This window comes from Myotis daubentonii, chromosome 2 (assembly GCF_963259705.1).
Source record: "Myotis daubentonii chromosome 2, mMyoDau2.1, whole genome shotgun sequence".
NCBI classification, from domain to species: Eukaryota; Metazoa; Chordata; class Mammalia; order Chiroptera; family Vespertilionidae; genus Myotis; species Myotis daubentonii.
This window is the reverse complement of record NC_081841.1, coordinates 220442049-220577795: the sequence shown is the minus strand read 5'-3', so window position 1 is coordinate 220577795 and position 135747 is coordinate 220442049. Positions and strand designations below refer to the sequence as shown.

General features: G+C 61.9%; 3 protein-coding genes and 1 non-coding gene across 13 annotated transcripts in view; all 4 read right to left on the bottom strand.

Moving 5' to 3' along the window:
* Window positions 1-16052: 16052 nt before the first annotated feature.
* Window positions 16053-75161, bottom strand: ARHGEF10 (Rho guanine nucleotide exchange factor 10). 9 transcript variants are annotated; one of them, XM_059685827.1, is made up of 29 exons: window positions 74948-75161; window positions 70143-70244; window positions 63052-63216; window positions 62199-62486; window positions 61180-61243; window positions 60444-60520; window positions 58837-58893; window positions 58234-58397; window positions 54821-54937; window positions 51575-51689; window positions 49685-49791; window positions 46876-46953; window positions 46174-46353; window positions 43643-43759; window positions 42855-42947; window positions 41539-41709; window positions 40025-40170; window positions 36260-36420; window positions 34619-34734; window positions 33591-33718; window positions 33393-33493; window positions 30422-30543; window positions 29614-29700; window positions 27534-27754; window positions 26659-26816; window positions 23659-23801; window positions 19929-20103; window positions 18621-18803; window positions 16053-17003 (listed from the first exon to the last, which is right to left on the bottom strand). In XM_059685827.1, the coding sequence occupies exons 1-29, from the start codon at window positions 75144-75146 to the stop codon at window positions 16537-16539; spliced, it is 4302 nt and encodes a 1433-aa protein (XP_059541810.1). In that variant the 5' UTR covers window positions 75147-75161; the 3' UTR covers window positions 16053-16536. The 9 variants fall into 9 exon arrangements, with proteins under 9 accessions (XP_059541810.1, XP_059541815.1, XP_059541811.1 ...); XM_059685832.1 differs by having other exon boundaries at window positions 18621-18743; XM_059685828.1 differs by having other exon boundaries at window positions 42855-42944.
* Window positions 75162-87328: 12167 nt separating this feature from the next.
* Window positions 87329-99081, bottom strand: CLN8 (CLN8 transmembrane ER and ERGIC protein). Of its 2 annotated transcripts, none has more exons than XM_059685825.1 (3): window positions 98928-99081; window positions 91071-91737; window positions 87329-88971 (listed from the first exon to the last, which is right to left on the bottom strand). In XM_059685825.1, the coding sequence occupies exons 2-3, from the start codon at window positions 91611-91613 to the stop codon at window positions 88648-88650; spliced, it is 867 nt and encodes a 288-aa protein (XP_059541808.1). In that variant the 5' UTR covers window positions 91614-91737; window positions 98928-99081; the 3' UTR covers window positions 87329-88647. The 2 variants fall into 2 exon arrangements, with proteins under 2 accessions (XP_059541808.1, XP_059541809.1); XM_059685826.1 differs by lacking the exon at window positions 98928-99081 and adding an exon at window positions 91950-92578.
* Window positions 99082-116172: 17091 nt separating this feature from the next.
* The window catches only part of DLGAP2 (DLG associated protein 2), a 71279-nt gene continuing 51704 nt past the window's right edge, over window positions 116173-135747 (bottom strand). The window contains exons 8-12 of the mRNA XM_059685839.1: window positions 135245-135330; window positions 132874-133289; window positions 126493-126584; window positions 120421-120573; window positions 116173-118032 (exon numbers count right to left, since the gene is read on the bottom strand). Coding sequence (XP_059541822.1) covers window positions 117814-118032; window positions 120421-120573; window positions 126493-126584; window positions 132874-133289; window positions 135245-135330 — 966 coding nt within the window. The 3' untranslated portion in view covers window positions 116173-117813. The remainder of the gene's footprint in view (window positions 118033-120420; window positions 120574-126492; window positions 126585-132873; window positions 133290-135244; window positions 135331-135747) is intronic.
* On the bottom strand, window positions 120837-120908 carry TRNAC-GCA (transfer RNA cysteine (anticodon GCA)). Its single transcript has one exon. It is a non-coding gene; the product is annotated as a tRNA-Cys (tRNA).

The following is a 135747-nucleotide window of genomic DNA, read 5'->3' as shown; positions in this document are numbered from 1 at the left end:
GTATTTAATGAGGACACTCGCTCATTTAGAATGAACTATCATATCACACGTTGCTAAAAAGAATCTTCCATCCCAATGACCAGCTTACCCTAAGAAAGTATTTGTCAGTGGACGTAGAAAGCTTAGGCCAACCTCTCAGCAGGCGTTCCTTCTAAGGAATTCCTTCTCAGTGACGCTCAGGCCACACCCTCACAGTTTTGTTTTGTTTTAATATGTTTTTATAGAGAGGAAGGGAGGGGAGAGGAGAGAGAGAGACATTGATGTGAAAGGGAAACATCGATGTGCGAACCATCCATCAGCGGCCTCCTGCACACCCCCCACTGGGGATGAGGCCCACACCCAGGCATGTGCCCTGACCTGGAATCAAACCAGTATACTTTCCTTTTTTTTTTTTTTTTTAAAATCCTCACCCAAGGATATTTTTCCATTGATTTTTAGAGAGAGTGGGAGAGAGGGAAAGACAGAGAAATATCGACATGAGACAAACACATCGATTGGTTGCCTCCTGCATGAGCCCACCCCAACCAGAGCCAGGGCCAGGGTCGGGGAGGAGCCTGTCACCCAGGTATGTGCCCTCAACCGGAATTGAACCCAGAGAACCCTTCGGTCCACAGGCTGACACTCCATCCACTGAGCCAGACAGGCCAGGCCGGACCAGTACTTGAGGTGCCTGGGACAGTGCTTAACCCATGAGGCAACACCAGCCGGGACCTTCATGGTGTCCATGCCCGTCTCCGGCCGCACCTGCTGCATCACACCTGTGCCCTGCCCCCTGCCTGCCTCCCAGGGCAGCAGAAAAAGGCTGGTCACCCAGTCAGTCCCTCGAGGCCGCCGGGCCCTGCCAGGCTGCAGGGACTCAGGAGGCTGATGGGGTGTGGCATTAGAGCAGCGGTTCTCAACCTTCCTAATGCCGCAACCCTTTAACACAGTTCCTCATGTTGTGGGGGCCCCCAATTTCATTGTTGCAAATTGAACATAATTAAGGCATAGTGATTAATCACAAAAACAATATATAATTATGTATGTGTTTTCTGATGGTCTTAGGCGACCCCTGTGAAAGGGCTGTTCTACCGACCCCCAAAGGGGTTGCGACCCACAGGTTGAGAACCGCTGAACTAAAGGGTCCTGCCTCCACCCTGACATCGTGCAGGGGACGTTGGGTTGCTATTTGCTGTCTCTGCAAAGTCGCCCAGCATCTGACTAGCCTGGTCTGTAGGTGAAGGTGGCACCACAGGGATCCGTGTGGCGTTTCCCCTTAAACGTGGGTCTGCAGTGAATGCTGCGACAGGGGCCTGACGGAGAACTCATCCCACCCCAGGAAGTGGCTATTCTGAAAGCGACACCCGCCTCTGGCAGAGCCCACAGCACGTCGTCTGAGTGAAAAACCCGGGAGGCCGGCCCGCGCGGCTCAGGGGTTGAACGTCGGCCTCTCCACCAGGAGGTCACAGTTCGATTCCACACTCAGCCGGCTCAGGTCACAGTCAGGGCACGTGCCCGGGTGGCGGGCTCCCTCCCCAGTAGGAGACGTGCAGGTCAGTGATTCTCTCTCATCATTAATGTTTCTGTCTCTCCCGTCCTCTCTGAAATCAATAAAACTATTTTTTATTAAATAATAATAAAACAAAACACTGGGGAGGCTGTGACGTGGGTGTCTGAGGGGACACGGAGCAGGACGGCAGGTCTCTGAGTGGCCTGCAGCCCCAGGGCCAGGCCTGGACCCCTAGCCCTCCGCCCAGCCTCGCCTTGGGACGGCTGCTCGCGGCGTGTCCCTACCACCCGGCTCCCATTCCCGGCAGGTCCCTAAGGGGGCAAGGCCAGCGGCCCTGTGGGGATGCACTCTGGCAGTCGGCCTGCCCGTCCGGGGAGGGTCCCTGGGGGCACCCCGCCCATCACGGCCAGGACCCCCTGCAAAGGGGTTTGATGCCAGAGAGGCTTCCGTGGGCAAGAGGACCGCCTGGGCCAGGGCGCACAGCACGCAACGGCCACTTTCTCAGGCTGCACCTGCCGGCCCGAGATCAAAAGCGTGTGATGGGGAGCGGTGGGGGGACCCCGAGCCCCCGCTGTGCATCTGGTCACCTGTCAACCCAGCTCGTCCAGGTGTTCACACTCGGACCTCCCAGAGCACCAGTCAGCAGGCCGCCGGCCCCGCACCCGCTCCGTGGCCCTCGGTGTGCGGAAAGCCTACCCACGCGGCGGAGGACGCGGGCGGCACAGAGAGCAGCGCCGCTTCAGTGGAGAATGCGGAGAGGGTGTACGCGCACACCCACGGGAAACGGGGAAGCACTGGGGAAACGCCGAAAGGTAAAAGGCATGTTGAGCCCGGCCGGTGTGGCCCAGTGGTGGAGCGTAGACCTGTGAACCAGGAGGTCACGGTTCAGTTCCGGTCAGGGCACATTCCCAGTTGTGGGTTCGACCCCCAGTGTGGGGCGTGCAGGAAGCAGCCAATCAATGTTTCTCTCTCATCATGGATGTTTCTCTCACCCTCTCCTTTCCTCTCTGAAATCAATAAAAATTATGTAAAATAAATAATCAAAATAAAAGGTGTGTTGACAGTGAGATTATGACTGACTCATAATTTTTGGTCTCCTCATTGTCTATAATGTACAACATTTAGAATCAGAACACATATAGAGACACATTTCTGCGTATGTGTTCATGTATGTGCGTGTGTGTGTGTGTACATTTGTGTGCGTGTGCACGGGTGTTTATGTATAAAATGAAATGGCCGGGCCCCACAGAGCGCAGTGCTTGGCAGGAGAACGTGGTAAAAGCAAGGCACACTCTCATCATCCTGGGCTTCTAGGTAGAGAATCCTGGAAAAGAAAGGTGTCGGTTTTAAAACTCAGGCTTTGCTACCCCCTGAGCCTGATGTAGGCTGGGGTTTGAAGGGGAAAATGCCGACCTCGAACCGCTGCATCTGAGGCCCACAGTCTCGGGCTGAGCGGGCCCCGGCGCCCCCCTCACAGCGGGGTCGTGTTAGAGGCTGCGGAGAGACCCAGTTCAAGCCTCCCCTTCCGAAAACGGGGAGCTGGGGCCCGAGAGGGGAGCGACCGCCCAAGGTCACCGGCTAATTAATGAAGACAGAGGCGGGACCCAGCCCTTCCCACTGCCCTCACCATCACAATTCCAGAAGCAGAAGAGCAAAGAGGAGTCTAAGGCCCATCGACTTCCACGGTTTCTTCAAAGCCCAGGAGCCGGCGGAACCGTGGCTGCAGATGGGGCTCCGTGGTCGGCTGAGATTGCTCATGTCAGCCTGTTACCCGCGCTCGCTGGTGTTCTCGGGAAAGGGACGAAAGGGGGTGACCAGAAGGACAGGGAGAGGGGCTGCCATGTCTCTGTACCTCCTAACCCCAGTGCACTGGGGTTCGGCTTCCACACAGGGGTTTGGGGGACGCAGGCCCACAGGTTGGGGCGGGCACACTATTGAACAACTGCTCACCAGAAAGCAGCTCTGGCCACCACCTTCAGGGCTGTGGGCCGTCTCCCATGACAACGGGGAGCCGTGGCAGCCGCCATGACAGGACTTGTGTCCGTAAATGCCACTCCGACTACGTACGAGGACCTGATCGAGGGGACCAGACTGAGGCAGAGCCCACACGGAAACGTCGGCAGCAGTAAAAGCAGCGATGACGTGGCGTGGACAAAGGTGGCAGATCCGGGGACCCACACTCAGCCGTCCCCCATGACTCTAAGACCTTATGATAAAACTAGAGGCCTGGTGCACGAAATTCATGAGGGGGGTCCCCCTCAGCCCAGCCTGCACCCTCTCCAATCCGGGACCCCTCGGGGGATGTCCGACTGCCAGTTTAGGCCCGATGGACATCCCTCTCACAATCCTGGACCGCTGGCTCCTAATCGCTCACCGGCCAGCCTAGTCACCCCTAACTGCCCCCCCTGCCAGCCTGGTTGCCCCCAACTGCTCCCCCTGCAGGCCTAGTCACCCCTCACTTCCCCCCTACCAGCCTAATCGCCCCCAACTGCCCCCCCTGCTGGCCTGGTCACCCCCAACTCCTCCCTCCCCTGCCAGCCTAGTTGCCCCAAGCAGCCTGCCTGTTCAGCCGTTTGGTCATCCCTCACTAACCCCTCCCCCCTTGCTAGTCTGGTTGTAAGCAGCCATCTTTGTGAGGGTGTTAGGGTTAATTTGCATATTACCTCTTTATTATATAGGACAGTAACAACGGCATTGAAACATTGTATGTACCCCATCCTGGGTGATGCTGTCCCTTTAGGACTCAGGCGACCTCAGTTCTGTAAAATTAATCCACGTCCCACATCCTCCGTCAAGCCCTACAGCATAAAGCTCCACTGACCTTCACACAAGAAACACCACAGCTAATCAGGAAGAATCACGGCCGGGGTGCTGCCTGGCGGCCCCTCGGTGCTCCTGTGCGCCCGGCCCTCACCACAGGGCCTTTGCACTGCTCTTCCTTCTCATCCTTCTCATCCTCCTCATCCGCAGACCTCAGCTCCAGATCCCTCCGCCCAGGGCTTTCACAGGCCTTGTCTCAGCTCATTGCAGGTGAATTAACTTGATTCCCTGTGAAGGCCCCTCGCCTTATTAGAATCTCAGCTGCAAGGCGTGGGCACGGGGTCCGTTTTACGGCCACTGTACCCCCAGCATGCAGACCTGTGCCTGGCCATGGTGGGCATTCAATAAATATTTGTGACAGGAGATTCATGTGTAACCCGCAGACAGAGAGGGGCTTCCGTGTCCCAGGCACCCCCTTTGGCAGGAGCCGGGGCGTTGCAAATGGTTAAGCTCCTCGAAGTTTCGATCTGATTCCAAACGCTCACTGTTAATGATTGTGCAGACATGGGCTGGGCACCGAGAGTATGATGTTAGCATAACTGCAGTCTTGTCACTAGGAAAACCTAACTCAAGGCCACGACGGACTCCAGAGAAGGGCAGCTGTCGGCCACCCTGCGTCGCCAGGACAGGGCCGGTTCCTGGTCCGAAACCCGCTCAGGCCACAGCCAGGCGTCCCGGCCCCCGAGCCTCAGGGGCCGTGGGCTGGGCAGCCTCCAGCTGCCTGCGTGCCTCCAGCTTCCCACACAGCGAGCGTCACCGAGCAACGGATGCTGCTGGCATTCAGCAAACAGCTCACACCAACCGGAGGAGGCGTTCGCCGCGGGCAGCCTCCCCGGGTAGGTGGAGGGACAAAGGCACCAAAAGCGCACTTGGAGCTCAAAACAGGCCCCCGCTTTCCTGTTGACGAGGCTGCTGCTTACACGAAACGAGGGGGGCCAGACCAGCAGCCGTGGGGACGCTCAGACGGGTGGTCCCACACCCAGGCCCTGACCTGCTCCCCTCGCACCCAGGCCCTCACCTGCTCCCCTCGCACCCAGGCCCTGACCTACTCCCCTCGCACCCAGGCCCTGACCTACTCCCCTCACTCCCAGGCCCTGACCTGCTCCCCTCGCACCCAGGCCCTGACCTGCTCCCCTCGCACCCAGGCCCTCACCTGCTCCCCTCGCACTCAGGCCCTCAACTGCTCCCCTCGCACCCAGGCCCTCACCTGCTCCCCTCGCACCGAGCTCCTCACCGGCTCCCCTCGCGCCCAGGCCCTGACCTGCTCCCCTCGCACCCAGGCCCTCACCTGCTCCCCTCGCACCCAGGCCCTCACCTGCTCCCCTCGCACCCAGCTCCTCACCTGCTCCCCTCGCACCCAGGCCCTCACCTGCTCCCCTCGCACCCAGGCCCTCACCTGCTCCCCGTCACAGGCCCTCACCTGCTCCCCTCGCACCCAGGCCCTCACCTGCTCCCCGTCACAGGCAGGGCGCTGTGCGTGGGGACAGGACTCCCACCGTGTGACCAGAACCAGAACAAGCACAGTCACCCCAGGACCGCCTCTCGCTCACTCCAGGACGGACAGCCTCTCGCTCCGGTTCCCCTGCAGCCACGCCAGCCCTCCACACAGCCAGCCCTCCAGGCGGCCAGCCATCCCTGCACAACCTCCTCCTGCGCCTCCCAGGGCTGCCTGCAGGCACAGGGGAAGCTCAAAGGCTTCCTGTCTCATTGAGTCTTTGCCTGGTTCCCAGCGAATGCCAAGGGCCATGACGGGCAGACCTGGGCCGGTCTGGGGCGAGTCCGAGGGCTTCCGGGCTCAGCTGGTGGAGACGGGTGCTCTAGCCAGGAGACCTCAGCCTGGCATCCATCCCGCTTCCTAAACACCCGGATCATCAGCTAGTGGCTGCTGCTGGGGGGGTGGGGGGCAGGAGTGCCGATCTGAGGGTCACATGCCTGGAGTGGGTTGAAGAAATAAGGCCCCTATCGCCTCGGTTTGTCATTTTCCCTCAGAACAGACTCAGGGGAGAGGCGCACAGGGAAGGCGGCTGTGTAGGGACCTAAGAGGTGGTAAACTTTTAAAAACTGATTTTAGAGAGGGGGAGGAGGGAGGGAGGGGGAGGAGGGAGGAGGAAGGGAGGGGAAGGAGGGAGGGAGGGGGAGGAGGGAGGGAGGGAGGGGGAGGGGGAGGGGAGGAGGGAGGGGGAGGGAGGGAGGGAGAGGGAGGGGGAGGGAGGGATGTGTGGTTCAACTTATTCCCGCATTCATTCATTCATTCATTCATTGATTCTTGTAAAAGTGCCCAGACCTGGGCTCAAACCCACAGCCTCGGCGACATCTGGGCTCGGCTCTAACCCCCAGCAACCGGCCAGGGCCAGTTAAAAACCCTCCTATTGAAGGTCCCAGGAGCCGCCCAGGCCAGCTCGGGAGGCCGGTGCCCAGCACTGGGCGGGGGCGGGGCGAGGCCTGGGGAAGGGGGTCACCTGGGGCGCACAGGGCGGGGTGAGCGGTGCCGGCCCGGGCCGCTGCGGGATGAGCCGCCCCGCGGGCTCCGGGTCAGTGAGGGACTTCTCGGCCCCGCCCACCCCGTCCCATCCTGATGCCGGGCACGCGCACAGGCGCCCGGGCACCGCCACGGGCCGCGCGGTCAGGGGGGCAAAGGCTCCGCGAAACGAAGCGTGCGGTTTCCGGGAGCCCAGAACCCGGGGGGGGGGGGGGCGCAGGAGGAGCGGGACCGGGGGTTCCGGGGGCCAGAGCCACCCAGGCGCCCGCGGGCGCAGAGCCCGGCCCCCACCCCCGCGCCCCGCGTCCTGGGGTCCGCGCCGCCCGGGCAGCTGGGAGCGAGCGGCTCAGCCCGGACCCGCCAGCCAAGACCGTGGCTGCGCGCTCAGCCGCCTCCCAGGGGCGCGCAGCGGGCGCGGGCGGGTCCTCCGAGCCGGTCAGACGGCCGCGCGTGGGGGCGCGAATCGGTGGCGGGACCCGCCGTGTCCTCCGAGCCTCCCCTTCAGCGCCTGAGGCCGGCGGCTCCGCTTCCCGCGGGAGCGCACTGGGTGGGGGTCCCCGCGGGTGGGCCCCTATCCACGCGGGCGTCCAGGACCGAGGTCCGCCCACCCTCACCGCCCCCCACGCCAGGCTGCCGCCCCCGCCTCCGCGTCCTGGGCGGCCCTAGCCCCCATCCGCGCCCATCAGCCCCCACCGCCGCCGCCCCTCCTCCCGCCCCGGCTCCCCTGTCTCCCTCGTCCGGGGCGTCCCGCCGAGGCCTCCTCCCGTCCCCACCGGCCACCCTACCTCGCCGCCCGGCGCCTCGCCCTCTGCCCGGCGCTCACCGAGCTCGGGACGCGGCTCGGGGTCCCCGGTGCGCGGTGCGCCTGCGCGGGGCCTCCTCCCGGCACCTGTGCGAGTGCCCGCCGCCCGCGCCCCGGGAGCGCCCGCACTCCGCGCCCGCACCGCCCGCACCGCCCGCTCCCGGAGGCGGCCCAGCGCCCCGCACTCACCGCGACAGCGAGGCCCAGCCGCCGGGAGGAGCGCGGGCTGCGCGGGAGTGGGGGGCGGGGGGCGGCTCCGTGTGGAGCGCGCCGGCGCGGGCGGGGGGGTGGGGGGGAGGGGGGCCGGGCGGGGCGATGGGGGCGCTCTCGGAGGCTCCCTGGGCGCCCAGCTCCCGCGGGAAGGGGCTCCGGGCAGGAGCGCGCATGGGAGGCGCGTCCCCTGTGCCCGGGGCGCCCAGGACCCTCCCCGGGGATGGTGCGTGTGAACACCCCCACCCCCCGCGGAGAAAAGGAGGCCTTGCCGCGGCCTCTCTCAGTCCACCCACCTCCCCTAGGACACCCCGAAATAATGGGATTCCGTGTGTATCTCGTTTTGTAAACTGGTAGGGATGGGGTGTTGTTGACAAACTCAGTGGTTCAAAGCCCATTGCCTAGGGCCCTGCCAGGGTTGCGGGTTCGATCTCTGATCAGGGCACCTGCCAGGGGGCAGGTTCCGCTCCGGGAGGAGGGGGGCCACATGCCAGGGTGCAGGTTCCGTTCCGGGGGGAGGGGGGCCACATGCCAGGGTGCAGGTTCCGCTCCGGGGGGAGGGGGGCCACATGCGAGGGGGCAGCTTCCCTCCCCAGTAGGAGCCTGCAGGAGGCAGCTGATGAACTGTTCTCTCTCATCACTGATGTTTCTATCCCTCCTCCCTTCCTCTCTGAAATCAATAAAAATGTATTCAAAAATAAATCAATAAAATAAAGTCATTTCCCAGCCAGGCCTCCGCCCTCCCAGCCCCCATGTTTTTGAAGAGCATCTTGGGGGGACCCGCAGCCTCTGCTCCCTCTGGCTCCCTAGCCTGCCTCTGCAGGGGAGCCCCAGGACACTGGCTGTCCCCTCCTTGGTGCTGGCCGCCTGGCCCGTCTTCTGGAAGGTTCTGCACGCTCCTGGCGCCCAGGGGAGGGCACACTTACCTTTTCTTCCCACTGGGTTTGCCGTGCTTGGCACACACTAGGTTCTCAGTCGCCGTTTATGCTCAGAGTGAAAAAACTCGGCGAGTGAACTTAAACCCCTGCACCAACCATGTAGGCCAGGGGTCCTCAAACTACGGCCCACGGGCCGCATGCAAATACAAATATTGTATTTGTTCCCGTTTTGTTTTTTTACTTCAAAATAAGATATGTGCCGTGTGCATAGGAATTTGTTCATAGTTTTTTTTTTAAACTATAATCCGGCCCTCCACTGGTCTGAGGGACAGTGAACTGGCCACCTGTTTAAAAAGTCTGAGGACCCCTGATGTAGGCAGTCAGGCGTGTGGGGACCCCGCCTGCTATCAGACTGTAGGTATTTCCTCGTTAAAGTGTGCGGCGCCCCGACACCGTCAGCGGAGACCGCAGAGGGACATGCCATGACTAAATTAGTCCCGGGGCCTCCAGGGGTCCCCAAAACAGAACCTGGGGGCGATCGTGTGAAGAAGGAGGAGGGCCCATCCTAAAGGTTAACACGTTAAGTGCCCAGTCAGTCACCGGTGACTGACACTATACTTTCCGTCCGGAAGACAAAACAGGCTGGGCGCTCACCGTGTTTAAATAACACACTTCAGGAGTAGCCCACAGTAATGAGATGTTACTATTTCGAGTCTCCACTTGGAGGCTGCAGACTTGAAGACGCGCACAGATGTATTGCTGAGCAACCTGTTCCGGCAAACAAAACGGGCTCCCAGGGCTGTCCTGGGTGTGAGGCGTGCACCCCAAACACCACAGTCCGGTGACCGGTTCCGGGCCCACACTGGGGGTCCACAGGTGGGGTTTCAAACACCAGTGTCACCATCTGCAGGTCTTGTGACTTGGGACTGTTATCCTCGTGCCCTATGCCCCACCATTCTCTTCTGAAAATGGGGGTGCGGGGGCCGAGATGGTGTGTGCACTGCACTGGGGGGGGGGGGCAACCCGGGAGCAGGACTCCCCGGTCTCAGGTCTGATCCTGTCACTGCCCCTGGGGGCATGTGCCTCCGCACACAGATAGCACGCGCAAGCCCAGTGCCAAGACGCACAGGGGGGAGGTGGCTGTCAGTCCCGGGCCTGGTTCTGAACCTGTGGGGACAGACGGAGCACTGTGTGTCCTGATGCCAAATTCTAGATCATTTCCCGAAGCCTTTAAGGGCCCTGAGCGTTCCCGCCCCTCCCCCCCCCTCAGCTTTCCAAAAAGCAGCCGTTAAATTCCAGTAGCTGTCAGGAATGGATCCAATGGCCACAGTACTCGGCGTCTCCTGGCACGAAACTGTAATTACAGTCTGTGAGCCGCGCTGCAACAATATCCGCTGTTGCATTTAAAGCTCCGTCCCTTTTGTGAGGAAGGAAAGCTGCCTCCCCCACGCTCACTCCTGCGTGGCCTCCCTCCCACGCTGAGGAACGCGGGGTGCACTTGCCTCTTTTGTGAGCTGCTCCCAAATACCCTGAAGGTCTCCCCTCACGCGGGAGCTGTCCCCAGTGTCTTACAGGCCAGGGGCTGCGAGCTTTATGCGGGGGCAGCGCTGCGCTCCCACGTGCTCTGGGCCACTGTGTGCCCGTGGGTCACTGCCAACTCCCCAGGCAGCCCCTGGCGTGGACCTGGCCCCCGTGGTCCTATTTGAAGATGCGAAAACGGACCCGCCTGCAGCCCGAAGCCCCGCCCGGCGCTGCAGGCGGTGCGCGTGCTCAGTGGTTTCGGACTCGGTGGACCGCGTGGCGCCTCCTGTGGTCCCTTCTCGCATCCTCCGTGGGCCCTCGCCTGCAGTGGCCTGAAGCTACCCGGAGCCAACACGCTCTCGTCAATGGAGCAGACACACAACCATTAGGTTTGTGAGTGTTGATTCTAACAAACCTTTGAAAAGAAATAGAAACAAGCAGGCGATAGCTTTTAAACTATTTCCACCGCCGGTTCTCAATAGCAAACCCTCCGACGTGTGAACTACAGAAGGGCCTTTGCCACAGAGCAGCTCCCGTTCCAGAGCCTTGTGAGTGGACGTGGGTCCCCTCCAAAGAGACAAGCTGGGCCCTACCCTGACCGCGGGGTGTGTCCTGGGGGGACGGGTCTGTATGCGGTGATCGGGCGGAGTCGGCAGGGGGCCCTGGTTCTGTGGGGCCGTGTCCGCGTCAGAAGAGGAGAGTCAGGCACAGACACGCACAGGATGCGCCACGTGATGATGGACCCGGGCCACCGACGGGGCCACAAGATGAGGACAGCGAGGAGCCTGCAGACAGCAGAGCCGGGAGTCTGCCTGCCCGCCGACACCCTGACCTCTGAACCACGGCCTCCAGCTGTGAGAGGTGACGTCCTGCTGCCTGAACCCCCTGTGGCCTCGGTCACGGCCGCCCCCACCCGTGGCCTCGGTCACGGCTGCCCCAGCAAGTCCCTGGGAAGGCTGTGAATCTTTTCCGCATGAGCATCCTTCCCAAACCACCTGCCGTGGCCAGTGAACTGTTTTCTCATTTTCAATCCATAACAGTGACTCGCTGGCCAAATGCAAAAGGTTTAAACAGACAAAAGGCACAGCCATGTCCTTTGTGTTACGTTTCACAGCCACACACTCACTCTATGGTCTCAGGTCAGGGCTGGCCCAGGACGCCCGTCCCACCAGGACACACAGCAGCTGCTCATCCTTGAGAAATCCCTGTAGCATGGCCACGCAGGGACACAGCCACACAGGGGCATGGCCACGCAGGGACATGGCCACGTAGGGACACAGACACGCAGGGGCACGGCCACGCAGGGACACGGCCACGCAGGGACATGGCACATGGTGGTGCTGTTGGAATACCCACCCTTGGTCTTTTCAAACAGTGTGTCACTGTGGAGTTAGGGATGCACTTCAGAAAAATTAGGGGTTTGGGGTGAAATGTTTGTGAACGGGCTCTGAGCTGCATCTGGCCTGCTGGCTGCCTCCACGTTCTCCCCCCTCGTTCTCCCCCACGGTCCCTGCCTGACGTTCTCTGGCTCGACGCCGACATCACCCCCGGTGGACGCTCCATCGGGAGGCCCAGCCTCGGGGGACCCTCTCCTGACCCTGCACCCTTCTCCGGGGCAGACGTCCCCCTCTGCTAAGGACCCAGGGGACCCCGGCCGCCCCGATAATCCAGGACCCTCGTCTCATCTCCAGCCCCTTAGTTGGTGACATCGGAAGATCACTTCCGGTCCGCAGGCCGACGCCGCCCCCTGAGCCCCCACGGCCAGGCCACCGTGTGTTTCACAGTCCGTCCTCCTTTATGTCCTTGGGATCCAGGAACCACACGCGGAGGTTTTCTGGGGCCTCGCACTTTGCGTGACCCAGGACACCCGGAGGAGCAGGGGCCCCTGGCTCCACCGCGGGGCCAGCAGCTGGGTCTCCGGGGGGCGGGGGAGGAGGGGCCCAGACAAGGAGGGGGGGTTCCTGCCTGGGGCTGACGCCCAGGGCTGCCCTGCGCACTCCGGGGCACCTGCCCGCATCCCCGCCACCTCCATGCTCCTGGGACTCACTGGCAGTGACAAGCAGCCATGTCCCCAGGCATCGGAAATGTCCCCACGGGGGTGACCATCATCCAGCTTGACAACCACCAGCTGGACAGAGAGGATCCCATATGTCCGTGCCAAGACAACCCAAACAACGAAAGAGCAAGCAGGCATGTTGGGTGAGTCCTCACTGCTTACCTGACCGGCCCCACGCAGTGTGTCCACGGCCTCACTCCTCGCCCAGGCCCCCTCGCGGGTGTCCGGGAACCAGGGACAGCAGGAGGCGGACGGAGCAGGCACGCGGCCCTCCATCTCAGCTCGCCCACCCCGCCTCCAGCACACGCCCCACACTTCAGCCACCGCACAGCATCCTGGGACAGAAGGTGGCATCTCCGGTCCCCTCAGGAGGCGGCTCTGCCAGGCCCAGTGCCCGTCCCGCGGGTTCCTGTGAGGCAGTGCTGCCTCCCTCCAGAGCTCCGGCCAGGCCGTCTGGTGCGGCTTTTCCTGCCAGCACGCCCCCCCCCCCGCCCCTGCTGTTTAAACCGAGCTGCAGGAGCAGCACCCGCAGGAGCAGCGCACACGAGGGGGCATGAGGTCCCCGTGTCTGTGTGTTTGCTTTGGCCCCTGGCCAAGCCCCCAGCTGCCGGCAAAGGGTCCCCGTCTCACCGCTCCGCCCCTGGGATCCCAGCCTGTCCCCCTGATTCTGGCAGGTTCTGCTGATGGACGCGGGCTGCCCAGGTCCCTGCCAGCTCGGTCACAGACGGTCAGCGCCCCTGACCAGAGGCTCAGCCGCGGCACCTGCCTCGGTGCCACCCAGGGGCACCCTCAGCTCTCAGCGTCTGCCTCTCCCTGGCAGTCACCTTGGGCAACCCCCCCCCCCCGCGACTCGGAGCTCGGCGTCCTCATCTGTGACATGGGGGGACGGGCACCCCCCCCCCGGGCTGCTGCCCTGAGAAGCCTGCGGAGGCGCCTTCCCCGTCCTTCCCGTCGGGTGTGGGGGCCGCTCTGAGAGGAGGGGCGGCTACCACTGTCCCCCGCCCCGCGCTCAGTCACCTCCGATCACAGGGGACAAGGACCAGGGGGGCTGTGTCCTGCCCACTGCCCATCCTTCTCGGAAGCAGGTGAAGGGGCCCCGGGTTCAGGCCTGGGCAGCAGGAGGCGGGACCCCACCTCCCAGGGCCCGGGTGGCATTCTCAGGCCCCCAAGGAGGCTGCAGGGCTGCGCCGGGCTTCACCCCAACAAAGCCACCAGGTCCCAGGAGCTCTCTGACCTGCATCTCGCGGGTTAATTCTTCCCAGCTCATTGGAGAGCGTCCCGGGAGCAGCCAAGCCAACCAGGGCCCTGCCAGCTGTCTCCTGCCTTTTCCACCCGGTAAACAGCGTCCCGAGAGCCTGCAGGGAGGGCAGGGAGCCTGGAGGAGAGTGTGTGTGTGAGGCATGTGCATGTGCGCGCACATGTGCATGCGAGTCCATGTGTGTGCATGTATGAGTGTGCCCATGCATGCATGTGTGTGGGTCGTGTGCATCTGTGTGTGCATGTTCGTAGTTGTGTGTACGTGTGTGTGGGCGTGCATGTGCACTGTGTGTGTGTGCATGTGTAGGGGTGTGGAACACCTCTCCTCATGATGTCTGGTTAACTCTTTACATTGCAACCCTCCGCTCAGACATGACCTGCCTCCCTCAAGGCCAGGGGGACCCTCCTGCCTGGGCCCAGGTGCCCTAGACCAACAGTCGCCAACCTTTCTGACCTCACGCTGCTAGACAAGGGCCTGGGGCAGAGCAGTCCAGGCGGCCAGGGAGGGAGGGAGGCAGGGGAGAGTGGGAAGGAGAGTGTAGGTTGCAGGGTAGGGCAGCACCCATCGGTAGGGAACTGGGGGACAGTCAGGGTGGCAGCCTCCTTCACCCCTTGGAGACTAGAAGTCCCAGACCCAGGCCAGCAGACTGGTTGTGTGAGGGTTTCCTGTGACCTCACCTGGCGGGAGGGGCTGGAGCTCTGGGGTTTTGTCAGGACACTGATGGCTTCATGCCTCATCACCTCCTGACACCGTCCCCTTGGGGTTAAGACGGAACGCCTGAACTTGGGGGGACGCATTCAGTCCATAGCTCCGTCCCAAACTCACCACACCCGTGGCTTTGACGTCACCTGTGCGGGCTGCTGCTCAGGCGCTGGGGGCCAACCCCACGTAAGGCCCTCTGGCGTCTGAAAGGGGGAAGAAACCGGGCCTGCGTGGACCCCTGCTCAGACCTGGGTTCTGGGTGAGAGGGGCAGAGCGGGCCTGGCCTCGCCTAGCACAGAACGGAGCCGCGACCAGGTCCCAGCGACGGGTCTCCTCGGTGGATGGTCAGTCTCGGAGCCGCCAGGCAGGGGCGTGAACGAGGCCCTGGCCGCTGTGGCTCTCGCTGCCCCGGAGGAGCCTGGCTCTGAGAGGCGGCGGGTGATGGAGGGACGGTGCAGCCGGAGGGGCTGCTGGTGGCACGGAGCGGGCAGGACTCCCGACCCCGGGCAGTGACTGTAGCTGCTCCTGAACGCAGGCCTCCGTGTCCGGCAGGGAGGTTCCTGATTCTCACCCACTCAGCCCTGAGGAGCCTGTTACTTGAAACAAAATGAACTGATGAGCGGAGTGGATCCAGCGATGTGGAAGCAGGAGAGTGCGGAATCTCAGACGGAAGGCAGGGGAGGGGGGGTGGTGGGCGGTGATCAACCAAAGGCCTTGCAAGCAGATATGCCCGGCCCAGCAGACGGGGTGGCGAGGGCCTGGGGCCGGGGGCGGGCTGGAGGGGATCAATGGGAAAAAAAGAGGACATATGTAATACTTTCAACAATGAAGATTTATTTTTAAAAAAAATAAGGAATTTGTTATGGAGGCATCGCTGCCGACCAGCACGCCTTCCGAGCCTGGCACCGAAGGCGTCCGAGTGGCTGCGGCCCCGCCAGGGCCCCTGAAACGCCCCCATCTCATCGGGGCTCGTGCCCTCGAACCTGGCCCTGTTTTACATGCAGCCCATGCGCCTCGAGGCGTCACTCAGAACAAAGCTGCTGGGGACACGGGCCTCTCGGCTCCGGCTCGGCTCCTGCTTCAGATTCGGAGCACGTGGGCCCACGGCGAGCGCCCGGGTCCCGCCGCCCGCCCGGCCGGCGAGTGGAGACGGACTCTGAAGGACCGGCCCCTTCCGCTCCGCGTGCCATCGCCCTGTGTTTGGTGGGGGGCAGGCACTCACGGCGTTGTATTTTTAAATAAAAAGGCTTTATTACGAGAGGAGAGAGCAGCCGACCCTGTAAGGCAGCCGGGGGGAGTTACCGTCACCGGGGACGGGCAAGCACCTTGGAAAACATGTGACTCAGTCATGACATGAGCGTGTAGTCCCCGTAAAGTGCTGGGAGCTATTTGGGGGGCGCCGCCTCCGTGCTGTCATCAGTGAGAGGAGCTCACGCTGACGCGTGTTCACGCCGAGCACAGTGGCTGCACCTGCTCCTCGCACTGGCTCCCCGCTGGCTGCAGGCGGCCAGCGAACCTGAGGGACGCCAGGCCCTGGATCGGGGTGGGGGGGCCCCCTCTCAGGGCCCGTCCACCCCCGCAATGGCACAGCCACAGGCCAGCACCAAGACAACAGCATTTCAGGCCAACGGGCGCAGACACAGCATCAAGGAGCCATGAGCTTTCTCGCGTCTCCTGCGAGACGGAGGGCGCCCTCCAGCGGGGGGGTTAGGGGGGGTCCCTGCTCCTGCCTGTGAGCCGGCCGCGGACGCCGGACTGAATGTGGACAGGCATCGCGCATTTTGGTCCAAAGCAAACATTATCTATGCAACGTTTCCGATAATATATGCAGTAAGAATTAGCTGTTAGTTTTTAATAGAAAAATGCAATATAAAAATACTACTTTGTTAAAACATACAATAGGCACACGAGACCCCTCGGGAAACCAGCTCGCGTCAGAAAGCCAGTGACACCTGCGCGGCTTTCGTCACTGCCTCAGGTTCCTCCCGGAACGAAGACGCACAATATAAATACACAGCGGCTCTGAGCCGGAGGGCGTTTTAGGAACTGGTAGCGAGCCCCCACCCCGCGGGACACGCGGCATTTCCCGTGGGCACGGCTCGCACGGCCCCGAGCAACGGGACTGGAAGGTGTGGGAAGGCGTGGAGGTCGTGCTGGCGGGTGGCGGTGGCGGTCGAGCGCGGGGAGCCCCAGGGCCTGGAGGGCTCCCGCCGCGTCTCCTGCCTGCTCGCCTTGGTCCAGTTCTCCGCAGGGAGAAGGCAGGGGCGCCGCCACCCCCCGATATTGCACATTTCTTCCCGAAGCTGCTCTGAGCGGCGCCGTCACACGTGCAGCAGGGGGATCTGCCAGACCATGATGGAGGAGGCCAGCTCCTCGGGCCGCTGCTGCCGGGGCCTCCTGCCCACCCGCCGGTGGCCCTGGCCCCCGCACGCCACCAGCACCGAGCTGACCCTGGCCCTGCGGGCGCGGCGCCCTCCCCCCGGCAGGGTGCTGGGGTGCCGCAGGAGGTCGTGGAGGATGCTGTCCTCGGGCCTGGGCTCCAGGGACCCGGACGACCCTGACAGCTCGCTCCTGTGCGTCACGGAGCCCAGCGAACCCCCCAGCCACACGGCGTCGGGGCCGCCCGGGCTCGGGCAGGGGGCGGCGTCCTTCCGGTCTTCCTCCGGGGGGTCCGGGCCCGGGGGCGGGCTGTCCGCGGGCTTGTCCTTGTCGGCCCTGGGCGCAGCGGTGGCCGTGACCAGGAACTTGACGGGCCCGTGGTGTGCGTGGTAGGAGACCATGCCCCTCCCTGCGGGGAGAGGGACCAGCTGTCGCCTGGAGCGGAAGCCGCGGGGCCCACCCCACCGTCTCCCACATCCCAGGGACAACATCCCGCTAAGACGCCCACTGCCTGAGTGACAGTTAAAATTAAAATAGCTCCCTAGACAGCAGTTCTCAACCTTCCGGCCTTTTAAATACAGTTCCTCCTGTTGTGACCCAACCATAACATTATTTTCGTTGCTACTTCATAACTGCAATGTTGCTACTGTTATGAATCGTCATGTAAAGATCTGATATGCAGGATGGTCTGAGGCGACCCCTGGGAAAGGGTCATTCGACCGCCAAAGGGGTCGCGACCCACAGGTTGAGAACCGCTGTCCTAGAGGCTGTTCCCCTGGGCTTTTCGTTAATACGAAGCTTCCAAAATGGTGGCCTGGAGCACGGTGTTGGGTTTTGTCAACAGTATTCAGTTCTAGTACCTTGCGCTTTTATTTTTTTATTTTAGAGCGAGAGGAAGGGAGAGGGAGAAAGAAACATCCATGATGAGAGAGAATTGTCGATCGGCTGCCTCCTGCACGCCCCCTATGGGGACCAAGCCCACAACCCGGGCATGTGGCCTGGCCGGGAATCAAACGTGACCTCTTGGTGCATGGCTTGGCACTCACCCACTGAGCCGCACTGGCCCGGCCGATGTGGTGCTTTTAAAGCAATAAAATAGTAATCTCCCCGGGCACTGCGTAAGCGCCTTCTCCCCTGCACTAAGGATGCGTGATTTCCCTAAGTCTCGATGAAAAAATTATGCATCATTTTTTATCACAAAAAGGTTTTGAGGTGCAGGGCAGGCTGACTCTGTGGCTTTAATTCTGTGGGGACTTTTCACTTAAAACGTGATGAGATTCCGGTTTCAGGTCTTTCTCTGAAACCCGGGGCCTGCAGGCTGACTTCCCAAGGCCAGTCCTGGAGGGCTTCCCAGGGGAGGAGGCGCCTAGGAAGCGCGTCCCTGCCCGCCGCGTGGCTTTGGCCAAGACAGGTCTGCGGGCCCCACCTGCGCCCCACGTTGGCCAAGCCGACGACTAATTACAGGTCCCTGGCCGTGGTCAGCTGCCTCTGCTCAAGGGCAGCTGGGAAATTCACGCCCGCAGCAGCAGGGCCGCGGGGCCGCGGAGCGGGGGGCACCTGAGCCTCACCTGGTGACTGAGCGAGCAGCATGTTCCCTCCTCACAGCAACGCCACGCCCGACACCCCCACCCCCACCAAGGGGAGCCGTGCCCACACCACCGAGGCACCGCACCTGACCCAGAACCGGGGACGACCGAGCAGCCACCGTGAGGCCTGGAGCCCAGGCCACTGCCCAGCACGGAGCGTGGACCAGTCACACGCGGGACAAGGACGCAGCTCAGAAACCAGGCGGCCAGGGAAACTCGTGTGACATGGAAACATTATGCACTCTACGTACGACCCTGGATGTTCTGTAACACTACACATGACAGCACATGTTCCCTAACACCGCAGGACAGAAAGACAGAAGTTACTCAGATGATCACACAGTCCCCACGGTACACTAAACCCGGGAATTTAAATTGTTTAGCAATTGCCAGGTGCTCGGTGGGACTGCAGGAGGGCGGAGGCCGAGGTGTCTGCTCACCTGTCACTTTGGGGATGCCCTGCAGACGAGGGACGGGCAGGGCCACCACGAGCCCCAGGCTGGTGCCGACCATCAGCAAGCCGTGGCAGACGAGCAGGCTGGTCACGGACAGCCGCTGGGGCCCTGCGGGGACAGAGAGGGTTGGGGGCCAGGTGGCCGGGGTGCTGTCTGGATGCGAAGGACCTGGCCGCAGAGAGCCCATGTCAACAGCACGCCTCCCAGGAGCACCCTCAGGGCTCTAACCACGCCTGCGCTCCGTCCACGGGACGAGACACACGCCCGACCCTGGGAGCGCGTCTGGGGCAGCCCCTCCGCAGATGCCCGCTGGGACCCGCCCGCTCTGCCTCGCTCGGGCTGGCACCTTCAGAGGCGAAGCAAATGCCACAGGTCATCTCTGCACCCATTTACGCTGTGTTAGCAAAGCCAGGAGAGCTGAGGCGTACACACACACACATGCATGCGCACTTGTGCACAGGCTCACATGCACACACCTGTGTGCGCACACGGACACACATGCATGTGGGCACACATGCTCTCACTCAGACACATATGAACGCATACCCACATGTGGGCTCATACGCATGCATGTTCGCACATGCCCAGGGAGGGAGGTGCTGCCTGTGACCCTGAGGGCCCCGCCCAGGGACTCTCCGCCCTCTGGCTCCGGCTGCCGGCCTTGCCCCAGGGCCCAGCCGTCAAGCTAATGCTGAGAGTCTCGCTCCCTGGATCTGTGGCGAGACCAGTGGTTCTCAACCTTCCTAACGCCATGGCCCTTTAACACAGCTCCTCATGTTGTGGTGACCCCCAACCATAAAATTATTTTCGTTGCTACTTCATCACTGTAATGTTGCTACTGTTATGAACCCTAATGTAAATATCTGATATGCAAGATGTATTTTAATTGTTACACATTGAACATATAATTAAAGCATAGTGATTAATCACAAAAAGAGTATGTAATTATATATGTGTTTACCGATGGTCTTAGGCGACCCCTGTGAAAGGGTCGTTTGGCCCCCAAAGGGGTCGCGACCCACAGGTTGAGAACCGCTGGGCTAGACAGTCCGCACTTTAATCTGATTCTCCACTGATCCAGAGAGCCGCCTGACAGATGCAGTGTCCTTGCCCTGACAGAACTGGGCACCCGCGAAACCCTGAGATGGCTGTGTCCCAGCTCCACACCCCATCCCTCCTCTCCACACAGCTCCCATCTCCTCGCACGCCCCTGGCCCCCTGCCCCTGACCCTCGCACGCCCCCCGTCTCCATCACCCCTCCGCCTGCAGGACCCGCCTTCCCCGCCCAGTTACCTGGTAACATGTGGTGGACAGGCGTGGCTATGTTGATGTCCTGGAGGTGTTTGAGGGTCTCCGTGTGGAACAGGCGCAGCGTAGACCCGGAGGTGAAGGCGATCCAAATCCCCACGCCAGCAATGGCCATGTGCGAGACCACCATGCCCTCCTCCTGGTGGGCCTCCAGCTGGCTCTGCGGGGTCAGGGAGAGGCAATGGGCGGGCATCGGCGGGCAGGGGGCCAGGCTGAACCCACCTCTGACCCGCGTGGAGCTCTGGGTCCTGCAGCTGACCTCCCTGTGGCGTGTCCTGCTGGAGACGAGTCCCTGACCGCACTTGCAGAATCTCCAGCTGAGACCCTCCCTCCAAAGCCAGACGCTCCGAGCAGGTGGGACACACATCAGCCACCACATGTGTTTTCATGCTTATTGCCCAGAGCAGATCAAGGCCCTCCTGAACTTCACGCTGCTTTCCAGGTACCAAGTTACTAGTTGGTTACTAGTTACCAAGGCTGAGAAAGCTGCCCTTCGAAGGCACGGCCATGGCTCAGGGGAGAGGAGGGAGTTAGAGGGACGCCTGAGAACAGTCGCCATTGCTGAGGGGGGCGGACCGAGGCCCACCAGTGCCCCCAGCGCTGAGCAGAAGGGGAGTCCCTTCCCGCTCTGCACCAGCTGTCCTGCCCTCTGCGTCAGCACCGCTCCTGGCCTGGGCCAGGGGCACCTCGCTCCTCCAGCGGACCAGCCGCCCGTGTCCACCCTCACAGCCCTGCCTGGGGAGGCCCCAGGGAGTCTGCTGTGTCCGGCTCCAAAGCCTCTGAATTAGCGATCCCGGGCCTGAACCCCGAGGCACCTCCGGCTTCCCAGTAACTTGAGGGCAGTGGGTCCTGCTAAGAAAATAATTAAAATAGAGTAAGCACCCTAAGGGGTCTCTGAGAATAGTCAGAGGAGCCGGGGGCAGGGCCTGTGCAGCCTTGGGCCTCGGCTCCGTTCTCAGAGCTGCTAAGTCCCTAACCAGCTGGGACACTGAGCTCCAGGCACACAGGGCAGTGCCCTCTGGACACACGTGGACTTGACCTCCTCCTCTGTGGGTTTGGTCCCCTCATTTGCACACAGAACTAGCCAATCCCTGGTCACCAGCAGCCATCCTCATCTGCATATGGAGCTAGCCAATCCCTGGTCACCAACAGCCATCCTCATCTGCATATGGAGCTAGCCAATCCCGGGTCACCAACAGCCATCCTCATCTGCATATAGAACTAGCCAATCCCGGGTCACCAGCAGCCATCCTCATCTGCATACAGAACTACCCAATCCCAGGTCACCAGCAGCCATCCTCATCTGCATAAGGAGCTAGCCAATCCCGGGTCACCAGCAGCCATCCTCATCCGCATATGGAACTAGCCAATCCCGGGTCACCAGCAGCCATCCTCATCTGCATATGGAACTAGCCAATCCCTGGTCACCAGCAGCCATCCTCATCTGCATATGGAACTAGCCAATCCCTGGTCACCAGCAGCCATCCTCATCTGCATATGGAGCTAGCCAATCCCTGGTCACCAACAGCCATCCTCATCTGCATATGGAGCTAGCCAATCCCGGGTCACCAACAGCCATCCTCATCTGCATATAGAACTAGCCAATCCCGGGTCACCAGCAGCCATCCTCATCCGCATACAGAACTACCCAATCCCAGGTCACCAGCAGCCATCCTCATCCGCATAAGGAGCTAGCCAATCCCGGGTCACCAGCAGCCATCCTCATCCGCATATAGAACTACCCAATCCTGGTCACCAGCAGCCATCCTCATCTGCATATGGAACTAGCCAATCCCGGGTCACCAGCAGCCATCCTCATCCACATATGGAACTAGCCAATCCCGGGTCACCAGCAGCCATCCTCATCCACATATAGAACTACCCAATCCTGGTCACCAGCAGCCATCCTCATCTGCATATGGAACTAGCCAATCCCGGGTCACCAGCAGCCATCCTCATCCACATATGGAACTAGCCAATCCCGGGTCACCAGCAGCCATCCTCATCCACATATAGAACTACCCAATCCTGGTCACCAGCAGCCATCCTCATCTGCATATGGAACTAGCCAATCCCGGGTCACCAGCAGCCATCCTCATCTGCATATGGAGCTAGCCAATCCCGGGTCACCAGCAGCCATCCTCATCTGCATATGGAGCTAGCCAATCCCTGGTCACCAACAGCCATCCTCATCTGCATATGGAGCTAGCCAATCCCGGGTCACCAACAGCCATCCTCATCTGCATATGGAGCTAGCCAATCCCGGGTCACCAGCAGCCATCCTCATCTGCATATGGAACTAGCCAATCCCGGGTCACCAGCAGCCATCCTCATCTGCATACAGAACTACCCAATCCCAGGTCACCAGCAGCCATCCTCATCTGCATAAGGAGCTAGCCAATCCCGGGTCACCAGCAGCCATCCTCATCCGCATATGGAACTAGCCAATCCCGGGTCACCAGCAGCCATCCTCATCCGCATATGGAACTAGCCAATCCCGGGTCACCAGCAGCCATCCTCATCCGCATATAGAACTACCCAATCCTGGTCACCAGCAGCCATCCTCATCTGCATACAGAACTACCCAATCCCAGGTCACCAGCAGCCATCCTCATCTGCATAAGGAGCTAGCCAATCCCGGGTCACCAGCAGCCATCCTCATCCGCATATGGAACTAGCCAATCCCGGGTCACCAGCAGCCATCCTCATCCGCATATGGAACTAGCCAATCCCGGGTCACCAGCAGCCATCCTCATCCGCATATAGAACTACCCAATCCTGGTCACCAGCAGCCATCCTCATCTGCATATGGAACTAGCCAATCCCGGGTCACCAGCAGCCATCCTCATCCGCATATAGAACTACCCAATCCTGGTCACCAGCAGCCATCCTCATCTGCATATGGAACTAGCCAATCCCGGGTCACCAGCAGCCATCCTCATCCACATATGGAACTAGCCAATCCCGGGTCACCAGCAGCCATCCTCATCCACATATGGAACTACCCAATCCTGGTCACCAGCAGCCATCCTCATCCGCATATGGAACTAGCCAATCCCGGGTCACCAGCAGCCATCCTCATCCGCATATGGAACTAGCCAATCCCGGGTCACCAGCAGCCATCCTCATCTGCATATGGAGCTAGCCAATCCCGGGTCACCAGCAGCCATCCTCATCCACATATGGAACTAGCCAATCCCGGGTCACCAGCAGCCATCCTCATCCACATATGGAACTAGCCAATCCCGGTCACCAGCAGCCATCCTCATCTGCATATGGAACTAGCCAATCCCGGGTCACCAGCAGCCATCCTCATCCACATATAGAACTACCCAATCCTGGTCACCAGCAGCCATCCTCATCTGCATATGGAGCTAGCCAATCCCGGGTCACCAGCAGCCATCCTCATCCGCATATGGAACTACCCAATCCCGAGCAGCCATCCTCAGGACCTTGAGGACTGTTATGTTCACAGTGAATGCAGTCTTCACAGGAAACGGCGACAATGACTCGGGGTCAGTGGCTAGACAGGACTGTGGAACCTCTTGGGCATCCCCTTCCTACGGAATCGGAATCGGAAGGAATTCCGAGCCTCGGGCAGGGCGAGGGCGCTGCTGCGGGAGGGAGGCCTGACCTCCAGCCCGGGAAGGTGATGGGGACCGGGACCCTCCTGGGGGCACCTCCCCACTCGGCACAGCCTCTCCCCGCCACTCACCCCCACGGCGTGCGTGTCCACGCTGACGATGGAGACCTGGCCTCCCGAGGCCGCCCACAGGGTGTCCTCCGCCATCAGCAGACTCCGGACCGGCAGCACGCCCAACTTTATCACTTTCTGAGGCTCGGAATCCCAGGATCCGTCTTAAAAGGAAGCATTTCTGTTAATGTCATTCGGAGGCAGCGAGCCGGGCACAGGACCGGGGAGCAGGGTCCCGGACGATCCTAAAGAGCAGAGAGCCCCAGTGTCAGCTGTGGCCCGCGGCTCAGGTGGGCCCTGGGGGTCTCGAGTTGCCGGTGGGCACCGTTGTCACGGCAGCCTGGTCAGCCGGCCGTGCCCACCCCGCACAGCCGCTTGGTGTGTCCCGGCACGTTGTTCACCCTAAGCCTCAGTTTCCGCCTCAGCCTGAAAGGCTGTGGTAGGATCGACAATAATGCAATTAAAAGCCCAGCACAGGCCTGGCAGACAGACGTTCCATAAATACCACCATCTATGTGTATAAAAGGCCAATAGGCAAAGTGTCCCCTTGGGAGTTTGACTGAAAGAACGGGAGTTCGATCACTCGCTATGACCTGCGCTGACCACCAGTGTACGGCGTGGAACATGGCGGGTGACCAGCGGTGGCGAGGGAAGGAGGAAGGAGGAGGCGAGGAGGCGGGGAGGCGGGGAACCTGATCGGCCCTGATGGCCCTGATCGCCGACCAGGCTTAGGGACCCTATCCATGCATGAATTTCGTGCACCGGGCCTCTAGTTTACAATAATCATATATGTATGACATGACTCAGTCATCATAAAAGGAACTGTACTCAAAATAATTCGGCAAATGTTTAAACACCCCCATTCCTCCTTTTATTTAAAAATATGCCTTGAAAATCTCAGACATATGCCGAAGCAATTTCTTCACTGATACAGCTCCTAGGGCACTTGAAACTAAAGAAAAAATGAACAAATGGGACTACATCAAAATAAAAAGCTTCTGCACAGCAAAAGAAACCATCAACAAAACAACGAGAAAACCCACTGTGTGGGAAAACATATTTGCCAATGACATATCTGATAAGGGCCTAATCTCCAAAATTTATAGGGAACTCATACAACTTAACAAAAGAAAGATAAACAATCCAATCAAAAAATGGGCAAAGGACCTAAATAGACACCTTTCAAAAGAGGACATCCAGAAAGCCAAGAGACATATGAAAACATGCTCAAAGTCACTAATCATCCGAGAGATGCAAATCAAAACAGCAATGAGGTACCATCTCACACCTGTCAGACTGGCTATCATCAACAAATCAACAAACGACAAGTGCTGGAGAGGATGTGGAGAAAAAGGAACACTTGTGCACTGCTGGTGGGAATGCAGACTGGTGCAGCCACTATGGAAGACAGTATGGAGTTTCCTTAAAAAACTGAAAATGGAACTCCCATTTGACCCTGTGATCCCACTTCTAGGAATATATCCCAAGAAACCAGAAACACCAATCAGAAAGGATATATGCACCCCTATGTTCATAGCAGCACAATTCACCATAGCTAAGATCTGGAAACAGCCTAAGTGCCCATCAGTAGATGAATGGATTAGAAAACTGTGGTACATCTACACGATGGAATACTATGCTGCTGTAAAAAGGAAGGAACTCTTACCATTTGCAACGTCATGGATGGAACTGGAGAGCATTATGCTAAGTGAAATAAGCCAGTCAATAAAGGAAAAATACCACATGATCTCACTCATTCGTGGACAATAGAGACCATTATAAACTTTTGAACAACAATAGATACAGAGGCAGAGCTGCCTCAAACAGATTGTCGAGCTGCAGCGGGAAGGCCGGGGAGGGTTGGGGGGCAGGAGGGAGGGGGGTAAGAGATCAACTAAAGGACTTGTATGCATGCATATAAGCATAACCAATGGACATAAGACACTGGGTGATAGGGGAGGCTAGGGGACTGTCTAGGGCGGGGGGATAAAATGGATACATATGTAATACCCTTTGTAATACTTTAAGCAATAAAAAAAAAAAAAAATATGCCTTGATACGGACTGTATTACCGGGAGAAAACACATCTCCATGGAAAATTATGAACTTGCTTCAGTCCTGAAACACAGGGACTAGTAAGTATTCTGGCTTCAAAATACTGCCAGAGACCCACCCATGAGGTGTGTCACCTGGTGTATGTGGTGAGAGCCAACAGACAATGTGAAGAGCAATAAAAAATTACGTAAGCCTGGCTGGTGTGGCTCAAGGGTTCAGTGCCGACCTATGAACCAGGAGGTCTGGGTTCAATTCCCCGTCAGGGCACATGCCCGGGTTGTGGGCTTGATCCCCAGTAGGGGGCGTGCAGGAGGCAGCTCATCAAGTCTCGCTCATCATTGATGTTTCTATCTCTCTTTCCCTCTCTCATCCTCAATAAAATATATTTTATTGATTTCAGAGAGAGGAATGGAGAGGGAACAAGGGATAGAAACATCAAAGATGAGAGAGAATCACTGATTGGCTGCCTCCTGCTGGGGATGGAGCCCAAAACTGGGGCATGCCTGACCTGGAATCAAACTATGACCTCCTGGTTCATAGGTCGACACTCAACCACTGAGCCACACTGGCTGGGCAGGGGGGGAACCTGTGTTCTGCTGAGGCCCATGTGGCTATTCAGAACATCATGTGTGGGCCATACAAAATGATCAGCTTAAAAATGGGCCTGCTCTATGTGGTCAAACATTTAACTAACTCGCCCCAATGCCTTGGTAGGGCCAGACCAAATGATTGCATGGGCCTTATATGGCCTGCAGGCCAGATGTTCCCCACCCCACCTGATAGGAACAGGTGACCAGAGCCCTGGCGGCCCTGAGTCACGGGGAGAAGGCGCGCTCTGCAGACAGCAGCGGCCCCGACAGACCCCACACCTGCGGCACCCGACCTAGGCCTCCCAGCCCCTGACCCACGAGCGTGCGCATCTGTGGCCTTGGTTGTGGCAGCCGCCTGCCGGCGTGACCCCGTCACCTTGTGCTTTTGCGTAGACGGCCACGGCCCCATCGACCAGGCCCGCGTACAGGTTGCGCGGCGTGCAGGCCAAGCTCAGGACCGTGGCCTTGTCGGGGGTGAAGAACTGCTGCAGCCGCACTTTCTTGGCGCCTGGGCTACTTTTGTAGACGGAGATGCTGGAAGAGAAGGGCGGGCCGTGAGCACACCTGCCCACACGCACAGAGCCCGTGCCGTGGCCGCTGCCCGGGCCACAGCTTTCCACGGGACGCCCACATCCACTCCCTCCAGAAACACGAGCTGTGTCTTAAAGACTCTACCACTTTGACCTCTTTCTTGCATTTTAAAGGAGAAATGTAGCCCAGCTGGTGTGGCTCAGGGTTGAGCGTAAACCTATGAACCAGGAGGTCACAGTTCGATTCCTAGTCAGGGCACAGGCCTGGGTTGTGGGCTCGATCCCCAGTGGGGGTGTGCAGGAGGCAGCTGATCAGTGACTCTCTCTCTTCATTGATGTTTCTCTCTCTCTCTCCCTCTCTCTCTCTCTCTCTCTCTCTCTCTCTCTCTCTCTCTCTTTCTCTCTGAAATCAATAAAAATCTTTCATAAAATGAAGTAGAGGAGAAATATTTGGCTTCAAAGAAACTAGTCCCTCTGATGTCGGCTGGGAATTCGCGTCCGGAGCCACGTTAGCTTTCCTGAGGCGTGTCCGTGGGCATCCATGACAATGCAGACTGTGGCTGTTTGTCCCCAAACACACGTGGGACCCGCACCACCTCCACTTCCCCGCACACGCCTCACAGACGGACGTGATCGCTGCCTTGCACTGGCCCGGAGATGGGACTATGACCAGCGATGGGACTGGGACCAGTGCCGGGACTGGGGCCAAGGGCGGACCCACCTTCCTTCCTCGGTCCCCAGGCAGACGGTGGGGACGCCCAGGGCACTCCCGGCAGCGGTCCCGGGCTCCGGGGCGGGGCTGGGCTGGGGGCCGCGCTCCGCCGGCGTGTGCACCATACAGAGAATGCGCGACTCCACGTTGAAGCACTCGATGACTTTGGGGCTGGAGTTGTGGAAGGAGACGATGGCGATCTGGCCCATCTGACCCGTACAACTTCCGATCTGGGGGGCGGGGGGGGGGGATCAGGAGGGAAGAAACAGGGTATGATGCACCCACAGCCCCCGGAGACCGGCAATGACCGGGGGACCAGGGCCAATGTCCTGGAAGCCGCCACACTCGAAAGACCTGGTGGTATTTAAAGGGTCTGCTAACAGAGCCCCCTTTTCCACGTGTGAATTAGGTGGTTTTTCAGCAATAGGTGGGAAGGCCTGGACTGGGAGCTGGCTGGAGGGGGTCCATGGGGGGAAAGGGGGGCATACCTAATACTTTCACAATAAAGATCTATTCTTTAAAAATTAACAATAAAGATCTATTTTTTAAAAATTAACAATAAAGATCTATTCAACAATAAAGATCTATTTTTTAAAAATCAGGTTATTTTTCTTTTAATTTGGATAACAAGAACAGAGTTTTGATTTTTTAAATTTTCCGTATGCTTTGAAAACCATATACCTCACTCTATACAATGATACTCACATACAATGTAAAGTCTTATGAAGCAGATTCATATCAACTTTAGGAAATTTCACAGTAGAGTTTACCAGCCGTTAACTAGGAAAACTGCTTCAAACGAGAGGGAAGCACCTGGCCAGCGTGGCTCAGTGGCTGAGCATCGACCTAGGAACCAGGAGGTCACAGTTCGATTCCCGGTCAGGGCACAGGCCTGGGTTGTGGGCTCCATCCCCAGTGTGGGGCGTGCAGGAGGCAGCTGATCAGTGATTCTCTCATCATGGATGTTTCTCTCTCTCTCCCCCTCTCTCTCTCTCTCTTCCTCACCCTCTCTCTCTCCCTTCCTTTCTGAAATCAACAAATGGATTTTTTAAAAACAGTGAGGGAAGCGGTAGGAAGGCCCCAGGTGGCCCGCAGCGTCTGCCTGCCAGGTGCTGCGGCCTTGCCCACGCTGGCCTGCCGCCCAGTCCCCGCGGCCCCTCCTCCCGCTCGCTGGAGCCCAGGGGACACCCGCAAAGTCCCCTCCCCGCCCCGACTTAAACTTAAATGCAATTGCCTTTCAGTGGGAGAGTCAGGCCTCGTTAGGACAAGAGCTAGCGGGGAGGGTGCGGGTGAGGATGGTTTTCCTTTCGCGGGTTTGGAGATGCTGTGACGCCCTCGCTGCACTTCCTGTGTTTCCTGTCACAGGCGAGCTTCCTGCTCCACAGCCTTTCCGGGAAACACGGCCGACCACTGGCTCTGGGGCCGGCTCTGGGGCCGGGGGGGGGGGGGGGGGGCGCGTGGGATGGGGGCGGGGGTGGCGAGGAGAGGGAAGGAGGCCTCAGCTGCAGGCCCCATTCATGGAAAAATTCCTCTGAAAGTTCTCACACCCCGAGGGCAACACGCCTGTCTGTCCGGTCATCCAGCGGGAGGGGAGGGTCCGGTCAGCGCTGGGCCTTTCTGGGCCGGCGCCCGGTAGGACACTGGGGTCCTCACGGGGACACAGGACACCTCCCCGTGCACCAACCAGAAAGGCCCTGCCATCGTGGCATCTCAGATGCAGTTTCCATGCGGCACCCGGGCACTGTAACTGCTAAGTTCCCAGTAAAAAGCCAGCAATGACCTGGAAGGGGGTGGGGGGTGAGGAGACCCACGCAACCGAGCCACCCAAACGGAGGAAACAGCTAAGTGATGCTTCTATTAGTTATGCTGTCTTTGGGCTGAATGCAGTCGGGCAGTTTCAGAGGAGAAAGAAAGGAGGAAAACATTTTAATAGCCGAGAACCCTACGCCTTGCCCGGACGTAGGAGGGGCTCCCGGTCAGGGCCACGTGTAGACACGGACCCGGGACAGTGCAGGTCCAGGTCTGTGACTTCCCGTCCCTCCCACCACACACCTGCCCGCCAGGTGCGTGGACACAGGTGGCATCTTACCCACAGGAAGCCCTGGGCTGCGCCCGTTGGGTCCGGCCGGCCCACGCGGCCCGGGTGGGGCTCGGGGTTGTAGACGGCACACTCGATCTGAGGGGAGAGAGCAGCCCGTGACCCTGGGCAGGAGGCGGGCTCCGGCGAGAGCCCGAGAGGCTCAGGCCACTGTGACCCGCACAACAGCGGGCGGTGAGGCCCAGGCTCAGAGCGGACACCACGTGAGCGCTTCCGTCTTTCGGGTCTTATCTTGGACCCAGGGCCGCCGGGACGGGTCGCGGCCTGGGCGCCAGGCGGGTCAGCTTCTGCGTGGAGGTGGGAGGCCCCTGTCCCCTCCCCGCCCGCCTCCCCTTGGTAAGGGTCCCCCTCAGCCTCCGGGCGTGGGTGTCCCAGAGACCAGCGTGAGAAATACGGTCTCCGGTTTCTCAGACACGCACACGCCTGAGTCCACGCGGGGACGTGAGCAGAATGGCTCCGGGAGCGTGGCCCACAGGGACTCTGGATGCTGCCGGGCGTGGCACAGCGTCCACGGGTGGAGTGCACCCCACCCCACACACACTCCCAGCACCCGGCGCCACGACACGGCGGGCACGGCTTCAGACCAGGGGACCCCACATGGACCCTGATACTGACCCTAGAGCAGGAGTGACCGCGCTGACCAGGGACCCCGCCCTCCAGCACTGGACTCTGCCCCCTGCCCATCTCTCACTCCCTGAGCGGGGCGAGGGCCCCCCGCCCCCACCCCCCGAGCTGGCGGGACCCCCGCCCCCACCCCCCAAACTGGTGGGACCCCACGCTGCCCGAAGACCGGCCGCACCTTGCACTCCTGCTGCTTGGCCACCGTCACCGGCATGTGTCCCAGGAGGAGCGGGTGCCGGTCCTTCTTGACCTGGTTCCCGTCGTCCTCCACGCAGAACCAGCCCAGGTGGTTGTCCTCCTCTGTCGCGTTGGGGGGAGGGAGGAGGATGGCGTGAGGGGGCTCCCCGCGTGGGGGACGGGGAACCCCCTACCTCATCTCGGAGCGGGACCCCCCTTTCCTCCAGGGCGCGCCCGCCACCCCACTTCACACGGTCGCAGGTGGGCGATGGGGTGGGGGTCGCCCAGGGAGAGGGGCGTGACCTCCCGCGGGAGCACGTGGGCTGCTTTTTCTTATCTTTGTTCTGTTTGTTGTTTTTTGTTTTAGCAGCTGAGCTGTTTAGTTCAGAGACAGAGTGAGAAGGAAGCCTTTCACCAGGAGTGAGAGTTCACCCCCAAAGCCTTCGCGCTCCGGTGAGCACGGGATCGCGCCGAAAATGAAGCGGCTTGTTTCAGGCTCACTTCCTGTCTGCGGGCCACCCTGCGCCGGGCGGGGACCCTCCACGTGCGGGAAGGAGCCACGCCCCCGTCCGCGCCCACGCAGGCCCATACAGGCCGTCCAGGGTCCGCTGCCGGCAGCCGAGCGCGGCCCCCACGGCCACGGCCACGGCCCAGCTGTCCTTTGTCTTCAGATAACGGCTTACTATCGGGGTGTGACTGTATCTGAGAATTCTACACCTGCACCCACCCCCTGCTCTGAGCAGCAGCCGCCTGCCCTGCGTGTGAATCACATAATACACATCCCTACATCTCAGTCAGCTTCATACGCAGGGCGGGCACAGGGCGGCTACTGTTGTCCGCGTGGGAAATGAAGCAGCAACTCATCAACAACAGCACGAGATAAACTGTGTTTCGCACTCACAGCAGTAAGCGGCTTGCGCGCCGCCCCCCGCCCCCTCCCCGCCCGCCCCCCTGTGTGTCCAAGAGGCAAGGCTGGTGGCGGGCGAGAGGAGTGCTGGAGAGGCCGTCCCACCTGTGTTCCAGCTCACAGGGGAGGGCGACGGAGCAGTGGTGGAGCCAAGCCCTGGGTCCTGCCGCCGGACCCAGACTGGGCGGGACCCAGCCCCCATGGACCCAGACTGGGCGGGACCCAGCCCCCATGGACCCAGACTGGGCGGGACCCAGCCCCCATGGACCCAGACTGGGCGGGACCCAGTCCCCCTGGACCCAGACTGGGCGGGACCCAGCCCCCATGGACCCAGACTGGGCGGGACCCAGCCCCCATGGACCCAGACTGGGCGGGACCCAGCCCCCAGGGACCCAGACTGGGCGGGACCCAGCCCCCACGGGACCCAGACTGGGCGGGACCCAGCCTCCATGGACCCAGACTGGGCGGGACCCAGTCCCCCTGGACCCAGACTGGGCGGGACCCAGCCCCCATGGACCCAGGGCCGGGCTCCCGGCTTGGGGCTGGAGCACGGCAGGACAGTGTCAGCGAACGTGACCGCTGCCTTAGAGCAGTGGGGCCTCTCCCCGCACTCCCTCCATCACAGACTCCATCAGTGCCTCCCCTGGATGAGCTTCTGCTTAAAAACATGCTTAGGGGGCCCGGCCATGTAGCTCAATGGTGAGCGTCGACCTATGAACCAGGTCACAGTTCGATTCCTGGTCAAGGGCACGGGCCCAGGTTGTGGGCTCCATCTCCAGTGAGGGGCGTGCGGGAGGCAGCCGATCCATGATTCTCTCTCATCACTGATGTTTCTCTCTCTCTCTCTCTCTCTCTCTCTTCCCACACCCCCCCCCCTTCCTCTCTGGAATCAGTGAAAACATATCTTTAAAAAACAAAACAAGAGCCATTCTCAGGGGGATGAATGGTCATGGTCAGGGCCTCCTCCTTCGCCTCCCACCCCCCACAAAATACCACGTGTGGGTGCACACGTACAGCGCGATTGAAACTTCGTGGCCCATGCGCAGAAGTCGGTATTTTGTGGAAGAGCCACACTCAAGGGGCCAAAGAGCCGCATGTGGCTCGCAATCCACAGTTTGCCGACCACTGGTCTAGGGGACGTGCCTCATCTAGGGACGCACCTCGCCTAGGGGACACGCCTCGCCTAGGGGACACGCCTCGCCTAGGGGACACGCCTCACCTAGGGGACACGCCTCGCCTAGGGGACACACTTTGTCTAGGGGACACGCCTCGCCTAGGGGACACGCCTCACCTAGGGGACACGCCTCGCCTAGGGGACACACTTCGTCTAGGGGACACACCTCACCTAGGGGACACGCCTCGCCTAGGGGACACGCCTCGCCTAGGGGACACGCCTCACCTAGGGGACACGCCTCGCCTAGGGGACACGCCTCGCCTAGGGGACACACTTCGTCTAGGGGACACACCTCACCTAGGGGACACGCCTCGCCTAGGGGACACGCCTCGCCTAGGGGACACGCCTCGCCTAGGGGACACGCCTCACCTAGGGGACACGCCTCGCCTAGGGGACACGCCTCACCTAGGGGACACACTTTGTCTAGGGGACACGCCTCGCCTAGGGGACACGCCTCGCCTAGGGGACACGCCTCGCCTAGGGGACACGCCTCGCCTAGGGGACACACTTTGTCTAGGGGACATGCCTCGCCTAGGGGACACGCCTCGCCTAGGGGACACGCCTCACCTAGGGGACACGCCTCGCCTAGGGGACACACTTTGTCTAGGGGACACGCCTCGCCTAGGGGACACGCCTCGCCTAGGGGACACGCCTCGCCTAGGGGACACACTTCGTCTAGGGGACACACCTCACCTAGGGGACACGCCTTGCCTAGGGGACACACTTTGTCTAGGGGACACGCTTTGTCTAGGGGACACGCCTCGCCTAGGGGACACGCCTCGCCTAGGGGACACGCCTCGCCTAGGGAACACCCCTCTTCTAGGGGACATGCCTCGCCTAGGGGACACACTTCGTCTAGGGGACACGCCTCGCCTAGGGGACACGCCTCACCCAGCGCGAGCTTGGCCATCTGCAGGCTGCTGAGCCAGGACTCCTTGCAGGCGGGCGTGAAGGTGCTGAACACGGCCGTGAAGAAGGTGGGCCGCCCGGACCTGCGGGGACGGAGGGCTCAGGGCTCAGGGGCCTCAGCGCCGCGGGCCCCGCCTGCCCTCCCCGTGCCTGTCCCGGGGCGGCGGCGGGGGCACTCACTTGTCCTGCTTGCCCGGGAGCTGCAGCTGGAGCCGGCAGCAGTCGGCCGCGCGGATCTCCTCCTCCTTCCGCAGGACCAGCCTCTGCAGCCCGGACGCCCAGTCGTGGGCCACGGCCTGGTTCAGGTTCTAGGCGGACACGCGCGCGTCTCACTCTCACTTTCCTTCCTCTATCTCTGTCGATAGTGTGACAGAGGCCCCTTCTGCCCCCCCTGACCGCTCCAGCCCCACCCCCCGCCCTCACCCCGTCCTCTGTGCCTGTGGGCCGTGCCTACGTGCACACCAGGTCTTTGCTGCTCTCTCCCACCCGCCCAACCCCCCCGCCTTTCCTCTGAGATTCGCAGCCTGTTCCATGCGTCTCTGGGTATATTCTTAAAATATATTTTTATTGATTTCAGAGAGGACGGGAGAAGGAGGGAGAGAAACATCAGTGATGACAGAGAATCATGGATCGGCTGCCTCCTGCACGCCCCCTACTGGGGATTGAGCCCACAACCCAGGCCTGTGCCCTTGACCAGAATCGAACCCGGGACCCTTCAGTCCGCAGGCCGACGCTCTATCCACTGAGCCACACCAGCCAGGACATGGATGTTTTCTGTTCATCAGTTCATTGGGTTCATAGACTCCACGTATGCGTGAGATCGTGTGACATTGGTCTTTCTCTGACGGGCTTACGCCCCTTTGCTGAGGAGAGCTGGGTGGGAAGCTTGCGGGGAGACGCAGCGCATTCTGAAGTGAGACGGGACCATGCGGGGGGCTGGGAGGCTGCAGGGAGCAAGGCTGTCACACAGAAACCTGGGGTCTGACAACGAGGAAGAGCCTGGGAAGCGGCCGTGTGGTGGTGCTGAGCGTTTCCATGACAACTCACCCCTGGGGTCTGCGAAGGGACGTTGTCTCCCCTCCCCTCGCCCCAAACCAGGGCAGACACAACCCGCTCGGATCTCAGGGCAACCTCATCTGGTACCACCTGCGGGCCCGGGCGGCTCCAGCCCGAGGCAGACAGAGCCCCAGGGCGGCGGCCGTCCTCACCTGGTAGTGCCCCCGCAGGTCCCCGACGAGCTGCGCGATCTGCCCCACCACATTGAGGTCGTGCAGCAGGTTCTGCAGGTCCTGGTACAGCTGCCCGGGCCCCACGTGGACTCTGTCTGCAAAACACGCACGGGAGGCGGCGGCTGGGCCCGCGCCCGCCACAGCCCGGGAGGAAGACGGGGTGAGTGCCAGCTCGCTGCCAGTTTTAAACAGGAAACACCTTCAAGCGTTTGGAAATGTTAGCTTTTCTTTTTATTTTGAAACTAGAGGCCCAGTGCGTGCACTGGCGGGGGGGGGGGGGTCCCTCAGCCGAGCCTGTGCCCTCTCACAGCCCGGGACCCCTTGGCGGACATCCTTAGCGCTGCCTCAGGGGCGGGAGAGGCTCCTGCCATCCCCGCTGCACTCACCAGCTATGAACCCGCTTCTGGCTGAGCAGCGCCCCCCTGTGGGAACTCACTGACCACCAGGGGGCAGCTCCTGCGTTGAGCGACCAGTAGTTCCGCTGTTTGGTCAATTTGCATGTTAGCCTTTCATTATGTGGGATAACTTCAGACTTACAGAGAACTTGCACTCCCCAGGTTAAAACCTCTCAGAACCTCAGCACCTCCGTCACCACGGGAACCACCCCATGGGCCGGACCGGGGGCACCTGAGCTCAGAGCTGCCCGTGTGCAGACGGCCTCCTCCTGTCCACTTTCCGTGGAAATGCACGCCCAGGGCCCCGGCTCCAGATCCAGGCAGGAAGGAGGGCCTTCAAGGCCAATAAAGTAGCCACTTCCTGGACACTGTGTCCCCTCAGGTCCGGCTGTGGGGCAGCGACCAGTGCCCAGCCCAGTGAGCCCAGCAACTCATCACACACGCGTCCGCCGGGTTTGTCAGTCAAGAAAAGTGTGTGTGATGAGCGAAAAATATTTTACATTAAACATTCTGTTTCACTTAACAAAAAGCAATAAAGTTGGCCCAGCTGGTATGGCTCAGTGGTTGAGCTTCAACCTGTGAACCAAACAGTCACATTTCGATTCCCGGTCAGGGCACATGCCCGGGTTGTGGGCTCGATCCCCAGTGTGGGGCGTGCAGGAGGCAGCCGATCAGTGATTGTGTCTCATCATTGATGTTTCTGTCGCTCTCTCCCTCTCTCTCTAAAATCAATAAACATACATATTAAAGAATAAATTTAAAAAATCTACAGCCTGAAGACTATTCATAAATAACCGCGAATACGATGCAACGGCTGAAGCATTTCCAAAGTGTGTGATGCCTCTGTCTCGCTTTCCCTTGTGAAGTTCACAGCCCGGGGCCCTCCACGGCCAGGGAGGCACCGGGCGTCGGCCTGCAGCAGCGCCAGCCCCAGACCAGGGCCCGCTGGCCATCGAGTCGGTGCGCATGCAGGGCGGGAGCCTGCGTCCTAACTGCCACGGGACACGCAGCACAGAACGGGGCCTGGGGGGCGGAGCGGCCCACATGCAGGGGCTGCCCCGGAAACACACTGCCCGCCCCAGAGACAAGTCTGAGGCCAGCACCCAACCCGGCAGGTCAGCCTGTCCGCCGCCAACGCCGACGACGGTGTCACCCACGTTTCCCACATCTCGCGTCCAGGCTGCTCTGCCCACGCCGCCCACGCCCAAGCGAGCAGGTAACTTACGTGGCTTGGCGTTGGCCACCACAGCCAGGCTCTCGGGGGGGTGCTCGGCGGCGCCCTCGGGGTGGCCGTACTCGACGACCGCCACGTGGCCCAGCGGCACGCTCCACTTCAGCAGCTGCCTCTGGCCGGCCGGCAGCAGCGTGTGGCTGTCCTGGCCCGGCCTGCAACGACAACCGCGACCGCGGCGTGAAGGCGCGAGACTTCCCACCCGCAGGTTGCAGTGGGAGGCCCGGAGATGTGCCCCCCAAACCCCTGCCGCCACCGCCACCGCCGAGCCCCTGGTGCTCTCGGGAGCAGGCACCACCTGCTGCACGACGAGGCTTCCCATCAGGTAAGCGGGAGGGCTCCGTCCACGGTCTGCCCCCGAGGGCCCAGGAGTGAGACAAGACAACCTACCCGAGAGCCCGGGAGTGAGACAGGACAACCTCCCTGAGAGCCCGGGAATGAGACAGGACAACCTCCCCGAGAGCCCGGGAGTGAGACAGGACAACCTCCCCGAGAGGACGGGAATGAGACAGGACAACCTCCCCGAGAGCCCGGGAGTGAGACAGGACAACCTCCCCGAGAGGACGGGAGTGAGACAGGACAACCTCCCCGAGAGGACGGGAGTGAGACAGGACAACCTCCCCGAGAGCCCAGGAGTGAGACAGGACAACCTCCCCGAGAGCCCAGGAGTAAGACAGGACAACCTCCCCGAGAGGACGGGAATGAGACAGGACAACCTCCCCGAGAGGACGGGAGTGAGACAGGACAACCCCCCCGAGAGCCCGGGAGTAAGACAGGACAACCCCCCCGAGAGCCCAGGAGTGAGACAGGACAACCTCCCCGAGAGCCCAGGAGTGAGACAGGACAACCTCCCCGAGAGGACGGGAGTGAGACAGGACAACCTCCCCGAGAGGACGGGAGTGAGACAGGACAACCTCCCCGAGAGGACGGGAGTGAGACAGGACAACCTCCCCGAGAGGACGGGAGTGAGACAGGACAACCTCCCCGAGAGGACGGGAGTGAGACAGGACAACCTCCCCGAGAGGACGGGAGTGAGACAGGACAACCTCCCCGAGAGGACGGGAGTAAGACAGGACAACCTCCCCGAGAGCCCAGGAATGAGACAGGACAACCTCCCCGGGAGCCCGGGAGTGAGACAGGACAACCTCCCCGAGAGGACGGGAGTGAGACAGGACAACCTCCCCGAGAGCCCAGGAATGAGACAGGACAACCTCCCCGGGAGCCCGGGAGTGAGACAGGACAACCTCCCCGAGAGGACGGGAGTGAGACAGGACAACCTCCCCGAGAGGACGGGAGTAAGACAGGACAACCTCCCCGAGAGCCCAGGAATGAGACAGGACAACCTCCCCGGGAGCCCGGGAGTGAGACAGGACAACCTCCCCGAGAGGACGGGAGTGAGACAGGACAACCTCCCCGAGAGCCCAGGAATGAGACAGGACAACCTCCCCGGGAGCCCGGGAGTGAGACAGGACAACCTCCCCGAGAGGACGGGAGTGAGACAGGACAACCTCCCCGAGAGGACGGGAGTGAGACAGGACAACCTCCCCGAGAGGACGGGAGTGAGACAGGACAACCTCCCCGGGAGCCCGGGAGTGAGACAGGACAACCTCCCCGAGAGGACGGGAGTGAGACAGGACAACCTCCCCGAGAGGACGGGAGTGAGACAGGACAACCTCCCCGAGAGGACGGGAGTGAGACAGGACAACCTCCCCGAGAGGACGGGAGTAAGACAGGACAACCTCCCCGAGAGCCCAGGAGTGAGACAGGACAACCTCCCCGAGAGGACGGGAGTGAGACAGGACAACCTCCCCGAGAGCCCAGGAGTGAGACAGGACAACCTCCCCGAGAGGACGGGAATGAGACAGGACAACCTCCCCGAGAGGACGGGAGTGAGACAGGACAACCTCCCCGAGAGGACGGGAATGAGACAGGACAACCTCCCCGAGAGGACGGGGAGTAAGACAGGACAACCTCCCCGAGAGGACGGGAGTGAGACAGGACAACCTCCCCGAGAGCCCAGGAGTAAGACAGGACAACCTCCCCGAGAGGACGGGAATGAGACAGGACAACCTCCCCGAGAGCCCGGGAGTGAGACAGGACAACCTCCCCGAGAGCCCAGGAGTAAGACAGGACAACCTCCCCGAGAGGACGGGGAGTGAGACAGGACAACCTCCCCGAGAGCCCAGGAGTGAGACAGGACAACCTCCCCGAGAGGACGGGAGTGAGACAGGACAACCTCCCCGAGAGCCCAGGAGTGAGACAGGACAACCTCCCCGAGAGGACAGGAGTGAGACAGGACAACCTCCCCGAGAGGACGGGAGTGAGACAGGACAACCTCCCCGAGAGCCCAGGAGTGAGACAGGACAACCTCCCCGAGAGGACGGGAGTGAGACAGGACAACCTCCCCGAGAGCCCAGGAGTGAGACAGGACAACCTCCCCGAGAGGACGGGAGTGAGACAGGACAACCTCCCCGAGAGCCCAGGAGTGAGACAGGACAACCTCCCCGAGAGCCCAGGAGTGAGACAGGACAACCTCCCCGAGAGGACGGGAGTGAGACAGGACAACCTCCCCGAGAGGACGGGAGTGAGACAGGACAACCTCCCCGAGAGGACGGGAGTGAGACAGGACAACCTCCCCGAGAGGACGGGAGTGAGACAGGACAACCTCCCCGAGAGGACGGGAGTGAGACAGGACAACCTCCCCGAGAGGACGGGAGTGAGACAGGACAACCTCCCCGAGAGGACGGGAGTGAGACATGACAACCTCCCCGAGAGCCCGGGAGTGAGACAGGACAACCTCCCCGAGAGCCCGGGAGTGAGACAGGACAACCTCCCCGAGAGGACGGGAGTGAGACAGGACAACCTCCCCGAGAGGATCGGAGTGAGACAGGACAACCTCCCCGAGAGCCCAGAGAACCTGGAGGCCACCGGAGCAGACGCCGAGGGACCCGCGAACACTGCCAATGGAAACTCCTGTGGGGAGCCCTCCTCTCACTGCCTCCCCGGGGCCAATGCTCAGAGTCCTTCTTTACTCTCGGGCACAGTGTCACCATGTTGGTAACATCAAATCACACCATAGACTCCATGACCACAATGCGTATTGGGGCCCTGGCTGGTGGCTCAGTGGTTAGAGCGTTGGCCCTGCACCAAGGGGTTTCAGGTTTGATTCCTGGCCAAGGGCACGTGCCTGGGTTGCAGGTTCAAGGCCTGGCCCCAGTCGGGGCATGTGTGAGAGGCAACCAATTGATGGGTCTCCCTCTCATCAATGTTTCTCTCTCTGTCCCTCCTTTCATTCTGAAAAAAAAAAAATCAATGGAAAGATATCCTCCCAGAGAGCCCAGGAGAGGATGGGGGAGCAAGGAGAGGATGAACAACAACAAAAGAAAAACTTATCACATATGTAGATATTAAATTTTTACAAAAATCTCATGACCCACACAGACTATTTCCTTCTTCGTCACACAAGGAGCAAACATGCAGAAAAACAGAACACAACGTACTGTCGGGAGAACGCCGGAGAAAGTATGTATGAAAGTGTGTGTGTGTGTGTGTGTGTGTGTCTAAGGAGAAATGACCCCCGTCCGCCCTGATGTCTACCAGCGCTGCCTCGGTGGCTCCCGGGGACCATCTGGAAGGAAGCGGTTCGTGGTTGGTTCGAAGCGTGTCCCTCCCACGTGGAGGTGGCCGGGGCGGATGAGAGCCAGCAGGCCGCCCGCTCCAGAGCCGGGGCGGCCGGGGGGGCTCGGGGCCGGTCCTTACCGGGCACTGACCGTGACGCACATGAGCACGTCGGTCAGCATGAGCAGCCGCCGCTCCTTGGTCTTGAGGACCTCGCCGCGGTCGTTGTAGACGGTCTCGATCACGTCGTCGGACCGGATGAGGTGCCGGCTCCCACTGCTGAGAAGCTGGACATCCACGGTCACGCTCGACACGGCCGCCAGGTCGCGGTTAAGAAAAGGGAGAGGAGCGAGCGTCCGCGCGGTGCAGGGCAGTGGGGGCTTCAGACCCGTCCTCGGGGGACCCACCCGTTGCACTCAGGCCAACGCTGGGAGCTCAGAGCGCGGCTTTTCACCCTAAAGCTCCCCAGAGGGTTCCAGGTCCGCTCACAGCTAGAGGGACCGCCTCCCTGCGACACGCTCCTGAGGCCGAGACATGGACACGCCGGCCTGGCTCAGGGGCTGAGCATCGACCTACGAACAGGAGGTCCCAGGCTCGACTCCCGCTCAGGGCACAGGCCCAGGTTGCGGGCTCCATCCCCAGTGTGGGGCGTGCAGGAGGCAGCCGATCCATGATTCTCTCTCATCATTAATGTTTCTACTCCTCTCTCCCTCTCCCTTCCTCTCTGAAATCAGTAAAAACATATGAAAAATGTATTACAATAAAGTACTTAGAGTTAAAATACTGAATGTCACTCTAGGATAGGAAATTAATCCTACTGACAAAAAAAAAACCAACCACGTGCTTTGGCAATAATGAATATTGCATATAAGTATTTAACACAGCTCATACCAATCAACCTCCCCGTGTACAGCTACACGGCTCAGACTGCTGTCACCGGGAAGTGCTTCTGTAAACGTGAAGCCGGGCGCGTCGGCCTGGCCGTTGCACGCGGAGTGCAGCTTATGGCTGACACACACACACACACACATTAAACAGCACATACAGTGCCTGAACCACGAGCATCTAAAATAAAATACTGCCTCTGCCCGCCGGCGTGGCTCAGTGGCTGAGCGCCAACCTATGAACCAGGAGGTCCCGGTTGGAGGTTGGATTCCCGGGCGGTCAGGGCACAGGCCTGAGTTGCGGCTCCATCCCCAGTGTGGGGCGTGCAGGGGCAGCTGATCCATGATTCTCTCTCATCATGGATGGTTCTCTCTCTCCCTCTCCCTTCCTCTCTCTCTGAAATCAATACAAATATCTTTTAAAAATATAAAATAAGATAAAAATAAACTGCACACACAGCGCTTTAACTCTGAGCATCTAAAATCACATCCCGCGTCTGAAAGCAGAATTCAGCGGGAAGAGCGGCTCTTCACCTTTTCGGGGTCCTGGGTCCCCCTGGGGGCCCGCTGAGCCTGTGCACCCCTTTTTGAGGACGCCCAGGCTCTGAAGCTTAGGCAGCCTCCGGTGTCGGGGGCCTGCCGGCTCCCCTCGGCTCCCAGGTCGGCGCCTGCCCGGGAGCCACCCGGAGGCCCCGGGGTTAGTAACAGCGGCGGGACGGCGGTGCGGTTAGTGCGGGAAGCTCAGCGGAGGCGCGCAGAATCTCCGTCCACCTTGTTCAGGTATCTCTCGTTTATGGCTTTCGCTAGCTGCTTCATTTCGCAGCGCTGATCTGCGTCTCGCTTTCTCTCGTTCAGTTTCTCTGCTAACGTCTCCAGCTCCGTCAGCGCCATCTGGAGGGGCAGCCGGTCGGGGTGTCCGCGGGGCGTGTTCCTCAGCATGTCCTTTGGGGAAACGAGCCAACGGGGGTGTGACTGCCCCCATGGGGGCCGAGGGCCGTGGTCATCGCAGACGCCCCGCCCAGCGGCCCCATGGCCCACGCTGGCCGCAGAGGGTGACCGTGAGGTCAGCGGCCTCTGGGGAAGAATAAAAACCCGTCGGGAAGGACGCAAACCAGGTGAGTCACAACCTGACTGACGCTTCAACAGCTCCTTTCACAGAAACAAGATTAACTCACTCAACGGCATTGCTCACGGAAAAGGTAGCGTCTTGCCTGGCCAGCATGGCATTGACCTATGAACCAGGAGGTCACGGCTCGATTCCTGGTCAGGGCACAGAACCCAGTTGGGGGCTCGATCCCCAGTGGGGGCAATGCAGGAGGCAGCCGATCCATGATTCTCTCTCTCTCTCTCTCTCTCTCTCTCTCTCTCTCCCCCCTCTCCCTTCCTCTCTGAAATCAACAAAGATATATTTTAACACCCACACACACAAAAACACACTTGGTCCTCGCCCCAGGTCAGCATCTAGGCACGGAGCCCCTAAAACTCAGGGGTTTCTGAGTTACAGGTAGCAGAGCCGTCCAGCGCGCCTGAGCTGAGGCCAGTGGTGGCTCCCGTGGCCGTGGCTCCAGGTGGGGCTGGTGGCCAGAGGAAGGAGCGGGGATTAGAGGCTGGACCTCCAGGGAGGGGCCTGAGGGATGAGGTGGTCCCCATTGGCCAGGGTGGCCATGCGTCTACCTCCACAGTGGAACCGCCACGGGAACCCACAGGCAGGTCTAGAGAGGTTCGGGGTCAGGAGGGTGGTGAGCACCCGGCAGCCCCAGGCCCCTCCCACCTGCCCCTCTCCCCGTGTGTCCATCTGGTGGCCGAGTTACAGCCTTTGTAATAAACCGCCCACACCAGTGCCTTCCTGAGTTCCGGGAGCCCCTCTAGCCCGTCCCTGAGCCTGAGGGCATGTGGGGACCCCAGCTTGGTAGCCGAGTGGGACAGAACTGGGACCCGCTATGCACTGGGCCTGAGGGCTGATGCTCGGGGGTCAGTGTCAGCTGAGCCGAACGCAGGACACAGGCTGCGGAGGAGCGGGGCTGAGGCTGCGGGGAGGACTGGTTCCGGGGGTCAGCAGGGGTCATGGGGGTCGCCGGGCCGGGTACCTGGAGCAGCAGGATGAACTGCGGGAACCTCTGGATGGGCCTGCTCATCAGGCTGTAGAGCGTGACACGGTCGGGACTGGACTCCTGGCTCTGCTGCGAAGCGAGAGAGTCACTCACCTCGGGCAGCGGGACGTTAAGGCCGTCCACGCCCAGCACGTGGCCTCAGGGCGGAGTCAGGGCCACTCAGGGGCCCGCGTCCCTGTCCGCAGACACTTCCTCCACCGCCTGTCCTCCCGCCCCGCCCCTCGCGTCCACCTCTCGGCCCCTGACCTACAGCGAGCGTGGCGGGCTTCTGAGTCAGAACCTTCAAGCCCTGGCCAGTGTGCTAAGTGGTTAGAGCATCGGCCCGCACCCCAAAGGGTCTCAGGTGCAGTTCCTGGTCATGGGCACGTACCTGGTCTGCAGGTTTGATCCCCAGCCCTGGTTAGGATGCGAGGGGAAGGCCACCGATAGATATGTCTCTCTCACATCGATGTTCCTCTCTCTCTCTCCCCCTCCCCCTATCCCTTCCACTCTCTCTAAAAATCAATGGAAAAATATCCTCAGGTGAGGATTAACAACATAATAATAAAATAAATTACAAAAGTGAAAGCTACGTTACTCCTAAAAATTCATCTCTTTCTTTCTCGCATTGACCCAATGCCTAGGGCGCTGTCGGGACGAAAGCCATTACAGTGACCGGCATCGTACACTTGGAGGTGAGGGTGCGTAGTTCCTTATCAAGTATCCCACGTGGAGCCCGTTATCAGAGATGTTAAAACCCAAAATGGAAGGAAAAGGCTGCGTACCTTTAAGAACTCCAGGAAGGCGGGCTTCGTGGAGCAGGCCTTCTTGAGGACGGCCACGGCCGCGCTGAAGTTGTTGACGTACTCGCTGTAGGCGTCCAGCACCATGGACTTGGAGAACTGAAATCGGACACGGGAAACGTGAGGAACGCAGCGGCCCTGGGCCTCCCAACCTCAAGTAACCCCCGTCACGGCCACGCCACACGGAACAAACTTCATTACCACCATGTGGACTTTTTGGGTCGATTTCTGGTTCTGTTCCGTTGGGTTCTGTTCCGTTGATCTCTATACTTGTTCTTGTGCCAGGACCAGGCTGTGTTGAGCACAGTGCTTTGTAGTCTAACTTAATATCTGGTATTGGGACCCCTCCTGTTTTGCTCAACTTTCTCAAGATGCTGTGGCTATTCGGCGTCTTTTTTGGATCCATATAAATTTCTGGAATTTGTTCTAGATCTGAGAAATATGTCATTGGTATTTTAGCAGGTATTTCATTGAATCTGTAGATTGCTTTGGGTAGTGTGGACATTTCAATGAGGTTGATTCTACCAATCCATGAACATGGTATACTCTTCCACTTGTGTATGTCTTCCTCTATCTTTTTTTTCAACAGCCTGTAGTTTTCTCAGTACAGGTCTTTTACCTCCTTGGTTAAGTGTATTCCTCAGTATCTTAATATTTTTGTTGCAATGGTAAATGGGATTTAGTTTCCCTTTCTGAGAATTCATTATTGGTGTATAAAGAAGTCATAGATTTATGGGTGTTGATTTTGTTCCTGCTACATTGCCGAATTCATTTACTAAATCTAGTAGGTTTTTTTGGTGGAATCTTTAGGGTTTTCTACGTACACTATCATGTCATCTGCGAATAATGAGAGTTTTACTTCCTCCTTTCCAATTTGGATGCCTTTTATTTCTTCTTCTCGTCTGATTGCTGTGGCTAGGATTTCAGTACGATGTTGAACAAGATGGTGAAAGCGGACAACCCTGTCTTGCTCCTGTTCTTGGGGGACATGGTTTTAGCTTTTGCCCACTGAGAAGGATGTTTTTAAGCAAATGTGTAGGCGTTGTTTGAACGCGGGGTGACATCCTGCGGGTCCCTGCGCTCAGGCCTCCTGGCTTAGAACCGTGCAGCCTGGGTTTCCGCAAATGTGCCTGGCTGTCCACGTGCAGAGATGACATTACAGCCGCCCTTCCTTACACTCCAGCTGGCCCTCGGCCCTCGCTGTCTGGTTCCACCTCCAGGACAGGGCAGCCAGCGGGGCAGCACGAGGTCCTGGCTCCTGGAATGCCCTGGGCCAAGGGCCGTGCACATAGGTCCTCGGTCCTATTGCCTGAGAAGCACAGAGGCTCCGGAGGCAGAGACGGCGCCTCACTCTGTGTTTCTCTCCGAGTCCACACGTCCGGCCCCAGGATGGAAGCCACAGCCTCGGGGACACCCGGTGGGACCATCACTTAGAGAAGAAGTACGCTCACCTACGTCACGTTTAAAACAAAGAGGACTGTTTCCGCAAGTCGGCCCATGAACCAGGAGGTCAGGGTTCAATGCCCGGTCGGGTCGGGTCGGTCAGGGCGCAGGAGCCGGCAGGATGCTCCCACACCAGCACTCTCGGGAGGAGCCTCCAGGAGGGGGCGTGCAGGAGGCAGCCGTCAATGATTCTCTCCCTCTCCCTTCCTCTCTGAAATCAATAAAAACATATCTCCTTTAAAAGGACTGTTTCCATTCGAAAGTCTGTTCCCAGGTAAATATTGTAAGAAGGGGCTGGAGAAAAAGTGGAGGTGACGATGGAGGAAATGTCCGATGTTTCTGTTTCCATGACAACGGCCCCAGGGGTGCACACAGATCCCGCAGCAAGCTCGGTGCCTCCTGCTGCCCCAGAGGAAGGAGAGGTGTCACATGTGGTCACAGCGTCCACGCAAGTCCACGGGCACGGGCCGTGTAGCTGCGCCCCTTCGCCGGCGCCCTTGTTCCGCGCCATCCATCCATCCATCCATCCATCCATTGGCGCCGCTCTGTTACCCACAGGCTCATGCATCTGAGGGGAAGCTCCTGGGTCACAAGGCGCCGAAGTGGGGAACACACCGAGGAAGGAGGCTCAAAGGCCCGACGCTACCTTGGGCTGCAGCGTCCGGGCAGCTGGCTGAGGGCCGTGCCCAGGAGTGGCCACAGCCTGCACCCCCTCCACCGGCCCCAGAGGCCCAGCGTCTGCACTCGGAGCTCCGGGCAGAGCACGGGCTGAGGGAACAGGCAGGTGCCCAGGAGGGGACGGGCTGCAGAGAGGGACGGCCTCACGCAGGCTCCCCGACCCCCGCCCGCATGGTGACGGCACAGCCGGGCTCAGCCTGTCAAACCCCCTGCTGCTGCGTGGAGACTCTCAGGCCCCCGTCCCCGAGCCTCTGCGGACAGTCACCCCCCGTCACCCCGGAGATGCAGGTGTGGACCATCCTGAGGGCCCTCCTGGGGAGGCAGGCAGCCAACCGTGAGGACAGCACCGTCCCCGCGGGAACAGCAGGGCGGGCCGGGCGGCCGGCACTCACCGAAGCCACGAAGACGTCGCCGATCATCTCCACGGCGTCCCACTCGGCCACGCGGCTGGCCAGCGCCATCTGGAACAGGCGGTGGCACTGCCGCACCTCCCGGAGCCGGTGGAACACCACCCGCAGCTTCCGCTCGCTCAGCACCCGCGGCTCCATCTCCGCCAGCGGCCGCTCGTACTGCTGGGGACCGAGAGGGAGGAGAGGGGACGGGGGCAGCGTGGAGTGTCCGTAACAGGGATTCCAAAACATGCCACTCCGCATATTGTTTGCTTTATTTATTATCTATTTACTTTTAATCCTCACCCGAGGCTATTTTCCCATTGATTTTTAGGGAGAGTAGACAAGAGAGAGGGAGAGACAGAGAGAAACATCGATGTGAGAGAAACACATCGATGGCTTGCCTCCTGCATGCACCCCGACCAGGGCCCAGGCCGGGGAGGAGCCTGCAACCCAGGCACGTGCCCTTGACCGGAATCGAACCTGGAACCCTTTGGACCACAGGCCGGCGCTCTATCCACTGAGTAAACTGGCTGGGGCTCAAGTTATTTTTAGATTAAAAGACGTTATTAACGTGTTCCTACAGATGGAACCATGGCAGCAGCCTCCAGCGTCTCACTGTCCAGAGCATTCTGTCGGCGGCTGCGTCAGTTAAAGTCAGACCGAAAGGCCTCTGTGAGCAGGTGGACGGCGAGCGACAAGTACCTCCAGGATCCGCGTGAGGGCGTCCACGTAGTTCTTCTCGCTGTCGACAATCGAGCCCAGAATGTACCTCCGGACCACCTGGCGGGGTTGGAGCGACAGCGGCAGGAAGTTACTTCGCGCAGAGAAACGTCACTTCCACCGAGGCGTGCGGATCAGGAGGGCTTTGGTGTTTGGTTTTCAAAACAGCAGGCAAAGGAAACCCCTAAGGCTCTACCGTGTTTTAAACGGCTGCTTGCGAACTAGCGCACGGGGACAAAGCGCGCTGCTCCCGCGCCACAGCGTGTCCGTGTCCGACCCTCACGGGATAAGCCGTAACCACAGGCGGACACGCGGCATCACAGCACTAGCAGGTGCACCATGGCCAACGGCAGTAGCTGTCAGGCACGCACGTGCCCGACTCTGAGTTACACGTTTCATGTGGAAACGATGCTGAGGAACAGCTCATCCTGACGTGAAGGAGCTACTGGCAACCCTGCCTAATAAGCCCTGTTCCCAAACGACAGAGACACGGAACCCTGGAAGGTGGGGGGCCCTTGTTTTGCGAAGATCCCTGACCACGCCAAGAGGCACCTCGGGGCGGGGACATGGGCCGCGTGGCCAGCCTGTTCCAGGCGCGGAGCTCGCTGCGGCCTGAGACGCCTGCCTTTTCAATGCTGACACCATCGTCTGGTTCAGGTTTCATCACTGAGGTGCATGAGCACACGTCTGGCTCCACAATGCCTGTTCCAGGCCAGTGACCGCACTCGGCGCTGGCAGCAGCCTCAACACCGTTTGGCAAGTTATTTTTGCCAATTAACGGAAAACAGCATAAAGTCACAATCAGGCTGGTTTTAAACCACACGCACAGGCACACCCATGCACAGGCACTGCACACACATGCACACACGCACAGGCACACACAGGGTACTGCACACACATGCACAGGCACAGGCACAGGCACACACAGGCACAGGCACACATAGGAACAGGCACTGCACGCACATGCACAGGCACACACATGCACAGGCACGTGCACACAGGCACTGCACACACATGCACACACGCACAGGCACACACAGGGTACTGCACACACAGGCACAGGCACACACAGGCACAGGCACACACAGGAATAGGCACACATAGGAACAGGCACTGCACGCACATGCACATGCACACACAGGCACAAGCACGCACACACAGGCACAGGCACTGCACACACAGGCACAGGCACTGCACACACGCGCATGTATGCACGCACTGCACACACATGCACAGGCACTGCACACACATGTATACACGCACTGCACGCACACATGCACAGGCACTGCACACACATGCACACACGCACAGGTACACACGGGCACAGGCACACACATGCACACACAATCACATGCCCACCCCCAGCCAACCCAGGGAGTGCATGCCCCTCGCAGAGGCCATGGCGCCACCTGGCTGCCGGGACAGCGTCTCCCACAGGAAGTACCTCAGCTAACACAGTGGTCGGCAAACCACGGCTCGCGAGCCACATGCGGCTCTTTGGCCCCGTGAGTGTGGCTCTTCCACAAAATACCACGTGCGGGCACGCAAGTACAGTACGAAGTTGACTTAAAACTTTAAGTAAAGTTTATGAAGTTAATTTTAGGGAACGTTGTGGAGTGAAAGAAGATGTAGTGTCCAGGATTGAGAAAGGTATGTGGAGATGGTTTGGACATACAGAGAGGATGAACGAAAGGAGACAGACGAAACAAGTATACAAGACGAGTGTGGATGGGAGAGTTGGAAGGGGTCGACCTCAGCGAACGTACCTCCATCAGATTGAGGACGTCTTTAGCAAAGGCCAGCTTAGGAGGACCCTAATTAAGTTAATAACAATGTACCTGCCTGTATAGTTTAAGTTTAAAAAATTTGGCTCTCCAAAGAAATTTCAATCGTTGTGCTGTTGATGTTTGGCTCTGTGGACTAATGAGTTTGCCAACCACTGGGCTAACAGGCTGGGGCCACTGGGAAAACAAACCTTTATTGACAAGGGAGCGGATTTTCCTTTACAGAGAAGACTATTCGATTCACAAAATTAAGACCAAAATCAACCCTTCTGAATATTTAAGGAAGAAAGTGATGCCGTGAAGAGAGGGCGGCTGTGCCGGGATTAAAACCCAAGCACACAAGCCGGCCAGCCCCGGCCACCCTCCCCGGTGGCCCCCGTCAGCCTGGCTGGGTCACGGGCCGACCCTCAGAATGAGAGTTAGACCCCACGTCCGAGTCACCCCCCAAACGGGCAGAGGGTCAAGCCGAGGCCTGCCTTCCCCACCGTCACATCACAGACCGGCCTCCCGTCAGAGGGAGACCACTCGGGGTCTGACCTAGGAATTCTATTGCTTTTTCTAAAGTCCTGAGATGACCCTCCTGTATCGGACAGAGGACCTGGAATTGGCACAAGACAAGTTAATAAAAATACAAAAATGAAACCAAAGAAACCTCCCGCAGGCGTGACACCCACACGTGCCTCTCGGTGAAACCGCGACCTTCGAACCAGAAGTAACGCCCCAGGCGTGTACACTCTGCCCCTGAGGCTCTCAGAGTCACCCTGGGTGAGACTCAACATCCTCAGGACCGGATGTCCGAGCCCAGGTCCTGGCCGCCCAGGTCCCGGACGCCCCTGCTGGGTAACCCTCCACCTGCCGGGCCGGGAGGAGCAGGAGGGGTGGGAGGGGGGGACAGAGGGCCGGGAGCTGGGACAGCAGGTGCCCCCAGGCAGCGTGGGAACATCCAGACACAGGACGGCCCTGAGCCTCACGGGGAAGCGGCCCCGAGCACCTGCCCGGCGTCCTACCTGCTGCTGGGACAGCCCCTCGGGCATCGGGGTGAGCACAGCCTCGGGGTGCCGGCAGTCCACGTCGATGAACACGCTCTGCTCCTCCTCGAGGCACGGCCTGGGATCTAAGGAGTCAGGACGCGCGGCTGTGACACGGAGTCCGCGTCCCCCAACACCGCGGCGCAGCCAATCGCTGTCGACCGAGACTCTGAGCACGGTCTGCGGTTCCCGTCCACCCCCCAGCGATGATCCAGGCGACACATCCACACCTGTGGACACTCCCTTCCCACAGGGAATGTTCAGTGCCCGGAGTCCAGCTTCCAAGGGCAGAGGTGGCGTTTGAGTGCCTGATGGTGCACTAGAAATGACTGTCCTACATAATCCTATACAATAAAAGGCTAATGTGCAAATGGACTGACTGGCAGAACAACCGGTCGCTATCATGCGCAATGACCACCAGGGGGCAGAAACTCAACACAGGAGCTGCCCCCTGGTGGTCAGTGCGCTCCCACAGGGGGAGCGGCGCTCAGCCAGAAGCTGGGCTCACGGCTGGCAAGCACAGCGGCGGTGGAGAGAACCTCTCCTGCCTCCATGGCAGCGCTAAGGATGTCCATGGGCTCCGGAGCCCGAGAGGGTGCAGGCCGGGCTGAGGGACCCCTCCTCCGAGGGCATGAATCTCGTGCACCAGGCCTCTAGTTTAATCTATAAAATATCACCGCAGCCCTGGCACGTGCCCAACCGGTCGACGTTCTCTCTCACATCAGTGTTTCTCTCTCCTTTCCCTTCCTCTCTCTCTAAAGTAAAATAAATAAAAACAGATCCTCGGATGAGGATTAAAAAAGTAACAAAAATAAACTATCACACCCAGAAACAAAGAACGGCCGCGGAGACGCCTGAGGGCCACACTGCTGGCCAGGACGCCCGGGGCTCCCTCGGCTCCCTGACCGCCTGCCCGTCGGAAAAAGCAGACAGTTTACGCCAAAACTAAATTCTCCTTTACACACATAATAAAGCTAAATAAACGAAGGACTCCCCAAAGGGCCGGAAACCAGAAAAGCCCCGGGCGTGGCCCGCCCCCAGCCCTGAGCCCGGGGCCCTGCCACGGGGCACCCTGCCTGGGCCCGGGGTCCTGGAGGTCTGGGGGGAGGAAGCCCTCGGGTGGGGGCACCGATGGCCCAGGGCTGAGAGGGGACAATGAAGAGGGTGACGGCCACTCCCCGGGAGCTCACCCAACTTCCTGTGGTTTGTGGAGTGCCTGTGAGCAGGTCCCTCGGCTCAGAGCCCCGCCCTCAGACCCCCCAGCCCCCCAGGAGGGAGTGCAGGCTGAGTGGAGCCCAAGGGTGAGCAGGCCCCAGGGGAGCAGGCCCCGGGGTGGGGGAGCAGGCCCCGGGGTGGGGGAGCAGGCCCCGGGGTGGGGGGAGCAGGTCCCGGGGTGGGGGAGCAGGCCCCGGGGTGGGGGGAGCAGGCCCCGGGGTGGGGGAGCAGGCCCCGGGGTGGGGGAGCAGGTCCCGGGGTGGGGGGAGCAGGCCCCGGGGTGGGGGAGCAGGTCCCGGGGTGGGGGAGCAGGCCCCGGGGTGGGGGAGCAGGTCCCGGGGTGGGGGAGCAGGCCCCGGGGTGGGGGGAGCAGGCCCCGGGGTGGGGGAGCAGGCCCCGGGGTGGGGGAGCAGGTCCCGGTGTGGGGGAGCAGGCCCCGGGGTGGGGGAGCAGGCCCCGGGGTGGGGGAGCAGGTCCCGGGGTGGGGGAGCAGGTCCCGGGGTGGGGGAGCAGGTCCCGGGGTGGGGGAGCAGGTCCCGGGGTGGGGGGAGCAGGCCCCGGGGTGGGGGGAGCAGGCCCCGGGCACACAGGGGAACTGCCCCCCAGCTTCACGGCCGGAGGCACAGCGGGCCCCGGCGCGGGCGCAGCGCAGACCTTGGGAAATGAAGGACTTGGTCCTGATGAAGGAGCGGCCCTTCTTCACGGCGGCCTTGGTCTTCTCCAGCCCGTCCCGCGTGCCCTCCTTGGCAGCCTTCATCAGCTTCTGCACCTGCGGACGAGGCGGCACCATGAGGGCGGGCGGCCCCGTCCAAACCCACCTGCAACTTTCCTTTCTTGGCAAGAACACAGGCGGAGTCTGGTCTGCAAAAGGCCCCGGGAGCGGCCGTGGGGCGGGGAGCGGCCGTGGGGCCGGGGAGCGCGCTCCTGGCGGGCCTGAGTGCGTGTGTGCAGTGCGGGGCGGTCTGTCTCTTTAAAAAACAGCCCGGCCAGCGTGGCTCAGTGGTTGAGCATCGACCTAGGAACCAGGAGGTCAGGGTTGGATTCCCGGTCAGGGCACGTGCCCGGGTTGTGGGCTCGATCCACAGTGGGGGCGTGCAGGAGGCAGCCGGTCCATGATTCTCTCATCATGGATGTTTCTCTCTCTCCCTCTCTGACATCAATTTAAAAATCCTTTTTTTTAAAAGGGAAGAACGAACTTTAACTACAGAGCCCTCGTCTGACGGTTAGAGTCCCCCTGACGTTGAAATCTGTTAGAATCACTGGCAGCACAAGCAGCTTTGCAGACCGGGCAGGTGAGACAAGCCCACAGGCGGCGAAGCCACAGCCCCGGAGAGGGCAGACCTGCCCGGACACCTGCCCGCCCTGGTGCTCGCAGCCCGCCCCAGCCACGGGCAGCCACGTCCACGGCCCACGGCCCCGCCCACTGCACAGAGCGTGGCACCCGCTCGATGGTAAGACGTAGCCAAGTGACTGCAGACAGACAGAGGGACAGACAGGGACAGCGAGGGCAGGACCAGGCTGACCTCCAGGCCTCCGCGGACCCCTGAGGCCACCGGCACACCCCTGCCATGGGCCTCACTGACCATGTTCCCACGAGCGTCTCAGAGAGGCCGGCAGAGCACGTCTGGTTCTTTAAAGGGCTCACGTCTGAGGACTGGCCTTGGGACCAGGGCTTCTTCCAGAGAAACCCAGCCGGCCTCCGATGGGAGACCCAGTGCCTTTCCCAGCGACCCACCCTCTGGCCCGGCCTCCCTGGTCCTGGGGGAGAGGCTCAGGTACCCCCAGGGCTCCCCCTGCACCCCAGCAGGTCAGGCCCCCGCTGTGCGCCGTGCTAAGGGGCGCTGGCCCAGGGCCCAAGTGCAAGCCCAGGTGCGGAGCAGCTGGCGTGTCAGATCAGCCGGGGCTGCCCCTGTGTCTGCGGATTGGGGCTCAGGTGTGAGCAGGCTGCTCCCGCCACCCCCTGGGGAGCAGCTTCCAGGTGACATCACACATTGCACCTCCGGCCCCACCGTCCGCGAGCCCTTTAACCCCCCCACCCCTGTGCCCCAGGCGCCTTCCCAGACTGTCCAAGACCACGCTCACCCCGAAACCAAACCACGTCAGCGCCCAACAGGGCCCCCACTTCCGGCAGCCGGAGGACCACTCTGCCACCTCGTCCACACTGCGAGCGGCTGGGCTCCTGGGTCCCGCGTCCCTTCGATCCAACCACGGTGTCCTGTGGACAGTGCGCCCTGACACCCCTGAGGCTTCCCTTCGCCATGGCCCTGTGTCACCTCGCCGACCCCACGCCCGAGCCCCACTCTCTTCCCAGACCCCGCGGCTATGCCTCATCTCAGCCGGTCCCCATCTTGGCTCCGTTCCCCCCCCGCCCCACGTGCAGGGACGAGGAGTCCAGGCCGGGAGCTGGGGAGGCACCGCAGGCGGGAGAGCCACTCCGTGTCCGGCCAGAGGGAGGAGCCGGCCAGCCTCAGGTACCTGCCCACCATCACCAAGGCTGTCCATGCACCCGCCTCCCCTGGGCCCTGTCGCTCCCGACCGTCCACCGGTTCCCACACCGCTCTGAGGACCTGACCACCCTCACACGCTCCCGGTGGCTGCCTGGGCTCCCGGAAACCCACCGGAGCCTGGATTCCCCGGGACGGCCCTGCCCCACGCTGCCACCCGCAGGGACCTGCCTGACCCTGGATTCCCCGGGACGGCCCTGCCCAGAGGCTGCCACCCGCAGGGACCTGCCTGACCCTGGATTCGCCTGGGACGGCCCTGCCCAGATGCTGCCACCCGCAGGGACCTGCCTGACCCTGGATTCGCCTGGGACGGCCCTGCCCAGAGGCTGCCACCCGCAGGGACCTGCCTGACCCTAACTGAGCGAGCCTCGCTGACTCCAGGCTCTGGTCCTGCTCCTGGGCCCCAAGCACAGACACACTGGGCACAGAGCAGCGGGGGGCGGGGGGCGATGCTAAGCAGACGTCTACTTCCAGGGAAGCGCCACTCAGCACACGGGCAACGGCCACAGGACAGGAGAGAAGACCGAACTGAAGGCAGCTCCACGAGACAGTGGCCTTTGAAACACATCGAGAGGGCCCGGCCGGCGCGCGCGTGGGTGAGCGACGATCCGTGACCCAGGAGGTCAGGGTTCCGTTCCCGGTCAGGGCACAGGCCCGGGTTGCGGGCTCCATCCCCAGTGTGGGACGTGCAGGAGGCAGCCGATCTGTGATTCTCTCTCCTCATGGATGTTTCTCTCTCTCTCCCTCTCCCTTCCTCTCTGACATCAATAAAAATATTTTTAAATCAACAAATAATAAAATAAGTAAGTAAATAAAACACATCTCGAGGAACTGGCCGTCACGCCCAAACCCAGCCCCTCACACCGGGCCTCAGGACCCCGCTGCGCTCGGGACACGGTGGGGCCGCCGTCCGCCTGGGCTGCCCCTGTGCTCCCCGCAGGACTCGGTGAGGCTGAGGGAACGGAGCATTTTTCATTAATCGTCACTGGGAAGTAATGGTAAACCTACTCCTGTGTCTTCGCGGACTCATTATGGAAAAGCCATTGTCTTTCCCCAACTACAGGGGGCGCTCTGCCCCCGGGCCGCCTCTCCTCTCCCAAGTCCGGCTGCAGGCGCTGAGCCCTGCCTTCCATGGGCTGGGATGGCCCACCTGGGGGGCTCTAGAAACCCCTCCGCCCGCTGGCCCGCCCGCCCGCCCGGGGTGAGAGAGCGAGGGGTGAGGGGGAGGGCAAATGGCCCCTCCGCTGGACAGGAAGCTGCTGAGAGCGTCTGGGCGGCCCGAAGGCCCAGAGCAGCTCCGGAGCCGCGTTCCCTGGGCAGCGGCCGAGCCGTCCCCAGGGCCTCGGGCTCCGGGCGCGTGTTGTGGACACAGCGGGTGGGGAGGGGCCCACGCTACCTTCAGCTCCTGCTTCTGCTTTAGCTGCTGAATCTCACCCGAGCCCACTGTGCTGGCCACCAGCTCCCTCATCTTTCTCTCATAGCGCGCCTTCACCCGGGCCAGGTCATGGGACAGCTGGGCACAAAGAGACACATCCTTTCACAAAACGCTCCTTTTGGAACTTGACAATCTCACACTGAAAGGGCTCCCGGGAACCACGCCGCCAGCCCCCTGGCCGGCCCACCGACTCTCAGAAGTAAACACGAGTGATTGCAGCCCGGCCGGCGTGGCCCCGTGACTGAGTGCTGACCTAGGAACCAGGAGGTCACGGTTCGATTCCCGGTCAGGGCACATGTCCGGGTTGCAGGTTTGATTCCCTGTGTGGGGCGTGCAGGGGGCAGCCAATCCATGATTCTCTCTCATCACTGATGTTTCTATCCCCCTCCCTGCCCCTTCCTCTCTGAATCAATAAAAATATATTTAAAAAAATAAAAATAAACATGAGTGATGACAACAGCGTCGAGACAGACGCGATCCCAGGTGAGCCGGCCAGGAGAACTGTCTATGCCAGTGATGGCGAACCTTTTGAGCTCGGCGCGTCAGCATTTTGAAAAACCCTAACTTAACTCCAGTGCCGTGTCACATATAGACATTGTTTGATCTTTGCAACCATAGTAAAACAAAGATTTATACTTTTGATATTTATTTTATATATTTAAATGCCATTTAACAAAGAAAAATCAACCAAAAAAATGAGTTCGCGTGTCACCTCTGACACGCGTGTCATGGGTTCGCCGTCACTGGTCTATGCCATGAAGGCCAATACACACAGAAACCTGGGCCCAGGCACCCCATCCTTCCTGACGAGGTTAAAATGACCAGATCTGTGAAGTCTGCACGAAGGACGCCTGTACGTCATCACCAAGCGAAGAGCCTTGAACTGGGCCAGCGGGGGCCTGTGAGTCTCCAGGCGAGGTGCCTCCCTCTGCAGCTGGTGGGGACACAGTGGGGTCTCACAGTGTGACCACGCGTCCACGCTATGCCCACGGGGCCCCTGCTCCCCGGGAAGCACGCCCCACAGAGGCCGGGACGAGAACAAGGCAGTCGTTTCCGATGGAAAGGGCGGCTGTGTCAGATGCCCTCCCGGAGCTGACAGCGCCGTTGTGTGGTCCTCAACCTGAGTTCTCAACCAGGAGCCTGGCCCTTCTGCGGCACCGCCCCCTGGAACACCCCTGGCGACCCGTCCCAGGATGTCGCCATGGTAACGTGCTCCCGGTCAGCATTGTGCTGGCCTCGCACTGGCTTCTGGCGGGGAGGCTGCTGCTCCGGCCAACATGCTCACTGGCCCTGCGGGGGCTGCCCGGGCACCAACGCGCTCCGCGGGCCCCACCCGACCGAGCGGCGCCTGGGCCGTCCTCGACCAGGCTGACTGGAGGCGGGGTTTAAGGGTGCTTTGCCCGCTCTCCCAAGGCACCGCTGAGCACCCCATCCTGAGGCACCTGGGCCCCGAAGTGCTGCGTTCAAGTCTCAGCTTAAACCCAGAGCGTTGGCGCGGCTGGACTGAGTCGAGTTCGGCTGTGGCTTCACTCCCTGGTGAGGCGGCTGTGACGATCCTGGTGACAGCAGGGAGCTGCGTTCCCACGAGAGGCTCATCCTAACACTGGGCAGTTGAGATGCCCACCGCAATGCAGCTTGCTCTCCAGGTTCGTGACACAGGTCGCCCCGAACCCTGGAGGCGTCTGGTTCCAGTGTGGGCGGAGCCACACAGTGAGGCAGCAGGTCACAGGCTGCCATCTCTTCCACCCACCGGGTCACACACCGGCTGTGTCTGTTCCACCCACCAGGTCACACACAGGCTGCATCTCTTCCACCCACCAGGTCACACACAGGCTGTATCTGCTACACCCACCAGGTCACACACAGGCTGCGTCTGCTACATCCACCGGGTCACACACAGGCTGCGTCTGCTACATCCACCGGGTCACACACAGGCTGCGTCTGCTACATCCACCGGGTCACACACAGGCTGCATCTCTTCCACCCACCAGGTCACACACCGGCTGCGTCTGTTCCACCCACCGGGTCACACACAGGCTGCGTCTGTTCCACCCACCGGGTCACACACAGGCTGCGTCTGTTCCACCCACCGGGTCACACACAGGCTGTGTCTGTTCCACCCACCGGGTCACACACAGGCTGCATCTGCTACACCCACCGGGTCACACACAGGCTGCGTCTGTTCCACCCACCGGGTCACACACAGGCTGCGTCTGTTCCGCCCACCGGGTCACACACAGGCTGCGTCTGTTCCGCCCACCGGGTCACACACAGGCTGCGTCTGTTCCGCCCACCGGGTCACACACAGGCTGCGTCTGTTCCGCCCACCGGGTCACACACAGGCTGTGTCTGTTCCGCCCACCGGGTCACACACAGGCTGTGTCTGTTCCGCCCACCGGGTCACACACAGGCTGTGTCTGTTCCACCCACCGGGTCACACACAGGCTGTGTCTGTTCCACCCACCGGGTCACACACAGGCTGTGTCTGTTCCACCCACCGGGTCACACACAGGCTGCATCTGCTACACCCACCGGGTCACACACAGGCTGCGTCTGTTCCACCCACCGGGTCACACACAGGCTGTATCTGCTACACCCACCGGGTCACACACAGGCTGCGTCAGCTACACCCACCGGGTCACACACAGGCTGTGGCTGTTCCACCCACCGGGTCACACCCAGGCTGTATCTCAGCCTCCACAGAAAGTACATGAGGACGCTGACATCACTGCAAACGTCAGTACAAACCACCCCTTTTAGAAACAGCCCAAACCCCAACAACCAGAGTGTACGTGGCACAGCCAGTCACCACGGCAACCCGAGACCTCACACACCTGACCGGCCTCCGCCCCGTCCCAGACTCCACGCCTCAATGCCTGCATCCCCTGATGGACCTGAGGTCAGAGCCACACACACGCTCCCCTCCAGGGAGGTCGTGGGCAGCTCGGGGCCTGTCCTGTCACGTGGTCTGTGTGATGTCTCCCTGCTCGTGGTGGGCACCCAGAAGTCACACCGCCCCTGAGGGACAGCGGGTCGCACTGTGTCTGGGCAGGCCCGGTTCCATCGCTAGTGTGCAGGGCAGATCACGTGTGCACAACCCAAATAATTCATAGGACGGCGATCTGCTTTCTTAAATACTAGGACAGCAAGCTCTCCAGGGCCTTGGAGGGACTTAGCTCCACATGTGCTTTCCCACCTGCTGCGACGTCACTGCTACGGGATGCGAATCGGAGACCAGGCACCTTCTCTCCTGTCAATACCTGTGCTCCCCTCAAGCCGCCTGCCGACACCCAAAAGCACTCGTGCACGTCCTGGGAGCCGGCATCCCACGGGCTGGCCCGGGTATGTGTTGTCAGCCGACAGCGCACACATACCTGCTTCCTGTGGCTGCTGCGCAGGAAGGACCGGGGCACCCCGTTCCTGCCCTCGGAGTCGCTCTGCTCCCCGTAACTCTCAAACTCACTGGAACTCCATCCGTACTCCAGGGAGCTGTTCCCACCCTCGTCTCCGTTCTCGACGTCGTCGTAGATCATCTCATCTGAGGCACAAGCACAGGACGAAGTCAGGAGCGCACGCCTCACCCACGACCGGTTCCCGCAGGCTCCTCACTTCACCACGTGGCTGGGGAGTGTCAGCAAAGCAGGGGTGGGAAGGCGTCAGGTGGGACCTGGGGGTTGGAGATGCCAAAGCTCTGACACCTCAGCCCCAATGCTTCTCTCATCATTGAGTTTCTCTCTCCCTCCCTCTCCCTTCCTCTCTGAAAACAATAAAAATGATACTGTCCCTCGATGAAGTGCTGTGATGTACACACACACAGGTGCGCCCACCACACGGGCCCAGCGAGACACTGAGAGACACAGGGATCATGGACGTGACACACACAGGCGCACGCAGAGGAGTGTGCACAGGGGGCGTCTGCACGCCCAGGAAAGACGGCCCAACAGTCACCCAACACTCAGCGCCAGACGGAGCCCCACCTGGTTCGGAGTCTGACTCCTCCCTCGGCACGTCGTCGTAAATGGCTTCCTCTGGGTCTGGAAGGAGAGGAGGGACCGGTGAAAACCGAGCCGGACCAGCCGCGCGCACGTTCCCGGGGACAGGCCGCCCCGCAGCCGTCGGTGCGGTCATGCGGCACCTGCCAAGCGTGAGCACTGCGGTGAGGGCAGGGCGTTGTCTTGGGATTGAAGGAAATCCTTCTAAAGCAAGCATGTCAGACTCCAAGGCTAGCACGGGCCAGATAAACGAGGCATGCGGCCCGTGGGCGGCGAGTGTGACATGCTTGCTCCCAATGGACCGGCTGGGAAGTCTCCCCAGGGAGTTGTGTCTCCAGGCCAACCCCCTCCACTATTCTATGTCCGACGGCACGTCTCCCCGTGGCCCTTTGATAAGCGTGACGTTTATGAGGGTGATGTGTCCTGACACAGAAACTTGAGGTGGCACTCGTGTCAGAAACACAGGACCGCCCAGTGCCATGGGGCAAAGTGGGAAACTTCACATGAGCCCACGAGGCAACGCGTGTGCCCTGATGCGAAGGACAGCCCCAGGCGGGGGAGAAATGGTGAGCTCTCAAGCCCTGGCCGCTGTGCTCAGTGGCTAGAGCTCGGCCTGCAAATCAAAGGGTCAAGGGTTGGATTCCTGATCAAGGGCACGTACGCGGGTTGTAGCTCCGATCCCTTTGGAAATGAAATCACTACAGAGCATCCCGTGATGATCCTGATCTACCCGCCCCTCCCCCCAGCAGGATCAGCTAAAGACGCTGAGCTCTTAGTTACTACAACGTCCTAATCAAGGCAGGGCGAACCCTCCAGGGGGATTTCATAATTGGGAGGCGGCTATGATGGCTGCGAGTCGGTCATAGAAACGATCACACAGCTATCAGCGGGGGAAAAAGGAGGCGACTGGGAAAGCAATCTTCACTTTTCCTTTAAAAATTAAAAAACAAGTAAATCGCCCTGGCCAGGTTGGCTCAGTGGATAGAGCAGTGGCCTGTGGCCCTAAGGGTCCCAGGTTTGATTCCGGTCAAGGGCATGTACCTCGGTTGCAGGCTCCTCCCTGGCCCAGGCCCCGGGCGAGGCGCGTGCAGGAGGCAACCAATCGATGTGTCTCTCTCACATCGATGTTTCTGTCTGTCTCTCCCTCTCTCTTCCACTCTCTGAAAATCAATGGAAAAATATCCTCGGGTGAGGAGTAACAAAAAACAACAAGTAAATCCAGCTGAAGCAGCTGCCCTCTTTAACCACACGTGGCCAGGCCTGGGTCCGTGGTGGCTGCACCCCCCACCCCCCACCCCCATGGAGAGGCACTGGCCGGTGGGAAGAAGCCCTTTCAGTGTCTTAGTGGTGGCTGCTGGCTGGGGCCTGGGGCCTGTGGGCAGCACCTCTGTCCGGAACCCACAGCCATTTCGCAAACACCAGGGGGCGCCGTGCTGGGAGGCAGAGATCCCAGTGACTGATGGGAGGTAAGTGACGGGTGTCATAACCTTTAGCCCCAATGCAGGGCACGAGGCTAACGGGCTAGCCTGGCACCGGCGCTGGGTGTGGCGAGGACATGGGGCGCGGGCAGCCCTGGCGAGCGGGCAGCTTACTGTCCATCCAGGCGGTGTTGGCGGGGTCTGCCACCCAGCGGGCCAGGGGGCTGTCCTCGGCGCGGGCCCGGTCCTCGCTGCAGGAAAGCAAACAGTATGTCACCACGGACCATCCTTCCCGCTGCCGCGTGTCCCCGAAGTACACAGGTGCCACCACGTGCGCCAGGGGCACATTCCCCAGACGGGACCGCGGCCCTCCCACTGATTCTCACTCAGAGCTGCTCATGACCAGGCGCTCTGCCCAGCGCTGAACGCCCAGCGTTGCGGGGTGACAGGAGTCTGCCGGGGAGGGGGTTCTCCGGGGCACACCAAGCAGACGGAACTGCACGTGCAAAGGCAAGTGGTGTGAAGAAAGGCCGGTAATTAGACCAGTGGGCGGGATTCGGGGGAAATCTGGCTTAAACAGAGTTAAGCATCTTTTTCTTTCCATCGAAGGGCCTAAGAGCCTTTGTGAAACTGAGGCTCACGGCGCGTTCCCCGAGGGAGACTGGGGCCTGCACGGCTCATTCTGTTTGGCTGTGGCCTCATCGCTCGTCTTCCACACGGAGTAACACTAGCGTCCTGCAGCCCTGAGTTCAGGGGGACCCGCTTGGGGGCCCTGGAGAGAGGGCAGAGTCTGACGGACAGAGGGGAGGAGCCACGGGGGCCGGCGGCCAGCAGCTCCACGCACCGGCCCCTCTGCCCTCGGCTTCAGGGACCCGTCGGCTCAGACTCCCCGGAAAAGCCACACGGGTACCTGTTTGCTGGGTCCTCAGAACTCAGAGAGTTGCCCTGGCCGTCTTCCGCCGCTTCGGGGGTCTCTGCCAAGAAAGAAAACACGCGTATTGCTCCAGGCTGATAAAAATGCAAGTTGATTTTCACCCTTAAAACGATTTCCTACTTTGTTTCTGATCACCGATCGGCTGATCTTAGCATAACGATGGTTAAGTGATGGATTTGAGGTGGTTTGGGTTTCAGATAAAATGTCTTCCACGTGGGGTTACAATAAGGAGAGATGGCCCAGGGTCGTATGAAACAGCCAGAAATAAAACGACACCCAACAAGTCAGGTCGGAGTGCAGAGGGAACGCCGGACTCCCTCCGTTTCCACGGGAAATGACAGCTGGGGTCTATGTGAAAGTGTGTCTACATGCGACCTCAGGAGATGTTCAAGGTCGCAGTGCTTCACACACAGCGGACGGGTCACGAGAATTCTCGCTTCATATCATACAGCGTTTTACAAAGATCATACTTTAAAGAGATAGTAGCTTGTAAGAACACATAATAAATAACTTCAAAATGCAATGGGTACTTAACTTTAAAGCGTGCCTTTAACATTTATGTAAAACGATTTTTGTACTCGTTCAATAGAAACTTACCTGGGCACTGGGTAAAGCTGGGAATAAAACTACTAGTCCGCAGTGTGTTAAGTTGGTGATAGTGGACAACAACCACACTTTCCCTGCTCTCACACATGCACACACACTCACACATACACAGCCACACACACGTGCATGCACACATACACTCGTGTACACACACGTTCCTACGCACACACTCATCTACACACGCATGCCCCCACACACTCGTGCATACACACATTTCCACACATGTACACACTCGTGTGCACACTCATACATACAGCCACACCTCCGTGCTTGCACACACACACACACATGCACGCACACGCTCATGCACACACACTCATGCACTCACACACTCGTGTGCACATGAAGTCCATCTGGCACGGGGAGGACGGTGCAGGGAAAGGGCTCACCTTCCTCGTCCAGGGACACGGAGCGCACAATGACGGGGCTGGAGTAGGCGGGCAGGAGCGCGGGCAGGTTGGAGGGCACGGCGTAGCCGCAGGGCACGGGCACCGAGTACCCGCTGGGCACGTGCAGGCTCACGCCCTCCTCCTGGGCCTCGGGGTCTGGGGGCGCAGGCTGCTCTTCCTGGAAGGGCGTGATGTCGATGATGGAGTAGGGGTTCACTCTCGCTGGGACCCCAAGCTTAGTCGGTTCCACCGGCGCGCCCTTGTCGGTCCCTGTCCCGTCTGCCCCTCCTGGAGGCAAACCCAGTGTCAGGCCCACGCGCTCGGGCAGCAGTGCCCCCCCCCCCACCAGCGCCAGGGCTCCTGGAGGGTCCCTCCCTGGGCCACGGCGTGCAGGGCGCACCCGACCTCGGGAGGGAGAATCTGGGGCAGGAGGGCCCGTGGCCTGGTGAGAGCTTCTGCTACAGACAAGGAAACGCAAGGCTGGCCCGACCGTCCATGGGCAGCGAGTAAGGCAGCCAGGCCCCTCCTGGCACCGACATGGAAAGTCCTGCATCGGACCCGCCCCAGCAGCACCGCTTAAATGCAAAGCGCCTTCCCGGTCGGCAGCGGCACACGGATGAGGCCGTTCTAACTAGCCCAGGAGCCCCTGGCCCTCCAACGTGTACAAGGGGGCACACGGGCAAGACGGACACCCTGGAAGCAGCGCAAGTTCGGAGACACCCGGCCGTTTCCATGCAGGCATTCCAGCTCCCACGTCACGGACCAGCACACCTCCCCCGGGACCCCGCCCAGCTGCCCTTCCTGCGGGGAGGGGGGGGTGGCGGCCTGGGTCCGCGGGCCGCCCGGCACTCACCTGAGCTGGTGGGGGCGGCGGCTCCCACGTGCCCAGCCTCGGGGGCGCCCGGGGCTCCTCTGTCCGCTTCTGGAACCTCATCTCCGCTGTCAAAATCGAACTGTTCTCCCTCCTCCTCCTCCTCCTCCTCCTCATTATTGTTCGGATCGTATTTTACCTCATTTCCTACAGTTTAACAGAAATGACAGTGTTAACAGGTATCACCAGCAAAACCACGTCCACGTTCCGGACAGAGACGGCTGGGGGCGAGGTGCCGGCCGCCCCGGTGCTGGGGGAGACCTTCGGGGTGGGCGTGGGGGTTGGCGCTCTGACTTCCTCATGGGCCCCCCAACTCACGGTGGGAAAGGAAGGGGAGGAGAGCACTTTCCTCATCGGAGACCTTCCCCCATGGCCAGAGAGCCGGGGAAGCTCCCAGCCCAGTGGGTGATGAGCCACGGGTGGGAGGGGGGAGGGCGGGGGCTTAAGTCCCTGGTTCCCATTCCTGGGACACAAGGATCCTCGGGCGGAACCTGGGCCGCGAGCTTCGTCACCCCCCGCAGCTCTGTCCTAGGCTGCTCTTTCGGGAGGCCAGGAAGCTGGGAGGCCGGGAGGCTGGGAGGCTGGGAGGCTGGGAGGCCAGGAAGCTGGGAAGCTGGGAGGCCGGGAGGTTGAGAGGCTGGGAGGCTGGGAGGCCGGGAGGCTGGGAGGCTTGGAGGCTGAGAGGCTGGGAGGCCGGGAAGCTAGGAGGCCAGGAGGCCGGGAGGCCAGGAGGGCAAAGGCCTGCGGACGTGCGGCTTTTACAGCACAAACCACGGGTCCTGCGGACTAGGTGGCCGCAATCCCAAATCACAGAGCGGGGCTCTCTTTAAAAATTTGCAGGGAAAAGCAAACCTGGAACTAAAAGGGTGTAAAATGGCATTGCAAGCCTCTATGTTGACCTGTGTTTTGTGTATGTTACAGATAAAAATACTTACGAGATTAAATTTATAAATATTTTCTTTAAAAAGAAATGGGTGAAAGGATCAAAAGGTACAAACTTCCAGCCCGGCCGGCGTGGCTCAGTGGTTGAGCATCGACCTAGGAACCAGGAGGTCATGGGTTCGATTCCTGGTCAGGGCACAGGCCCGGGCTGCAGGCTTGATCCCCAGAAGGGGGCGTGCAGGAGGCAGCCGATCAATGATTCTCTCATCACGGATGTTCCTCTCTCGCTCTCTCCCCCGTCCTCTCTCTGAAGTCGGTAAATATATAAAAACCAACAGCAACAAGAGAAACCCCCCAGGAGGCGCTTCCTGCCGCCGCAGCCGGGGGAGGAGGGGCACATCCTAGGGTCTCCGGGAGGAAGCAGACACTTCCTCTCCGGGAATGAGGAGAGAGGCCCAGAGTCCCGCCCCTTCCCTGCCGCCGGGAGGGGGCCGCGGGGACCCAGGGCGGCCGCCCCCACCTGTCCGTGGCACACAGGGCCCGAGGGACAGTCGAGAGCACGTTCCCCTAGCTTTCCCATGTTTTGGAACAATGACCAATAGTGAAGTGGGACCCAGAAAAGGCTTCAGGGAAGTCTGTTGAACAGGCTGTCCCGATCGGCGTGTACGCGGGGCCTTTCCCACGGCGCCGCCAGCCCTGCACCGTGTCCGTCCTTCCTCCGCGCCCCGTCGCTCAGCACTTACCCCCCGGAAACTATGGGAATCTTTCAGGACTGGAGTAGCAGGATACCCTTTTTGGCTTTTGTTTTTTAAATACGTTTTATTGATTTTTACAGAGAAGAAGGGAGAGGGATGGAGAGTTAGAAACATCGATGAGAGAGATCAATCAGCTGCCTCCTGCACACCCGCCACTGGGGATGCGCCCGCAACCCAGGTACATGCCCTTGACCGGAATCGAACCTGGGACCCTTCAGTCCGCAGGCCGACGCTCTATCCACCGAGCCAAACGGTTCGGCAGCAGGATAGTTTTGAAGAAACAACCGAGGTGTCTTATAATGAAAGATCATTTTTCAGATGAGGACCCACTTGTGCAATGAGACGCTGGGGCACGATGAGGAACTCTCAATAACATGGAGAGGCGTTCAGGAATGTAGTGTTTAAATGTGTCTCTTCACTCATTTACTAGGAGATAGCGGATGTGGGAGGGTGTGGGGGCTGGGGCCGGGGTGCCCGCCATGGAAACCGGTCTGGTGATGACGCGCAATCACCCTTGGGCCCGCGGTCCCCCTGCTGAAAGCCGGGGCTCAGACGGCCTCGCGTGCACTGCGCTCACAGACGCCGAGGGGGGTGCACCCACGAGTCCGGGGCGGGTCAGCGGATAAACAAAACGAGCCCATCGCCCACGGAGTGTCCTCGGTCCTGCAGCGGAGGAGACGCTGCCACCTGCGGCCACGCGAGGGGCCTGAGGCCACTGCCCAGCGAGAGGGCAGCGCAGAGGACCGACACCGAGATCCCACTCGGGGGTCCCTGGAGCCGTCGGTTCAGAGACAGGAGGGGGGTGGTGCTGGGGGCAGGTGGAGTGAGTGTTGAGTGGGACGGCGTGTCAGTGTGGGAAGATGAGAGTGCTCTGGGGGTGGTGGTGACGGTGGTAACGTGGCCCCTGACCCCGCTGAGTGGGGTCCCATGGGGAGATGGTCAGCGCTGTGCTATGGACACTTCTCCACAAGAGAAGACCCCGCCCTCCGCGCAGGCAGCCTGAAGTGCGACTGTCACAGCGGCCGCCTCTGCATGCTGCAGACACAGCGGAACCTCGGTTCTCGAACTTAACTCGTTCCAGAAGGCTGTTGGAAAACTGAATCATTGTCCCCATTAGAAATCACGGGAATTGAATTAATCCATTTCAGACCCCCACATGACCCCCCGTTTTAACCTTCCTTGTTTCCAGCACATGTCTTCTGTACTGTTTAATCGACAAATAAACACTTTAAAAACAGGAGAGCCCTAGTCGGTGTGGCTCAGTGGCTAGAGCGTCGGCCTACAGACCAAAGGGTCCCGGATTCGATTCCAGTCAAGGGCACGTACCTTGGTTCCAGGCTCCTTCCTGGCCCAAGCCGGAGCCCTGGTCAGAGCTCAAGCAAGAGGCAACCAATCAATGTGTTTCTCTCACATCGATGTTTCCCTCTCTCCTCCACTCTCCCTCACTCTCAAATTTTTGTGCACCGAGCCACTCGTTAATAAGAAGCAACAAAAGCCAAACAACATGAAAATGTTCACAGCACACGTTCCTGGGACATTAACCACGTGAGGTTTGGTGGAGAACTGACTCCACTCGCGCATCTCTCCTTTGCCGCCCGAGGGACGCGTGACCGATCACACGGTGTCGACAGGAAAGGGTGTCAGGCTGAGAGGCGAACTGGCTGAGATGGGAGACGCTCGAGAACCGAGGGAGACTGTAATCGGCATTTTCTCTGTGTTTTTCTGCATTTCTCGAAGTTTCCACAACAAGCACACGTGTCCGCTTGTCCGTCTCCTCTTTGTGGAGACGCTCATGTTTAACTAAAACACAAAGCCACCCGCTCCCCAGAAGCTGCAAGAGCAAGTCTGTTCCATGACCTCGAGTCCCAGCCGAGGCCGTAAGAAACAAGCCCGGCAAGGGCCCTGGCCCCACGCGGTCGCCGACGCGCGCACGTCCCCAGCCCCGAGTCCCCACGCAGGAGAAGAGCGTGCCGTGGGGAAGCGTGTCGGGCTCCGGCACTAAGGCGCCACCTATTCACTGAATAAGCTGGTGAAGGAGCGCTAGAGCCATCCGTCTCCGGAGGGGAAGCGCAGACGTGTCCAGGGCACCTCCCAGGTCCACAGTCACCATCTAAGTTCACGTTGCCAACCAGCACCCGGGCGCGGCGACAGAAAAGAGCCCTGTTCTGAGGGCGGCCGGGCACAGGCTCAGACATGGGCCTGACTCTGAGACACACACGGCTCCTTCTGTCGGCACTCGCCTCCCGAAGTTACGGCTCACGCTGCTGAGCCTTAACGATTAGGTCACCCCCACAAGTGACTTCCAGGACTGTTTCTAAGAAGAATAGAGCTTTGAAAGATGAGGCACAAAACAAGCTCCTAAACACTTGGGAAGGAGCGAAGCAAAGCGTGAACTTCGGGCCCTAAACGCACGCCCCCCATGAAGGGGACAGTGGTTGTGCCGAGTGTCCTCAGGTCTACGTGGTGACTCTCAGCCCCTTCCCTGCCCCCCTCTCCCCTTTCCCCTCCCCTCCCCACAAAACAGGAGGCAGCGCCTCAGTAGGTCACACAGGGAGAGGCAGGAGCTGCTGAGGACGGGTGCCCTGTTCGCCATGTGCCACGCAACTCTCGGGTGAGACTGGCCTGCCAACTGCTCACTCCCCAGACACTTGTGCAAAGAATGAGTGAATGAGTGAGTGAGTGAGTGAATGAATGAGTGAGTGAGTGAGTGAATGAGTGAGTGAGTGAGTGAATGAGTGAGTGAGTGAATGAGTGAGTGAGTGAATGAGTGAATGAGTGAGTGAGTGAATGAGTGAGTGAGTGAATGAATGAGTGAGTAAATGAGTGAGTGGACAAGTGAGTGAGTGAATGAATGAGTGAGTGAGTGAGTGAGTGAGTGAGTGAGTGAGTGAGTGAATAAGTGAGTGGACAAGTGAGTGGACAAGTGAGTGGACAAGTGAGTGAGTGAATGAATGAGTGAGTGAGTGAGTGAGTGAGTGAATGAGTGAGTAAATGAGTGAGTGGACAAGTAAGTGAGTGAGTGAATGAATGAGTGAGCGAGTGAGTGAGTGAATAAGTGAGTGGACAAGTGAGTGGACAAGTGAGTGAGTGAATGAATGAGTGAGTGAGTGAATGAGTGAGTGAGTGAATGAGTGAATGAATGAATGAGTGAATGAGTGAGTGACTGAATGAGTGAGTGAACAAGTGAGTGAGTGAGTGAGTGAGTGAGTGAATGAGTAAGTGAACCAGTGAGTGAGTGAACGAGTGAGTGAACGAGTGAGGGAGTGAGTGAACAAGTGAGTGAATGAGTGAGTGAATGAGTGAGTGAGTGAGGGAGGGAGTGAGGGAGGGAGTGAACGAGTGAGTGAACGAGTGAGTGAATGAGTGAGTGAATGAGTGAGTAAACGAATGAACGAGTGAGTGAATGAGTGAATAAGTGAACAAATGAGAGTGAGTGAGTGAACAAGTGAGAGTGAGTGAACGAGTGAATGAGTGAACAAGTGAGAGTGAGTGAACGAGTGAATGAATGAGTGAGTGAACAAGTGAGTGAACAAGTGAGAGTGAGTGAACGAGTGAATGAATGAGTGAGTGAACAAGTGAGTGAACAAGTGAGAGTGAGTGAACGAGTGAGTGAACGAGTGAGTGAACAAGTGAGAGTGAGTGAATGAGTGAGCGAGTGAGAGTGAGTGAGTGAGTGAGTGAATAAATGGTGAGCAGATGAGTGGTTTCAAACATGTTCCCGCCAAGAACACTAATTTCCCCAATAGAACTGCAAGCAGAATCCCAATCCGCAGAATGGAATGAGAGTAACAAAGAAATCCCTCCGAAGGTGTAGGTCTTCCTTTGACCGCGGTGCCTCACGCAGCGCCTCTGAGGCGCTAGGGGCCTGGGCGCCCTGGTGCTGCCCCTGCTCACGGACACACATCGAAGCTGTGGGAGCGGCCTCTGCGCCCTCCCGGCCAGGTCCGTCCCCCAGAGCAGGAAGCACACCACAGATCCTCAGAAAGCACGCTGCCGCTCTGCACCCCTGTCCTGGCGGCAAGACCCCACGCGCCAGGCTATGCCCTCGCTCGCGGTGACCGCATGTGCCCTGACCGGCAACTGAATGGTGACCTCTAGGAGATGGGGCAGCGCTCCATCCACTGAGCCACACCGGCCGGCTCCCGTGCATATTTCAGTGACAAAGAGGTTTCTGCTTCTCACTGTGAGTCACGCAGTGAAAATGTTACGTTTCTAATCCCACGGGCTGCAAGTCCGTTAGGGTTCTGGGCTGCCCAGAGCAGGGGAGGTGGCCCAGGGAAGGTGTGGGCATCCATCTGCCAGAGTCTGCCCAGCTGCCCACGCACCAGAGCCAGCCAGACCTGCAGCCACAGTTCCAGCGTCCCCTCTGGCGCTGGTGACGCAGGCCTGGGAGACGGGTGGGCTGGCCTGGCCCCCAGCGAGCGCCCGCCGCAGGGCTCAGGGCAGGGACAGGCCACCCACCCCCACCCCACGCCCCTACGCCAACAGCCCTCCAGGACGGCTCGCCCACTCATAGCCTGAACGCTCCAGCCAGGTCAGCACAGCGAGGACCAGTGAAAGAACTCGCGTGTTTCAGTTCAGAGATAAAAGTCACACATTTTGTTCCCGAGGCCTAAAGAGCAAGAGTTAATTATAATACGAAAGTTTTATCTAAGATGCCATGTTTCTCTTATTTCTGATGAAGGCTATTTTGTTTTTAAATCTTTTATTGTTTAAAACAAAGAAGGAGTGTTGTAAGAGGCAGCTGCCCTGGGCCCTCCAACAAGGGGCTGCTCACATCCTTCCCGCCTCCTCCTGGCCCTGGGTGGCACTGGGGTGGCAGCCACTGGGGTGGCACTGCCTGTGCTGCAGGGGACTGTCCCCCAGATCAAGGCCAGGCCCTCACAGGCCACGCCCCCAGGCTGGCTCCCCCCTCTCCCCCAGCTGTTCTTCTCACCAGGTCTGAGCTCCCTGCTGAGGTCCCCGTGTGGTCCTGCTGCTCAGGCACCAACATCCCGTGCAGTGCGGCACCCGCACCAACACGGACACACAGACCCACCGGACAGAAGTGGGAGCCAGAAATAAAGCCTCAGTATGACACCTCCCGGGTACCCCCCCAGGCAGGAACAGCTGCGCAGAGGTGAATGCGTTCACCGCCCGCCCCACCCACCCCCAGCCTCCCCTTAGGTGTCAGAGCTCACGCAGCCACTGGGTGGGCACCTGGAGCTGTGGTTTGGTGAGGCCCCAGGAGGACACACCGCGGGTGACGTTGGGTGTCCGCGTTTGAGGGTGGGGGGGAGCAGCGCTGGTCTCCCTCCTTCTCGGTTAAACCCACCACAGTCAGGTCCAGCCCAGAAACACTAACCGCAGGGACGCCCACGAGGAGGAAACCCGCAGCGATGAAACGACAGCGAGAACGCACCGGCTCGACCCGCCTCCAGCGAGGCCCAGCCTTACCTTCAGCAGCGGCAGCGGGGGCTGGCGGCTCCGGCTCGGGCTCGGGCTCCGGGGGGTCCATGCTGTGCGGCTCCGGGAGCCTGGCCCTGGCCCTGGGCAGCCCTGCGGGAGGAGAGAGGCCGTCAGGGCAGGCGGGAGCTGCCCAGCCCACAGGCGCCCCAGCACCAGCACTGGGGAGGGGGGGACGCTGGGTCTCAGTCACAGCCGCTACGGGAGAGCTCCCCCCTGCCAGTCACAGGCCCACAGGGCAGGAACCTCCAGAAATAACCAGGGCGAATCCAGGGTCCCGTCCCACCTCGCCCAGCAGCAGCCAGGGCTCCCCACCGCCACGCGGTCACCCCAGCGCCCCTCTTCCTCCAGACACAGGCCGAGGGGAGACGGGACACGCGGGTACACATGTGGCTTCCTCTTCAGCCAGCACTGCGGGGTTTGGTTTGGTATATATTTTGTTTGCTTGTTTAATATATTTTTATGGATTTCAGAGAGGAAGGGAGAGGGAGAGAGAGAAACATCAGTGATGAGAGAGAATCATGGATCGGCTGCCCCCTGCACGCCCCCTACTGGGGATGGAGCCTGCAACCTGGGCCTGTGCCCTGGCCAGGATCAAACCCGGGACCCCTCAGTCCACAGGCCGACGCTCTATCCGCTGAGCCACACCAGCCAGGGCCACTGCGGGTTCTGAATGAAGAGCCGTTGCCCAGGATGGAGACCGGGGCTGGCTGCTCTCCCAACCCGATCTCTGCAGGCGGCGTCCGTTTCTCTTTCTGCATCTCTCACTGCCCACGGGCCGAAGGAGAACCGAGTCCGAGCAGCGTGTGACATCAGAAGGTGGGGAGCGGGTCCCTGTGGCTGGGGCGGCACCTGCCCGGCTCCCAGCACAGCCGCTCCACAGTCCAGGCCACACACTGCAGGGCGACCCTCGCGGGTCCCCAGGAGCCCGGGCGGGGAGAAGGGGGGAAAGCGCAGAGGGGGGAGGCACTGACACCCCAGCCTCACCGCCAGGGGCAGCCGCGCCCTAGCCGACGTCAGGTCCCTCCTCGCGGGCAGGGCGGCTCTGCAGTCCCCGCAGCCTCTGGCTGCCACCCCCTGGAGCTGCTGCCCCCTCGTTACCAGGAGGCCGCTTGTCTGGCGCTCACGGGGCACAGCCCACGCCGCTGCCAGCCCGGAGATGGTGAGGCCCTTTCGGAATCGCCCATGGAGGGCAGAGAGTTCCTGTGAGGCCGCCCACCTCTCCCCGGCCCCGCCCCCAGCCGCTGCCCCACCGCCCGGGGCCAGGCTCAGACCCACGGGCGGGTGACTAAGAGGACAGGACACCGATTCCTCCACGGAGCTCGGCCCCGGAAGCCAAGGCCCTGTGGCCTCCCGAACATGCTCAGCGGCCTTCCCCACCCTGGCCGCGTCCTCACTGACCCCCAGGGCTCCGACCCTGACAGCTCAGCAGGCCCTCACTGACCCCCAGGACTCCGATCCTGACAGCTCAGCAGGTCCTCACTGACCCCCAAGACTCAGATCCTGACAGCTCGGCAGGTCCTCACTGACCCCCAAGACTCAGATCCTGACAGCTCGGCAGGTCCTCACTGACCCCCAAGACTCAGATCCTTACAGCTCAGCAGGTCCTCACTGACCCCCAGGACTCGGATCCTGACAGCTCGGCAGGTGCCCTACGCACTCAGGCCACTTGGACACCAGGCGGAAGGAAGGCAGAGGATGGTGGATTGGGGTCCCGCCAAGCGCCCCCAGAGACAGAGCCGCCCAACCAGCCGGAAGGCTCCTCTCCAATGGGCTTGAGTCCCGCGTGAGCATAAACACCCCTATTCCAGCCACTGCCTCCGTGTCCTGACCCCCCAAACCCGGCTGAAGCCACACTGCGTCCCCATCAGAGACACAGGCAATCGACAGCTGAAACGGCTGCTGCAATGGCGCCTCCATCCAGGCGCCCTTCGCGGACGCTCCTGTCTGGCCGGCTGTCCTCCATCCCAGCGAGAGATGAGAGCTCGAAACTCACGCATACATTTGACTTTGGAGTCTGCCCGTCCACGCTGCTTCTTTAACATAATAATGACGTCCACGTGTGGGGGTCCGGCCCCCACGGCCAGATCGCAAGCCTCCCGCCCGGTCAGAAGCACAGCGTGGCCGGCCAGCGTGGCCCAGGAATTGAGCATCGACCTAGGAACCGGGAGGTCACGGTTCAATTCCTGGTCAGGGCACAGGCCCAGGTTGCAGGCTCCATCCCCAGTATCAGGTGTGCAGGAGGCAGCCGATCCATGATTCTCTCTCCTCATGGATGTTGCTGTCTCTCTCCTTCTCCCTTCCTCTCTGAAATCAATAAAGATGTATTTAAATAAACTTTTTAAAAGCACAGCCTGTGCCCCGGAGGCCCAGAGGCCTGCATGGTGACCGGTGGCAGAGTGGTCAGTCCTTCCGTTTTCTGCATCAATTCCCAGGCGACTCGCTGCGTGGAGGGTCTGAGGCTGAGACTGTGCGGCCAGTGGGCAGCCCGGGGGGAGGGAGCACAGGCTCAGGTCCCAGCGGAGTCGCTCTGAGCAGGATGACTGAATGTGCGGCCGCCCCACGCCCCCTTGCACCACGGCCACGGCACAGCGTGACAGCGGCGACACTATTTTACTTTAAAAAGCCATGCCTAGCACCAGAAGTGGTTCATGGAAGAGGGATGCTTCAAACCTAAAAGAAGTATTTTGAATATTTTAAAAAGTCCTTTAAATATTGTTTACTGAAAACATAAACCATGGGCAGCCGGCGGGCAGCCCTTCCCCCGGCAGGTGTGCAGGTGTGCGCTCCTGCGAAGATGAAAGAAGAGCGGGCCGTAGAAGGACACGGGTGCCTGGTCGTTTTTATGAAGCGACTGCTCATCTGAAAACCCTCACACAAAAGCAAATAGAGAAGCGAACACAATCTTCGAGGCTCCGCCAGGCAGAGGCTGACCCGGGTCCGGAAGAGGAGGCAGTGGGGGGGTGAGGGGGCAGGTGACAGGGTCCTCCCCCGGCTCTGCACCCGCCTCACCTGCTCTCAGGCAGGACACCCTGCGACCATAACCGAGGACAGGACCCGGCCCTGCCCTCACCCTGCAGGACACAGCCCTGGCCTCCTCCGGGGGACCTCGCCAAGTTTCCCAGGATGCCCCCCCCTCATTCCCCCACCACCCCACTTCCAGGAGGCTTAACTGAGCACTCTCCCCCATCCCAACGTCTCACACCTGCGTCCCCCTGCGTCCTACTCCCCTCCACTCCCCTCCTTCTGCGGGAGCTATGACGTCTGAACCCAACATGCCCGTGCCCGATGTGGCAAGATCCAAGCGGACGTGGCAAGAGAGAGCCGAGCGTTTCATTGCGGCGTCTCTACGCTGCCTGGTGCAAGAAGAGAATAACGCAGCGCACGGCAGGGCCTCCACGTTGCTATGAGGATGTTTTTCAAAACGATCGTTCAGAGGAGGACGGCGGAAATCACTGCATCTTCCCTCTGCCCCAGCGGACGCACAGCACTTGGTGTAAAGAGCGTTCTCACACACCTGCCTTCCGGCGGTGCTGAGTCAGCTGAAGGCCTGTGAGGTAACGGGCGAGAGGGGGACCGTCCACACCGCCCAGGGCGCCTCTGCCCACAGTCCCCCAGCGGCTCCTCTCACCACAGAAATGACTCCGGAGAAAATGTGCATCTCAAAACAGCAACTCGATGAAGGTGGTCCTATAGAAAGTCGGCCTTAACTTTTACAGATAAAAAGCCGCTCTGAAAGGACTGCGTTTGACCTCTCCCCTGACTGTCCGCCCGCCTGGACGGGGCAATAATCCATCATGAAAAGGCACCTGACACCAACCGCCTTCCTTACTGACCAGCCACCCTGATGTCCGTACCCGACGACAAGGCCGCCGTGCAGCCCGCGGCCGGCGATGGCCACTGGGTCCCATCCCAGGGCCAAGCCACAGCAGCGGCCAGCGGTCAGCGGCCAGCGGCAATCGCATTGCAAAACACACAGCAGCCCTCTCCGCGGCCTTTTCCAGGAAGAGTTATCGCCCATGAGAGACCTCGACATGTGGACAGTGACAGCGCTGTCCGGGCGGCCCTCCCCAGAGGGGCAGTGAGCGGCCCCTGCAGGGAGCGGGCTGGGCAGCTGTGACCTGGGCTCGGCCACAGAGGACAGGAGCCCTGGGCGCGGACCCAGCGAGACCCTCTGCTCCAGCGGAAGCCAGCGCCCCGCACCCCGCGGCTGCTCGGGACACGGGCTCCCAGGGGAAGCCAGGACCTGCTCAGCCGTCCGCGCCCCGCACTCAGGCTCCCGCAGCGGGAGGGAGGCCAGGCGGGCGGCGCACCTGCGGACCAGGCCTCGCCCGCCCGCCGTTACCTGCGGGGACTGCGCGCACCGGTGGGGCATCTGCATCCTGAGGCCAGGATGCCGAGGGCTCGGCGCCCCAGGAAAATACCAGCGACTGCCCCCCGCAAACGCCTCCGCTCACCCCTCGCGGCTTCACTGCGGTCGGGCCCCATCCCCGACCCCCCACCCCGCCCAGGGGTCCCCAGCAGGTTCCTGGCTGTCCCCGAGTCTCGGCCCCATCGCCCTGTCCCCCCGGGCGGAGGGGACCCACCGAAAACGGGGTTCTGCTCCCAGGACCTGGCCCATTCCCTGCACTGCGCCCACGAGTCAGGGGCCACCAGATGAAGTTGGGGGGCTGCTCGCGGCCCCGGTAACCGCACTGTCTGTGGTGGGAACAGAGGGCACCGCGCTGAAGGTGGGGGGATGCCCAGGCCCGCAATCACCAAGCAGAGACCTCCGCCCCCGGGGGCCCGCAACTCACCCCGCCGGGCGCCCGCTGCCGTCCCTCCGAGCGCCCCTCTCCCCTCCCCGCGTCCGCCGCCGGGATGCGCTTCGGCCCCGCCCACGGGAGGACGGCCCCACCCCCACATCGTGATTGGCTGGTCCGGACGGCACCAGGAGCCTATTGGCTGAAGTGCCTGCCCATTCTTCAGCCGCGCCCCGCCCTCGCGCCCGCGCATTCCTGAGAGGCCACGTGGCTGCCCGCACCCTGCCCGCGGCCCAAGGCCCCGCCCGGCGGCGCGCGCGGGGGCGGGGGGCGCGGGACGGACCCCCAGAGCACCGGCCCCTCCCTCTGACCCCCGCCCTGCCCCGGCCGCCCCGGCTCCCGAGGAGCCAGCTGCCCTCTGACCCGCCGAGTCCTGGCTTGGGAAGGGCACGGACTTCCCGGAGTGCCCAGGCAATCCTTAGGGCGCCTCTCCCAGGGACTCCCCCAGTGCGCATGGCGGCAGCATCCGCGGCTGGGAAGAGCCTGATGGTGACAGGGTGGGCCTCCCTCACCTCCAGCTCGCCTCCCCCTCCCCTCCCCCAGGGCACATAGCGCCTGGGCCTGAAAACCTTGTGCGCCCCAGGTGTGTGAATCCGGGCAGGTGCAGAGCAGAGCGGGTCTAGGAGGAAGCTCAAGGAGGCGCGCTCCTGTGCCCAGTGCCTGTATGTAGATTACCATGAAAAAGGAAACAAAAGCCCGGCCCGTGTGGCTCAGTGGTTGAGCATCCACCTAGGAACCCGGAGGCCACAGTTCCATTCCCCATCAGGGCACACGCCCAGGTTGTGGGCTGGATCCCCAGTGTGGGGCGTGCAGGAGGCAGCTGATCCATGATTCTCTCTCATCAGAGACCAGAGGCCCAGTGCATGAAATCTGTGCACCAGTCGGGTCCCTAGGCCTGGCTGCAGTCAGAGCCGATGGGGGCCTGCCTTCGTTCTGTGGCGCCCCCTGGTGGTCAGCACACGTCATAGGGAGCCATCAAACTCCGGGTCTCCTGAGGGGACACTTTGCATGTTAGCCTTTTATATACATAGAAGATGTTCCTATCTCTCCCTTTCCCTTCCTCTCTGAAATCAATACAAAAAATATATATTTAAATAGATAAATAAAATAGAAAAAGGAAACAAAATATCATTATAATTATTACTAAAGGGAGAAACGTCGGAGCAACTTTAACAAGAATACAAAGAAACCAAAATGACGACTACGTTGCCGTTGCCCAGTCCCCTGGTCAGCACAGATGTGTCAGCAGATGCTACTCCCTCCCTCCTGCCCACATCTCTGCATCTACAAGGAACATGAAGTCAGAACTGCCTGGCCTTCCCCTGGTTTATGGAATAAATACAAAATCGCTGAATGTCCCCAAGCCAACGCCAACATTCAGCGCCCGAAAGCTCCATGCTCAGAAGTTCTTCCCTGCGACTTGTGATGACTGTAACTCACAGCTAACACTGCAGACGGCAAAGGTCAGCCAAGAAGGACAAGCAAGGCCATTATTTAGCAACGTTTGCTGCCAGCATGTGCTAGGGTTCTCTTAAGGGGACTGAGCTATTCAAATGCTATCTCAGGCCGTAACCGGTGTGGCTCCGTGGATGGAGCGTCGGCCTGTGGACTGAAAGGTTCCGGGTTTGATTCCGGTCAAGGGCATGGACATTGGTTGTGGGCACATCTCCAGTAGGGAGTGTGCAGGAGGCAGCTGACTGATATTTCTGTTTCATCGATGTTTCTAACTCTCTATCTCTCTCCCTTCCTCTCTGTAAAAAACCAATAAAATATATTTTAAAAAAATAAATAAATGCTATCTTAGGCCTATGCTAGAGAGCGAGTGGGTTAGGACAGACCTTTCCTCTCGGTGACTTTACTGTCCGAGAAGCTGTTTGAGTCTCTCTGCCACGGGTTCTTTGAGCGTCTCATTCGGTCTTCTCCCCAGTTGCCTTACTGGCCGCGGGCAAGGAGGTAAAGAAGCAAGTGGCATTCGTCCGGCGCCTCACCAGAATGCCCGGACATTTGCTCTGTTTTCCAGCCAGGGCAGCAGAAACAAGAAGGCAATCCGTGTAGCACCAGGTATGGAGGAAGCAATGGATTCAGGCCCAACTTGGGGATCCTTTTTTGGTTTCTGGGTCTTACAAACACTGTAATTACAGGAACCTCTGGGCTCCCATCTCACCATCTAGAACACGTGACTAAGGACATCTAGGTTGCAGGTGAGTTTGGAAGGTAGAACTGGACAAACATCTCAGTGTGGTGTCTGCAAGAGTGTGTGACCAGGAGCCACATAATAATTTGGACCCATCTTTTTTATTTTCTTCTCAGAACAAAGAAAACGTATTGAATCAGCTTTTCTCAGAAATGGCTCACAAGTTTGTTTTCAAAACCTTACGATCAAGAAGCTGCTATTGGGTCATTATTTTTTTAATTTTTTTTTTTACCAAGAAACTGTGTTGTTCTTGGCGCTGAGGGGACAAGCCGTGGCCCCATCATAACTAGAAGTACCGGGGGCAGCGTCCACTTGTCCCCGTGGCCTGTGACCCCGAAGCTCGGACCACCAGCAGGGCCAGTGGATGGGACCGCAGGGCCGTGCCGCCAGGTGGGGCTGGGCACGAAGAACTCTCACCCGGGACTCGGGCCCAGCCGTTCACTCCGCGCTCTTCCCAGACGCGGCGCCACGTTCTGTGAGCCCGGATGTGGGAAGTCGGGAATCCCACTCCGACTCCCTCTGACCCATGGGACCCTGAGGGAAGTTAGGTTCCGTTTTCAAATGCCTGGGGAGTTTCTGGCTTTCTTTTTCTTGTGCCTATGGCTTGATTCTAGACAATGTGGGGAGCCTGATTCAGTCCCCCAAGTCTTCCCTGAGAAAGAAGTTCTGCCCGTGGGAGGCAGGCCCACCGGGAGCCCCAGAACTCTACCCCCAACCCTCACCTCCTCCCCCATTCCTCACCTGCCTCCTCTGCTCCTCGTGGCCTCCCCTCCGTGGCCTCCCCTCCGTGGCCTCCCCTCCGTGGCCTGCCCTCCGTGGCCTGCCCTCCTGGCCTGCCCTCCTGACAGCCCTCCTCCTGCCCTGTGGCCCCCACACCCCACAAGCCAATCCGTTGCAATAAGTCTCAAGGTCTCCTGGGATTGCATTTCTCGGTGCCCCTGGCTGGTGGCCACACCCACAGCCTTGTCACCAGAACCAGGTACCAGCTGGAGAGAGAGCTGCTCACAGACATGCAGACTCACTGCCCGCCTGTGCAGCGAGCGGGAGGCGCCGATGGGGAGGCACCTCCAGGAAGGGGATGCGGAAGACAGGGAAAGGGCAGGCAGGCGGCCGTCACCTGGGTCAGCTCAGCTCTGACCCTACAGGGTCTATGCAGGCACCACCCGGCCCAGGTCCCAGGCTGAACCAGAGGCCAGTGGGGAGAGGGTCACAGGAGCAGAGACAGGAACGAGAAGGGGCTCACCCCAGGTCCTAGCACAGAGGCTGCTCTGCTCTCCTGAACATTCCTGCTCCCGCAAGAAGGTGGAGAGAGAGCAGGCCAACGGCCAAGTGCAGGGCGAGGGGAGGAAAAGCAAGAGCGATAAGAGGGGAGAGGAAGGCCGAGGGCCTGGCCCAGGGCAGCCAGCATGGCAGCGGTCCGATGGGCAGCCGCCCAGTGTCCAGTGGGGGCAGGGGCTGTCCCAGCCCCACACAGGGTCCCTTTTGTTCCAGGCACTTGGGACAACAATGGCCCTGTTTTCTCCTTTGCTCCTTCTCTGTGGGCGGAGAGGAGGGGGCTCTCAGACCAGGCCCGATGCAGGGAGTGGCGGGGGGAATGAAAGGCCTTGAGTTAGATGATGGGTGTGTGGGCCCAGCAGGCTGAGCGCGGAGGATGGAGGGCGACCAGAAGGGCTGTCTGTCTTCACACAGGCTGGACCACAGAACACCCCTTCCTCCCTCCCTCCCTCCCTCTCTCCCTCTCTCTCCCTCTCCCTCTCTCCCTCCCTCCCTCCCTCTCCCTCCCTCACTCCCTCCTTCCCTGCCCCTCTCTCCCTCCCTCTGTCCTCCCAGCCACCTCTCCTCCACTGGTACCAAGCCTCTGGCAGAAGGAAGTCTGGGAAGAAGTGTCGAAGGGACAGAGGGCCCAGGACTCATGGGTGACTGGAGGTTCTTTCCTGCTGGGGCCACAAGCTCTAATTTCCGTGCCTCCTGGCGTGGGAGTCTTCTGCCACTGACAGCGGGAGGCGCTGTGACTCCAGGGCCCAGCCTGCGTGGGAGGCGCCTGCAAGGCCCCTGAGTGAGGAGGCCTGAGGAGCCCTGCAGGAGGAGGCTCAGCATGGCCTGTGGCCTGTGGACCGTGTCCAGCCAAGGCCTCCTCTAAGGACACTCAGGAAGGGCACGGGAGGCAGGGAAGGGGAGGATGGTGTGGCACAGGGGCAGGTGCTGAGCAGCAGGCACAGAGTCTGAGACCGAGGGGGCTGCAGCAACCTGGCCATGAGCTGCTAACACCCCCCCCCCCCGCAACCCCCACAATGGGCAGCGTGTTCTCTTTGGTCCCGTTCTGTGCCCTCAGTAGTTATTCCAGCCTTGACCCATCCCACCAGGCTGACCATCCACTTCCTTCTCCTCTCAGCAGGACGCTGACTCCCTCCTGCTTTATCTGCGGACACCCAGGCTCAGGGTGACCCTGTCCACGCCCGCCCTGACCACGCCCACGGAACACGCAGGCCAGGCTCTTATCTCAGGGCCACCAGTGCCCTCCTTCTGGCTCCTGTGTGGCAAAGAAATTCAATTCAATTCAATTTAGACCCAAACGTCACATGCTCCCTCCTTCCCAGAAATGGGCACTTCATCTTAATTAAGGAGACGGAAACTATCATGACTAAGTCTCCCTTCTGTGATCCGCGTGTTTGAACAAGTTTAGGCAAACAGCAAAGATGTAGAAGTCCCAACACAAACCATGGGTTTGAGATCCTAAAGCTCTTGATTCTCCATCGGCCGTTCATATGCACTGAGGAAATTTAGTCCAATGGGCCTGACTCTGAATACGCTGGGTCCCTCGGTGCCCATGACCTTGGCGTCGCTGCTGTCTTCCCTAAGAGCTGCCCAGTCCTGCAGTCAGCCCCACAGTTAGTCAGCCCTACAGCCTCCCCTACAGCCTCCTCTGCAGCCAGCCCTACAGCCAGCCCTACAGCCTCCTCTGCAGCCACCCCTACAGCCACCCCTACAGCCAGCCCTACAGCCTCCCCTACAGCCACCCCTACAGCCAGCCCTACAGCCAGCCCTACAGCCACCCCTACAGCCAGCCCTACAGCCAGCTCTACAGCCTCCCCTACAGTCAGCCCTACAGCCAGCCCTACAGCCACCCCTACAGCCAGCCCTACAGCCAGCCCTACAGCCTCCCCTACAGCCAGCCCTACAGCCAGCCCTACAGCCTCCCCTACAGCCACCCCTACAGCCAGCCCTACAGCCTCCCCTACAGCCACCCCTACAGCCAGCCCTACAGCCTCCCCTGCAGCCAGCCCTACAGCCAGCCCTACAGCCTCCCCTACAGCCTCCCCTACAGCCACCCCTACAGCCAGCCCTACAGCCTCCCCTACAGCCACCCCTACAGCCAGCCCTACAGCCACCCCTACAGCCAGCCCTACAGCCTCCCCTGCAGCCAGCCCTACAGCCAGCCCTACAGCCTCCCCTACAGCCTCCCCTACAGCCACCCCTACAGCCAGCCCTACAGCCTCCCCTGCAGCCAGCCCTACAGCCAGCCCTACAGCCTCCCCTACAGCCACCCCTACAGCCACCCCTACAGCCAGCCCTACAGCCTCCTCTGCAGCCAGCCCTACAGCCAGCCCTACAGCCACCCCTACAGCCAGCCCTACAGCCTCCTCTGCAGCCAGCCCTACAGCCAGCTCTACAGCCTCCCCTACAGCCACCCCTACAGCCAGCCCTACATCAGCCCTACAGCCAGCCCTACAGCCAGCCCTATAATCAACCCTGCGGTCAGTCCTGCGGTTAGTCAGCCTGGCAACTCTCCCGCGGGAACCTGGAAGTTCGGCGCTGTTCTCCTTGTTGTCATCACAGCTCGGGGAGGTCAGCACCGCGTCTCCACCCCCAGGGCTTCCGCATCGCTGCCAACTATGTGCTCTGCCCTCCAACCCAGCCGCGCGGGCATCTGCTGGCATGTGTCAAGGGGAGGCGCCGGGAACTGGCCTGTGGGGGGATGGTGTGGGAACCGAGTTAAGTGGGTGCGTCCAGCTGCTGGGACCCCGCTGCGGAGGTGGCGCGGACCCGCGGAGGGTCCAGCCTGGAGCTTAGGGGATGGGCGTGGGGTCAGGACAGAATCTGTGCCCCGACTCCCCCTCCCCGGCCCTGGCTGCCGCGGGTGTACCCGCCCGCCCGGCAGGGGCGGGATCCGGGCCAGCCGCCGAGCCAAGCCTGCAGCGGGGACACCGACCAGGACAGACCGTCCTCAGCGCGGGGCTGCGGGGACGAAGCGGGTGTCTGGGCGCTGAGCTCAGGCCGGGTGGGCCGGGTCCTCGCCGCAGTCCTTGGTCCCGAAGGGCTTCCCCGGGGTGGCCGCGGGCGCGGATGGCGGCTCCAGGGCTGCAAGGGACCAGCCCGGCCCCGCCCTCCCCGCCGGCCCCGCCCTCCCCGCCGGCCCCGCCCTCCCCGCCGGCCCCGCCCTCCCGGCCGGCCCCGCCGGCCCCGCCCTCCCCGCCGGCCCCGCCCTCCCCGCCGGCCCCGCCCTCCCCGCCGGCCCCGCCCTCCCCGCCCTCCCCGCCCGCCCCTCCCGCCCCGCCGGCCCCGCCCGCCCCGCCCGCCCCGCCCTCCCCGCCGGCCCCGCCCTCCCCGCCGGCCCCGCCCACCCCCGCCGGCCCCACCTCTGCTCTCTCAGGCCCCAGGGCGGGGCTTAGGCCCTCGGCTCTTTCCTAAACCTTCGGCTCTTTCCGTACACACTCGGCCCGCCCGCCCCTCCAGCCCCGCCTTCCTCGTCGGCCCCGCCCTCCACCGGCCCCGCCTCTGCCCCTCTCGGCCCTCGGCTCTTTCCTAAACCTTCGGCTCTTTCCGGACATGCTCGGCCCTCCCGCCCCCACGGGGCTCACCGGGCAGCCTCAGCGCCCGAGCTGCGGTGGTGATGCGGGGCCGCCCAGCTGCTGGACCACGGCTGACTCCGTGGATGGAACGGGGCTCCGAGCAGCGCACGCGGAGGGCTAACCGCAGGGCCACGTGCAATCGGAGCGGCTGAGGACTCGCGTGTCTTCCACACCCGAAGTGCACGTGCTGTAACCAGGGGCCGGGTTCACTGGCCGGTTTCGGACAGGGAGGTAGTCCCCACCTACGGGAACGCCGGTCAGGACTCGGCCAGGCGCCCCCCAGGAGGATGAGCCTCAGTAGGGAGAGTAACTGGTAGCCCTTCATTACTGAGCCGCCCGGCGCAGGCGTTTTTATGGTATTCAGAGACGGGAATAACAAATACTTTTCAAACAATAGTCATTTTCTGTTGGCCAACGTAAGAATTCTGAAGATAATCCCCAAGGAAATTGCCCTGTGCTGTTCTGACCGTGGCCTTTCGTCGTGAGGTGAAATCCGTGCACAGAGACGTTAACTCAGCAGCCAGCGGCCGGAGCAGAAGCCAGAGCCCAGCTGTCCCCACCTGGACCCCTCCCCCGCGGGGAAATGAGTCCTGTTTGCTTTGCAAGTGAACCCCCAGGCTCACCCCAGGTTCCCAGAACGTCCTGGAGGAGAAATTCTTTACAGCCCGAATCCAGAGAACGCCCCAGGTCTGAGGCCTGCTTCCCTGTCTTGTCTGGACTGCACACAGCAGTTCCCTCATGGGCCCCCCCATCCGGCTGCTGAGAAACCACATTTCACCCAAGGACGGGGTCACATGTGATACCGAGTGCTCAGGGGCTGAGCAGTCACCTACCAGGAGGTTGCGGTTTGATTCCCGGGCTGTGGGCTCCATCCCCAGTGTGGGGCGTGCAGGAGGCAGCCGATCAGTGACTCTCATCATTGATGCTTCTCTCTCTCCCTCCCTCTCCCTTCCTCTCTGACATCAATAAATATATATTTTGTAACAAATTCTGGAGTTGAGATGCAGTTTGGTCAATGAGATAAAGCACAGCAGCGACACCAGCAGGGGGCCCGGGCGCCCTGGGTGAATGCGGACTGAGCACAGTGACTCCCACTCCCCGAGACCCGGCTGAAAGGATTCGTGAGAACTGGGGCAGAGGTTAACCCCCAGAGCAGAGTCCCAAGGGACAGCTGGGTGCGACAGCCCGGCCTGGGAGCTGGGACATGCGTGGTGGGCAGGCGGCAGGCGACCCGAGGAAGGTGATGGACGGACACGTGGGAAAGTGACGGAAAGGGGGGGGCAGGACCGGGGAAGCTCAGGGCACGGGACACCCCCCGGCTCCGGGACCAGAAGCCCCAGGTTGCTGAAAGGGGCTGGCAAGGCCGGGACAGTGGGCTGTGGACAGTGCCTCCAGTCCTGGGCCCAGCCGGACCCCTCCGCACCCAGGAGAGCAGGCCACGCGCACCCAGGGGAGCAGGCCACGCGCACCCTGGGGAGCGGGTGAAAGCTGGAGGCTGGCCTCCTGGGGACCCCGGGCCACAGACCTCAGGGAGAGCGTCCTTCCAGTAAGGCAGGGCCACCGGTCAGGAGAAGCAGATGAGCTGAGAGTGGCCGTTCCAGGGAGCGCCGGGGCGGCAGGTCCCTGTTTTCTTGTTGAGCCCACGGAACGACTTGACTTGGAAAGGGCATTGAGGGGGGCCTCGGAAAGAAATGCAAAATTAAGGAAACAGAAAGCACAGAGCATGCCCAGCACCCAACAGCAGCCACAGTAAAGGCGGATGCAAGGTATTTCGGGAGCTCCCCCAGGAATTCAGTCACCTGCGACCCGGCCTGTGGCCAGGCCTGTCAGCCGGCACCCAGTGTATTTGTAATGTTGTAGTTAGTGACGGCATAGCGTCTCCATAACGAGTGCACTTCCTCTTCCTGCTCCGGCGACCCCCCGCGGAGGTCACAGGAGGAGAAGGCACCATCCCCCCCATCACAGCCAAGAGTCTCGGTTTGAAAGGTGAACGCGGGGGAGTCGGGGGCTGGATGAGGGTCATCTCAGGAAAACATCCCCCCACGTCTCTGAGCCACACTAACCTGAAACAGCTGAACCTGAGCTGGTGGCGTTAGGCGTCCACCCTGAGGCCCGACGGAGCCCGCTGCCACTGTGAAGTGGGCACCAGACCCAGTGGGGCACCGGCTCTTACACGAAGCCACCCCGTTCCCATGGGGCCCGAGCCGGGTGGGGGAACCGAGAAGTGGGCGTGAGAATGGCTCTCTCACAGCGGGCTCCTGGGTGGTCAGACCCAGGTGCCACCTGGGACAGGAGACACCAGTGGTTGTCTGGCTTCCTGCCCTGGTCGGTCTCATCTTCTTTTTTCTATTTTTATTGGTTTCAGAGAGGAAGGGAGAGGGAGAGAGAGACACATCAGGGATGAGAGAGAATCATGGATCGGCTGCCTCCTGCACACCCCCCATTGGGGATCAAGCCTGAGACCCGGGTCTGTGCCCTCACTGAGCATTGAACCCTGACCCCCTGGTTCACAGGTTGATGCTCAACCACTGAGCCGGACAAGGTCAGTCTATCTGAAACCTCCTCTGGGTGACAGGCAGCAGGCTCCCTCCTGGGATGGGCGCCCCAGGGCTCCCCGTGAGAAAACCCCTGAGAACACTTGGTCTTGGGCTGGACACGTCCCGTAGGTCCTGAGGCAGGACACAGGCACCCCTTACCCAAAATGGTGACTGTCTCCCAGGTGTCTCGTTTTCCACACTCCTCCCTCCTCCCTCCCTCCCTCCCTCCCTCCCTCCCTCCCTCCCTCCCTCCCTCCCTTTCTCCCTCCCTCCCTCTCTCCCTCCCTCCTGTCTGCAGCACTTCCTGAGTGGAGGGGGCAGGAGGCCAGGCACCCCCGGATTCTGCCTGCCAGGACTCTGGCCACAGGCACATCTCCTGGGAGTGTCGGTGGCCACGGCAGGACCGACACGGGAGCCCAGTGAACCACCAGGCCTCACATTTCACAGGGAGGAACAGAAAACCTGCAGTGACGAGGTGACTGCAAAGTTAACCGACTGGTGGGTGGCAGAGATGGGACCAGTGGCAGACGTCGGGTGTGGGGGCAGCATGACCCGCATGGCACCCGGTGTGGGACCAGAGGTCAGACCCAGCCTGGTCCAGCCACCTCAGTACTGGGTTCTGGCAAGGAGAGAACTCAGAGCCAAGGCCCAAACTGTAAGAGAGCGTCCTGTCTAATTAAAGGCTAATGTGCCAATTGTCCCCTCCACCCAGAGTTCACCCTGGAGTTTGGGGGGGCGTGGACGGGGGGGGTGGCGGCCAACCTCCTGCGTCCCCTCCCCCTGGCTGGCCCTGCCTGATCCGACTGGGGCAGCCAGACGGACCCCACCTGTGCATGAATTCGTGCACCGGGCCTCTAGTTTATAAAATCACAGAGGTGGGAGGAGAAATGGGCTGAGGAAACAAGTGAGGGAGGCCAAGGCAGGGCCTTGGAGCTGAGAAGAGAGGACGGTAAAGGAGATGTGCCTGCGGGGGTGGGGGGGGGTGCTGGCCCCCAGTCCTGGGGCCGTTACCGTGGAGAGTTAGGGGAGGTCCCAGGGCAGGGTCTCAGCAGAACAGTCAGCAGCTGCCAGGTGTGTCCTTCCAGGGCCGGGTCTCCACTGACTGGCTGGCCGGCACCAGGCAGGGGTCACTGTCCCATCAGCTGTCCTGAGGCAGCCATGGGGTCACTGGTCTGGTTTTGCTGCTTTTCTGGGCCTGGAGCTGACATACAACTGAAGCCTAGATGCTGTCTCAGGGAGGAAAGGCCGGGGGTGCAAACCACATGACCAGGGATATGCTAGGGGAGAGGTCACCTGGGGCGAGCCCCCCCATCATGTCCTTTGCTAGGCACCTGGGCTCTCCGTCCTGCTGACCCTGGCCCGTCGTCCTTGCTCTGCCCGTCTGCCCACCACAGTCACTGCGAACTTGCCGAGGCCGCTGACAAGGAGAGGGGCAGGGACCGCAGTGTCAGGAATGGCAGGTCCCTGGGGCTGGGCCTGAGGGCTGCCGGGGAGGCTGTCCCGGACGGGCGCTGTGAGGAGGGTGTGTGACTGTCACAGTCAGTCAGTGAAGCAAACGCCCCCTCAAAGGGGCGCTGTGTGCAGGAGGCAGGTTTCCTGAGCCTGTCCGACCCAGTGGGAGCCAGGAGCTTGGATCCGGGAGCAGGACTGAGGGTTGGGGACCTGCCCCCCTTGGGTCAGGAGAAGGGCAGTCTCCCCCGGACCTAACTAACCAGGCTCCCCAGTGCTCCACCCACGGGCCCTGACTCCCCAGGGTGCCCTTCCATGTCCAGGCTTAGGAAGGCCCTGCTGAGCCAGGTCAGCCCCCGCTACCCATCCCCGCCCGCCCCAACCTGAGGCTGAGCCTGCTCCTCCCTCCGCCCCAGGTGAGGCCTGACCCGGCTACCCAGCCAGAACCCTGCTAGGGTCTGTCCCCCCAAACTCATACCTTGACTCCTAACCCAAGGTGAGGGCCGGCCCCACCTCTGCACCCGTCCTGTGAGCAGCCCGGCCTTGCTGCTGCAGCAGTGGGGTGGGGGTGGGGGGGGGTCTCATGTGCATGGGGAGCATCTCTACCCCCACAACCGTCCTGGGCAGGAGGCTGCAGCTGACCTGACCACGTGACACTAGGTGGAGGAGTCGGGCCTCAGGGTGCACCCCTCGAATGAGAGGAACGGGAACCCTCTCGGAATCCGCGGCACAGAGGGAGACACGGCCCGATCCCCCATCTTCACGAGACCCGGCGCGTCTGGTTGTTACCGGACGCCCCCGTGTAGCCTCTGCTCCCTCCGCAGACGTGAGCCACACAGAGCAGTGTCCGCGGGCAGGCGCCCCAGGGACGGCGGTGCCTCACACCCCAGCTCAGCCAGCTCTGCCCAGCTGTGTCGGACGTCCCCTGGCACGCAGGCGTCTCTCCTGTCACCTGCAGCCTTGGCCAGGGGGACGGCTGGGCGGGAACCTGGGCTGGGGGAGGGGCCCGGATAGCGGGGTACCACCTGGGAGCCTGCAAGTCCTGGCAACACAGACCAGGAGGGAGGGGGGTCCTCACGGCAGGAGTGGGGTCAGGATGGAGCGCCGCGAGCGGAGGGCGCCGCCCCTCACTTGCCCTGGGCTCTGCCGTCCTGCGCCCCAACGTCTTCACTGAGACAGGGGTGGGCGGTCGGAATCCTGGTGAAGGTCAGATAAACACTGAGCCGTGGACACGAAGGCTCCCGTCACGTGTGTCTGACAGGACACGAGGGTTCCCGTCACGTGTGGCTGACAGGACACTCAGGGCGAGAGCGGCGCTGAGAGACAAGGACCCACAGCCTCGGGCTCTGCAAACATCGGCTGCTTTATTTTACTTTGTTAGAAGTCTGGCTGGCCGACCCCTCTGCTTCCACGGGAACGGGAAAGGGCAGGCCGGCCAGGGCGTCAGTTAGCTGCAGGGCATGATTCGTGGGTACTGTTAAGATTTAACTCACTTCTTAAGGTGCGATAAATAGGGGTGACATGATCAATAGAATCAGCGCGCCGTCATCAAACACGGCCTCCGAGGGTCCCGCACGGAACGGCCCAGGTCCCACGTGATCTCAGCAAGAAACGAGTCTTCCAAACACCCCAGGTGCTTCCGTAACCATCCCTTCGATGAGCTGCACACGCGTGCCACGCACAGATGCTGGGCCTCTCTGGGTGAGACTTCCGGGGGGCGGGGGACAGGTCCGCCTGGCATGGCAGTGACCAGGACGTCTCGGGCTGGCCCCAGGCAGCCGGGAAGCAGGGGAGCCGCAGGGCCTGGCAGCCCGCACCACAGAGGCCGAGGCCGGTCTGCCCACAGCTCGCAGGGAGCCGGCACCACCTTGTCGTGGGATCCAGAGAAAACCACCAAGGAATCGGGGTCTCGTTCGGGCACCCGCTGGCACGCAGTCCAATTGCAATGTCTCTGAAATCTAGGCTATTCTGATGATTAAGTATCTTCCTTATTTTGTCAACTGAGCAATTCATTGTGAACACATGATTCTGGTTTTGTGCAACTTCCTTAAAAAATCTGCGAGACTTCCCCCAACCGCCCTATGGGGCTGGGTGCCCCCACACGGCGCCGCTGCAGCGTGGCCCCTAGAGGGCACTGCTGCACGGGCTGGACAGACTCGCTCTGGGAACTTGCAAGGAGACCAGTCCCATGGTTTTCTATGTTGGGGCGATTCCTTCCAAGGGAACAGACAAGGTCTGAACAGAGCGGGTTGGCTGAGGAGACCCAGTGCGTGGCGTTTCTCATACGACGTCTCCTCAGCCAGGCAGCCCCCGCAGACAGGTGGCTGGGCTCCGACCACAGCAACGCCGGCCTCCCACCTGCCTGCCGGTGGAGACCGCCCTCCTTTGTAGGAAACGCCATCTGTGAGGCCCAGCAAGGCGAGGGCAAGAAAGCCGGTCGCCTGCACTCGTACCCAGCCCCGCCTCCCCGGAACCTTCCATGACCAGCTCGCCCCCAAGGTGGGCTCCCAGGAAGGAACCATTACAGACAACGCAACAGTTCTGCCCTTGAAGGCAGTCACGTCGGAGGCGCTTGGTGGCGACTTGGGAATTAATGCTAATGCACCACCAAGCCCTCTCGTAGGAGCAGCGCTGGGGCGTCGGGAGGCGGGGGGCTCCCAGCGGCTACTGCCCCTTCTTCAGGGGCACCTGGCCGTTGGCCCTGGGCGGGGCGGGGCCCCGGGGCCGCTGCGAGGCGAAGTTCCAGTCCACGGGGCTGAGGAGCTGCTGCGTCTTCTTGTGGGTCCAGTAGGGGTTGAGCACCAGTGTCAGGAGGCTCATGCCCAGGAGGAAGAGCGCCAGGTGCGGCGGGTGCAGGGTGCCCCGCAGGCCCTCCCAGTGCTGCGCGCACACCCACCACATGTGGTAGGTGAGCACCATGCGGCAGTGGAACATATGGATCATCAGCCACTGGTTCGCCTTCCAGAGCAGCGAGTCGGCCCAGCCAGCCTGCGGGGACACAACAGGGTCAGCACGGCAGCGCAGGGACGCGCGTCCTGCCCGGGCCTCCTCCCGCCTCGCGCTGGCTGGCCCGTCCCCGGCCAAGCACAGAGTGACAGCAGCGCTGGCCGGGTGCTGGGCCTGCTGACCAGCCCTCCCCTGCGGACAGCCCAGGCGTCGCTCAGGGCGAGGCCGTCCCTGATCTCTGGGCTGTTGTGTATTTTAGCCCTGGGACTCAGCCACAGGGAACCTGCCTTCAGGTCATTCTAATTCACACGACACCTAGCCTCCAGGGGTTGCAGCTAAACCCACAGAGCCAGCCTGCAAGGGTCCCGTCTCATGCTGGTCTCGGCTAGGATTTCAGGCCTCTGACACCGGACTGTGGGCAACAGAAGCAGAAGTCTAAGGGGGCTTTGCCTCGTTGCTGGAGAGCAAGATGGGTCCCCAGCTACTCTGTTGGAGCCCCGAGGGCGCTCGCCACGGCTCTCGTCCGGCACAGCTGCTCAGCCTGCACGGTCGGACCGGAGGCGCGGCCTCTGCGTGGGCCCGTGTTCCCGCCAGCGCGGGAGGACATGGCTTCGCTAAGTGAGCTTCCAGGAAGGGCCATTCGAGACTCCATCTACCTTATGGCAGATGCTCGCTCTCTGTACACAATAAAAAACTTCAAATATAAAGTCACAGGCAGGGCTGCGGGCGGCTGCGCTCCTCACAAAGGAGACAGACAGCCCGGGAAGAGGCCTGAGGTGGCGGCAGACACCTGTCGGTCAGGTATCGGTGAGATAACCTCCAGCGGACGTAAGAACCATGCAGCCAACAGTCTAAAAGCAAGCAATCGGGTTAAAGAGCGGGCTCGGGACTGAAGCGTTCTCCCAAGACTAACGGGCGACAGCTACCTGAGAGCGCTGATGCCACGAGCTGTCGGGAAAGCGCGCCAGACCAGCGAGACCGACCTCCCTCTGCCAGATGGCCCCAGGGAAAGAGAAAGGCAGGCAGCGCTGTGGGCTGTGGGAATGAGCATCGTGCAGCCGCAGTGGGAAAGTGTGGAGTTTCATCTTCTAAAAGCAGAACTAGGATCCGACCCGGCGCCCCACCTGTGGCCTCCAGGGGAAGCGGGCTCCGTGGCACCTGCTCAGGCCTCACCCGCCGCCACCTGGGCTGCTCCGACGCATTGCCCAGGGAGGCGTGTGCCCAGGGAGGCGTGTGCCCAGGGAGGCGCGTGCACAGGGAGGCGTGTGCCCAGGGAGGTGCGTGCCCAGGGAGGCGTGTGCCCAGGGAGGCATGTGCACTGCGAGGCGTGTGCCCAGGGAGGCTCGTGCACAGGGAGGCGTGTGCCCAGGGAGGCACCTGCATAGGGAGGCATGTGCACAGAGAGGCGCGTGCCCAGGGAGGCGTGTGCACTGCGAGGCGTGTGCCCAGGGAGGCTCGTGCACAGGGAGGCGTGTGCCCAGGGAGGCACCTGCATAGGGAGGCATGTGCACAGAGAGGCGCGTGCCCAGGGAGGCGTGTGCACTGCGAGGCAGCACGCCCTGGCCCCGCAGGTGAGACTGCCACGTGATGATTAGCCATGTCCATCACACAGCGTCTGGATACCTTGTCCACAGTGACTGTGCACCCAGCAGGATGCCGTGAAGCCCGTCCTGGACCAACTGAGGGTCCAACTCCCGGTCAAGGGCACGCACCTCAGTTGCAGGTTCCCCAGCCCCATTTAAGTGATTTCTTTAAAACGTATAAAGTTAGCCCTGGCTGGTTTGGCTCAGGGACAGAGCGTCGGCCTGCAGACTGAAAAGTCCCGGGTTCGATCCTGATCAGGGCACATGCCCGGGTTGCGGGCTCGATCCCCAGTAGGGGGCGTGCAGGAGGCAGCCGATCCATGACTCTCTCTTATCATTGGTGTTTCTATCTCTCCCTCTCCCTTCCTCTCTGAAATCAATAAACATATTTAAAAAATAAAATAATAAAATGAACACAATTAAATTCAACCAAAAAGAGCTTGTTGCCGAAGCCGCCTGCAGTCGCTCAGTCTGCTGATGACCCCATGGCCCACGCGAGCCGGACACGGCGCTCAGCTTCCGGGCGGAGCAGGACCTGACGGGACGGGCGGCGCTCACCTTCAGCAGCATCCAGGACACGCAGGTGAAGGGCGTGCTGGCCTCCAGCAGCAGCGTGGTCATGGCCAGGTAGTGGCCGGCCTGCAGGTTCACCGCCAGCCCCAGGAAGCCCAGGAAGGCGAAGAGGTGGTGGAGCACCAGGAAGGGGTCGAAGGTGCGGAAGAGCGCATTGGACAGGTGCAGGGCCGCGTTCTCGAAGAGGAAGAAGCCGGTGGCCGTGGCCACGTGGAACCAGGACCAGCTCTGCTGGGCGTGCGCCTTGTCGGCCGTCAGCACTGGGTCCACCAGCAGCGTCCACAGACCCGCGGCCGTGCTCTGCACGCCAAACACGGCCCGCGTGGCTGCCAGGTTCCAGAAGACCTTCTCCTTGGCCACCAGGGAGTGGTACGTGGCGTTCAGGGAGGACGACAGCTGGTGGCACACCACGAAGACACCCAGGTAGAAGGCAAAGCCGGCGGCCACCAGTGTGGCGCGGATCTGCCAGGAGGCGTAGTCCAGGTCAAAGATGCTCTCCGATGCCCCTTGGTCGCCCGCGAGACCCATTGTCCCGAGTCCTGGGTCACAGCGAGCGCGGTCAGCACAGGGCTGCGGGGCCCCACGCGGCGTCTCGTCCACAACAAAGGGCCAGGGCCGCGGTCACTGGGGTCGTCATGTGTCCGCCTTCAGCCTGGAAGGAAAGACAATGGCCTTTACATCGGCTGCACTGAGGCGGGGACACAGCACGGCTCCAGGTCCACGTGACTTCATGCTCACGCCTGTTTGAAGGCACTGGCACAGCCAGAGCACGCTCACTGGTCACATATGAGAAAGAGTCACAAGGAAGACGGAGGCCCCCTCCCCCTCTCGGAGGTCATCCCAGGTCAGATCCCAGGTACTTACACTGGATGCAGCCTTTCGCCTCCAGACCCCAGACGAGGCGGGACCACATTCCCAGCACGGGCCGGGCCGCGGACCGATCGCGCCGGCTCGCCTGGGGTCAGGCCCCTGCAGCCGCCGTCCACAGTGGGCCGCTCTGCGCCAGCACCAGAAGGCGCTGTGCGTCCAGGGACTGAGCCAGGGCTGGCGCACAGGTGTTGGTGCCCCCCATGTCCCCATGAAGGAGGAAAAGCAGGTCCTCCTTCTAACCATGAAAACACCCCTAAACCAAGCACATCAGAGCGACTTAACCAAGGGCTGGGGAGTTTTCGGGCACGGTTTCAGGACCCACTCCCTCCTGCGGCCCGCGGCCGGGTGCTGGTGGGGAAGTACTGTGGGCAGGTTTACCTCCTCACAGGCCAGCTCCTTTCTCTGCAGCAACAGAACACAGAAGTTCACCCCATGGCCGCTGCCATTCTGCTGCTCACAACCCATCCACTTCTCCATCGACTTGGGTTTGACAAACAGAGATCACGGAAAATGGGCTTCAAGTTTACCTCCTGCCGCGCCTGAGGCCGCCTGGCCTGTCCCTACAGGTGTGTCCTCCCGGGACAGGTCAGGTCTGGGCTCCTCCTCTCGCCCCTTCCGTCAGAGCCTGACCGGGTGACCTCGGAGCCCCCAGGACCCCTGCCTCCCTGCACCTCCCCCGCTACCGCCCAGTGCACCTCTAGTTTCTGAAAACACCGGCTCTCCTGGCCCCCCGCCCCCAGCCTGGGCCTAGTGGGTCCCCACTCTCCGTCTCTCCCTCAGGCCAGCTCCCACCTCCCTTCCCCCAGGCCCCGGCTGCCCGGGCGGGAAGGGCCTTCCTACAAGCTCCGACTTACCACCTTCCCCCGGTGCTGGCCCGGGGGACCAGCACAGAAGGCCCCCACCGCGGCCAGGCAGCACAGACGGCAGCGGGCACGGCTGGAGTGAGGACAGGCTCCAGCCCTGCAGTGTCCACGGCTGCATACTGGGACCGTCTGTGACAGTGAAGGCGCCTCCGAATCGACCTGTCCAGCCACGCCTGCTCGGGGACCCGGCCCGCAGGGCCCACCAGGAGGCAGGCGGTCCTGGCGCAACAGCCCGGGAGCCGCCCACGCGGTGCAGGAGCCACGGATGCCCTGGTCGCCCACGCCCACACCGCACAGGGCTGCGAGGAGGCCTGGCACCGCCCGTGGGCGTGCAGCCGCAGGGAACCGCCTGAGCAGCGGGCACTGAACTGCTCATGCGGGAACGCCCCACCCACGAAGGAACGCGAAGGCACTGGCTCGTGTAACGAAACCACAGGAACCTCTCCAGCCTCCGAGCTCGAGCTGGGGGGGGGGGGGGGGGTGCACAGGCACCAGGGGTTCAGCCCCTTGGCCGGTCCTCAGCTCCACGCGCAGGGAGCGCCTGGTGGCCAGGAGGCCCCGGCTCCGCGCACACAGCGTGGCGGCTCAGGGCTGCTTTGCTGGGATGCGGAGACGCGGCTGCTGCTACTGGGGCGCAGGGCTTGCAGGAGCGACCATGTCTCGGGATGTGCAGCCGGGGACTCCGGACAGGCTGGAGCCACTGTGGCCCAAGGGGAGGCCGCCCTTGAGGGAAGGGACGAGGCTCACGGGGAAAACGTGTCCGAGACACCACCGGGCAGTGAGAAGCCACGCCAGGGAGCATGAGAGGGAAACAGCTCAGGGAGCCACTGCGCCGGAGGTGGGGGACAGGCAGGCGGGGTGGACGGGCCTGGAGAGAGCTGAGCACAGGGGCCCTCGGGCTGCCCGTGGTTGCGGAGGCAGACACTGCTAGCGGGGAGGGGGCGGGCCCTTCTCACGATTCCGGCCCAGGCCCCCCACCCCCCCACCTCCCGGCTCCAGCTAATGGAGGTGAAAAGAATTGGTACAGAAATCCTTCAGAAGCACTGGGCATTCCCACCATGCCACGGGCTGTGCAGGGTCGTGGACAGGCGCGGATTCTGCGGGAGCCCCCCACCCCCGGGAGTTGGTCAGATCCCCAGAGCTGGTGAGACCCCCAGGAGCTGGTGAGAGCCCCCAGGAGCTGGTGAGAGCCCCTGGAGCTGGTCAGACCCCCTGGGAGCTGGTCAGACCCCCCGGGAGCTGGTGAGATCTCCCGGAGCTGGTGAGACCCCCGGGAGCTGGTGAGACCCCCGGGAGCTGGTCGCCGCGCTGGGGACGCTGTGAGTGTAGCAAGAGGAGTCCCTGGCACGGGGCTGTAGGTCCAGCTTTAAGGGGGGGAGGGCTCTGTCACCTCAGCAGAAGGTGTGGGGAGACCTGGGGGGGCAGGGGCGTGCGGGAGGGGGCGCGGTTCCAGACCGTACCCCCCAGTGACTGCCCAGTGGACAGCACACGGTTCGCCCTGTCCCGGTCCAAGTCCGTGGGGACTTGACTTTGTAACTCAGAATGAGAAGGCGTGTTCATCCCTGATGACGGGGTGCCGGGCCCTGTACCCACACTCTGCCCTCCACGTAAGTCACGGAAGCGTGAAGACCGGGTTTCGGTGCGGCCACCGCGGGCGGGAGGGCAGCGGCCTGCGTGGAGAGCAGAGCAACTGTGGACCAAGTGGAGACACGCCCAAGGACGTGACCCTGTGCAATGAAACGTGTCTGACGTAAGAGAACAAAGCTGTCTGTACACAGAGCGGGTCCCACACCGGGTTCAGGGGCGGCAGAGCACTGGGCTCTGGGTGCGGGCGAGGGGGGTCCGCTTGTTCTGGTGTGTGCCTCCCGCTGGAGAGACGCCCCGCCCAGCGCGGCCGGGAGCCTGGGCTGCCTGGGACCCCCGCCCACCTGCCATCCGGAGCCTGAGACCAGGGCCAGGCAACCGGGGAGCAGGCCGACAGCCCCAAGCCCCCAACTGTTCAATCCAGCCACCCGAGTCCCCTGCCCGCCTGCCCCTCCCGGGGAAAGCCCAGAGGGCCTGGCCTCACCTTCCCCTCTCCTGCCCACCCCCCCACGCCTCCCCATTGGTGCCCTGTCTGGGACCCGCTGTAACGACCTGATCTCCCTGTGGCTGCCCTGGCGGACCTCTCCGAGGAACACGGCTGCTTGTGCAACACGCCACCGCCCCGCCCCAGGCAGGGCGAGCACCAGGAGTCCCCAGGGCCGGCCTCTGGGGAAGGCGAGCGCCCGGAGGCAGGGCTCTGAGCGCTGGGTGGGCAGGAGCCCACCTCCCAGAGGACTCCTCGTGCCCCGGGGCTGCCCTGCCCACATCCAGAGCTCAGCCCAGTGCGGCCGCCTCAGCTTCTCCTTGGGCTTTCCCTGTCGGTCATGAGACGGGCTGTTTCCCGTTTTGCACGATTGCATCAATGTGCCCCGGGCTGAGCCCTGGCTTCTGCGGAGCCTCTGCATTCTGCACGGGAGAGGCCGGACCCGGAGGCTGACTGCACCCGGTCCCCCTCGGAAGTGCCCGGTGCAGGGCTGGGGGGTGGGGAGAGGGCGCCAGGGCATTAGGACCAAAGACCACGAGCAGTCCGCTCAGTGGGTTCGGATCTCGGTTCTGCTATTCAGGACCTAAGAAAACACTTCCCCGCCCCACTGGACCCCAGGGCCTGCCATGAAAAAGACACGAATGCAGCCGGCGGGTGGCAGTGACTAACACGAAGCACCTGCTGTGTGCCAGGCACCATCAGCTGGGCCACCTCATCAACACGGAACTAGGCCTCCCACTCCCACCGACGCTCAGGCTCGTTACTGCCCCGAGTCACCAGCTCCGTAGCGGGGCTTGGGCCCCGGGACAGGCTGCGGTCTTTCCGGTGCGCTCCGTGCCGTGGGACTTGCCCCAGCCTGGGCACCGCCACAGGTTCTGCCTGCACTGCCTGCAGTGCCCACCAGGCTTGGGTGTTTTGGGTGCCCAGGTGCCCAGAAGGAGATGTAAAACCACAGAACTGGCATGATCTGGATCCAGTGTCCCTTGGGGTTAAATAAATGCTACGACTCCGAGGGGGACAGTTCAGTCTCTCCCTCCGGGCGAGATAACCGAACACGGCGTAGGGTCTCCTGCCTGGCGGCTCTCGCTGTGAGCCAGGCACCAAGCACACCCAGCCTGGCCATCCTGGAGCCCCGAGAACAGACCTCCACGCGCCCCTCTCCTGCCCTCCTCCCTCTCTGCCCAGACTCCCTCAGACTCGGGAGGTGGCAGCACATGGACCCAGCACTGGGCCCTCGTGTTTCTGGACCACAAGCTCAACTGTCTGATGGTGCGATGCCCGAGACAGGATGGAGGGGCCGGGTGCAGTGACGAGGCCCAGACAGAGGCAGGCAGGGCAGGCGATGGTGCCAGCACCCCAGGTGGGTAACGGAGCTGGCTCTGAGGACGGGGAATCCAGGAAAACACCGTCCTTCCAGGTTGTACCCTGAGAAACCCGGGCCTGGAGCCAGCCCGGTCGGTGCCCTTTGGAAATGGTGTCCCGTCTACAGAGCTGCAGGCAGCCGAGGGGCAGACACAGACAGGCACAGGCATCAGAGCTGAGACCAAACCCTCCGGCAGGCGCAGTGCGCCCACTGGACAGCGGAAAACAGCTCCCCCCAGAGCTCATTACTCCACACACAGCTCTCCGCACACACAGCTCCCTGCACACACAGCTCCCTGCACACACAGCTCCCCGCACACACAGCTCCCCGCACACACAGCTCCCCACACACACACAGCTCCCCGCACACACAGCTCCCCGCACACACAGCTCCCCACACACACAGCTCCCCACACACACACAGCTGCCCGCACACACAGCTCCCCACAAACACACAGCTCCCCGCACACACACAGCTCCCCGCACACACAGCTCCCCACACACACACAGCTGCCCGCACACACAGCTCCCCGCGCACACACAGCTCCCCCCACACACAGCTCCCCCCACACACAGCTCCCCACACACACAGCTCCCCGCACACAGCTCCCCGCACACACAAATCCCTATACACACACAGCTCCCCACACACACAGCTCCCCGCACACACAGCTCCCCGCACACACAGCTCCCCGCACACACAGTTCCCTATACACACACAGCTCCCCGCACACACAGCTCCCCGCACACACACAGCTCCCCCCACACACAGCTCCCCGCACACACAGCTCCCTGCACACACAGATCCCTATACACACCCAGCTCCCCGCACACACAGCTCCCCGCACACACAGCTCCCCACACACACAGCTCCCCGCACACAGCTCCCCACACACACAGCTCCCCGCACACAGCTCCCCGCACACACAACCAGTACAACTTGCTACAGACACAAGTTGCTACACATCCTTGTTCCCCCTCCAATCCTGTGACCACCCCTTCGCCAATCCTCGCTCAGAACCTCCTGCGTGTCCCTGCACAGCTGCTCCCATGGTGTCTGGCAGCTGGTGCTGTGCTGGGCCTGGGGGCCTGCTGGCACCCGCAGGGGTGGCCAGGCCAGGGGAAGCCCCTGAGGCCGGGGCGAGGCCGGCTGTGGGGATCTGCAAACCCAGCCTGGCCGGCGGAGCCTGCAGAGACGCCACTGCCCCAGCTGGACGCCGCCCAGGCCCGCCCAGGCCATCCTGGAGCCGCAGAGCCCCGAGCGTCCTCTCCGGCTGCTCACCCTGCCCACGTCCCTGTCACCTGAGGTGGGAAGGGGACACGGCCCGCATGCCCTCCTCACCCAGGACCCGGGTGAGGGTTTCTTCATGTCGCCCGAAGCCTAGGGGTCACGTGCAGCTGGGAGTCACTGTTCCCTCCCAGGGGCCCCCGGGGCCCCATAGCAGGACTCAGCCCGCTCTTTCCATCCCAGGACGTTAAAGCCCAGCCCTCAGCAAAGCAGCTCGGGGACGGACGGACCGCAGAGGACCCACAGCCCAGAGGGAGGTGAAGAGGCCACGGGCGGCTCTGCAGCTTCACTCCTGCAGGAAAGTCTGTCTGCAACCACCGCGCCTGCCTTCTGTCGCCGGGCCTGGCGCCGGGCTCTGCGGCACCGGCCGGGCATTTTTAATAAATAAAATGGGGCAGCCCCGTGTACAGGACCGGGCGCCAGGGGACCCTCCGGCCCCCACCCACCTGTGGGTGCACCGGGCACGACGGAGACCAGGGCATCTGTGCACGGTTAGCACAGCGGACCCCGAACTCGGAAACCAAGTTAAAAGCAGGAAAGAAGGCCCGTCATGTCCTGCCGGACTGTTGAGTAACAAGCCACGAGGGTCACTGGGCTGGCCCCGCCTGTGAGTCCAAGGTTGACCTGCAGGACACGGCCAGGGCGAGGCGTTCCTGCCCCCGGGACACCCTGCCTGCTCCCCGCGAGGCTGCTCCCCCGGCACCTCCCCTGCCCGGCCCGCAGGCCTCGGTGGCAGGGGCCCGGTCCCCCTCCCTCCTGAGCTCAGCCCCGCGGGCCGGGCTCCCGGTGGCCCAGGAACTGCTCCCATCCCGAGCCGTAGGCGCTAACCGGCGGCAACAGTGTTTCCTCCGGATCAGGAGACACCTGCTGCGGGGCCGGGGCTCGGACGCCAGCCCGGCAGGAACCCTGACCTCCCGGCTCTGCGCACCCGCGGGGGGGGGGGTGCCCGCGGCCCCTGCGCTTCGCTGTCACCGTTAACTTTCTCCACCGAGGGCCCCGCCGGGCTGCCGGGATCGCGGGGCCGGCTCCCCGGGAGCCGTTCGGGAAGGGACGCTCGGGGCAGCGCCCCCAGCCCGGCCGGACCCGCGCCGCCGCCAACCCGACTCCGGACACGCCTCCCGCGTTGGAGCCCCAGCTGCCCGGTCGCGATGCGCAGCCAGGACCCCCAGCACCGCGGGCCTTTCCGGGCCGCCGCCCCCGGCCCCCCGACCCCACCCCCGGCACCCCCTGCCCCGGATCCACCGGACTCGCTGCCCGAGATCCCTCGGCCCGGCCCCCAGCAGAACCCGGACCCAGACCCCGCGCGCCGGGCCACTGGACCTCCCCCCACGGCCCTGAGACCCGGGCCCTGAGACCCCGGCCCGGCCCCGCGCCAGCCCCGCCGGCCTCACCTGCGCGCGCCTCCCCGCGCGGACCCCGTGCGCACAACTGCGCTCCGGGCGCCTGTCACCCGCGCGCGCCGCCGCCCCGCCCTCACCCACGGCCGCCATCGCGACCCCGGGGCGGACGCGGACGCGGACGAGGACGCGCATGCGCACGGCCGGTGGGCGTGGCCTGCGCAGCGGCAGGACGGAACCACAGAACCGGGGCGGGGGGGGGAGGGCGGAACCACAGAACCGGGGCGGGGGGAGAGGGCGGAACCACAGAACCGGGTGGGGGGGGGGAGGGCGGAACCACAGAGGGGGGTGTAGGGGGGAGGGCCGGGGGCGGGGACGGAGTGGGGCGGCTCGCTGCTGCCCCGCCCTCTGGGTGCGCTGACCCAGGACGCACAGTCACTCCGCGGGCTGAGCAGCGAGAACCCCGGGCTCTGCGTGGAGGGCTCCTCCTGGCGGACCCCACAGTCGCGGGGATCCCAGAGCCGACCCCGCTGACACCCCACCCACACCCCACAGAGCCCCCTTCCCAGCCCCCGGGGAGCCCACAGTGAGACCCCAGTGACCCCCGAGCTCCCGGGGAGCCCACAGTGAGACCCCAGTGACCCCCGAGCTCCCGGGGAGCCCACAGTGAGACCCCAGTGACCCCCCGAGCTCCCGGGGAGCCCACAGTGAGACCCCAGTGACCCCCCGAGCTCCCGGGGAGCCCACAGTGAGACCCCAGTGACCCCCCGAGCTCCCGGGGAGCCCACAGTTAGACCCCAGTGACCCCCGAGCTCCCGGGGAGCCCACACAGACACACCCACGGAGCCACGCCCGCTGCCCGCGCTGCAGCCGCCGGGACCTGGGGACACTGAGCGGCAGTGCAACCCAGAGTCACCCGGCAGCCGCCGCAGGTCCTGGGGAGCCCGGCCATGGCCGTTTAGCTTCCCCAAGGACCCATGACCTCTGCTCCGCATGGGGTACCCCCGCCCAGCACGGCGGACTCCCCGAAAATCCCACGGGGCCTGCTGTTTCCCTCCCAGGCAGGGCCCTGGGGGCGCGGTTCAGGCTTAACCCTGCTCTGGCCTCCGGCCCCCCGGCAGGTGCATCACCTCACCCCGCACACGGGCATCTGCAGCAGCGTCCCACCTGTCAGCCCTGCCCGCGCCCCACCTCTGAGCCCACATCCCCAGCAGAGCACTGCCCATGAGGGGGCAGCCGCCGCCATCCTGTTCGAATTCAGCGCCTATCGATTTAAAAAGGAACTAATTGTGAGATAACGGTGGTGAAACAGCCTTACCAGCCCGGAGCCAGGTTTATAACGGCAGGTGCTCCCCCTCCCATGAGCTGAGCAACATTTTACTGGCCGGCGCCCCCTCCCCGCGCCAAGGCAGCCCCCTATCCCCCTGGCAGCCCCCTGGCACCCCCGGCTGCCGGCCACAGCAGGGGACGGCCTGGCGGCCTGGAGCTGGGCTGATGGGCAGCGTGCATGGCCAGGTTGGGGAGCCGGAGCCTCACCTTCTTGCAGAGAAAACGTGGCTTTGGACTCAGACCTGGCTCAGCCCTGATGTGGGAGCTGCGCTGGGACCGTGGCACCGCACTGGATCCGTGCTGACGGGGCCTCCCCGGTGGCTGGGCCACGGACGCCCCGCTGGCCGGGACCAGGGACTCTGGTGTCACTGAGCAGAGCCCTGGCCGGGAATGTCACCCCAGGCTCTCCTGGTTCAGGGCCGTCACCCCCCCCCGCCCCCCTCGGGGCCACCCTGAGGCCTCAGGCGGGTCACTGGCTTGGAGTTAAGATGGGCCAGACCGGAGGCCAGGGCTGGGCTCCCCTCCCTGGGGCTGTGATAGCTGCCTCCCTGCCTCCGGGCCAGCTGAGGGCACAGATAAGAGGCTGAGACCATGAGCCCCGCCCTCCGGGAGCGGCACGGGAACTGTCCCTGCAGCCCCCCGGGAAGGCAGGCGCATTCTCACGGGAGATCTGCTCTCTGGCCCCGGGCCCAGCTGGCACCCTGGCCCTCGGGGGTGTGGAGACATGAGAAGCTGGGAAAACCCCCTGGCAGGTGGAATGGGGAACTGGGGTGGACCGGGCCCGGGGGAGGGGGGTGTGGGGGGGTGTGGGGGAGCCTGTCCTCCCCTGCAGGTCACAGGTCATGTGGTTTGACCTTCCCCTGACCTTTCTTCCCTCGAGGTAACTGTTAGGCTGTGGGGCAATTCAGTCCTTAAGGGCCACATGCAAGCTCCCCCCACAGGAGGACAGGACCAGGAAAAGCTGGCTGGACGCTGGGCGTCAGACCCTGTGAGGAACTGAACTCCCTGAAGGCTCCTGCGCCACCCCCGTCCCCCCCACAGCCCAGCCCAGCTCCCCCAGACCCACCCTGATGAGCTTCCGCCCGTGACTGCACGTGAGGACGGAACCCCAGCTCCCGGGGCGGCCCCATCGCCCCACATCCTGCTGGCGCCTTGCAGCCCTTCCCTTCGGATATCCCATCCCCCACCCTTCCCTTAAATAAATTCCGTTTTTCTAAAACCACCGTCTGAGACGGCGTTTAGCCTGCCCGCCCACCCCCGGGCTAACCTTCCACGCTGACCTTCCAATAACAACACCGCCAATGGCCTCCGCGGCATTTCCCTCCAGGCCCCGAAGAGCGACCAGACCAGGGGCGACCCCTGCACCAGCTGCAAGGACTGGCGCTGGCCAATCGAGGAGACCAGGACCCTGACAGGGGCCACCTCCCCTGAGATCGCCCCTAAAGGCCCAGCCTGCTTTCTCCCTCCTGGGGGCTCCCCGTGCCTCCCCCGCTTCTGGCAGGCATCTCCTGAACCCCCAGGGACCCCAGGAGCCAGCCGCCGGGGGGCAGCAGGCAGGGCAGTGGCAGCTCCTCCAGGCTCACCCGCTGAACCATCTCCAAGGCCCCTTTTCTCCGACTCTCCAGTGAGCTGACAGCAGCCCGCCTGGCTCTGCTGTTGCTTCTGTCCCGGGCCCTTCCTGTCTCGCTGTCCCCAGTTGTCATCAACGTGCCCTCAAGTCACCTGGACTCGTACCGCGGCGTCTTTCCTGCACAAAGCCAAGAGCCAGGCCCCACTCTGGCACACACACGCACACACACGCACACGCACACGCAGGATGCCACGGTGCCATTTTGGGGGGGGGGGGCTGCGGGCAGGTTCCCGCTGACTCCCCTCTGTGCAGGGCGGTAGGTCGGCCCAGACAAGGAGCTGAGCTGAGAGCCAGGAGCCGGTGGCTCCCTCGCCTGGAGTAAGGGCTGTGTCTGCACTCTGCCATCTATAAGCTCAGCCATAAAAACAATCGCTAACCAAACACACAGGTGTCCCTGGTGATGAGTGCCCAGGTGCAGCGAGAGGCCTCACTCCTCCCGCTCGCCTCCGTGAGCACCAGGTATGACCGGCCACAGCCTCCTCCAGCCCCCATCCCGCCTCAGGGGCTGAGCGTCGGCCTAGGAACCAGGAGGTCAGGGTTCTATTCCCGGTCAGGGCACAGGCCCGGGTGGCGGGCTCCATCCCCAGTGCGGGGCGTGCAGGAGGCAGCCGGTCCATGATTCTCTCTCATCATTGATGTTTCTCTCTCTCTCTCTCCCTCTCCCTTCCTCTCTGAAATCAATAAAAATATTTTTTTAAAAGAAAAAGACACATTTTTAAAAGACACAGAGGTGGTGAGATTTCTCCTCTTCTGCTGGTTCTTTCTACGAACCAGGCAGAGGACTGGGCCGCAGAGGCGGAGGGAGGGAGGGGGGAGGGAAGAGAGGGGTCAGTGGGCAGCACCCTTCCCTGGGAGAGTGCTCCTCACATTGGGCTTCCAGAAAACAGGGGGGCAGGGCACCCCATCCACGCAGCGGACAGGGCAGCTGGAATGCGTGACTCTCGGGACCAAGGCCGTTCCTGTGGTCAGGCTCCTGCCGGGCCGGCTGAGGAGCCTCCCCAGCCCCAGCCCCAGCCCCACCCGGCCCAGTCCCGACGGCTTAGTCCCCTGGGCTGGACATCTGGTGGGATCCCGACCCCCTCACCAGTGCTGTTACCCTTGCCCGCCCGCCCGCCTGCCCAGGAATGCTGCCGGGTTGGCCTGGATGTTTGTGCCTAGTAATTAGCCTCCCACCCGCCCACCACGGGCCAGCGGCCTGGCTGTGGGTCCCGACTGCTCACCACGGGTGCGTGTGTGTGTATGTGTGTGGTGTGTGTGGTGTGTGTGGTGTGTGTGTGTGTGGTGTGTGTGTGTGTGTGGAGTGTGTGTGTGTGTGGAGTGTGTGTGTGTGTGGAGTGTGTGTGTGTGTGTGGAGTGTGTGGTGTGTGTGTGTGTGTGGAGTGTGTGTGTGTGTGTGTGTGTGTGTAGTGTGTGGTGTGTGTGTGTAGTGTGTGTGGTGTGTGTGTGTGTGTGTGGTGTGTGTGTGTGTGTAGTGTGTGTGTGCACGCACATGCCTTGAGTCCAGTCCGCCCTGAGCCCTGGAAGGCGTGTGGTGAGTGAGAGCTGCCTTAGCCCCTGGCAGGGGGAGCACGTTTAGGAAGGGACATGCAGTGGGAAGAAGGCACCTTCTGGAGCCGCCCCTGCTCCGTGAGGCCCACGGTTCGTCCTGACTGACAGCCGGGTGGGACGTTGGGGGGCTCTGGGCTGGGGCTGGGCACCTGCCTGCAGGTCCACGGCTCCTGCTGGGTGACCTCGCAAGGGCTAGTGAGCCTCTCTGAGGGCAAACATGAAACATGGACTGGCCTCTACGTCTCCTCCAGCATCAAAGCTCTCTGGTGAGTGTCAGCTACACCCTGAGGGCAGGGCCTCTGGGAACTCGGGGCTGTAATGATCTGGGAGCAGAGGAGCCTTCCAGGGCGTCCTGACCAGCCCTGGGGGTGGGGGTGGGGCCGCAGGTGCTGCCACAGCTCTCAGACGCCAGGCTGTGCCCACAACAAAGGTCAGCCCACCGGTGGCGGCGTGGCTCCGTGGGTGAGCGTCGACCTGTGAACAGGAGGTCACAGCCCCATTCCCGGTCAGGCACCCTTCCCCAGAGCGGGGTGCAGGAGGCAGCCGACCCATGATTCTCCCTCATCACGGATGTTTCCATCTCTCTCCCTCTCCCTTCCTCTCTGACATCAATTAAAATGCACACCGAGTGGCCAGGTTATTATGATCACCTGGCGTTTGTAGGCACATTAGCTATAATTTCGCGCTGAAGTTGCTAGAGGGCCAGACCATTGTAAATAGGGAAGCAGGTTGTTTACCACGACAGTAGAAGTGATTTTTTCTGAAGATATGGGTAAACCATGCGATTTAACAGCCTTTGAACGTGGGATATATACTGTATATATAAAAGAAAGGTCAGCCCTGCAGGGCGGAGGAGCCCTCTGGGGGAAAAGGACCCCCCTGCCCCCCCCCCCAGTACAGCCTGAATCTCTGGGAGAGGCTGAGCCGCGAGTGGCCTTCCTGCCCCAACAGGCCCGTCTGGCTCCGGTTCCGGCTTGGACCAGCTTTCGGGCGACCTGAAGGGCAACTTTGAGAACCGCCTGACTCGCTTCCTCACCCAGAAACCCTCCGCCCAGCACAGCGCGGTGGGACCCCCCCACCACACCTACGCGTGACAGTGTCGGGGCACAGGCGCAGTCCGAGGGGACACGCCCTGGGGGCAGATTTGGGAAGGAAGCTCACCTGAGCGTCCAGGTGCAGTGCCCCCGGGCAGCCGGCAGCAGCAGAGATTATGATGTGCAACCTCAGATCAGGTCCCACCGCGGCACCAGGAGACACTTCCACGCGCGGCCGCCCTCTCAGGTCACCCCTTCGACCAGCCCGGGGGGCGGGGGGCAGACGCAGAGGCCGCAGGCAGCTCCGCTCCGAGGTGGCTGGAGCGGACACCAGGGTCCCCTCCTCCGGCTGAGGCTCTGGCCGGCTGCTCACTGACTGTCACCATGGCTCTGTGGGCGTCCTGGGCGGGGCCGGAGGCCTGACTCACTCAGCACGAGGAGAGGAGGTGACGCCAGGGCCGCAGACGCCCACTGTCAGCCAGATGTGAGGCGGGGACAGCACCCAGCTAGCACCCAGCGAGCACCCGGGGCGCACGGTGACTGAGCGTCCGGGGAGAGAGGCCACGCGCGACAGGCTGTGAGGGTCCCGGGGGCAAGCCGCCCACCCGGTGAAGGCTAGCAGGTCACCTGGGGTCAGGCACGCTGCTCCCGGGGAAGAGCCCATTTCCAGGACAAATGTGCACACGCCCTTTATTTCTACACACAGATGGGGGGCTGTGCGTCCATCCCACCAGTGACGGCCACCACGAAGACCAGCTCCCTTCTGACCTCCCGCACGCAGGCACAGAACTCTCCCCCTCTTCCTCCTCCTCCTCCTCTTCCTCCTCCTGGAGAAAGAAAGAAACATCAATGATGAGAACCATGGATCGGCTGCCTCCTGCACGCCCCACACTGGGGATCGAGCCACAGCCCAGGCCGGTGCCCTGACCAGGAATTGAACTGTGACCTCCTGGTTTATAGGTCAAAGCTCAACCTGGAGCGACGCCCTGGGCCAGGAGCCGAATTCTTGACAGGACACAATGTGCTTAAAGAGAATGACACAGTCCGCTTGTCCCCAAACCCCGAGAGCGGAGACAGAGGTGTGTCTCAGCTCGTGGCCGCGTCCTGGAGACAGCATTCTGCCCCATGAGACGTGCGCTCACCTGGTGTTTCATTGACACGACACGGAGAGGCTGCTGAGCAAGGCACTGCCGTGCTACCAGCTCCCCTCCTCCTCCTCCTCCTCCTCCTCCTCCTCCTCCTCCTCCTCCTCCTCCTCGGCACCCAGCGCGCAGCCCCATGTTCTCAGACCTCGTTTCTGAAACAGAAAGGAACCAGCAGGCCCGTCGCCCAGGACTTACCACACAACAGCGGGCAGCCACTGAGGGACGAGCCTCCCTGCCCGGCCCCTGCCTGCTGCCCGGGGGGCGGGCTCCCCATGGCCGTCCTGCAGCCCCCGAGGCCTGGCAGTTGCTGGGCCCGTGAACCCCTCCATCGTGGAGCCCACCAGGCCACCCAGTTCCTCGGGATGTGCCTGTAACAGCCCCGGCGCCTGCTCCCCATGGGCCCCTGCAGGCAGCAGGATGGGACTCTGGTGGGAGCCTGGGTGGGGTGGGGGTGGGGGAGGTGGGGGCGGCGGAGAATGGGGCTGGCCGGGGCCTCAGGAAGGCACTGCACGCTGTATTGGGGGGGGTCCCCCAGGTTCAGGCAGAAAGCACTTTGCGGTGAGTCACAGAGATCAGGTCTCCCTGTAACTGGGGCCTCGGTCCGATCTTTCATACAGATTTGCCTCGGCGCCTTGTGTTCCTGAAATTTCTCCTCATCTGGGGGAAGCTCTGCTGGGAGGAAGTAGAAATGAGAAGAGAAAGTGCACGGGCAGGACTTTGAGGAGAGCAGTGGTTATGTGTGTGTGTTTTTAAATAGATTTTTATTGGTTTCAGAGAGGAAGGGAGAGGGGGAGAGAGAAACATCAGCGATAAGAGAGAATCGTGGATCGGCGGCCTCCTGCACACCCCCTACTGGGGATGGAGCCGAAACCGGGCACGTGCCCTGATAGGGAATCAACCGTGACCTCCTGGTTCATAGGTTGATGCTCAACCACTGAGCCGCACCGGCCGGGCGAGAGCAGGGTTTTCAGGAACTTGGCCCCAGGACAGGGAGTTCAGGCGTTGCTGGGACTCAGGGTGGGAGGGTGCCTGGGGCGGGGGTGGGTCAGGCCTACATTCCAGTGCAGAGGAATCTGGGTCGGTGTAGGCACGCCCCAACCGACAGGATCTCAGACTGGAAATTCCCTGGGATCCCAGCTGTGGCCGGCCAGCTGTTCCGGGAGCAGGGAGGGAAGGAGGCAGGGAGGCAGGGAGGCAGGGAGGCAGGGAGGGAGTCGGGGCCCAGCTGGTAGGCCCCGCACTCTGCTGACGGCAGCTGAGGCCACAACCCGGACACCGTCACCCGGGAAAAATGTCTGGAACCGCGGAGGTCAGGCGCAGGGCCTTGCCTTTGTTTGGCTGGGAGCGTTGGACGGGCGGTCCCCTGTCCTGTGACGTGACTAACAGGAGTGAAAAGACCCCAGTCTTAGCGGTTCGAGGGACACACAGTCGTTAGCAACGCTGCATGGTATGTCTGAGAGCTGCTCAGAGGGTAGATCTGAAAAGTCTCATCACAAGAAAGACACTGTCACTGTGGTGACCGATGTCCACCAGACTTGTGTGTCCATTTCCCAACGGACACAGCCTCTGGCTACACCTGAGACGAATGCAATGCTGCATGTCAACTGCACCTTAATAAATAAATGAATAAATAAATAAATAAATAAATAAATAGAATGAGGCCACGGGCGATTCGGCCACCGTATCTCCCATCAGAGTGTGCTTGACCGCACTTGGTTTAAGGTTGGAATCCTGATCGGCTGGCTCCACAGCCTGCTCACGTCTACATGGGAAATACTTTTCACCTGGAGAAGAGGAGAGCATGGGGCCCCGGCCGGTGTGGCTCAGTGCATAGAGTGTCGGCCTGTGGACTGAAGGGTCCCGGGTTCCATCCCGGTCAGGGAGCGTGCCGGGGTTGCAGGCTCCATCCCCGGTGACGGGTGGGGGGGAGAGGAGGGTGCAGGGGGCAGTCGATCCATGATTCTCTCTCATCACTGATGTTTCTCTCTCTCTCCCTCTCCCTTCCTCTCTGAGATCAATAAAAATATATTAAAAAAGAAAAGAAGCCCTAGCTGGTGTGGCCCAGTGGATAGAGCGACGGCCTATGGACTGAAGGGTCCCAGGTTCGATTCTGGTCAGGGCACAGGCCTGGGTTACAGACTCGATCCCCAGTCGGGGGGGGGGCGTGCAGGAGGCAGCCGATCCATGATCCTCTCTCATCTTTGATGTTTCTCTCTCTCCCCCTCCCTTCCTCCCTGAATAAAATAAAATCAATAACCATATATTTAAACAGAGAAGCTTCGTCACTTCCTTCTCTCGCGTCCTGTTTGTTGTTCTGTGGTGGAGGACTTGCTGAGTCATAGCCGTGAGCTCAGAGAGGAATATGTCCACGCAGAATATCGTGCTTTCATGGTTGGCGGGCAGCGGGGCTGACAGCTTGCTTCAAACCGCTCATCCTTTGAGACGTAGCATCGTTCTCCCAGTCCCCTGGCCAGCCTCCCTGAGCGGAATGGTGGGTAGGAATCACCTTGGGGTCTGTGTCCCAGGGCTTACGCACAGCTGGGTGAGGATGCTGGCGGTTGTGCGTGCTGCCCCCTGGGGGTCGGTCTCGGTGCTGCAACGCTCTTGTCCGGCCTCCACTTGGGTGAACCCCACGTCCTTTGCCGGAAGCCGCCAGTGTCCCTGGGCCACTCTAACACGCTTCCCTCTGCAAGCAGGTTGTTTCTGAAGCCCCCCGGCCGCGCACCGGGCAGCCCCTTTACCGCTAAATCCCCAAACAGACCTGCCGGGTGCCCGTCGCTTAATCCGAAGGAGGGCTCCCTGCCCGGCCTCGCGGTGTGGACGTCAGGTGGCCCTCCCGGGTGTGTGTGCAGCGGCCGAGACCCCGGCCCCAGTCCCGCTCATCAGCGACGCCCGAGGGCACTTCACGGGCCGTCGCCCAATCCAGACGCGGGTGCGCCAGCCTCCGGCTCCCGGCCTGTTCGGATTCTCTGAGAAAGCCCCTCCCTGATACAGTTGAGACCGTTCTCATTGGAGCTGCACATCGGAAATCGTCCCTAGGCGTTTACAAAACTGCAGGCCAGACAGCCTCAGCGAGCACAGACCCCTCAAAGGCTGGGCCTGGAGAAGGCGGGGAGCCCGGGCAAAGGTCACAGGTTCGTCAGCATCAGGCCCCCGGTTAAGGAGAGTCACGTGCCGATGGCGCAGCTCCGAGCGGGGAGCCCCTCTGGTCCAGTGGTGGTGCCGGCCCTGGGCCAGCCACCCGTGGGCCTGCTGGGTACGGCCTCCCTCCGTGAGGCTCAGGCACCGTGGCCCCGACTGGATGCAGCCGTGACGGCCGGGGGACGCGGCTTGGAACAGGAAAGCAGCTCCGAGACGGAGTCTGAGAACCCCCAGACGGCGCCCGCTCAGTGGGGCCCTGTAGCTCCCAGTTTCTGCACAGAAACTCACCGCTGGGGGGAGACGTGCTCCGGCCTCGGCGGCTCCCTCTCCCACCTGCCTTTTGAAAAATATGTTTTCATTGATTTTTTTAGAGAGAGAGGAAGGGAGCGGGAGGGAGAGATAGAAGCACCGATGATGAGAGAGAATCATTGATTGGCTGCCTTCTGCACCCCCGCACTGGGGATCGAGCCCGCAGCCCAGGCCTGTGCCCTGACCCGCAATCAAACCCGGGACCTTTCGGCTCCTGTCGATGCTCAGCCACTGAGCCACGCGGGCGGGCTGTCCTACCTGCGACTTTGCTGACACTGCCGCCCGCCGTGTCTCAGGGCCGTGCCCGCTCTCAGAGCCCCGCGGGGGCAGGTGACGTCTGCCCGGGGCTGAGAGCTCCCTCCCCACTGTCACCTGTAGCAGCAGGCGCCGGGGTGGCTGCGCCTCACATGGCGGAACCTGGACGCCCGCATCCGCCCTCCCTCTCCACGGCCCTGGAAGTTGGGGCTCCCCGTGGGGGCGAGGAGGCTTCCCATCTCGGACCAGCGTCCATGCAACAAAACAGGCAGCGTTCGGTTTGTTCGGAAAGTTATAAACCTTCCGTGACCCTTCCCCGGCCTGACCCTACGTTGGAGGAGACCTTCTGTGAGTAGCTGAACCCGTGTGGGGGCGCCTGCCTCTCCTGTCCGGCCTGGGGGACCCCAGCACGTAATGCTACCCAGTGACCGGCTGCTGAATCGGTGGGTGACCAGGGGAGACGCCCAGGGCTCGGATCCATCCCTCCGCCAGCGGGTCCCCCACGGCCTGGAGAACATGGGGGTCCGTGCTCACGGGGAGCCGGGCTAGGAGGAGGAGTGCATGTGACTTCTCGCGCTCAGAAAGCTCACGTCCGACCCCACGCCAGTGGACACATACCTTCTGCTCCGTGAGACGGGGGTGCTGGGACCAGGCTGAGCCTCATTTGGGGAGAAGACAGGAGACAGCGGCCAGTTCTCTCGGGAAGGACAGGGGGACCCTGGGGATGGAGGCTTGGAGGGTTGGCGGGACTTTGAGGGTCCACGGAGGCGAGGCCCCGGATGGGGTTCACCCGAGGGAAGGGCCCGGGCCCAGGGGGCTGAGTGACGTTGATGCCTGCGGGTGGGGCTGCGTTAAGACAGCGGCTGGAGGGGCAACGGGCTCAGGGGACACAGAGTCTGTGAGGCTGTGAGCAGCCGAGTGGGATCTGCCTGGAAGGCAGGCATCAGGCGGCCATGGGAGAAGCCGGGGAGGGGGAAGAGGGGAGAGGGGCTGGGGGGCGGTGCTCTGTGGACACAAGGGCAGAGGGTCCTGTTGGTGTGACCGCCGAGGGAGGTGAACGGAGAGAGAGGCCTGGACACCGGCTGCCCACGATGCCATGGGTGCCCCAGAGCGCCCACCGGGCAAGGCAGGGTCCAGCCCCAGGGGCCGGTGCTGCAGGCCGGGTTCTGCCTGGAGACGATGGGGAGAGGGTGGGGGCCCTGGGGAAAGGGCAGGAAGGATGGAGGGGCCTCAGAGAGAGAAGGCTCCGCCTGGCCATGTCCCCGGGGCTTCCCGGGAAGGGGTGCCCGCACAGAGCGGGGGGAGGCTGGCGGCTGGCACAGGCTGTGTGCAGGGCCCTGGTCTGAACCTCCGCTGTGCAGCGGTGCTGGGTGAGATGAGTTCACTCTGAGGCGCGTGGCCCGGCCGTGTGGAAGTGGGTTTGCTCTGGTCCATTTAAACCACGGCGACGTGGGCGGGCACCCCGCGCCTCGGGGTCTGCGCCGGATGGACCCCGAGCTCACGGCGACCTCCCTCCTCGCTCTCCTTCACCGAGGGAGCACCGCTCTGCCTGCACTTGGTGATTTAACCCCAACGCCACCTGGAAACAGCAGCAGAGCGCCCGAGGCCCCAGTTCTCACGGGAGCTCATTCAAGGTGGCAAATAGCGGAAAGCATACGTGAGCACCCACTGCTGCCCCGGCTTTTCCTACCGGTCGCTTCCCGTGGGAGGTTGTCGCTGTTTTTAATTCACAGCCGACCTGGGAGCGTTTGGGTTCATGAACAAGTGGGGAGGCCAGGACGGAGCCCTCACCTCCCTCTCTCTCTCCCTCCTCCCCTTCCACCCCCGATGGCGGCAATGTCCTCGTCACCACGTTGCAAACGAACACCCCGCACTGTCCGGGCCCTCCCTGACCCTGGCCACAGTACGAAGTGACCAGGCCACGCCCAGCAGGTTAGCTCTCACGGAAGGGGCAGGGGTCGAAGAAGAAAGGGGCGCAGATCTCCCCTTTGGCCGGGTGTCCGTGTGCTCCAGCGAACAGGGGTCCGTGGGAGACGGGCATGCTGGCCACCCTTCTCCACGCTGAGACCTGGCTTCTCCTTGTTAGAAAGCGAGGCACGTGGAGGGATTCCTGCGTGGACTCGGCCCCCGGGCGGCCCTGACTGGGTAGGAGTCAGACACAGACACTCACCAGAAACTTGTCTTCTGCACCTTGTCCACTACTCTCCCGGCCTCCCAGGTTGCCAGTGGCCATCCCTGCCTGTGGCCATCACTGCCCGTGGCCATCCCTGCCCGTGGCCATCCCTGCCCGTGGCCATCACTGCCTATGACATTTGCAATGTGGAGCCGGTGGAGGGAAGTGCAGGGAGCTCGCCCTGATGGCCACAGGCAGAGATGGCCACGGGCTGTGACGGCCATGGTCAGGGCTGGCCACGGACAGGGATGGCCACGGGCAGGGGTGGCTACGGGCAGGGATGAGCAAGGCAGGGCGTGGCTTTGCAGTCCCTCCTGAAGGCCTCATGCTCATGCTTTCCGGGGGGCCGTAGGGAGAGACGGACAGGGAGCCCCCTGCAGTGCGGCTGAGGGACGGGTGGAAAGAGGCAGGGGAGGCAGCAACTCCCACCGGAGGGAGCGCGGCTCACTGGCCACGGGCAGGAGAAGGCGGCGCGGGTTCAGGGAGCACGTTGACGGGAGGGGACCGCTGCCCGGGAGGGCGGTGAGCAGCTGGGCCACCCCGGAGACGGCGGGCCCGCTGGCGCTCGAGGCCGCGCCTGGGCTGGGTGTGCGGACGCATCCACGGGTCGCCCGACACGTCTCTTCTCGTTGCTACTCAAGAGTCTAGGACAGCCAGTGACTAAATCCGCAGGATTTATTAAACTCCTTTAGTCGATGCCATTTGCACACACAGGACTTCGCAGCTGTGATCAAGGGCCATCGCTTCGTGGGTAGAGAAGCCGAGGCTGCTTCCACAATGACGTAGGTGACGAGGGCGGCGCCCTGTTCTCTGGATAGCGCTCTTTGGTCCATACCCGTGTGTGTTTCTGAGTTTAAAATGACATGGGACTTCCCTCCAATAAAAAGGAAACCTTGCTTCCCTGAAATGTCACTGCGGAGCTGTTTACAGGAGTTGAACCTGAGTGCGAGGTACAGAGGCCCACGGGGGGGTGGGGGGGGGGGCGCATGAGCCGCTCTCTCAGTGACCGCGGGGGGAGCGGTCAGGAGGGAAAGGAACCCCAAGAACGTAGCCCTTCACTGCTCGAAAGGAACAATGGTGTCTGATGAGAAGGTGCACCAAGAGTGAGAGCCACGGTGCCGGGGGCGGGGCCACACCGCCCACCCTGACTGGGCCCGCAGGCCCCGCACAGAACTCATCCACCGAACCCGGACCCTAAGAGCGCGACAAGAAGGACAGGGCGTCGTTCGAGGCGTCCAGGGGGACTGGGCACGCGGTCGCCCTCCTTGCTGGTAGGGCTTCACAGGTATGTATATTTATATATTTATTTATAGACTTTTGTAGAAACTCTGACCACGCAGCTAGTGTCCTGGCTCTAACCTGCCTTCAAGTTCTCACGGAGGCACCTCAGGGCGTCCTCAGGCGGCACCCGGGCGCTTGGGACGGGCCATGGGGGGGCGGGGCGGGCTGAGCTGGTCCCCGCGTGACCGTGGGAAGTGAGAGGTCGAAGGTGGCGCGGGACCTGCCACTCGCGTGCGGGGCAACGTTTCTGAATCCAGCCAATGAGCTGTGAAGCGGGGGGAGAGACACGCCGAGCCCTTTCATAGTGAAATGAGCACAATATTGAGAGGTGGGGGTGGGGTGGGGGTCCAGGTGGCGAGTCAGGGGTGACACGTGGGTGTTAAGTGGCAGGCGGCAGGCACCCAGGCGGCCCTGGGGCTCCCCTGGGTCTACCATCCTCTGCGTGGGGACCGTGCTCTGCTCCTCGAAAGAGGGGCCTTGGCACCGAAGCCTGGCACCGTCTTTCCTCCCATCGGACGTCCCTCCGTGGGGACGGGCCAGCCGGGCGAGACGCTGGGGTCTGGAAGCAGCACCCATGAGGAAGTCGCAGAGAGTCTAAGACAGGGGGAGGGAACCGGGCCCCCTCGCCGTGTCTCTATAAAACCTCGTAAAAAGCGGTGCTGTGTCGTAACTGATGTTTCCTCTGCAAACTGTCACCCGTGAAGGGCTTGCACGGGGCCCGGAAGTCACTTCTTGGAACGCTGGATCAAAGGCCAGGGTCAGGGCTGCCGGGCAAACGGGTCCTGGTGTTCGTCGCGTCAGCGGGAAGGGACGGTGGCTTCCTGGGGCGTCCCCAGGACCCTCCGTGGTCTCCAAGGGGGCCATAGGCCGGGCTTAGCATCTGCTTCCACATGAACGTTCCTTCATCACTTTAAACTAAAATATATATATATATATATATATTTCAGAGAGAAGGGAGCAGGAGGGAGAGAAGCATCAATGATGAGAATCACGGATCGGCTGCCTCCTGCACGCCCCACACTGGGGATGGAGCCCACAGCCCGGGCACGTGCCCTGACCGGGAATCGAACCGTGACCTCCTGGTTCATGGGTTGAGGCTCCACACTGAGCCGGGCCCTCTGTCCCTCTAGCGTGCGGGTACCAGCTCTGCATCTCGTCGCCGCTGCAGCGGAGCTGGAGCAATGGTGAGCACAGGGCCCATGCTGCGTGGTACCTGCTTCTCGCCGCGGAGACGTCCGGTCACACTGAGCTCTGAGCCAGAAGAAATGGAAAATGTCCTGAGTTGTTTCTCCACCTCCACATGGTCAGGGCCCGCGTCTGTGGTCGGCTGGGCCAGGACCCGACTGGTGACTGCCGTGTCCTGCCCTGACCCTGCACCGCACGCCGTGGAGGACGCCTGTGAGATGGGACCACGTCACCTTCAGCCGCCGCCTGCCCCTGGGCGCTCGCAGGCCTGGAGAGCCAGGTCACCGATCTTCACGTGACAGCATCGAGGGCGGAGGCCCCAAGACGTGGGGTCCCCTGGCTGCTGTGCGACCAGAAGCAGGAGGTTCGACGGCCGTCTGGCGGTCTCCGGGCATCGCGTGCGATTCCAAGTCCTGCTGTGGCCGCAGTGCTGACGGGCCTTCCGCCTGGACTGAAAAGGCCCCGGCCCCCTCGGCTCCCCGCCCATCCCACCTGCAGTGGTCGGAGCAGTCGCAGGACAGGCCGAGCCCCGCTGGGAAGGCTCAGGTCTGGTCCGATCTCGGGCCCTGGGTCAGGACCGGGCGTCCAGGGGGTCACCCAGCTCAGGCCTCCCAGGCTGTGGTTTTCCACCTTCAAGTCTGGAACCCTGTGCTCCACCCAAACTCGCAAACAGTGCAACAAACACGCAGACAAAACAAGAGCGAAGCCCTTGGCAGGGTCCCAGGGCCGGCGAACACCCCGATGGTGTTAGATTTCAGCAGAAAGAAAAACAGAAGGAGGTTCAAGCCTCGAGGAGAAAGGAGATGCTGGGACAAGAGCCCACGTGGCAAATAGAGAGCCGATCCATTTAGGCTGTTTCTACACTCCTGGGCTGGCCCACTCTTTGGGGGGCAAAGGGGCAGAGCAGGACCCGGGCAACACGTCCACGTTCGCGGGGACCCTGTGCTCGTGGGGGTCCCGCTGCCCCCACCGAGGTCACGGACCTGGCACCACAGATGGCTGGGCAGACACAGACCTGGCAGGTGGGACCTTCTGGCCGTTTGAGTTCTGGGGACCGGTCAGACCCTGAGCAGAACTGCCGGCCCCCAGCTGCGTGCAGCCAGCCTCCGCGTCTCCCTGAAGGTGGCGCCGTCCTCTCGCCCCCGGCCATGGGCCCCTGACTACCGAGTCCCTGACGATGGAGAGCCTGTCTGGTCAAGACCCTCTCCCTGTCCCTCCTGACTCTCCACCAAATGTTGGCCCAGGCCTGGCCGGTGTGGCTCAGCGGATAGAGCGTCGGCCCGCAGCCTGCAGGGTCCCGGGTTCGACTCCGGTCCAGGGCACGTACCTCGGTTGCAGGCTCCTCCCCGGTGGGGTGCAGGCAGGAGGCAACGATCAATGTGTCTGTCTCACATGGGTGTTTCTCTCTCTGCCTCGCCCCCTCCCTTCCACTCTCTAAAAATCAGTGAATCCTGGGCTGAGGGTCAGCAGAACGGGGTAAAGTGGTGACATGCCTCCCGGAGCTCAGCCTCTGTGGGAAGAAATGAGCTCGACTGACTAGCAGGTATTCTAAACGGCTTTATTTCTCTTTACGTGTAAGAACGCAAACATGGCTTATCTCTGCATTCATGAGGGGCTGTCATGGCGAGGACGGGATCCGTGGCGCTCGGTCGGGCCACGGGAGCAGGGACGTTCTGTGGGGCCCGGCGTCCGCTCCGCCGTCCCACGGCCGTCTTTGGGAGTCGGGGGGCCAACCAGGTCCCTCCAGGGGCCCCACTGCGCGTCCGTGGCCTTGCCACATTGGGGGTCGGTGAAGGTGCTCACCTGGGGGCGGTTTAAGCCAAGACTGTGTGTGTGTGTGTGTGTGTGTGTGGTTTTAGGATAAAAATGAGTCTACAAAACATAAAAGATAACGAACCCAAATCCAGTGAATGCGTTCGTTCAAGTCAGGATTAGGGAGTGTGGGATCCAAAGTGAATACGTATTCTCGAACTTTAGAATTTGTCATTGTCTGTTTTGCACAAGGTCAAGGACGGCCGAGAAGGCCCCAGGGCTGCCGGCGGGCACGCTGTGCGGCTGGCGGGCCCGGAGTCCTGGCCGACCCCCCGTGGGGTCTGCGTGGCTGCGCTCCCCTAAGCAGCTCCCCCCTGCACGGCCCCTGCGACGGCCAGGACGCCCACACTGCGCATGGCCCGTGGCGGCCCCACGGTGGGCACAGACGAGGCCGGGCCACGGCACACGGCTCGGGTTCAGGTATTTATTTAGGTAGAAAAAAACGCTTCGAACACTGGGGAAGTAGGACTCATTATAGAAGAATATTCCAGGGAAATAGTATTATTATTTTTTTGCATTTTCAAGGATATACATTCGTACTGATTTTTGCTTCCAAATATATTTTAAGGCTGTTTGGTAAACTATATACCGGATATGAGGTTCAATTTACAGGGTGCTGTTCTTACAGGGAGTTCTTAACGACTCAGCTTTAAAAAAGTAAAACTGTTTGAAGCGAGACAGACATGCGATAGTGTCCACTGTGCTCCGAGGGCGCCCATGCTCGGTGCGGTGGGGGGGGGGGGGGTGGTGTCCTGCAGGCTGCAGAGGGCGGGGGGCGGGGCGCCCCTCACTGCGCCCCGGCAGGTGCCAGGGGCAGAGAGCTGGGCGCGGCCTAAAGTGCGAGTCACAGGGCTGGACAAAGGGCTGCGCGGGGACCGGACGCGGCTCAGCGAGGCCAGGCGAGCCCAGCCCGGAGCGGCGGGCGGAAGACGTGGTGTGGGGCGCGGACACCTGTCCTCGGGGAGCGCCTGCCTTCACCTGGGGGACGGGGAACCGAGTGGGGTCGGTGGTGACACTTCTCCTCTGCACAGCACCCTCCTGTCCTTCCGGAATGCCGGTCGCGGGGCTAGGTGTACGCACCACGGAGCCTTTGCGTCCTCCCGCTGCTCTGGGGCGCCCGCCGGAACCGCGAGCACCCTCAGAGTCCCGCTGAGGCACCACGCGTGACGGCCCCATCGCGACTGAGACAGGCGGCCTGGACGGAGGGCTCCGCAACCCCCCCCCCCCCCGCCCGCCCGCCCATGCCTATTCCTTAAACTTTTCGCATCACAACTGTCCTCCAACAAGCACACTTCCTGTTGGCCTGTTTTCCTGAAGGGCGCCCTCAGGGGTCCCCGACAGCGCTGGAGGCCGAGCACACATCTATGAATGGATCCCACGCAGCGTGAGGGCGAGGCTGACAGGCGGACCGTGTGCGGAGGTCACGGAGGCGGGGGCGCACCGGGCTCCCTCTCGGGGTCAGGGCATCTGCTCCCCGCCCATCTGCGCGCCCGCCCGCCACGGGAGCGCCAGCCGCCTCGACACCCACCTTGATGATGCTTCGCCCCCTCCTGTGAAGGGACCTTCCTTACGTGTCGGTGGTGCTGGGCGCTCCCAGGGTCCGACCTGGGCCTCTGGGTCATGGAGACACACGTGGGGGGCGGGGTGGGGGGCGGTGGAGGTGCCTTCTTGCTCGTTACCGTACCCTTGGCACACGGAACATGGGGAGGGTCAGCGGGGACAGGAGCAGCAGCCCCAGGCGGGGGCTCCCTGCACTTCAGGGGGCCGTGCCTGCCGGGGGCGGGGGAGAGGGGGGGCAGTGCCTCCAGGGAGTGGGGAGATGCACCCGTTTGAACGTGTTTGTGGTTCTTGCCTCTGATTATCTCACGATTATAAAAATAGAAATAACAAAATGTGAGCGGGTCCCTCTCCAGAGGCGTGTCCTGCTCTCCCGAGAGGTCCCACGCCTGCCCGTCGGGGCGCCTGTGAGTCAGACCGTCCCGCCCGGGGAATAGAAAAGACGGCGTCGGCAGCGGCGGGCAGCCCCGCGGGCACAGGCGGGCCGGGCAGGGTCCGCTGCGGGAACCGGGCCGAGGACAGGCGGCCCTCGTCCCGTGTCCTAGAGCCGCGTCTGGGCCTCGGGGATGTAGATCTCGATGCTGTCGGCGCGCTCGCCGGCCGAGTTCTGGCGGAAGGACGCCGCCCGCTTGGCGGCCAGCAGGCGCCTCCGGGCCTCTTGCCGCTGCCGGTCCGGCAGGTCCAGGGACTTCTCTCTCGTGATGGGGAACTTCCCTTTGGGGGGCTTCTTTGGTATCGGAGGGGGGACCTTCCGTTCTTCCTGAAAAGCATCACACGATCATGGGCGTCAGGGGCCCCCCGGCCGTGAACGGGGCCGCATGCGACATCACCGTCCACCGCCCGCATCGCCCGCGGCCCTGCCTCCCGCCGGGTGCACACGGTGCCGCCCTCAGATGCTTCGGCCTGCGGGGGTGGGGGGGCGGGGGAGAGGGGGGTGTGGGCAGAGAGCTTGCAGATAAAGAAATCACTTCTGCGCACGGCACTTAGCGTCTGCTTGGTCCTCCATCTATTTAATTCCTGCGCTGAGCACAGGGCATGGCTACCACTCCCTCTTCTCGCGATTGCCCCTGGGACCTGGGGCCACGGAAACACGGGCCGGTCCTGGGAGGGTGTCCCTTGCACAGGGGCTCCTGGGCCTTGGGGCAGGGGCTCCGGGACATGGATGGAGCCTGCGCGGGCAGAGACCCGCCCCCTATCTGGGGTGCTGTGCCCTGGGCTGGAAGCCGTCCTCCCGTGGGGGCCGCGCTGGGGCTGGGGCTCTGTCCCCTGTCAGTCCCTGAGGAAGGAAAGCCAGGCAGGGCTCCGCCGGCCCTCAGACCCGCTGCGCAGGTCCTGCGTTTAGCGCTTTATTGTAACCCCTTCCCTCACAGCCGTCACACACGGCCCCGTCACGGCCGGACTAGCCCCAGGCCCTGGGCGCCCAGGCCCATCGTGGCTGATGTCCAGCCTGTGCATCCGCACACCGTCCCCACCTGGGGGAGAGGGAGCCTGTCGGTCTCTCGGTGGGGCCTGTGTCCAGCCTGGAGGCCATGAGGCAGGCAGGGCCCCTGGGGCAGCGATGACTATGGCTTTCACTCTCATTACCTGGCTATGCACCCCCAACTACGCCCCCCAGTCCTGCACCCCAGCTGTGCACCCCAGCTGTTCCCCAGTTGTGTACCCCAGCTATGTAACCCAGCTCTGCCCCTCAGCTCTGCACTCCCAGCTCTGTACTCCAGCTCTGCACCCCCGCTATGCCCCCCAGCTCTGCACCCCAGCTGTGCACCCCCAGCTCTGCACCCCAGCTATGCCCCAGCTCAGCACCCCAGCTATGCCCCAAGCTCTGCACCCCAGCTCTGCCCCTCAGCTCTGCACCCCAGCTATGCCCCAGCTCTGCACCCCAGCTCTGCACCCCAGCTCTGCACCCCAGCTCTGCCCCAGCTGTGCCCCAGCTCTGCACCACCAGCTCTGTACCCCAGCTGTGCCCCAGCTGTGCCCCACCAGCTCTGTGCCCCAGCTCTGCACCCCAGCTCTGCCCCTCAGCTCTGCACCCCAGCTCTGCACCCCAGCTCTGTACCCCAGCTCTGCACCCCAGCTCTGCACCCCCAGCTCTGCACCCCAGCTGTGCACCCCCAGCTCTGCACCCCAGCTCTGCCCCTCAGCTCTGCACCCCAGCTCTGCACCCCAGCTCTGTACCCCAGCTCTGCACCCCAGCTCTGCACCCCCAGCTCTGCACCCCAGCTGTGCACCCCCAGCTCTGCACCCCAGCTCTGCCCCTCAGCTCTGCACCCCAGCTCTGCACCCCAGCTCTGCATTAATCACCACTGCCCCGTGTCTGCTGCACTGATTTTCCCTATCATTGTAGTTGAACAATGTTGGTCTAGAAAAATCAGATTATGATTATTCAGAACTTCTCTGAAATGTGCTAGGAAGCCAAGGTGCTTATTGCTAAGTCACACCCACTTGTGAGCCCTGTGAGAGACGGCTCTTCAGGGAAGAAATACAATCACGGGCTCACATGGAGCGGGAATGCCGGCCTGCTTTCAGGGCCACGGCTGACGGCTGACAGGAAGTGTCTACACCCCAACTGTCAATCAAGTTCAAAGGTCTGGTCTTGAACCAGGAAGTTTATTTGCGGAGGAGACGGCCTTGCAGCCTGTGGGGAGTCCTCTCAGTGTGACTCAGGGAAAGTGGATGAAAAGAACTCAGAGGCCAGACCCATGGAGGAAACGGCAAGAGGGACATGTGATTTTTCTTAGCGTTTTCTCTGAATTGTTCGTGACCAAGAGATTCGGCGGGAGAGCTGCCACTACGGACAATCGATGATTTGAATTGCATCCCAGCATATATGTGCGCATGCACATGTGCAAACACGTGCAGAGACATGTGCACGCACACAGAGACACACACGTGTACACACATGCACACACAACAGAGACACATGCACAGACATGTGTGCATGTGCACACAGAGACATGCATGTGTACACACATGCACACACAGCAGAGACACACATGCACAGACATGTGTGCACATGCACACAGAGACACACATGTCTACACACACGTGCACCCACTTGATCCTGCGTGACCGACCAAACAGCCGGTGCCATGCGGGCTCTGCACTGGCGCGGGGGCTGCGGGGCCGCGGGGGGCCTTCGCGTGCTCACCTTTCTCTCCGGAGACGCCGTGAGCTTCCAGTCGCTGAGCTTCAGCCGCTGCAGCTCATCGAACTTCATGCTGACGTCCTCCACCGAGAGCTGCAGCATGTCCCAGTAGCCCGCCAGGTCCTGGGAGGTGGGCCTGGGCATGGCGCTGGGGTCCTGGAACACACAGCGGGGTTAGAGCCGGACAGCGGGAGCTGGCAGAGGGCTGGGGGCTGGGGGCTGGGGGGTGGGGGTAGGGGGTGTGGGGTGGGTTAGGGGTGTGGGGGGTGTGGGGTGGGTTAGGGGTGTGGGGGGTGTGGGGTGGGGGGGGAGTTACAGGAGTGGATCAGGGAGAAGCCAATCCCAATTCGGATGAATATTCACCAGGCCCAGTGTGCACAAGTGTTTGTGGACAGTTTAAAGCAGGAAAAGGCTCTCGAAGGGGGCACCCGGATTCGAACCAGGGACCTCTTGATCTGCAGTCAAATGCTCTACCCCTGAGCTATACCCCCGCCTGCTGAGAGTGGCGAGTCGCTCATGAAGTCCTCCACGCGTCCACTCACACGCGGGCGTCGGTTCTGACTCAGCAGAGCCGCTCGGCCTGCTCGACTGCACTTGCAACTCTGACGCCATAACCGTTCTCTCTTCCCCGAAAGGCAGCGCACCCGCCACACCGGCCTGGCACCCCTGGCGGTTCCAACTGCGGGCAAAGGCTGACCTGCCGGTGCGTCGGGCGGGGAGGAAGGCCAGCGGCCCGCCGGCCAGCGCTTCGGAGCAAGGACCGGCCCGCTCGTCCCTGCTTCCAGCGAGACTGTGCCCAGTGCCCGCAGCGTGGGTCCGAGAGGACCCCACCCCCTCCGCATCCCGCATCTCTTCCCGGCCCGTGTGCCTCAGTTCTCATGTCAGTTTTCCATTGTGGGCCCTGCTCTCCCAGCTCACCACTGCGTCCTGTCTTTCCTTTAGCCATTCCCTCCCATCCGTGATAACACACATTTTCTAAACTTTTTGTTTCTTTGAATTTCTCAAAGAAATTATGAAAAGGCCACAGTGTGTGACTCCAGCTCTGTGACATCCTGGAAAAGGCGGAACTACGGGGATGGGCACAGGTCAGGGGTTGCCATGGGGATGAGGGAGGGGTGAAGGGAGGCCCAGAGGGTGTGGGGCAGTGGAACTGCTCTGGGTGACGCTGTGATGACGGACACACGTCCTCACACATCTGTCCAGGCCCCCAGGGTGCACAGCACAGAGCGACCCTGACGTCCACGGTGGACTCGGGTGACGATGGCGTGTCCGTGCAGGCTCCTCCGTGGTGACTGACAGGTGTCCACCTGGAGGGTGTGGATGGGGGGGCGTGCAGGCCCCTATGTGGTGACTGACAGGTGTCCACCTGGAGGGTGTGGATGGGGGGTGTGCAGGCTCCTCCGTGGTGACTGACAGGTGTCCACATGGAGGGTGTGGATGGGGGGCATGCAGGCTCCTCCGTGGTGACTGACAGGTGTCCACCTGGAGGGTGTGGATGGGGGGGCGTGCAGGCCCCTACGTGGTGACTGACAGGTGTCCACCTGGAGGGTGTGGATGGGGGGCGTGCAGGCTCCTCCGTGGTGACTGACAGGTGTCCACCTGGAGGGTGTGGATGGGGGGGCGTGCAGGCCCCTACGTGGTGACTGACAGGTGTCCACCTGGAGGGTGTGGGTGGGGGCCGTGCAGGTGGGAAATCGCTGGCCTTGCCCTCAGTTGAGCTGTGAGCCTAGAACTGCTCTGACAGTGAAGTCTGAGAAGAATGTGTTAGTGCTGCCTTGGTCACCACCTCATCCTGAGCACACGTCATCGGACCCCGAGAGAGGTGCCAATCGTCACGCGTTCACAGGCTCGACACGCCCTGGGAGCCGCAAGCCCAGGACCACGCGGGCCGCGCTGAGGCGGCGACGGGCCAGCCCTGCCTCTCGGCTCTACTCCCACGGCGACGACACCTGAAAAATGTGACATTTGCTCCAGCGACTAAATGACTAAATCCCCTGAGGGAACAGGCCTGGCTCTGGCTGGGCCCTCGCTCAGGAGGGCCGGTGGGCTCCGGGGGCGCCTCCTCCTCCCAGACGGGCGGGGAGCTGTCGCCTGCATTAAAGCCGGCCCTTCCCTTCCAGAGGGCTGGCCGTCTGGCCACTCCCGCCCGGACCCTGGCCGCTGGCCGGGCCCCAGCTCCCTCCGGCCCGCAGCCCCAGGCCCAGGCCGCTCCCTCCTGCTCTTGGCCTGCCTGGAGGCACCCGAGTCTGCAGCCCCTGGTGAAGGGTTCGAGCGATTCGCACGTGGTTCCGATTCGGCGAGGGCCCCTCTCGTTAAGAAGCCGGGACGTTCTGTGGGTAAATCTTCGTGGGAACCGGCTTCAGCGTGGCCTTCAGCCTCCTCGGTCGTCGCCGCGGGCAGCACAGCGGGACCTGCAGTTTGGTTGGGTTTAAGCTGCCTTTCACCCGGGTCCTGGTCTGTGTGGGCGGCTGGACAGAAGCAGCAGGACCGGCTCACGGACGAGAGATGACAGATGACTGACGGGGATTCTCTGTGGAGGCCGAGCCCGAGGGGAAGGTGCTGGCGGCGCTGGTCCCATCCCCTGAGTGCTCTCTTCCCGGTTCACACACGGCGCTCCCCTTCCTCCCGGCCTCGCATGGGGGAGGGGAGGGGAGGGGAGGGAGCTCTGGGTCCTTAAACTGAAGACACGGCTCCTGTCCCCGAGCTGCACCCTCACAACCCAATGACCCCCAAAGCCCCGCCTCACGACACCATCCCACTGGGGTAGGATTCGACGTGATGGTTTGGGGACATTCCGTCTACACCCATGTCAAAGTGATCACTTCCTTTTTTTTTTTTTAGAGAGAAAGGGAGAAGCATCGATGATGAGAGTCATTGTTCAGCTGCCCCCTGCACGCCCCCTACTGGGGATCGAGCCCGCAACCCGGGCATGCGCCCTGACCAGAATCAAACCCGGGACCCTTCAGTCCGCAGGCTGGCGCTCTATCCACTGGGCCACACCAGCCAGGGCTGATCACCTTATTTTGCTGTTAATCCTCACCTGAGGATATTTTTCTATTGCTTTTCAAGCAGAGTGGAAGGGAGGAGAGAAACATTGATGTGAGAGACATCGACTGGTTGCCTCTTGCATGTGCCCCCACTGAGGGTGGGGAGTGAACCCACAACTCAAGTACATGCCCTTGACTGGGAATCGAACCCGTGACTCTCAGGTGTGCGGGCTGAGCTCTAACTACTGAGCAACACTGGCCGCGGCCCAAAATGATCACTTTTGACCCCAGCCCCTTTCTGTGGAAAGCAGCCAGAGGGGCAGCTGCAGGAGGGACTTGCCCACCGCCCTCTCCCCTTCCCCCTCTCCCCTCCCCCCTCCCTCCCTCCTGCCAGGCCGGGTTGTGTCTTGTTTTCTGTGTGAGGCTGTTCTCGTCCTGCACCACCAGGGGGCGCCCGCGCCCTTCGAGGCCCTGACCACAGGGCTGCAGGCAGCCGCTGGGCAAGGTGGTGCTCACTCCTGGGTGTCGGGCTCAGCCTCGGCTCAGGACGGACACAGCAGCCCTGGCCGTCCCTGCAGTCACCTGACCCCGCCATCTGGTCCCAGGGAGGCTCCCGGCCTCGGACACGCTGGGTCCTCATCGCAGTCCCCAGGAGCTTGCTGTGTCCCCTCTGACTTCAGGGCGCGGGCGGTCCTCTTCTGGTCTGGCAGGTCCCGGCGTCCATGGCTGGGCTCCGGTCCCGGTGCCCGCGGTCCAGGTGGCCATCCCCCGAGGGCAGACATCGCCCTCACTGTCGCTGCTCTGGGCCCTTGGAGCGAGGTGACCGGCACAGCCAGGCCCGGGGCCCTGGGGCGGGGCGTGCACATTCGGGTCCCCCTGTGCTTACGTATGTTTATAAACGTCATGGGGGCCAGGCCGGGCCCCTGCCCCAGCAAAGCCAACCCCACCGAGCGTCCCCGTGAAACTGCAGCCACGCAGATCCCACGGTGTCCGCTCCGACGGTGGAGGTTCCCGTGACGGGGACGCTGATGACTGGCTCCCCATCTCTCTGCCAGTGTGCGGAGAGGGGCTGGCAGCCCGGGGCGCCCACACAGGACGGTGGGCGGCTCCAGGCGCAGAGTCAGATCCTTAGGGCTGAGGCACCCCCCGTCTCTACCAAGCCAGCCGGCCCGGCGCTGCGGGTCCGAGCCCACGGGGGGCCCCGGGTCGCCCGCAGGGTCGGATCTGGATGAGCCACACAGGCGGGGAAAGCATGACTGCTCTATAGCCAGAGCCGTCTCCCCTGAGACAGGGCGGGACCAGCCTGCCCCACGCGGGGGCCGGGCGACAGGCCCCCCGCTCTCACCCACGCCACTCCCTTACGAGGGGTAACAGGGCCTCTGACAGGGAGGCAAGAACACGCCTGTAAACACGGGGAATACACGCCTCCGCGGCTTCACGTGTCTTTCCCGCCACCTCATGTCACAGCGAGGCGGTGGCATTTCCCGGCGAACTCTCACGGGGTTAATTGGAAAATATTAGAGAAAACATATTTTAAACGATCCAATTAGAAGGGATGGATTGCCAACTCTGGGCGCTCTGCTCGCTTTGATGTCTAAGAGCACCCTGTAAATTCACTGTCTCCTCGCAAATTAAAGCGCCAAGCGAAACCGATCAAACCACAGCGCCCCCCCCCCCCCCCCCCGCGTCAGGAGGCCTCCGAGAGCGATTTGCATGTTAATGGGAATGTCTTGTCTGAAAGAAATCCATGTCTGGCTCATGAGATGGCCACACGCTAATGTGAATCCCAGCCAGTCCTTCCTCCGATATACTCAGTGAATACCTCTTTAGTCGGATAAGAAATGTGCACAGGTGCCCAGACACACACGCATGCCCTTACACATGGATGCGTAAGTACTTACATGTGTACCTGTAACATGTTTAGAAATAGAAATATTTACATGAAAGTAGGCATATATAAATATGTATATAACTAAGTATACATAAACATGTATGTTAATATGCATGTACAGGGTGTCCCCAAAGATGTATACACACTTTAACAGCTGATAGCTCAATTTTGAAAATGAAACGTATATTATTTTATTTTTTAAAAATAAATTTGTATTGATTTCAGAGAGGAAGGGAGAGAGAGGGAGGGAGAGAGAGATAGAAACATCAATGATGAGAGAGAATCATGGATCGGCTGCCTCCTGCAGAGCCCCTATTGGGGATCAAGCCTGAAACCTGGGCATGTGCCCTGACTGGGAATCAAACCGTGACCTCCTGGTTCCTAGGTCGACACCCAACCACTGCACCACACTGGCCGGGCTGAAATGTATTTTAATGAACACTGCCTGTACAATTATTCAGTGTGTGTATACAGGTTTGGGGAACGCTGTATATAAATGTATGGCTTTCTTTCCTTCTCATTTTCAGGAATATCAGAACCAAGTTTACTGTCGACCGTATTAATTATCTAGTTCAATGCTATATTCATTTCACTCCTGACCATCTATAATAATAAAAGTGTAATATGCTAATTAGACCAGATGTCCTTCCAGACGACCTTCCGGATGACCTTCTGGACGAAGCCGGGGCTGGGAGGGAAGCCTGGGTCCCGGGTGCTAGAGGGAAGCCAGTGCCGGCAGCTGGGGGAAGGAAGGCCTACTCTTGCACAAATTTCGTGCACCAGGCCTCTAGTAAAATATAAAGCCCAAATTATTTCTAAAATCTCTCCTTAGTCTCTTTAAATGTGGTTGTTTGTGTGTTTTCATCGAAGCCACCTCCTTGTCTGTGCCCGTGAGATTCTCCATAGCAGCAGTCCAGGCCTCCTCTCCTTCCCCAGGGCCCGGGGGACAGCCAGGGGCAAAGGCCCCACCTCACACCGCACCAGGCGCACCTGTCTCCCGCAGGCCCCGCCCCCGCCCACCCCCGCCCAGCCTCCCAGCCTCTGGGCCTGCGGTGCCCATCGGAACCCTCCAAAGCCGGGCCGTGCCCTCTCTGCACTCAGCCTGCGCAGTGACGGCGTCGTTAACAAGCCAGGCCCGGGGAGCGTGGGAAGGAGGAGCGCGCAGCCCGTGCCCGGAGGGCAGCCGCGTCTACTCACCAGGTTCTGCTGGCAGAGCCAGTAAAACTGCTGGAACTTCTGGGACATGAGGAGCTGGGCGCTGCCGACCGCACTCCGGATCTTGCCGAGGACTGCGGGGCACAAACACAGACCGCACTGAGAGCCGCGACCGGGACACAGAGGGCACAGGGCGCGCGCGGTGCCCAGGGCGCCGGTTCTGAGGAGGAGCAGCAGCGCCCCTCCGCCACGGGCTCAGAACTCCGAGTTGGCCGCTCGGGAGCTGCCCGCCGGCTCAAAGCTTTCCATCCCCCACGCGGGAGGGAAACTCACAGGCGGCCCCGTGTCACCCGCTCAGATACCGTTCGCTCGTCAGCCTTGGGAGGAGTTTGGTTTACGAAGGTGGTGCAGCCTGGCCGGTGGCTCAGTGGATAGCGCATCGAACTGGGGACTGACGGGTCCCGGGTTCGATTTCCGGTCAAGGGCACAGGCCGGGGTTGTGGGCTGGATCCCCAGTGAGGGGCGTGCAGGAGGCAGCCGGTCCACGATTCTCTCTCACCAGGGATGCTTCTCTCTCCCTCCCCCTCCCCCTCCCCCTTCCTCTCTGGAATCAATGACTATGTGATACGACATCAATACGTGTATGAAAGCGGAGCGTGCGCGGGAAGCCTGCCTTACCCCGGCCGGAGGCGATGCTCGGAGCGGAAGAGGCCGGGCGCGCACAGGGCAGGAGCGTGCTTCCTCCTGCCTCCCCGCCGCGAGCGCGCTGTGAGGGTGCTAACCATGAGGCAGGCAGCCACGGGGATACCGTCATTCCCCCTGGCGCGACTAAACCACCTCCACGGGCGACGGGCCAGTGGTCAGAGCCGGGCTGTGAGGGCCAGCTCGCCCGTGGGGCGGAGCCACGAGGAAGGTCACGCGGGGGATCGTGACACGGAGGCCACGCTGGCTCCCGGCTTTCCCCCGGTGCAGCCCCCCCACAGCGGACACACTTTGGGGGCCAGCGAGTCACCAGTTACCGCAACACGCCACCCTGCAGCGCTCACCAACGCCCTCACCAGGAACGGGGCACAGACCTGCCCACCTCCCTGTGCGGTCTGCGGGACTGTGGTGCCGGGCAGCCGTGGGCGTGGGTAGGGCAGGAAGCAGAGCCCGGCACGGATGGGGGGGGAGGGAGGTGCTCGGTCGGTCGGTTGGGATTCCGGTGCAGGCAGGAGGGGGGCTGCAGGGATCCCGGGAAGGGCTGCTGCCTGCAACCCGGGCCTGTGCCCTGATGGGAAATGACCTCCTGGTTCATAGGTCGACGCTCAACCACTGAGCCGCACCGGCCGGGCTCGGTCACACCTTAACCCCTGACGGAACAGCCCCCGCAGCTCCGGTCTCCCAGGCCAGGCAGGGACTAGCTTTGGTGTAAAGGACTGACTTCGCCCTGCAAACCCCTGTCGCCTGCCCGGCTGATGAAAACATTGGGAGCGACTTGCTTTAATCTAGTTGCTGCTGCAGGAACAGAGAGAAGCGACACGTCAACGCACTCCCTATGGAGTCGGCTTCCTCAGCGGCAGCTAGAAAGGCGGTCAGTTTTATACACGTGGACGGTTCCACCCCTAGCAGTCCGCAGAGGGGTCCCCGCACAGCACGGAGGGGTCCCCGCACAGCACGGAGCGGTCCCCGCACAGCACGGAGCGGTCCCCGCACAGCACGGAGGGGTCCCCGCACAGCACGGAGGGGTCCCCGCACAGCACGGAGGGGACCCGCACAGCACGGAGGGGTCCCCGCACAGCACGGAGGGGACCCGCACAGCACGGAGGGGTCCTCGCACAGCACGGAGCGGTCCCCGCACAGCACGGAGGGGTCCCCGCACAGCACGGAGCGGTCCCCGCACAGCACGGAGGGGTCCCCACACAGCACGGAGCGGTCCCCGCACAGCACGGAGGGGTCCCCGCACAGCACGGAGCGGTCCCCGCACAGCACGGAGGGGTCCCCGCACAGCACGGAGGGGTCCCCGCACAGCGCTTCCCTGCACCATCGCCAGCTCCACACTGTGGCCGGCGGCGTGGGAGCTGCGTCAGTGGGCGCAGTGGTCATGGGGAGCGGCCGAGGCTGCCGGGGAGGTGGTGGCCTCCAGGAGGGTGGCCAGGCCGGGCAGCGCACGGCGGGAACGACTCTGAACCGGTGTTCCCGGCTCTGTCATCGCCGAGAATTTGCAGTGAAAGTTCTATTGATGCTTCCCCCAGTGCTTCCCCGATGTTGTCGGCAACGCCGAGACGGTTCCCTTCCGGGCTGCGGACCAGCCCGGGTGCTCGTTAGATGCGAATGTGCAGGACCCGGTCCCGCCTGGCCTGGGCGTGTGCAGAAGTGGCTGCCGTAGTGGCTCCTTCAGTTTACTTCTCACGCGGCTCCCACCATCCCCGCTTCTGTCTAAATGCGCCCTGAAGCCATAGCCGGCTTGGCTCAGTGGATACAGCGTCGGCCTGCCAACTGAAGGGTCCCGGGTTCGATTCCGGTCAAGGGCATGGACCTCAGTTGCAGGCTCCTCTCTGGCCAGGGCCCTGGTCGGGCGTGTGCAGGAGGCAACCCATCGATGTGTTTCTCTCACATCCATGTCTCTCTCTGTCTTTCCCTCTCTCTGCCACTCTCCCTAAAACTCACTGGAAAAATAGCCTCGGGGAGGATAAAAAAGTAAAAATAATAAATAAAGGCGCCCTGAGGTTTCAGGACAACATTCACACCACCCTTTCCTCTCCGGCCTGAAGCGGGTTTTGTGGACTCTGCAGACAGTGTGCCGGGAGCGTCTGGCTATTTATGACCCGTCTGCTCTGGGGCTCCTGGGTGTCGGACATCACCGAGCAGGTGTGGGGACCCTGCCTCCTGCAGCTCCTCGGAGACCTGAGCGGGCGCGCACCAGGTGTTCGTGCTCCGGCCGCCCCACGGCCCCTGGGAAGAGGTGTGTCCCCGTCAGGAGTCAGGAGGCGGCGCTGACCCCCAGGCTGCAGTGGCCACCGTGTACATGGCACTGACCAGCTCGGATCCATGTCCCTGCCCCGGAACGTCGGGCAAACTGCAGACACAGGCCCCAGCCCTGCTCGCACCCCACACTTAGCTCGAGGCCCACGCACTCAGCTGTCTGTCCTCCACTCTCCCGATGGCCAAGGCACAGCCTGCGAGTAGCCCCGCCCTCCACAGAGAGGGACACGCCCCACACAGAGATGGCCTGTCCCCCAGAGCTGGTCATGCCCCCATGCACAGCTGCCCTGTCCTCACACAAAACGGCCCTGCCCACAGAGATCTGGCCCCGCCCCACACAGAGCTGGCCACGCCCCACACAGAGCTGGCCACGCCCCACACAGAGCTGGCCACGCCCCACACAGAGGTCATGCTGCTCCACAAGGTGGGAGAAACCTCAGCTCCGTGTGAGTGTGACCAGTGAGCCCCTTGGTGACCACAGCACTGCAGCCCCCTCAGCTCTGGCGTCTGTGGTCACTTAGGTCATTGACTCCTGGGGCAGAGTTGTTTTGGGGCAAGAGAACTTCCAACCCCTTTGGCGAGACCCCCGTGAAGTTCCTGGGCGGGGGGAGGGGGAGTTCTCTGTTCATGGACCTCAAATAGGATCTAGCCCAGGGGTGGGCAAACTTTTTGGCTCGAGGGCCACAATGGGTTCTTAAACTGGACTGGAGGCCGGAACAAAAGCATGGATGGAGTGTTTGTGTGAACTAATATAAATTCAAAGTAAACATCATTACATAAAAGGGTACGGTCTTTTTTTTTTTTTTTTTTTAGTTTTATTCATTTCAAACGGGCCGGATCCGGCCCACGGGCCGTAGTTTGCCCACGGCTGATCTATGGCTTTGCCCTGAACGGTGTGGCTCAGTGGTTACAGCGTCGGCCCAAGCACCCAAGGGTCTCGGGTTCGATTCCTGGTCAAGGGCACATACCTGGGTTGTGGGTTTGCTCCCCGCCTTTGGTCAGGGTGAGTGCAGGAGGCAACCAGTCTCGCTCGCTTCGATCTCTCTCCCTCTCTTTCTCTCTCTCTCCCTCTCTCTCTCTCCTTCTCCCTGAAAAGCAATGGGAAAAAAATATCCTCATGTGGGGATTAACAACATGACTGCAGCTTTGGAACAAATCCTTTTATACCAGAAACGTTCCATGTGGGGCGGTCACTTTATGTCCTTTTCCCACTCGGTTTAACATGATTAACACGAAAGTCCCCACCCTTGTGTAGTGACGTTTGCTCGGTAGCGAACCCACCTTTCAGGCACACGGGAGCCTGTGCCCCACGCCGCCCCCGCACCAGCATTCATCCGGCACCGCCGTTCGGAACCACAGAGGACGAGTGAGTCTACGCACCCATCAGCCCAGGGAGCCTGAGTGTAAAATCGCGTTTGGGAAAAACTGTCCCGTGGAATGCAGGTTTCAAGAGCCAGGCCTCGAGTTTGGTTTCACAGGCCATTTCGTTTCATCTTCACTTCCTGAAAGCTCCATGACCAATAACCGCGTATCTGTTCCTAAAATTAAGACTAGAATCTAAGGCTACCTCCCCTCTTACAGAGAAATATCTCAGCTTGATGACTAAGCGCGCAGAGAGGTACCTGACACCAGAAGACAGGAGAGCAGGGCAGCTTCAGAAATGCAGAAACCCTGCCAGGCGGCGTGGCTCAGTGGCTGAGCATCGACCTATGACCCAGGAGGTCACGGTTCGATTCCCGGTCAGGGCACGTGCCCGGGTTGTGGGCTCGATCCCCAGTGTGGGGCGAGCAGGAGGCAGCCCATCAAGGATTCTCTCTCATCATTGATGTTTCTCTCTCTCTCTCTCTCTCTCCCTTCCTTTCTGAAATGAGTAAAAAAGTACTTTTAAAAATCATTCTTTTAAAAACACAAGAAATTATGAAAACCCCGAAAGCTAGCCAAGCTAGCAGACGGTCTCTCCTCTGTCCCTTGTGTCCAAGGGTCACAGCCAATCCCACTGAGTGACTGACTAGCGGTGGGGAGACCCATGAAAACGGAAGTTACTCAGCAGGTGTCTGCCCTCGAGGACACAGGCCACGGCAGCCCTCCCCGAGGGCAGGGAGACGCGCGGGGGTGTGGGGGGCGACGCTTTTAGGAGGCGTGAGTAGCCGGGAATACCTCTCCCCTCGCACCGCTCACAGGACCCCCACTCGCTGTGAAAGCTCTGCCCTGGCCGACGCCGTCCAGGTTGCCGCGGCCGCTTCCTGTCCACGTGCCGACCCACGGTCCCCGACAGTGACTGCCCCGTGCCACGCACTCAGCGCGTCTCTGTGGGAGGTTTACGCGAACACCGGGTCCAGAGATCCCAGAGGCTCAGGTCGGCGCTACACATCTTGTCTGGGGACACAGCTGCAGGGCAGCGGAAACGCACTCCCCGCCCCCTTCCAGAAGGAGAACAATCCTCCGGCGCCCGTACTCAGGCCGCAGCTCCTCACTCACTCATTCTGTTAGTTCCCACCGAGGGCACTTCCCCTTGTTTTTTTACAGCGAGTGGAAGGGAAGGGAAAAGACAGAGAGAACATCGGTGTGAGAGGGACACATCGCGTGCGCCCTGACTGGGCCGGGGATCGAGCCTACACCCGAGGTACGTGCCCTTGACCGGAATCGAACCCGCACTGTGACACTTCGGTGCCCGGGCGGACGCCCTAACCCCTGAGCCAAACCGGCCAGGCTCAGCGCCGACTTCCGCTGGGCATGAAGCCGAAGCTATTTCCTATAAACCCAGGACAGCAACGAACTAGAAATGGTGGGAAGGCCCCAGGCCCGTGGCTGTGGGACCGAGGACGCACCACCGGCCGTGGTACCTGACCACGCAGAACTCGGGCCTTCGATGTTCCAGCCACACTCCCTGTCCGCTGACCAGTCGCTCCCTTGGACTGGTGGGCGATGAGGGAGCCCAGTTACTCCCAATCACACACGTCAGGGGATCGCCCTCCCGCCCTGGCCTGGCCGCCCGAGGAGCCCGCTGCCCGCAGGGTCAGCCCACCACCCGCAGGGTCAGCCCACCGCCCGCAGGGTCAGCCCACCACCCGCAGGGTCAGCCCACCGCCCACAGGGTCAGCCCACCACCCGCAGGGTCAGCCCACCACCCGCAGGGTCAGCCCACCACCCGCAGGGTCAGCCCGCCCGCCCACAGGGTCAGCCCGCCGCCCTCAGGGTCAGCCCGTCCCCCGCAGGGTCAGCCCGCTGCCCTCAGGGTCAGCCTGTCCCCCGCAGGGTCAGCCCGCCGCCCTCAGGGTCAGCCTGTCCCCCGCAGGGTCAGCCCGCCGCCCTCAGGGTCAGCCCGTTCCCCGCAGGGTCAGCCCGCCACCCTCAGGGTCAGCCCGTTCCCCGCAGGGTCAGCCCGCCCTCAGGGTCAGCCCGCCGCCCACAGGGTCAGCCCGCCCCCCTGCAGGGCCAGCCCGCCGCCCGGGCGCTTACTTTCCTCGGCCAGGTCGTTGTCCTCGGCCTCCCGCTCCATCTCCTTGCACCAGCCCTCCATCCTCTGCGTCTCCGTGTGCAGCAGCTTCAGGAACCAGGAGCCGTCCCTGCGGCAGGGCGACACCCGCCCGCTCTCGGCCGCGTCCAGGGACGACTCCAGCCAGGGCTCGGGCGGGGGCAGGGGCGCCGTGTCCACGGGCGCCCGGTAGTCCTCCCGGTAGCTGAAGAGGCCCTGCGTGCGCACCGTCCGCAAGGCCCCGTACTGCGTGGGCGTGCTGGGCTCCGAGTGCCGCTGGAAGGAGCTGCCGAACTGCAGGCCCTTGTCCTCCATGGTCACCTGCCCCGGGAAGCCCTCCAGCTCCAGGTCCGCCTGCACGGCCGCCGTCACGCTGTTGGACCGCTTGAAGCGCCCGTGCCTGTGCGGGCGGGAGGGAGGGAGGGAGATGGGAGGGAGGGGAGAGATGGGAGGGAGGGAGGGAGGGAGGGGAGAGACGGGAGGCCTCTGAGGCAGGCCGGGCACACACCCTGGCCCACGCCTGTGCTCCCTGCTGGGTGCTCCTCCATCCAGGCCCATCCGGCTTGGCTGACATGGACCTCAGACGCCTCCCTGCCTCTCAGTGTCTGCTCTGCAGGGTGGGGAACGCAGATCCTTTGGTCTGGCCCTGCCCAGGCCTCAGCGGTGAGCTGGTTAAATGTTCGACCGGACAGAGCAGGCTCCTCTTTAAGTGGGTAATTCTGTGTGGCCCTCGCAGGACAAAGGTTCCCGCCCCCGGTCCAGACAATGCCCAGGGATGTGAGTCTCTTCCGGCACCAGGAGGGCCCTGCACTGGGGAGCCGCCCTCTGGGCCCGGTAGGCACAAGCCCGCACGGCCCCCAGCTGCGTATCCCGTGTGGGGACGCCTGTGGCCTGCTGAGCTGTGGCCACGCCCGGTCTCGCCCGTCACGTGTCAGGGCACAGGCGTCCTCTCCCGCCGGGCCGCCAAGCCTCCTGCCCTCTGAGTCCCTCACACACAGTCACGCAGGCCGGTCTGACCGCAGCTGGGGCGTCACCAGCTCCACAGCCCGTGGGGGTTGGCGGCAGGACCAGGCTCCGAACCGGAGCCCAGATGTCGTGGGCGAGAGCCGTGTGCGTCTCCTGCACACTGCACCCCAGCTACACATCTGGCTCCCCACCCCCGGGACCGCAGGCGGCACAGCTGGGACCGCAGCCGGGAGTGACTGTGCCACTTACTGAGCTCAAGGCAAAGACGTGAGGACCCGCAGCTGCTGGTGGGACGGAGGCAGCGGGCGGGTCCCCTGGGGCAGACGGCGCCCAGGTACCAGAGGCCTCCTGGGAGCCTGGGAGGCCATTACTTTGTGGCCTGAATGACTTTTCCGTCAAAGAAACCTTTATAGGTTGGGTTCTAAAACACCCTATTATGCGTGACAGGCACGCAGTTTCCCAGTGAGATGCAGACTGACGCTCAAGGTGCAATGATGATTAAAATGGTTTTATAAGATTTACAAGATTATACTATTCTAAATGTAAAACAAAATGACGGCCCTGGTCTTGTTTCAAAAATACCACCAGAGCCCAGCCAGTGTGGGTCAGTGGCTAGAGCATCAGCCTGCGGATCAAAGGGTCCCGGGTTTGATTCCGGTCAAGGGCATGTACCTTGGTTGTGGGCTCCTCCCCAGCCGGGACCCTGGTTGGGGCTCATGAGGGAGGCAACCAATCAATGTGTTTCTCTCACATCGATGTTTCTCTCTGCCTTTCCTTCTCTCTCCCACTCTCCCTAAAATCAATGGAAAAACATCCTCAGGTAAGGATTAACAACAACAACAACAACAAATAACACTGGAGTGCCTGGCCAGTGTGGCTCAGTGGTTGAGCATCGACCTATGAACCAGGTGGTCAGGTTAGATTCCCAATCAGGGCACATCACATGCCCTGGTTGTGGACTCGATCCCCAGTGGGGGAGGGGGGGCGTGCAGGAGGCAGCCGATCAATGATTCTCTCTCATCACTGATGTTTCCACCTCTCTCTCTCTCTCTCTCTCTGAAATCAATAAAAACAGACTTTAAAAAACTGAATTAAAAAACAGTTACAGGCGTGTGAGGGAGGCTCTGTCCGCTGCTGCTGGAGGCAGCTCCTTGGACAGAGGACGCGTCCCCGCGAGTCGGCCTGTCCGCTCGCGCAGATGCCAGACGGCTCCGGAGGGTCGTTCCCGCCTCCCGCAGAAACAGCCCCGCGGACGCTGGCTCACGCCCGGATGGCGGGCTGGCAGGACGGATGGATGACCGTTGGTCGGCCTGACCGAGAAGCCGGCCACCAGGCCCCTAAACCGCGGCTCAGGCCCGGCCACGCCGCGTCCGCGAGGGGCTGCGTTACCTCTTCTCGTCCTCCACCTGCACGCCGACCGAGTGGTACTCGCGCAGGCCGCGGCTCTCCGTGTCCGAGTCCGTGGCGGTCTCCACCTAATTCGACACAGAACATGGCATTCAGAGCAGGGACGCGGGACCTGGGCGGGGACGGTCCCTGTGTGTGCTCCCTGGCTGCAACTGATTACGCGTTTGTGTAATTAACGCAGAGATGCACGCGGCCGGGAGAACCACAGAGAGAGGGCCACGCACTCATTGGCGACCGTGTGCCACTGAGTTTCACCGGATCCCACACAACCACTCGCGCCCGGCTCTGCTGGGCTGCGCTACCACCGGGCCTCCCGGCTCTCCCACACCCTCCGGGGGAGGAAGCAAGCACAGCGCGGACCAGAGAGCGAACGACAAGGGGGCGAGTCACTGGAGCCCGACGGGCGTCTGCATCCACATCCACACACACGGAGGGGTCAGGCCGGGGCAGGGGACACGGGCAGGCGCCGCCTCTGCCACGCAGCC

Excerpts from the sequence above, each read along its gene's own strand:
- ARHGEF10 (XM_059685827.1), bottom strand. The coding sequence starts at position 75,146 with ATGCGCGGGCGCGAGGGCGGGGCGCGGCTGAAGAATGGGCAGGCACTT. Across the intron at positions 51,690-54,820 it reads AGCAGAAGCAGGAGCTGAAG|GTGCAGAAGCTGATGAAGGC; the intron begins GTAGCGTGGGCC and ends CCTCGTCCGCAG. Across the intron at positions 17,004-18,620 it reads GGGCATCCCCAAAGTGACAG|GGAGGGGCATGGTCTCCTAC; the intron begins GTGAGCAGACAC and ends CTCTCCCCGCAG.
- CLN8 (XM_059685825.1), bottom strand. The coding sequence starts at position 91,613 with ATGGGTCTCGCGGGCGACCAAGGGGCATCGGAGAGCATCTTTGACCTG. Across the intron at positions 88,972-91,070 it reads TGTCCTGGATGCTGCTGAAG|GCTGGCTGGGCCGACTCGCT; the intron begins GTGAGCGCCGCC and ends GTGTCCCCGCAG.